This window comes from Ictalurus furcatus, chromosome 11 (genome assembly GCF_023375685.1).
Source record: "Ictalurus furcatus strain D&B chromosome 11, Billie_1.0, whole genome shotgun sequence".
NCBI lineage: Eukaryota > Metazoa > Chordata > Actinopteri > Siluriformes > Ictaluridae > Ictalurus > Ictalurus furcatus.
The window spans coordinates 6,147,739-6,291,917 of NC_071265.1; the positions used below are offsets into that span (position 1 = coordinate 6,147,739).

General features: G+C 36.5%; 1 protein-coding gene across 1 annotated transcript; it reads left to right on the plus strand.

The window, feature by feature from the left end:
• The first annotated feature begins 29,252 nt into the window (after positions 1 to 29,252).
• Positions 29,253 to 96,985, plus strand: brinp3a.1 (bone morphogenetic protein/retinoic acid inducible neural-specific 3a, tandem duplicate 1). Its single transcript, XM_053636301.1, has 8 exons — positions 29,253 to 29,812; positions 32,278 to 32,561; positions 60,084 to 60,271; positions 64,243 to 64,427; positions 83,510 to 83,615; positions 84,037 to 84,273; positions 86,953 to 87,175; positions 95,794 to 96,985. Exons 2-8 carry the CDS (start codon positions 32,332 to 32,334, stop codon positions 96,908 to 96,910), a joined length of 2,286 nt encoding a protein of 761 aa, XP_053492276.1. The 5' UTR covers positions 29,253 to 29,812; positions 32,278 to 32,331; the 3' UTR covers positions 96,911 to 96,985.
• The last annotated feature ends 47,194 nt before the right edge of the window (positions 96,986 to 144,179 follow it).

The following is a 144,179-nucleotide window of genomic DNA, read 5'->3' on the forward strand; positions in this document are numbered from 1 at the left end:
TCTTGGTAGAATAGGACTCTTGAGAGAACCAGATCAAATGTTATAATACAGGTTAAACCCTGCCTAAGTTTATTATTCATGGGTCAAATGAAAAGGCACAAAGAGAGAAGTAAGAGAGTAAGAAAGAGAGAGTGGGCAAGAGAGAACTTTTAATAATGCCTGGATTGCTCCAAACCTCTACTGGTTGAATTATTTTTAGCTATATAACGGACACACTGGTATTCAGGATTGGGGGTAATAAAAGCAATAAAAAAGAGAGATGGAGTAAGGACAAAAAAATATCCTAAGCTGGTCATTCTTTTAATGGAGTTTACTCCGGTTATATCTTCCTGCACTATAAGCAATTCTGTACAGTCGATAAAAGCTCCAGCTAAATTGTTTCCTTCCCTTGCAAGGAAATCATCTTAAAATGGGCTTGAAATTACTGTTTTCTCCCTAAGTGCATGTACACAGGTCCTCAGTGATTAAGGAGCAAAATACTACAAAGGTGTTTGAGTAATTACCCTTTTTTTACCACACAGGAGAAAGTAATGACCAGGTGTAATGTATGTATAAAAAATGGCTGGATAAAATCAATATATTTTATTTTGTAGGGACCAGACTTATTGAACCAACTAAGAGGCCAGTAACCATTGCTTCTCAGAAACAGGCTGTTGTGCTCGCTGCAATGCATCATTTAAAAGATGTAGTCTGGGTTCAAGCAGACCTAACAAACATGTCCAAATTCAGTTACCTACACTGCATTTGCAGTGTGCACTACTCACCTTTTTAGATAGATAGATAGATAGATAGATAGATAGATAGATGCATAGCTAAATCTAGGCTAACTGAAATTCCTATAGTCCATTAAAAAAAATTCTGTATCAATTAGTGCATTGCTTTATCTTGCACAGTATATGGCACTTTTATAGCGCTTTTTTTAACCTTAGCAGTTCTACAAAGTGCTTTACACTGTTTCTCATTCACCCATTCACACACACTCGCACACCAATGGCTGCAGAGCTGCCATGCAAGGTGTCTAGTCAATACAAAATACAGCTTGCCATCGGGAACAACTTGGGGTTCGGTGTCTGAACACTTCGGCCCAAGGACACCTCAGCATGTGGAGGGTTATGGGCCGGGAATCAAACCACAAACCCTACGATTAGTGGACAACACGCTCTACCACCTGAGCCACAGTCGGCCCATGCACAGTGTATATACCTGAGATGCTCCAGTTCCACCAGACTTCATAAGGAAGAAAAAAACATGCTGTTTGTTTAGCACTGGATTGCAGCCTTGCAAATAAAAAATAAAGTCATTACTAAATGAAGGGTTATAGTTTCCTTGTTTATAGACTCCCACAACAGATACAATATAGGCCACAGATATAATAATAATAAGAAGAAGAAGAAGAAGAAGAAGAAGAAGAGGAAGAATTATTATTATTATTATTATTATTATTATTATTATTATTATTATTATTATTATTATTTTGCTTGTCTTATTAAGTTTATGTACAGTAACAAATTCTCTCTGGTGTGTGATGGCTGTATACTTCAGGTACATAACTACTTTATAGTCCAAACTGGATGTAGTTTTTATGTCAGGAATAACTTTTATAGCACAACAATTTGCCAATAATATTTTTTTATTAAATAAATAATGAGATGTCATAAGGGTTAGCCATTCACAGACACATATAACATTCTGGAACCTTCATAAAACAAGTTATAACTAATGCAACAGCAGCTATAAAACTTACATTTCCTCATCAACCTCTCTTGGTTTTTCTTCCACATCGAGAATCCACAAACCACAAAGTTCTCCACCTTATCTCTATCATAACAGAAAACATACTGACTATTACAAAGCTTTGACACTGTAGACTCCTTGTTTAAATGGTTAATAAATATCCCATTAAAGAAAGAAATATCATATAAAACAATTATAATTTTTTGTTAATTTTTTTTTTTTCAATTTGTTTATTATTAGGCTTAGATCATGTGAAGCATTCACATTGTCAGTGAGCTATTACTATAGAAATGATAATGTAATAAAATTAATGTGTTAATATAAAACTGTTGTTTTAATTATATCTGCAATGGTGTCAGTGTTGCTGTTATAGAAAAAATAATCAATACCTTCTGAAAATCAGGTTTGAATTCAAAAACACTGTTATTAGTATTCATAAGTCCCTGTCTAAATAATCTTGCAATATAAGGATTTTTATAATCTTTTTTATATATATATATATATAATTAATATAAAGATGTACATGGTCTAATGAAGTTTCCAGGACATGTCGTTCATCAACAAGAAGCTGTGAGCAAAAAAATTTATCATACTCACCTGATAATTATTTTATCACCCTACCTGGTTTTATCATGCATCTTTAATGTACATATTTCCTCCCTTCATTTTATGCTCAGAGCTAATTTGGCTCATCAGGTCTGACTGATCAAAAAAAGGAAGAATGAAACATATAGCCTGCCTTCTGGCTAGTGTCATATCAGCGTTGCTTGCTTTCACCATACAGCAGATTTACTTGCATCCATGGCGGTGTAAACAGGTACAGGAAGGTAAAATATGGAGTTTGGTTTCAGTCAATAGCTAGTGGCAAGTTTTCAGGCAGAATCAGTCATTATGAGTTATTTCTTAGAACCTTAGTTCTAAGAATAAACTTGTACTTTTAGCTTCTAATAATATAATTACAAGGGCCAGACTAACACACCATGTGTTATGTTTCTCAATGCATCTTACTCCAACAAAAATGTCTCTTGAAATTAGTGATATTTTGCAAGTAATTATAATATATATATATATATATATATATATATATATATATATATATATATATTAGAAATGGTTAGAGTATGTGGGGTTTGGAAAAAAGAAAACTGTACTGTGGAGAAAAAAAACATTAACATTCACTCAACTGTGTTAAGTGAAGACATTCACCTTCATGAAATATTTGGAATATTCCACAAGTCACATGTTCAACAGGAATTAACATCATGCAAATTTCATGAAGCTCATGGGAAGAAGAACATTTAGAATGTCAGAATGTCCTTAATATCTCCTAGTATATTTGCTAATTTTATACTTAAAAACTCCACTCTGCTGCGTTCAACCCTGATTACTATCAACATGGCTTGACTTGTAATGGCAAAAAGAATTACTTTGTTATCATTTGTTTCTATTTTATTATAATTTTATACAGTGTTGAAATCTGAAAACTTTGAGATAAAATTGTGCATTTGATTTCTCTGTGCATGATGATATTACATTCAACTGGAGCAAGTGGAGCTGAACAGAGAACAGCTGGCTGACAGTTCACACTTCACCAATGACTAATATTTTGATGAAATAATCAGAGACATAAGCTGAGTCCCAAATGAGTCTGTATTGCACAAGGTAGCAGGCAGCCATTTGGGACTGAGCCAATCAAGGAAGAAACGGCTGGATTTCTTAATATTGCAAATACGTTTCTGACATACAGTGTATATATACAGTGGGGGAAATAAGTATTGGGTGCGTCAACATTTTTTTAGTAAATATATTTCCAATGAGGCTATTCACATGAAATTTTCTCCAGACATCAGTATTAACTCAAGAAATCCAGTAATATAAAGAATTCACACCGTTAAAGTCCATAGATAAAGTTATGTGTAATAAAGTGGAATGACAGGAAAAAAGTATTGAGCATACTAACTGAAATTTATTTAATACTTAGTTGAGAAGCCTTTGTTCGTAATGACAGCTTCAAGACACTTCCTGTTGTTGTCTTATATTGTCTTTACATCTTGTTCAATTGGATTCGAGTCAGGTGATTGACTGGGCTATTCTAACACCTTGATTTTTTTTTTCTCTGAAACCATCTGAGAGTTTCCTTTGCTGTATGCTTTGGATCGTTGTCCTGCTGGAAGGTCCACCCACGTCTCATCCTCATCATCCTGGTGGATGGCAGGAGATTCTTCTCAAGAATCTTCCGGTAAAGGGCTCCAATCATCGTTCCTTCAATTACATGAAATCTGCCAGTACCATGTGATGAAAAACAGCCCCACACCATGATGCTTCCACCTCCAAACTTCACTGTTGGTAAAGTGTTTTTAGGGTGATGTGCAGTGCCATTTCTTTTCAAAACATAGTGTGTAGTATGACAGCCAAAAAGTTCAATTTTGCTCTCGTCTGACCAGATTACACTCTCCCAGTATTTCATAGGCTTGTCCAAATGAGTAGCACACTTTAAACGAGCTTTGACATGCGTTTTCTTTAGTAATGGAGTCTTGCAGGGTGAGCGTGAGCAGTGGAGTGCATTGCCTATTGTTTTCTCTGTGATGATGGCACCTGCTGCCTCCAAGTGTTTCTGGCTCTTGGGCTGTTCTTCTGACTATTCTTCTGACTCCCTGGTTAGAAATCTTGCGAGGAGCTCCTGTGCGTGGCCGGTTGATGACGAAGTGATGTTGCTTCCGCTTGCGGATAATGGTCCCAACGGTGCTTACTGGAGGATTCAGAAGTTTTGAAATACGTCTGTATCCGATTCCATCAATATGTTTTGCAACAATAAGGTTGTGAAGGTCTTTGGAGAGCTCTTTGCTTTTACCCATCATGAGATGTTTCTTGTGTGACACCTTGGTTACGAAAAGCTTTTTATAGACCATCAATTTACTAACCCAGCTGATATTAATTTGCACACATTGGGGGTACATTTAGATACGGTTCCTTGCCTTACCTTGCCTTGGAGAACTGCTTTCTCTTAGCATGTTCAATATTATTTTTCGTGTATCATTCAAGTTTATTACACATAACTTTATATATGGACTTTAATGCTGTGTATTGAGTGATTTTTTTATATTGCCAGATTTCTTGGGTTAATACTGATGTCTGGTGAAAATTTCATGTGAATTGTCTCATTAGAAATATATTTACTGAAATACAGTCCAATACTTGTTTCCCCCACTGTGTGTGTGTGTGTGTGTGTGTGTGCGTGTGTGTGTATGTATATATATATATATATATATATATATATATATATATATATATATATATATATATATATAGATATATATATATAGATATATATATATACACACACACGCACACACACACACACACACATATCTATATATAGATATCACTCTATATCTATATATAGATATAGATATATATATATATATATATATATATATATATATATATAGATATATACATACACACACACACACACACAATCCTTGTTCCAAAAAAGGGAATGCAGGGACATTGTGCAGAATGTAAATAAAAACAGAATGCAATGATTATGCCATTTTAACAAAAAATAAGCAAATTTTGAATTTGATGGCCCCAACACATCTCAAAAAATTTGGACAGGGCAACAAAAGGCTGGAAAGGTAAGTGTTACTAAAACGAAACAGCTGGAGGAACATTTTGCAACTAATTAGGTTAAATGGCAACAGGTCAGTAACATGACTGGGTATAAAAAGAATATCTTAGAGAATGGTACATTTGCTCAGTTTAAACATTTGATATGTTTTTCTATGTTCTATTGTAAATAATATATGGGTTTATGAGATTTTAAAATCACTGTTCTTATTTATATTTTACACAGCGTCCCAACTTTTTTTGGAATTGGGATTGTGTATATATACATATATATTGAATCAATCCTATTAATATTGGCAGATTATATTGGAATCTTTTGTTCAAAAAATTCACAAAAATACACTGCACTCATGGATATCAAACAATTGCAAACAAAACCCAGGTTTACAAAGCAGGTCTACTGAATGATGGTTTTGAAGTTGTTTTATTTTTATTCTAATTATAGAATCTTGCTGTACAGATGTGCCTAAACTTTTTCATCTGTCATTATTACAACATTTAAATCTATTTGTGCATTAACTAGATTAGGAGTATACAATTTCTGTGACATCCTCAGACAAATCCACAACTTTTTATAACTCAGCCAGGAAACAAGCAGGGGAGTTTATATATATATATATATATATATATATATATATATATATATATATATATATATATAAATCTTAGACAGTGATGCAATGAAAACTGCTGACATTTCTTTCCTTACATCATTCCTACTTCACATTTCAGCTAGAATTGAGGTCCTGCCATTGTGGTATGAGCACTGGTTTATTACATTTCACCTATAAAAAACAAGCCATCAGGGCCAATGGAAATTCAGAGCAATATAATAAGCTCAGGTCTTAACACAATAAGTGTGATGTTCAATATTGCTCTTTCCTTTGGCTGAGCACTTTAATAGAGACACAGGGTTGTGGATATCTCGACCTGATAGTATAGCATGCTGAAACAGAGCACAGACTTATGACCTGTGTTTTGGTGTATACTGAATAAGCATTAGGTTCAGATGTCAGATGGTATGAGTAATAAAATATTTCTACTCCATAGGAAGAATTTACTGAACTGGCTGTGGGGGAAAATGGTCAATTATGATCTTTTTTTTTTTTTTTTAAATTTACATTTATTTTATTTTTTTTTTTAGCAAAATGTCATGATTGCATTAGTTGTCATTAGATACAGCTATTCAGCAGAATTATTCTCATTCACATATTGCTCCTCAATATAACAGGCTGTGTGTATAAGTTTGCTGCTAATGAGATGGCACGCAACCACATGTGCATGTTAATATATGTCCCAATTGTTTCACACTGATATTATATTTACCCATATGCATAATATAAATACATAATATAAAGATACGAGACACTGTAAACATAAGCAGTGTGTCCTTTAAAACAACCTTTATGCATGTTTCAGATAAATAACATAATAAAGCCTACAAAATATATAGCTTAGAAATCTTAAAAAGCTTAAAATCTTAAATAGTATTTTGCCTGTCCCACCTTCTATAAATATACTTTATGTTGAAATATAATCATTAAAATACTTCCAAAATATTATTATTTTTGCATTAATGTGTGAATCCATTTAACATCTCATGTTTGAGACGTCCTTTACCATGAGTTATTCATTATAGATTATGAAAAAAATGCATTTCAGTCAGACAATATTCTCTCAACCCTGTCCCATGAGCACATTCACCTTTATGGAATATATGGAACATTTTTAAGTTACATGTTCAACAGGAAATTTCATCATCCAAATTGAAAATTAAGTTATCTCATTCTTTTTTTTTTTTCTTTTTTTTTCTTTCAGTGATATAGTGATAGTGACTGATAGGGTTACATTGAATTACAAAATTGTTACCCAAACTGTAAAAGTAAAAACTTTAAAGTAAATTATTAATTAGGAAAAAAAAAAAACATTTTGCATAAATCATTAGAGTGTCCTTAATGTAAATGGATGCTAATTAACCACATTTTGTGTATTTGCTAATTATATGCTAAAAACAACCCTGTTACTTTTAACATTGCTATTTTTTTTAAAAGCAAAGTGCAGCCATTTACAGTAAAGAATCTTTTTAAAGTGATATATTGTTGTATATAATAAATGTCACTATTGACATTTGTGTAACCACTTAATGTTAACAGTAAATATGTCACTATGATGTCAAAGTTGTTAAAAGCTGTCTGTCATCTGATTGCTATTGGAATAAGCCTTTATAATATGTTTATGTACTTAAGTACTTAAGGGGTTTTTATAGGGACCATGTTGTTGTATAAACATTACCCTGATGTAAAGTGTCATGTGTTACCTCTTCTTCTAATGTGTGTTAGAGTTTAACAATAATGCAAGCATTATATAGCCATAGAATGCATGTGCATTTTAGTATACATATGCTGGCTTTTGTCCTGTCTGATGATGATATCGTTGTCTGATATAGACACATACACATACTGCAGGAAACATTTTGATACATACAAATATATGAAATACTGTTTGATTAAAAAAATAATAATAATAATTTAAAAAAGTATTCCTCTTCCCTTGTGCCGTTTTCATTCAGTTCCAGGGGTCTGCACTGCCTGTAGTGCTAAGGCCAGATAACTAAATGCCAAGCATGGCAAATGATGTAAGAATGACTGCCCAACATAGTTAATAATGAAAAGAACACATGCTCAACCTCTCCTGGTACACACCTACTAAAAAAAAAAGAAAACCCATCAAGGATGCATCCTGCTACACACAGATAACACTAGCAGAGAGCTTGGTCCCCTTCGTTGACTTTTAAAAGGAACCTACATTGAAAAGATGGGGGGGGGGGGTATTTTCCACCATGATTAGTTTGGGCAGTTGGTCTGAAAGCTTGTGCATAATGTTCTCATCATTTTCACACTGCATTTCCCAGTAAATAACAGTAGCAGCCGTGGTGGCTGCTCACCCAGCGAGCTCCCTCTCCCCTCCACACACCAATACACAATAGCTGGGCATAATTAAAGTCCACACTATCAGCATCAAGATGCCGTGAGTGAGAGAGAGAGGGAGCGAGTTTGTACATAAAGTGCAAGTTTAGGAAAGTGGAGGATCAAATCATCATTTCAATTACCAATCTAGCAATCAATTTTCAATTACCAATCTACATCCGAACGCTGAGTGCAAACTCAGCACCTGTCATTCTGTCCTATCTTAGCACTTCAGTCACGTGAAGTCATTTTTCTGCTACTGTTGCTACATTTCAAGTTGAATTTTTGACTTGCTTTCTGTTGCTTAACACAAACGGAACTAGAGGTATAAAATGCCTAATATATAATTTTATGCCCTGAACTTGCACTGGTAGAAAACGTACCAAAAATTGTACTTTCCTGATACACAACCCTCCTCCCTATTCTGTAGACTGCCTCCAGATATCAAGATACGCATCCTCTCAACAGATTTCCCAGCATGACGAGCTTTACATACTGTGTTTTGTTTTGAGTTCACATCATGTGCTTTTGTTTATATTTTCATGTGCCTTGTTGATGTTCTAGTTCTGTCTCTGTCCCTGTCCTGTCATTGGTGTATTACCTGATTGTGTCCACCTGTCCCGGGTTAGCTCGTCAAGTAGTTTTTCTTTGTGTACCCTGCCATTTCATTTCATTTTTCATCAAGTCTTGTTGCTAAGCCTGATGATAGTTTTATCTTGTTAAGTCCTAGCCTTCCTTTCCAAGTGCCTTGTGTCTGTTACCTGCTTGTGACTCTTGTTGATTACAGATTATCTGCTGTCTGCTTGTGATTTGATCCACACTATCTACTGACTATGATTCTTGGTTTTCTCAAAATAAGTAATTTATATCATGATTTCCCATCGCCCTAGCGCGGGAGCATGCAGCACGCGCCGAAGATCAAAGCGCGAGCATGTGCTTCCGGGTTTTACAGTGACACTGACTTTGTTAACTTTTGACACGTATGCATTTGTTATGATTTCTGTCCTGTCTCCGCACCTGTATTGTCTTTGGTTGTTTCCCTTATGTGTCATCATTGTATTCAGCTGTTCTGTTTTATCCCCCCTGATTACGTTTGGTATTTAAACCCCCCGTGGTGTTTATATTCAGGGTGAAGTATCGTTTGTATTCCGTAATGTACCAAGCCTTTGATCCTCGTTCTTTTGTTTCATGGTTTTGATCCTGTTCTTTTCCTCATTTCATAATTCCTGTCTTAGCCTGGTTTATCCTGTTTGCCTTTCACCTGACCATTTGCCTGTTTACTACCATGCCTTTGCCTTTCGATTAGGATTTGTCTGCCTATCTCTAATAAAGCTCTTATCTGCACTTGCATCCACCTTAACCTCCATTACATTACAATTTACCATGGCAGTTTTACTTATTATTTCCCCCAAAATAAATATCATACATTCCATAACCTCACATTACATAAAAAAAAAACCCTACTGGCTCCTCATGGACATTGCGTCAAGGATCACAAGGTGTTTCATCAGGTTTAGACAAACCTTAATTCATTATAGGGAGGGAATATCGATACATGCTAACTAGCTAGAAAATTTAGCAACGCTTGCTGCTGAGATAAACTTTCCAATTGTCCAATAACATAGCTAGCTAGCTAATATACTGTAGATATAAGGCATGCTGACAGAAAGTATCCATTGCATTGATACTTGTTAATGATGTACTGTATGTTGTCAAGTATATTATGGCAGTCAGTACAAATGAAAATGAATTGATGCAGTCAGTCCCCTATTCCCTTAGCGATTATACAGTGTGATGCCTCTTATAACCGAAAGATTGGTGGCACACATTAATATATTTTTCTCACTATTGTAAAGCTCTGAATGTCTGTAAAATATACCTGTACTGGGAAACACTTGCTTTTTAGAAAAGTAGAGATAGAATTCATACAATGTGCTTTATACATATTGCCCCACCAAAACAAGTCTGACAGTGAATAAATGCATTTCTGTTACATTGGAAGATTGCATTGGAACTGTCTCTTTGTTTTAAATGTAACTCTTTGAAGGAAAATGGAATATGGAAAGGAAGCATGATGCTTATTTCCCATTAAACATCAGCCACAGGCAGAGTTTCGCATCTGTCATTTAATACCTTGACAATATTTCTTTTATCTCTTAACTCATCTGAAGAGAAAACAGATGGCATAGTGAGAGAGGATGGATATTGAAATCATATGTCTAAGGATATTGATTTTGTATACAGAGGTATAGCTGTAAACTATCACATTACCTAAATGTACTAATGTCAGGTTCTGACAAGATTAGCGCAGCTCAAAGGATGGAGATATGGTGTGCTATTTTTAACGAAAAGTCAAAGAGAAACAATTCAAAAACAGCAAGCAAAAAAGCCAGAATAATTCATAAGTAAATAAATAACATGAGGTAAGATAAGCTTTAAACCAAAACGAATAGGCCAGTGATGTACTGGACCTTAAAAGTGTATGTTGAAAAGGTAGGGCCTCTGTATCTACGATTGTGTTGTTTTCCTGCAATGATCATAGAATGGTGTCCATTGACCATACTGTGCTGTGAACATGAACAAGCATATTCAATCACAAAGCCCCCTTTAAGGAAACACTCTTGAGTTAAACACTATCTTTTGGAGCGCTTAATCTAACAGATATGATTGCTTCAACGATCTATAAACACAACTTACACTATACAGCCAAAAGTATGTCGACACCTGATCATCACTGACCGTAACATTTCCCCTCACTGGCACTAAGCGGCCTAGCCTAAACCTTTTCCAGTTTCATGTAGACATGGTGCGCCAAGGCTGGTGTGGAAGAACTCGAGTGTCCTACATAGAGCCCTGACCTCAACCCCACTGAACACCTTTGGGATGAAATGGATGGAACACCAACTGCACCCCAGGTCAACTCACCCAACATTAGTGCCTGACCTCAATAATTATCTTGTTTGTTATAATTCATTCCAAAGGTGTTCAGTAGGGATGAGGTCAGGACTCTGTGCAGGTAACAGTTTGGGGAAGGTCCACATATAGGTGTGATGGACAGGTGTCCTCAAATGTTTGGCCATTTGTGTATATTCACTTCATGTTTTGTAGCAGGTAATTTATAAGTTATTGTATTAGTTAATGTACTTGCAAACTTGCAAAAAATGATAAAGATTAAAGCAGACATAGCATTTGTGCTTTTTTCTTACAATTTACAATGAAATGCAACCCCATCACCTGAATTCAGATATCAAGTTGAATCTAGATTCATATTCAGAGGGAATTAATGTAAGTAAGTATTTTTTAAATATTTTATCCATTACACATTAGTAAAGGGTTGGCTCTGTGTTTGTGTTGTGAATAAAAGATCTTGCTTGGGGGATACACAATTCCCCGTCTTCCAAAATCACTCCTTCTCTCAGTGTTTTTTCTCCTAAGCACAGCAGGCTTTAGTGATGTCAGAGAGGCGCCTTTCTACCAAGTCCCCTAAATATTTCATCCCTCCGTCAGAGTGGAACACTGACTTCTCTGTTTGCCTTCTTTGTGCTCTGGCTTTGCACCTGTTCCAGCTCTGAGGTCTGAATTCTTGGACGCTCGATCCGTCTCCGCAGTGCCTTCATTCTTTCTGAGATTCCCTATGTCAGCCTAGCGCTATGCTAATCCCCTCCTTCTTAGGTGAAGAAAACATACTGCTTGTTATCCCAGCAATGACTTTTCATTCAGCTTTGCAGCTAACTGCATGGATTATTCTATTGACTTTGTGTTGAATCTGGGTTGGTGTGATCTATAAAGCTTTGGCACATCTGTCTCTCTCTCTCTCTCTTTCTCTCTCGCACACACACACACACACACACACACACACACACACACACACACACACACATACACACATTCAAGCAAGCAAACTAAGAAGAGAAAGGTTCTGAAGGCTAGATTCCAACTTGGCACATTTCCTGAAATTTGTCTGAATAAATCTATCATTGCATTGCAGCAAAAGCGAGGTAATGCAACTATATTTTATGACATATAAAACGAACACACACAGCAGTCACAGAAGGAAATCAAGTCTCTGGTTCTCTCATTCCCTTCCTATCTCTCGCAGGAGAGAGTGTGTGGGAGATGCTTAAGAGCCACTGAAGGGTGTCAGTATTTTCTAAAATTGAATTAGAGTGTAATTAGTGAAATCATTACCTGACACTTGAGCAGTGAAATTTGGTTAATTTAAGGCTACCATCCTGCAGTGAATTTGATGTGTTCTATACAGTGTTGGGTAAGTTACTCCAAAAAAGTAATCCACTACAGATTACGAACTACTACTTTAAAATTGCAATCTGATTACATTACTGATTACAGCACATAAAAAGTAATCAGATTACTAATTACTTTACTTCCACGTTACTTTCAAAACTTATCAAACCTACAAAAATACACTTAGAAACTCCTAGTTCTTTCAGTAATTTTAGCACGCATCAATGTATGACATGATCAGAAAAAGTTGGATTTATCATAACACAACTCAGGGGTTGTCACTGTTTGTAGGACTACCAGACCGATAAAATATAAAACGTTTATAACTAGACTAGTTTGGTGTCTCTAGCCAAGGGGAGGCAGAGCTAAACTATCACTGTATGTGTTGCAAAGTATATTATCTTTCCTTATGCTCTATTCATATCATATTCATGAAAACCGGAAGTCATATAGACATTTATACACCTTGTTTTCCTGCTCAGCATCAGAGGATGTTAGCGTTTCAGTTTCCACTTTACTGGTTTAAATTTTTTTTTTTTCCTCACACTGACTGTGAGCTAGCGTTTGGCAGAATTTGAGCTGTCAGCCAATAAGACCCGAGTGTTTCCACGTATTTTCCTGTAAACCCTCTCCAACTGGTCTCATCTCCATTCAATGAAGATATAAAATTACAGGCGGTCTTCTTTTATTGACGTTCAGTTACATAGTGACAAACCGCTCCAAGTGGAGAATTATTTGGGGCTAAAGAAAACATCTTCAAGGCAAAACGTGATTTATTTTAAAAATTAAATTTCTTAATATTGTTTTCTTAACAATAAATTTGTAACACAAGTAATGTAATTTTATTGACATCAGTAACTGTAATCAAATTACATAAATTTAAAATGGAATGCGTTACATTACTGCATTATCAGAAAAAGTAACTAGATTACAGTAGCACATTACTTTGTAACACATTACACCCAACTCTGGTCCTATGAGACCTTTCCTTCTGCCAAAGGTGGCCGTATTACACAAAAGATTTGCACTGCTCTTGGCAATATTTCAGCTCAAACCATTATGGCAGTTGCTGTGGTGTCATAGTGAGCTTCAGGAAACTAATTGTGTCTTATCTGACCAGAAACATGCCTGTAATAAATGCGTTTAAAATCCCAGATAATTAACACACTAAGTGAAGAGGTTCTTTTTTGTTTGTTTAGCACAAATAATCTTTGCCAGTTAAATTGCTGTTATTCTGACTTTATGTTTTTGTACTGAACTTTTACTATTATTATTATTATTTTATATACTTACGGAGGACCTGAAACACAAAGTCATTATTTTAACTTACTAAGTTGTTATTTTGATTTACTATATTGTTATTTTGACCTAGTAAGTCATCAATTTGATTGATGTATCTCATTATTTAGAAGTAGCTTTGTAACCCTTCCCAGACTGATGTATTTCATGTATTTTTTCCTCATGATTTCTGGAATACGCACAGTGGCTTAATGGTTAGCACGTTCGCCTCACACCTCCAGGGGTTCGATTCCCACTGTGGCCCTGTGTGTGCGGAGTTTGCATTTTCTCCCCGTGCTGCAGGAGTTTCCTCTGGGTACTCCGGTTTCCTCCCACAGTCCAAAGACATGCATGGTAGGCTGATTGGCGTGTCTAAAGTGTCCGTAGTGTATGAATGGGTGTGTGAATGTGTATGTGATTGTGCCCTGCGATGGATTGGCACTCCGTCCAGGGTGTACCCTGCCTTATGCCCAATGCTCCCTGGAATAGGCTCCAGGTTTCCCCGTGACCCTGAAAAGGATAAGTGGTATAGAAGATGGATGGATGGATTTCTGGAATAGTGTGTTACTGGGTAAGACCTTTGAACCAACTTCATGCTGTTGAAAAAGTTCTATTTAAGTGTTGATTTGATGAATTCAAACCCATTATAAATGCAGGGAAATTAGAAACTACAGGGGGAAAACATTTTCACACAGGCCCAGTTGGTATTGGATAACTTTTTTGTTTCAATAAACATCATTTACAAACTGCATTTTGTGTTTACTCAGTTTGCCTTTGTTTTATCTTAGATTTTGTTTTAATTTCTGAAACAATTTAGTATGAGATATACACAAACTTTTTCACAGCACTTTTTCACAACACTTTTTCACAGCACTGTAGTAAGTCAAAATATTAACAGTAATTAGAAATAACAATTTAGCAAGTAGAAGTAACAGTGTAGTAAGTAAAAATAATAATATAGCAATTGAAAGAAATTCACACCTACTTAGTAAGTCACAATAACATCTTAGTAATAGTAACTCAAAGTAAAAATTTGGTCAAGTCAAAATGATGAGATACTATAAATGCAAATAACTAAAAATAACTAAAATACTAAATATAACTATAACCATTGAAAAAAAGGGAAAAAAGAAAAAATGCGTGTATATATATATATATATAATGTGTGTGTGTGTGTGTGTGTGTGTGTGTGTGTGCAAATGAGACATTGTCTAATTAAATATGTGCAAATTTACATACTTCATGAAATGAAAAATTTGGTTTTTGGATGTTATAAGAATTACAATTCATTTCACTGTCAAAACACTGAGAAAACTGTTACAGAGCAGTTTGTTGGGAAAACATTTTGAGCTGGTATAAATAAAACATTTAAAAAGCTATTTTGTTTCAATATAAAATGTAACAAATCCAACAATCATCAACATTTGGTGAAATCCCTCTATGTAATATCATTCTGTTTAGGAATTCTAATTAAAACATGTAAAAAATAAAATAAAATAAAAATTAAAAAAATTGTGTACAAACATTTTGTAGAAAGAAAATTGAAAATATATATATATACAATGTGGTTTGATGTGTTTGCAGTTTATAAAGTGTGTTTTCTAATGTGGTTCATAATTAAATATAATTGATACATCAGGAAACAAGTTTTGTGTGGATATGAAATGACCTGATTGTGGGTGGAGCGTTGAGCCATCATCTAAGTTGTTACCTTTCCGAAAATATGATAGTCGTAAATGGACAAAAATAGTGAAATAAACAATTTTCTGGTGAATTATGGTAATTTTCTTTTTCAGTTAAAGACAAGATAAAATCTAGAGTTTTTTTTAGAGAGAACTGTGTACAAAAGTAAACATCCAAAGAGTAGCAATTCTGTGGGTAGAAATACCATGTTGATGACAGAAGGCAGAGCAGAATGTCCAATCCAGTTCAAACTATCAAGAAGGATATGGTAACTAAAATAATCACTCTTTACAACCATGACAAGCAGAAAAACATCTCAGAATACATAACATGGTGAACCTTGAGGCAGATGGGTTACAACAACAAAAGAATACTTCAGATTCCACTCCTGTTGGTCATGAACAGGAATCTGTGGCTATAGTAGGCACATGCTCACCAAGTCCTGGGGTGGTTGTGGCTCAGGTGGTATAGCGGGTTGTCCACTAATCGTTGGGTTGCTGGTGCGATTCCCAGCCCACATGTCTCAACATGCCGAAGTGTCCTTAGGAAAGACACTGAACCCCAAGTTGCTCCTGATGACCGGCTAGTGCCTTGCATGTGTGTGTGTGTGTGAATGGGTTTAAACAGTGTAAAGTGCTTTGTAGAACCGCTAATGTTAAAAAGATCTATATAAGTGCAGACCATTTACCAAAAACAGGACAGCTTAACATTCTTTTGTGAAAAAAAATGTATATGTGTGTGTGTATATATGGTTCACGTGGTTCACTGATATTGAGGAAAGCTTAATCAGAGATAGGCTGATTAACCCTTATGAAAGCAACCACCATCTGTGCTTGCAGAGCAAAAAAATCACTTCCTGAATATCTTGAGATTTTGATCATGGGAGTTTGAAGTACCTTTGAAGTGCAGACCTTGAACTATTAACTATAGACTTCAAAGCTACACCACCTGTCTGGGATGATGACGCCTCGCTCCCAGATACTTTGAATGATTTCTCTGCACTGTTCGAAGAACAGAACAACATGCCAGTGAGGAAAACCACCCCTACTCCCACTGACCAAGTACTTCGTCTGTCTTCCGTAGACGTCCAGAGTCAACCCACAGAAAGCTGCAGGTCCTGACAACATACCTGGCCAGGTGCTCAGGGATTGTGGTGATCAGCTTACAGATGTCCTCATAGACATCTTCAACATTTCCCTGAACCAAGCAGTTGTCCCTGTGTGCTTCATGATGACCACCATCATCCCTGTGTACAAGGAAAACATCTGTATCCTACCTGAATGATTACCGACCTGCTGCACTCACTCCTATCATCATGAAGTGCTTCGAGCAGCTAGTTATGAAACACAAAAAGAGTAGTCTTTCCACCACACTGGACCCACTTCAGTATGCATGTCATCCCAACCACTCAACGGAGGACACCATATCTGTTGCCATCCATCTGTCTCTAACCCTAGACTCTAGACAAAAATGCCAATTACATAAGCTTGTTGTTCATAGGCTTCAGTTCAGCATTCACACAATCATCCCACTACAACTGACAACAAAGCTGAGCTTGCTGGGTTTAAATACCTTCCTTTGCAACTGGATCCTGGACTTTCTGACAGGGAGACCCCACTCCGTCAGAATCCAGTACCACCACACTGAACACCAGCACCCCTCGGGGTTGTGTGCTCAGTCCACTGCTGTTTACCCTGCTGACTCATGACTGTGCTGCAAAGTTCAGTTCTAATCACATCATCAAGTTTGCTGATGACACTACAGTTGTAGGCCCCACAGAATGGTGTAGAGACAACAATCTATCTTTTAATGTTGATAAGACTAAAGTGATGATTGTCGACTTCAGGAGAATCCAAGCGGACCACTTACCACTGCACATAAATGGAACAACTGTGGAGAGAGTCAAAAGCTCCAAGTTTCTTGGTGTGCACATGACAGAGGACCTCTCCTGGACTCTCAACACCACCTTCCTAGTCATGAAGGCCCAGCAGCACATCCATTTCCTGTGGAGGCTGAAGAGAGCCAAACATCCCCCTCCCATCCTCACCTCCTTCTACAGAGGGACAATAGAAAGCCTCCTGACCAGCTGTCTCACTGACAAGACCCTACAGTGGATGGGGAGGAAAGCTCATAGGCGTCTCTCTACCCACCATCGACACCTCATTCGACAACTGCTGCATCCACAAAGCCATCAGTATTGTGGACGAACCCTCTCACCCTTTTCATGGACTGTTCACCCTTCTGCCATGTGACAGAAGCATCTGTGCAACCAGCAGCAGACTCTGCAACAGTTTCTTCCCTGAGGCAGTCAGATTACTCAATACCTGGCTGCCTCCCAACACTCACCTGGGCTAGTCGCACACCTAATGCAGTAGGATTTAGTATTACTGCACACTGCACTTTACATACAGTAGCTGCATCAGTCACTTTATACTATGGAGCTTGCTTTTGCTGCCAGTATTGCTGCTATACTTGTGCTACTACATTACAAAATAGCTACAGTCCATGTTTACAATTACACTCCATGTTCTGTGTATCTATTGTCCTGTGTATTTATTATGCTGTGTATTTATTGCCCTGTGTATTTACTGTCCTGTGTATTTATTGTTTTGTTCTGTGTATTTATTGTTTTGCACTCATCTCACACTGTTGTGTATCTACATTTTATGTAGTCTTGAGTACTGTTCCATGCTGCACCATGGTCCTGAAGAAATGGCATTTCGTTCCAATGTATACAAGCTATATAGAGGAATGACAATAAAAACTTATTGACTTGATAAAAACACTTGACTTGACTTGACTAGATAAAGTTTTACCTTAAGAGTCACAATTTTGAGCTCGAATGGCAGAGTCTCTGTGGCCACCACAAAGACTGCAAAGTATGTCTCAGAGATTTTCACAGATAACAAATAATGATGAAGTCCTGCAACGATTTTAGGTTTGGTCTGAAAATGTGTCTGCAAGAAGAAAACTGAGGCTAGACTTAATCAGTGTACACTCAGCTTTACAAATGGCTATGGTCAAAGTCAGGGAATCAGATTACCAGTTGCATTTCTTACAACATAATCTATGCAAAATACAATTAAATTACTCTATAGAATCAATTTAGCATGAAATTGGGTAAGATGTGCACTAATGACTTCATTTTTACCCACATGGTGATGACTAAAGATTTGGAGATAATTTTCACTAAAGAACTGATAATTTTTTAGCGCTTTAAAGTACATGAGGAAAATAGAGGGTATGTGTTGATGTCACTTTCTCGCAGGAACATGCCCCCTTGACAAGACATCTAGCAAAATGGATGGTTTTAATAGGGGAAGCTGCAAAAATGCTAGTATAACTAACGATTATCAGCTTAAATAAAAATTAAAATTACACATTCATTCAGTATTATAGTTTGGTCTAGGATCTTGCAGTGACCCTCAGACACAGACCTTTTTGGACAGACCATATCCTCAGTATGACGTAGTGGGTATACTCATTCCCACAGAGAGGAGCTGAAAGGGAATGTCTGGGTTTCACATGTAACCCTGTTCCCTGAGAAAGGAATGAGTCATTGCATAGCTTTGTCATACTTGGGTATGCTTGTAATTGCATGTTAGCTTCAGACAAAGAGAAGCTGATGACGTGGTTTGCAGGCAGTGTTTTACGGTGACCATGGCAAGCTGTTCCCACAGCGCGAAGCTCACGCAATGTCTCATTTCCTTCTCAGGGAACAGGTTGACATGTGTAACCCAGATGTCATTTTGTTTGTTGTTAGGTCTGTGGTGGACGGTAGGATAACTTTTCTGTTATTTCAGTTAACTTGCCAAAATGATATGGAACTATAATGCGGTCAAGACCTGACTGGAACTACTTTAGCTGTGCATTTTCTGAAAAAAAAAAACTCTACACCTCATAACGTCTGTCAGCCAATCAGATATGAGAATTCAACAGCTCTGTGGTATAAATAAAATTAATCAACACCTTCTAACCAATCAGAATGAAGAATTCAACAGCACTGTGTTTATTGTGGATCACCAGTGTTCACAACTTACCTTGTTTCTTCGCATCATTATAGAATTGTTATAAGTCAATATCTTTTGTTCACTGTATCCTTTAAGTCAAATTCTTTAAAATAATGATTTTAAATACTGAATTTTAGGTCTTGTTCAGACTATGTAAAATGTGATTCAGGTCTAGACATTGATTAAGCAATACAAAATCCAATGTATATTTGTTCCCACTTAAAACTAAGCATTACTAATACCTGTGGCGCTACAAATAATTTTTACAACTCTAATGTAACTACTGTATACTTATTTTAAAGTGAAACAGTTTATGTAATTCATGTTCAGTGTTGGTTGAAACATGGAAATCTACTAAAAAGCTTTGAATGCAATTTGACAAAATCATCGTAGAGCATTTGCAGAGTAAGTACTGTCAAATTTCAAATTAATTTGATTGTAAAGGATTTAGTCTGTCACGATCTCCCCGGCAGATGGCGCTGTGGCATCGACGTGCACGGACAGCTGGAGAGCACGCGCGTGCATGAGATTACGTAATGAGGACTGTTTCCTATGGACACTTGCCTTTGTTTTGGTTTTATTCTCTTCCTGTTCAGGTATTGGTTGATGTTCGAGGGTGTGTCATTATTGGTCCCAGCTGTCTGTATTCAAGCGTGATTATGTTTGTTATTTAAAGCCCTCGTGATGCTGTGCACTTCGCGCAGTATTGAATGAATGTATAGGTGAATACATCTAACTATGCCAAGCGGTCGTGTTTTCATGTCCTGTTCTTGTTCCATGCCTCGAATCTAGTTTCATGTTTAACCTCAATTATCTCTTCCAGTCTAGACCGCATTTCATGTTTATTGACTTCTGTTTGAGAACAAAGACTTTGATCTGCGCTTGCTTCTGTTTATAGACTCATTTCGTAACAAGTCAATTAAAAACATTAAAAGCATGACACCTATTAGAGAAATAGTACATTGTATTTGTAGGTTCAAAAGTTAAAAAAAAAAAAAAATGTTGCTGGTCCATTTTTCTCAATTGCTACTTCTTTATAATTTAAAACTTGTTACATGGATTATGTATAGTTTATTTGTAACTACACTGGTCTTAGAGACAGTGTAATGTGGGACATTGTTTGTTTTTTTCTGAAATAAAAGACGTTATTAATATTATTATTAGTGCACACTTCCATGTTATTGTGTCAAAGTTAATTAAATTATAATCATGTCTGTTTGGCCCAACTCAAGCTGGAATGTTTATTAAAATATCAAAAACTTCACATTCTCTGTTGCTGTTCCTTGGGGGGGGGCATTTTTTTAATCATAACTGATGATTGTATTTTTAAGACCCTTGCACATCAAACAAAGCACAGAGCTTTTCTTTTTTCCACTAACTTTTATTGTTTGTTTGTTCATAGAATGATTTATAGGCAGAAAGCAAAAAGGACAGCAGTTCAAAGTCAGCAAAATGTTTTCTGTAACCTTTATCATGTTAGATTTCTGGTCACACTTATACAGAAGAAGACACCTCTGGTGTTGTCAGATGGATATGAGGGGGCATGCACGGGTAGTGAAAGAAAAGGATTTGTATACAACTGCAATGTGGCGAAGGTAGTTGCATATTTTTTCACAATGTAAGTAAAAAAACAAACGTAAAACAAACAAACAAATCATAAATAAATAAATAAATAAATAAATAATATATATACAATATAATTAAATATAATTAAATATATACAAATCACCATGGAATGCCATAAAGCAATATTAAATACATGAATGCAATGTTAAAAAAAAATAAGATTAATATAAGACAACATTTTTCTCAAGGACCACACTGTATATGCCACATTTTATGGCACATACAGAAGATCAAGTTACAGTTTTATAAATCCATTAGCTTTAATAGAATTGCTACTATTCCTAGACTATAATCGTAAAAATAATTAATTTGACCAAAATGTTTTGGCCAAAACAAATTACAAGTGTGGCCAAATATAGTCGCGGCATGAAGCTGAGCTGAGAGGGGGAAGGAAAGTTACTAATTGTTGATCTGTAGATATTTTCATTAGACAATATACAACATGGCAGCATAGTGGCTTAGTTGTTAGCACAATTGCCACCGTAGCATATTGTACTCTTGGGTTGGGGATGCACCTCCAGGGTTGGGGGTTCGATTTCTGCCTCTGCCCTGTGTGTGTGGAGTTTGCATGTTCTCCCCATTCTTCAGGGGTTTCCTCCAGGTACTCTGGTTTCCTCCCCCAGTCCAAAAACATGCTTGTAGGCTGATTGGCATTTCCAAATTATCTGTAGTGTGTGAATGGGTGTGTGAGTGTGTCCAGCGATAAGTTGGCACCCTGTCCAGGATGTCTTATTCCAGTCCCCTTGGATAGGCCCCAAGCTCCTCGTGACTCTGTGTAGGATAGGTGGTATGGAAAATGAATGAATGGATGGATGGATTATACAACAGTTCACTAATCTGATTGGATGAGTGGTGTTCCAAGAGTGCTTAGATTTAGTATAACCACACTGGGATTGTCTGTGTTTGCATGTAAAATTCCGATTTTAGCGACAGTCCCACTGAAATGGATTCTACAGTAGAGTTAGTGACATCATCAGCAGACATGGCAAAATATACATTATTCATAAACATTAATTTCTGATTTAAATTATGAAAATTCATCAGATGAAAATGAAAAGGGAGAAGGGACGCCAATTTTACCGGAAGCACCTTTAACAGGAACATACAACTCATTGTGAGCCTGCTAGCTAGCTAACCAACAGGCTATCAGTGAGGGTAGCTTCTTCGGGATCTATTTCCACTAGCATTTGGCCATATTGTGTCTGAAATATCAGCTACTCGATATTAATTTCTTGCCTATAGAACTGTTGTATAAAAGCAATATCGCACCCACAGTTGTGTGATTATACAGAATATCGGCCCGGCTGTGATTTCCTGCAACGCTCGCCCAGTGCAGTGCTAAGAAGCAGGATTAAAGCTTTTTTGGACATCATCGTCACAGTTCTTTATGCAGCTATAATGTGGTACTTCTTTCAGGGGGAAAAAAAACACACACATATGGCATATAAATCAGAAGAAAATAGCAAGACTTGGCTGCATCATATTCAGATGATTCATATAGCCAGTAGAAATGCTGATGCTCATTGCTGCCAACATTAATTAAATATCCAAGAAACTTGGCTTATGGTACTAAATGTTCAAGTGATTTAAAAATCTCACTTTCTTTGCATGGTTGACTCACAAAGTCAAAGACATGACATCTGACTCACGCTTTAAATTGAAAAAGCAGACGAAACACAATTAGATGCACACTGCTCATTGCTTCAAATATATACAAAGTCTCCAAAGAGTGCATTTCTACATTTTCTCAGCCGGGTCTATTTTTGGAAAAAACACATTGTTAGTCAGAGAAGAGAGGGGGAAAAAAGGCCAAGCAAGCCGATAAGGTCTGTCTGCACAGAGATGAAAGGAGTGGAGAAAGAGCACATCCAAATATGCTGACAAAGCTGTCAAGGTTCTGGCTTATTAAAATATTATTGTCATCCTCCTCCCACAGATCGCTCTTCACAATGACATCACTTGCATGGCATTGTTGTGCCGACTGCATTTTATGTGATTATTTACCTCTCCTAATGACACGCTGTCTGCATGTGGATAAGTGATTGCACACCTGCCATCAGTGTGGATCTTTTGTTCCTCCCTTATCATGCGGATTCTTGTGTGTACAGTATATCTGACTTTTACACAACCTGAAAATCAGCTTTGGACTCTTATAAAACTATTTACAACCTGGAAATTTTCCTCTACATCACATAATGTGGTAGGACTTCACCTAGCCCAGTGAGTGAAATAGATTTATATTCTTTCATAGAGAACCCTGTTGCTGCAGCACTTTCTCCAGCTAAATGAATTAGTAATGCTTCTGCTCTTATTTGCTCCACAAAAAAAATTGTCTGCAGTGCCTATCCTACAATACATCCTCTATTTGATGTACTGTTGTTTTTTTTTTAGCTGTCGCCAATATACTTGAAAGAGAAATGCACAAAATCCTGTAAATTACGGTGTCAGCATAAATACGTGAATATCTTGTTCATACAGAACAGACACATTCCTAATGTCTTTTTTTAATCATGTATATGTTCCTTTAGCATGTTTTGCTGTGCAAAATTCTTTCAGATCAGGTTACAACTTACCGTTCTTAAAAATGCAAAAGAAAAAGAAACAGCCCTTTGTTAATGAAACATCAAAAAAGAAAATGTGTGTTTCTCTTTGGCTGGTTCATGTCTGTTATTACCACATATCAGGACAATGTTAAAGTAAAGGCAATATTAGTTTTAAATGAAAGGTCCCCATATGTGTACAATGTAACCATGAAAACAAGTACGACTAAAAGTTGCATTTGTTCATTGTTATTACCTTCACTAACAGATGATAAGAGAGTATGTGCAAAGGAATTGTTTCTTGGATACAATGTTTTGTAACTGACAGAGTATAAATGTTTAAAACCTTAAATGTTAAAGTTGTAACTTTAACATTTCTGACACAAGGCAAGTTTATCAATATTGCACATTTCATAAACAATGGTAATTCAAAATTCTTTACATAAGGATGATAAAGAAAATCCAAGGTATTTAAAAAATATATAAGAACAAGAAATAATAACATTTTAGTAAGAACTAAAAATATGAAAAATGCATTAAAATGAGCAGGAAATAAAATAGAATAAAACATGTAATGGGTAAAAAGGGAAAAGTTACAGAGCTAAAATTATATAGATCAATCAGTAGAGTGTAGCATAGTGTTGGCTAATAAATGTGAGGATAAATAGATGTGTTTTCAGTCTGGTTTGAAATGTGGCTAGCGTTTGAGCACATTTCTTCTGGAAGCTGGTTCCAGCCACGGGTGGCATAATAGCTAAAAGCTTTCTCACTTTGTTTTGGGCAAATCCTTGGTATTTCTACCTGACCTGATCCTAATGATCTGAGAGACCTATTCAGTTTATATTCAGTAAACATATCTGTAATGTATTTGCGTCCTAGGCCATGAAGTGATTTATAAACTAGTAATAGTACTTTAAAATCAATTCTGAATGTAACTGGAAGCCAGTGTAAAGACCTGAGGAGTGGAGTAATATAATCAGATTTTTTCGTTCAGGTGAGAGTCCTGGCAGCAGCATTCTGAATGAGCTACAACTGTCTAAGGGTCTTTTTGGGAAGAATGATGAGCAGTCCATTGCAGTAATCCACCCTGCTGGTAATGAATGCATGAACAAGTTTCTAAGTCTTGACTGGAAATGAAACACCTACTCCTCGCTATATTTTCCAGGTTATAGTAGGCTGATTTAGTTATTGCTTTCACTTGACTACTGAAACTTAGCTCAGACTCCAAAATGACACCAAGATTCCTGACTTGTCTTTTGACCCCTGGGGTCAGGGTACATGTTCAACTTGAGACTTTCATCTTTGCTTCCAAATACAATGACTTCTGTTTTGTCTTTGTTTAACTGAAGGAAGTTTTGTCACATCCAACTGTTCATTTCATCAAGGCACTGGCACATGGAATCTATAAGGTGGTAATCATTCGGCAACAGGGCAAGTAGATCTGGGTGTCGTCTACATAGCTATGGTATGCAATTTGGTTCCTCTTTCTAAATTGGCCTAGTGGGAGCATAGGTTGAACAGACACAGGAACATATTTGGAGGCTTTTGCAGTTTCTGAGTAACATGACAAGCTGTATTTTACCGCTTTAACTTCAGTTCATTATAAGAGCAACTATTTTTAGCTCTTATAATAAGTACAAATTTATAATACCTTATAATAACCCTTATTATAAGTATAAAGTAGGAAATAGTAATGAATTTGCTTCATGGACATCCCACACCATAAATGTACATGAAAGTGGATAAAGTGTACATGCTGATTATATATATATATATATATATATATATATATATATATATATATATATATATATATATATTTGTGTGTGTGTGTGGCAAATTTAGGTGGTATAAGATTAATAAAACACACCGGAAACACTTCTAAGTGGTAACTGTATCTCCTCTACACTCCAGGGTGCATCACAACACCTCATCTTTGTTTATTTTCCTATAACAGCACATTACATTGTGTTATATTACTTATTTAAAATACATTTGCTTTCTAACCATTAATGTATCACCAATAGCATGCTATTAGCTTATTATAGCTTAATTAGGGCCCAAGCACCGATGGTGTGAGGCCCTATTGGAACTGCTCCCATTTTATATTATTAGGGCCCAAGCCCTGAAAGGGCGAAGGCCCAATTGTTTTCCTTAAGATTATTAGGGCCCGAGCACTAATAATGTGCGAGGTCCTATTGGTGCGAGACCCTATTGGATCTGCTCCGTTTTTTAGGGCCCGAGCACCGCTGGTGTGAGGCCCTATTGGATCTGCTCCATTTTTTTATTATTATTATTAGTAGTAGTAGTAGTAGTATTATCTCAAATTAATTGCATTTTTGAGGGCCAAAATATACCCGAAAACTCACGAAACTTTGCACACGCATCAGAACTGGTGAAAATTTACATCAAATAGGTGTTCCAGAGTAAAGTCATAGCGCCACCTGCTAGCAACAGGAAGTGAGATGTTTTACACTAACTCAAACATACAACGTTCAATCTGTACCAAACTTCACATATTTGATACGAATTCAGGCCTGAGGCTATCTACATGCCAATGTTCACTTATAGTCATAGCACCACCTGCTGGCAACAGGAAGTGACATGTTTTACACTAACTCAGACATACAATGATCAATCTGCAGCAAACTTCACATATTTGATACGAATCAATTTTCTTTGCATAAACTAATTAATTTAACCAACATTACAGAGATAGTGGAAACCTTGTGAAGAACTTTTGGCCTCAACATTACTGAGCTAGCTAAATGCCGTTAGCCACTGATTGTCTGCACCTGTTAAGCAGTATTAACATTCTCCCAATACATGAAGAAACAGGGCCCTAACCCATCCTCCTAATGCTAATTACTACAGCTTGCCTTGTCCAAAACACTTGCTAAATGTAGGTAACATTAAACCACTTTCTGTATTACATCATGGTGAATAGCTGTAATGCTGTTTTTTGTTAACTTTCAAAAAAGGGACTGGGAATGTCTAACATTACAGTGAGCTGTATGCTAAAGTAATGTTATTAACATTATTAGGTTACCATCACTGATCCCTGCTGGTGATAGCATCCAGCTAGCTAACCCTAACTCCAGAGCCTCAGATAAGATGCAGTCCCAGAGAATTATAGAATAACCTCAGTCCATATTTCACAGTCAACATAAACACATGACACTGGTAGTGTAACACGAACACTGAGGGAGCAGTACATGATATTCACTTTTGAAGTCATAGCGATAGGTAAAGTTAATTATCACTCGCTGAGTTACTGCTTTCCAATGAATGTATTTTTGAGAGCTCCCTGCCTAAATATTACAAACTCAGCCAGACATTTCCAGCAGCATTAATGTTAAATAGTGATGAATGCTAACTTACCTGTGGTCATTTAGTTTCCTCATCTCAAAAACCGCTACCTCCAACTGAGGTGAATTCAAGCACTCCGCGCTGAGTTGATTTGACCCAAGGAACTGGGCTGAGGCATCGAGGTGGGGGAGGGGTGCATTGATTCAACTGTCAGTGAACATGACCCAGCCACTAACCCAACGATCGGGTTACACAAACCTACCCAAAAAACTGGCCAAGGCTGAGAAAATAACCCAATTAAATAACCCAAAAGGCTCAACCCAGTGTTTGGGTGGAAAAAAATAACCCAGCATTTTTTTTTTTTAGAGTATGTAATTGAATAAGGGAACTCAAATATTTATTCACACACACACACACACACACACACACACACACACACACACACATACATACATACACACATACATACATACGTATGTATGTATGTATGTCAATAAAATATGTCCATAAATAAATATGTCAATAAATATGTATTAGGTCCAGTTAGATCCAAACTGACTTCATTACCTTTTGAGGTTTGGATTAAATCAGAGAATTCAGTAATAAATGTAATGCAGTGGTCACCAACCCTCTTCTTTGAGTTCTACCTTCCTGCAGGTTTCATTTCCAACCAAAATCTAAGGGTGTTTTCACATATAGTTTGTTTTAAAAGAACCAAATCCACTTCACTCAAAGTGAACCAGAAAGGGAACCAGCCGAAAGTGAGCTCATTTGTCACAAGTGCTCATGTACTTGTGTCGTATTTTTTTTTATTTTATTTTCCCCAGCATTGTAGTGCTGCTCTGTTATAGCCTCTTTCCTTCATTTTTTTTCTTTTTGAGAAAACAAAGGAAAAAAAAAAACACTTTTATGTTTTTATTTGTTGACCACCCAAACCCACGACCTGACATGATGAAAAGTTTTGTGGTGTTTTCAGCAGTGACGGAACATGGCTGCAGGTATGGCAAACCTCCAGGTGCACATCAAAACGAATCACAAAGCGGACCGGGACCTCATTGCTTTCACATATCACAAAGAAATCGAACCACAAACGGACCTCCGGAGGTGCTCTGAGTACGGTTCGCTTTTGGGTACTTTTAGGGGGGTCTGGGATCACCTGATTTGTTCACATATACACGCTGAACCGCTCTGAGAGTGTTTGGAGGGATCAAACTAATTCGGTTTGAAAACACACTAACACACCTGTCTTAGTCGATCAAGAACTTCTTAAGGCTATGATTAGATGGTCAGGTAGGCAGGATTTTGTTTGAAGCTAACGTCTTCAGGAAGGTAGCTCTCCAGGAACAGAGCTGGTGAAAACTGATGTAATAGAAGGTGCCTGAAAAGTCAGGAACCAGTGAGAGTTAAACTACACATCCTTCATTTTATATTTATTATTTAGAACAAATATGCTTGACATGTTCAACCTTGCATTTTCTCAGCTACTGTATCATGTTTTGTGGATTTTGCTCAACATATTCCTATTGGTTCCTGACATGCTTCCAAACACTCTGTATAATAATTTGATGATAATAATAATGCACTTTATGGCTAAAAGTTTATGGACACCATCACACTCATACTGTAAGTGAGCCTTTCCTAAACTGTTGCCACAGTTGTACAGGATGCCTCTGTAGCATTGAAGGATGCCTGTAGCATTACATTTTCCCTTCACCGGAACTAAAATGGGTTCCAGCATGACAACTCTGCTGTGAGCAATGCAAGCTTCATGAAGACATGATTCTCCAAGCTTGGAGTGGAATAACTCAAGAGTCCTGCACAGAGCCCTGACCTCAACTCCAGTGAACACCTTTGAAGTGCAGACTGCATCACAGACTTCCTCACCCATCAGTGCCTGTTCTCAGTAATGCTCTTGTGGCTGAATAAACACAATCCCCACAGCTACATCCAAAATCTAGTGAAAAGCCTTCCCAGAAGAGTGAGTGGAGGTTATTATAAAAGCAAATGGGGAGACATTTTAGAATCTGAGATTCAAAATGCAGTGTGATGAGTAGGCGCTTCTACTATTATGACTAAAGAAATCTGTGTGTGTGTGTGTGTGTGTTGGGGGATCACAAACACCCTATGCTTCATGGACCACACTTTGAGAACCTCCTCAAAGCCCCGCCCTTTATACTCCGTGCAGCCAATCAGGAGTGGAGCAGGCTTGCCTCCGAAATAAATTGCACGTTCCGACGGCTCACAGGAGCATCATCCAACACAGATACGAGGTGCACGTCTATGGAGTATACACAGATGATGAGCATCCCGAATCACATCGACAAAGCAAAACCCGCAACTCCTGCACTGCTGTACGGGTTCCAAACTTTAATCTCATCCGCGTGAGACATCTTTCTGCACGGGTATTGAAAGGAGAAGACGGGAAGTCTACACAGTCAGTTGACACAAGGGCAGCTTTGTTTATCTATCTATCTATCTATCTATCTATTTATTTATTTATATATCAAGTGCGCTGTTAAATGATTTTTCCGGATTGCATATTACTGCGTATTGGACTCGTCCGGGAGTGCACGCGCGGACTGCTGACTAATGTCACGCGCCGTGTTTTTTCCGCCGCCGCCGTTCACACTTCTCCACAACACCGAGGTGAAGTAAGCCGAAGGTCATCCGAACATGCATTTCATCTGATCCAAGATTTTTGAACTAATTCATTTTTTTTTTTTTTAGCGCTGAGATTTGGAAAACTGGGAATTGACCGGGAAGTGACTGAACAACCCAGCACTTATAGAAGGTAAAAAAAACAAAACAAAACAAAACAAACAAACAAACAAACAAACAAATCTGGCTCTGTGGAACTATAATGGAAATGGCTTGTAGTTGTTGCATTCAACACCCTTATGGAACAATCACATGCGATCATAAGTTGTTTTTTTTTTTTTTTTTTTGCACAGGTGAGGAATATATAATTAACATGCAATTAATGTGCAGGTGCATTTCACCATGTTATGCCGTGAAATTGCAAGCGACGTCATGCTACTAAAATGTGAGTTTATCACTTCTGAAAGGTGAACTGACGTGTAAAAAGACGCACACCTGGAAAAATGATCACATGGGAATATAAACACATTGTGTTAAAAAAAAAAAAAGGTGAGAAAATCTAATCTGTGAAATGAAACTGCATGACTTGCATGAGTAACAAAACTCAGATGTAAAAATAAACAGACCATGTTTAAAAAAAAAAGAAAGAAAGAAAAAAAATGAATGAATTGTGTAAAAATCACGTGAAAATAATGTTTAAAAAAGTTCTGTGAAAAATAAAAAATAAATAAATAAAATAATGTAAAAATGAATAAATCATGTTTAAAAAAAATTACATGGAAATAAATGAATTGTGTAAAAATCACGTAAAAAATATAAACCATCTGTAAGAAATCACGTTAAACAATAGACTGCATAAATTTTTTTTTAAAAAAATGAGTGTGTAAAAATTATGTGAAAGTAAGCAAAGTATGGAAAAATTACATGTGAAAACAAAGTAGTATACAATTATATGTGAACATAAATTAATGGTATAAAAATAGCATGTAAATAAATACGATATGAAAAATCACGTGAAAATATATGTTAGTGTAAAATCACGTGTAAATAAATCAACAGTATAAAAAAAATCACACGTGAAAACAAGTGAATCATGTAAATAAAATCACAGGTGAAAATAAATAAATCACCTGTGAAAATAAATGAACCGTGTGTAAAATCAAGTGTGAGAATAAATCAACAGTATAAACATCACGTGAAAATAAATTGTGCTTAAAATCTTGTGAAAATGAATCAGTCATGTAAATCACGTGATCATACATTCTTAATGTGTAAAAAATCACATTTTGCTTTACTTAGTGTAAAATAAATGAATACTAGTGTACAGATGTGAAAATAAGTTAACCATGTTTAAAAATGACATGAGAATAACTGACTCAAAAGTAAGTCAAACCACACGTGAAAATATATATTTTTAAATCTACATGTGAAAATAGACACACATGTACTACATGTGAAACCCAACATGTCTAGTGTCTAAAAAGCACATTGTGTGATTATTCACATGTGAAATTCATGTGATTTTTTTTGAAAGTGTAGAAATGCAATAATGTAATATATATATATATATATATATATATATATATATATATATATATATATATATATATATATATATATTTTAATTTGTCATGTGATATCTATGTCAAAGGTCAGTGACATGACACCCAATACTAATCTGATTCACTAATTGCAAAAAGTACTTAGATGTGTTCTTTTGGGGTTTGGTATGGGACAGTCTAAAATGCTTAACATAAAATAAAAAAAATAATAATAAATGTACGAAATGCATTAATGTACGAAAAGAACAACCAACATTAAGTCGCTATATTACTGTATCTTTAGTTTATGGGGCCATTCTTTGGATAGAAGACAGAAGTTATAATCAGTAAAGTGTAGGGAAATTTTTTTTCCCCCCTATATTGCTGTTTTAACACATTTAACCATTTAGGTCTTCATTATAATAAGAGTATAATATGAGAGAAAAAAATAAATAAAATAAAATACTTCATATTTAGGAGTCAAGGGGGGTAAATTTGCTGTTTCTAGGCCTCCATTTTAAGTCATTATCTTACATCATTAAGCCACTTTAAGTTTCCTTATAGATAATGGCCTTATATTGAGCTAAACATGTTTAACATGAAGATTATTGTGTTATTTATGGAGTAGTCTTTTGTCATTTGGGACAGTGGCAGTGGATAGTGTTTATGACATGGTGAGATCCTGTGGTCATTGTTTTCATACATTAAGCCATGTGAGGCTTTGGTCACGCTAAGCGTTTTCAAATGTCCCTTTTGGCATTATTTTCTTTCATTTGTATGGGATATAATGATCCTAACTATGGCATAAAAAATTTCACATGGTGTTTATGGTGTATATATAAATATGCCAACAGATCAGAGTAAGAAATCACATCTTTCCTCATACTGATCCAGCATTTCTCACCACTATCAGTCTGATAGCAATACTCAGTACTATTAGATCAGAGCATCCCTAGTTATTATGTAGGAAAAGCTAGATACAGTTATACAGCCTACCCATGACATGTATTGGAAGGTGTTAATAAATCCTAAATGGCTTTATTTTTGTGAGCTTGTTTTGTGGCGTTTTAGCCAGACCTGAGATGTCGTCTAACTCTCAGCTTTTTTTCTCTCTTAGCACTTTCAGGAGGTGAGGAAAGTCCTGGGAGAATGTGGAGTCGTGGGGTGAAGCATGAGCTGCCGGTGTGTTGCTTTTAGACTGGCGTGTCTCATGTGTCCATGGGAGTGTATTTTACTAAGCCTCCACTGCTGGGTTTTAGCCTCGGCCACAGGCTCGCGGGATGCTGCTGGCCCATTCGGCTGGCTCCTTTCAGACAAAGGGCCTTTTCATCAGTCACAGGAATTTACGGAGTTTGTGGAGCGCTACCAACAGGGCTTCACCACCAGGTACAAAATTTACAGGTGAGTCATGCAGAGCAGCCAGATTCATTTGTACAGATTCTTTTTTAATTATGAAAGACCCACAATGGCATTGTTACAAATGGACAGTTTTAGAAAAATTGTGTGATTTTGGCGAATGGGTGAATGAAAGCACATTGAGATGCAAACGGTGATCACACGGTGAAAATTGTAGCGGCAGATGATTACGTGTGGTTTGCGACAGCTGAGGCATTGATAGAAGTTGAGCTGAGTTCGAGCATGGTGGATTAGATGAAGTAACAGCAGCACAAAAGGCAGCTGAAAATGAGTCTGAGTGACACGCATGTTTGGCAGGGCTCAGTGCCCGTGCAGCCCAGCACAGATGGAGATGCCAACACTGGGGTTAGACAGACGTGCTGTCCTCTACAGCGTGGCACATTTGTGAATGCTCTTTTTTTTCCCTCAGTGGCATACAATTGGTATTAATCCGGATCTCCCCCTGCTGGTGGGTTGGGATGCTGAAGCAATGAGTGAGTGAGTGAGTGAGTGAGTGGGTGAGAGTGTGTGAGTGTGTGTGTGTGCTATGAAGATATCTGCATCCACTTTTAGCCCTTATGGAAAATCACATGATGTTTTTTCACATGTGATTATATCAAACAAACAAACAAACAAACGTGAACGTGCGTTTCAACATGTTATACTCTGAAACTACACATGTGATTAAACCTATGTGACTTCATGCGAATATTAAGTAATTGCATGCGGAATTCATTATTAATTTGAGTTTCAAATTTCATTTGAATCACATCTGGGAAAAAAAAAAATCAGACATGAAAATAAATGAATCATGTGCTGAAATCATGTCAAAAGAAAGGAATCAAGCAAAAAGCACACGTGACAATAAATGAACAATGTGTAAAGTCACACATTCAAATAAATTAATCATGAAAAATAATAATCACCTCAATATAAATGAATCATGTGAATCATGTTACATAAAAAATAAATAATAATAATAATAATAATAATAAAAATAAATGCATGTGAAAGTCCACAACAGGAAGTGTCTAAAAACCAAGCTGTTATTATTCACATGTGACTTTCACATGACTTTTCTGTTAGAGGATGGTTTACAGATGTGGGTTGAGGATCAGTGCCGAGTCGTGTAACACCCTGCAGCAGAAACACTTGCTCTTGTTTCATATTCATATTCATATTTATTCATATTGTTCAGATATGCAACAAGGATTTGAAGGCTGTATAATGAGTTAGCGTCATGGGACAAATCAGTCTTCTCCATATATTCTTTATGTCGCTTGAAAGGATAAGGGCAACTCCATGATTGGTGTACCATTTAGCCTTTCTAACTCTTACAATGATACTTTATTGTTTTTCAATTTTCAACAGTGAATCTGAGGAAATGTGCATTTAACCATTCAGCAGTGTGTTAACCCTTATCCCACAGCAATCCCATTTCTTACAACATTTATGTTTTTTTTTTGTTTTTTTTTAAATAGTTATATAAAATGTTAACTCGCATCCATGCTAATGGAATTAAGGACATTGTAATGATTTACTTAAAAAAAATATATACTTTACTTTCAAGTAATAATTTGGGGAACAGTGTTGTATGTTGAGAGTGCACATTCTTCTTCTTATGATCAGCAGGAAATGAGATGATGAGATTCAACTTCATTGTCATTGTGCAGTGTACACATACAGAGGCAATGAAATGTAACTTGAATGTTGGGATGTTGAACATCTCAAAAACTTTATGGAGGTGAATGTGTTCAGGTAACAGGTGTTTGCGTAGATGTTCATAACCTATATTGGATGACTTATGGAAAAGCATGTTTCAAGTATGTGTTGATAAAAGCATTCACACTCACACACACACACACACACACACACACAAGAATAATATTTTTCTTCCTGAAGGGTTTAATGATTATTATATTTCAACGTAAGAGTTGTTATAATGGACTTTAGTGCTGTTATATGGTATTTCTCTGAAACATGAACATAGGTTAGTTAAAATGTCTAAAATGTCTTTTACGTTTACTTTACATATACATTTGTAAATGTAATACCAATGGGACAGAAATAACGTCCCAATCGTGGAACCACCTTTGAATTGCTGTACCTATGTTACACACCTAGAACATGTCTGACATTTGTGAATGTTAGTAGTCCTCTTGAGCATTGCTCTAAAAAACCATGTAGACCTATATGGAGCAGTATAGATTTGTCCACGGATGTCTCCTGGGCAAGAATAATATTGGGCACATGTTGTACATAAGGAGAAATTTCCTCTATTCCTTAAATCGCATGCTTTCTTTCTTTTTGACACGTTCAAATTAGAAATGTGACAGTTAATCTTTTAGCAGATGTACCCTTGAGAATATAGTTCTTTACTGTGATGAATAAATTAGCGTATATTCCATGTGCTTTATTCCCAGCATGCAAATCTACACTTATTATAGAGATGTTGACATGTAGAAGTGTGTATACAGGCTTATACTGAGCGTGGAAAGAATTAGCAGGACGACGCTTTCTGTGGAGAATTACTGCTGATATTCATTGTATCTTTAAGAAGCGCTGGCTAAGCTGACAAGCGCTGTCAGGTTGCGCGCAGGGAGCTTTGCTATTAGCACCTGACAGCAAACACACTGAATTTGTGTGTGTATGTGTGTGTGTATATATACACATATACATACATACATATATATATGAAACTTATTAAGTAATATTAAGTCCCTGTCAAATTACACATCTAATTATGCGTTCCTGCACTAACAACGGCTTTCTCACTAACCGCAATTAATCACAGATGAACTCAAAGTCCAGCTCAAAACAATACATTGTGATGATAAGCATGAAGTGTGGTTCATCCATATTGATATTTTAAATATCAATGATATTTATAAAAATAAACATAAAATGTTTGCCTATAGTATATCAATGTACTTTCAAGCCATCTCTCGCCTTGTTTAAAGCACTGAAAAGGTCATGCTACAAACAGTCAGCCTTTATACTTTAATTAAAGCACAGAATTCAGTATGCGTTGCTCATCACCTCCACTCTAGCAACTGGCTCATTATGTGAGGAATAAAAACACTGATGTAGGAAAATGGTCAATAACAAGGTGATATGATGCATTCTTTATTGCCCAATTATTGTTACCACCCAAAATGTATTATTTCCCAAACAGCATGTCCTGAAGTGTTTTATTCCTCTTATACCACAGAGGGTTGCCAATAATTAAATGTTTTAATTATTAATGAAAGACACATTGTGCTTGTTAACCATTTATAATTACATTTAATGTTGTGGAGCGTCCACAAAACCAGTTAGTTCCTGTTATCACTATCCCTCATCGGCCTTTCTGTTTTTTCTCTCTCTTGAAGTTAATAATAATAAAACAAATCTGGATGATGCCACAGCCCTCTGTGGCTGGTAGTCTAGACAGCAAAATTAGTCATTCTTTCTGGGTGTGAAGGATGGCATTTTTTCTCCCGCTGTCAATCCCAGTGACACTAGCTAATCATGGGCATCTGTCTGCTCGTGTATGCGGAAGAGGACAAATAGTGCTTTCTCCGAGTGTGTTACTCTGCCCTTGTTATGTTAACATGAAATTGGAAAATGAAAGGACTTCAATCCATTACAAAGGGCTGACACTGGAGACTCCTTCCATAAGTGTTAAACTTCTTCTTACAGAAAGCTTCACCATGCTAACGATTATACATTTTTCTTTGTTAAATAACAACACATTTTCAAAAATCCATTTGTTAGCAGCCTTACATTATGTATAGCATCATCATACAAGTGTCTGTGAATGAGTTGTTCCTATAGAAATGTTAACCTATTAGAACAAGCACTTTGATTTGAACAGTTTGAGCTTCTGTTCTAGAAACTTGATCAACAACTTCTATATACCGGTATCTCACAGGTGGACAAATCAGTAACCTTGGCACCACAATAAGCAGATTTCATATCTAGGCTGTTAGGAGGAGAAATACAATTAACAATTAGATAAATAGAGCAAAAAAAAAAACAAAACACCTCTCCTTATTGACTTTCACAAAACAAATGTTTATGTCGCTATAGTTCAACTTAACATGCTTTGTAGTGGTGTGACTCTACTAGATGCTGTAACTATAGCAGACAGTAGTCTTTCCGTTTCCCACCACCTGCTGCACTAGATACATCAGCTGAGGCGTGATCTTTTTGACGGTAGAATGGGTTTTGGTAGGCAGATTCATCAGCTTGGATGGACGACAGACAATATTTTCATCATCAGAATCAGGAATGCACAGGTACTGTATATGAAACCATTGATGAAATAAAGTTGCTAGCTAGCTAGATCATATCTACTATGTGTAATGCAATAACAGAACACCTCACCTCACAGCTGAAATATTTGCCAACAACTTTCAAAGGGTGCAAGCACAACGTGCTATTTGTACGTATACTTCTTCATTTTTACCCAGTCTGTATTAATGCACATATTTAGCTATCTAGCTTTACCATACATTACTACATTACATTACAATACCTACCACTTCTTAGCCTAGTTAATCAGGTTTCTGGGCAACCAGAACATGAGACTGGCAGCACAACAGAGGTTTTACTTGCCTAGTAGACTAGCTAATGATTTCTCATTTTCCCAGCACAGTATTTATGGTTATGAAGATTATAGTCTTCAGGTTGACATTTCATACACAAACAAATTTGAGATGTTATGTTTGCTTTGCCTTCATACTGGTGTTTAATGTCTATTGCAATCAGACTTACTTCAATATACAGCCACTTTGGCTAATTTGTCACTATTCAAGCTTCTACTGTTCCACTGTTTAGATTGAGCTAATGAATACATGTATATCAACAACGTTATTATTTACACTGTATGCATGGCTCTCATAGAAAGCTTGCATGGTTTAGCACATTTTAAACATTCCTCACTAATATGGACTCTTCTATATTCTGATCACTCAATCACTGACAGTTTAGAAGGCAATGATTTTGGACAAATCATAGTCATGTTTATCATTATACACATTGAGGTAGTGGTTCAGTGCTATATTAGACACTTAAAATGAAAAAGAAACGTTTATAGACAAGACTACTGTACTTGAAGATAGGATGGCAAGACAAGAGTAAACAAATGTCAGCAAACACAAAGTAGAAACTTTTAAAGTTTTAACAATTACTAAACATTATTAATTATAGTGGGTCATCTTATGTGGTGAAGGATTTGGGCAAAACACAGACTTGTTCATTCCCAGTGACATTTTTCTTTTTCTCTACGTACACAACTTAGGCAATACAATGCACATTAATAACCACACATGCTTAAGATCGCATGTTTCACAAACACTAATCTTTTCATATAGGTTTGTCAAACTTTATGGCCAAATGAATTGGTATTTCCTGTGGGAAAAGAGCTTTATGATATACAAATATATATTCCAGAGGAGGAAGTTTGCATCCCCCATGATTTTCTTTAATTAAAAAAAAAAGGAAAATGTAACCTTTATGGACCGTTTTCTACAGAATTCCAAAATGAAATGATAGAATATGTAGTAATAAGGTGAAAGTGTATTAAAGGGTTTGCACTCAGTTTAATGTTACGAGATTATTATGGAACACATCAAATGACTTGTAGCATTCTGAATTACATTTAAAAATAAATAGTTCTTTGCACCCAGGTTATCATATAAAAGAACAAAATATGTGTCATGCAGTTAGTTAACAGCTACTTATAAAGTCTGTGGTTTTATTTTTCTGTGGCTCAAATGGAGTTCCAAAGGGCATTCTCTGCTACAAGTGTAAGATTGCATTGGGACACATGGAGCTATTCATTACATCTTTCCAAGCTGATACTCATGCAATGCCAGGGGAGAGGATTAACCATCCAATTTTGTACACATGTCCTACCAGATGACCTTGATCGAATTGCAATGCTCTGTATTGATAAAGAGAAGGGAAGGAAGCCCTCTTTCCAGTTCAGGAAGAGTACAGCCAGCCTCGGTCACAGATGGATTTGGCATCACTAGGAATTCCACTGCAAGAGTCTAGTCCCATTTAAAGCTGTCCATTACATTCTTGCTGTCTGACTGATACAGCACCGGACTCTCACCTTTCATCTTGTAGGTGATGAACCCACAAGGTCGTGCTGGTTGAGATGCTTCATCACGTTGCAAGGATGGCCCTGATTAGGTGCTGGTAGAAGTGTATCAGTAGGGATATATGACAGTAATTAAAACATATCATATCATCACAGTATGTAACTCTATATGCTAAAAAACTACTGGTAAAAAAGTGTTTGATAGTATGTTTAATGTACATTTAATATACTTTTTTATTTATAAAAGAATAAATACAAATATTTAACACTGTAAAGGAGCAAAAATATACAGATCTGTAATCATTTTACCATTTTAATGATTAAGTACAAAATTCTAATATCAAGTCAGCTGCTTCCAGGCAGTTTGGCCATGCATCCATCCATTCGTTCATTTTCTGTACTGCTTATCCTACACAGGGTCATGGGTGATCCTGGAGCTTAGCCCAGGGAACTCGGGGCACAGGGTGGGGGACAACCTGAATGGAATGCCAACTCATTGCAGGGCACAATCACACACAGATTCACACACCCATTCACACACTACAGACACTTTTGAAATGATAATCAACCTAAAACGCATGTCTTTGGTCTGGGGGAGGAAACTCTAGTACACAGAGAAAAACCCCATAGCATGGGGTTCATGGGCCCCCAAAGAATCCCCAAAGCATGGGCTTCATTTGTAAGTCACTTTGGATAAAAGCATCTGCTAAATGAATAAATGTAAATGTAATGCATGGGGAGAACATGCAAGCTCCACACACACAGGGCATAGGCGGGATTAGAACCCCCAACCCCGGAGCTGCAAGGCAGACGGGCAAACCACCAAGCACCAGTCAGTGTGTAATTATTAAAAATTAGGTCAGGACACAACCTTGAGCAATCTGTGATGCCATCCATGACATGAGCAAACATGTGTTACATATTGGTTAATAATTTAGGAGATAAAAAAATGCTATAGACTTTGTGGATTAACTTCCTCATGGGTCCATTCAGGAGCAACAACTTCTTATTACATACATCATGTAATGCAGTATCTTGAATTCTTTTTTTTTTTTTTTGGATGAACAGTTTTTGTTTTTTGGACCATGCTGCTTTAGTTATTCCTATTTTTAAGGATTTCATTTTTCAGTTCTATGCACACTAAATTGACAACATTTCAAATCAAGTATATCAACATGAGATTTGTGCCAGTCTAATCCTCTGCACATTGGGGTGTAAAAACTGCTGTTTGCTTTACTGAATACAGAGGGACCACAAAAGGAAATTTATTTACAAGGCCGAAGGGAGAGGGGGTACAGAGGGTAGTGGAGTTATGCCCTAGTTAATTGTCTCATTTTTTATGTTTAAAGACATGTGTTTCTCTGGAGTGTTTCTGTACTTGCGTTCACAACCTGAACAAGGACGAAACACTTACTCTTCCTTTAGCCACTGATGTGAGACTGTTTACCCAGTTCATCCCATGAAGGCCATCATTCTACTCTAAGCGAGTTCAGGCAATTACTGAAGATAAATGAATGAATGGAGTAAATACATCACACAGCATCCAGTATTCTTTTATGTTAGCAAATAGGGCTTTTTTTGTCCTGTGATCCATATTTGACCACCTCCTCCTCCCTGTAAGTCCCAAGGGACCCTAGGCCCGATGCATGCGTCTAAGACAAATTGTTTCAGTTCACATATAGCAAAAGAGCACTTTGTTGAGTGATACTATACTGATCTAGCAAATCAAGTCTTCTAAACTGACTCAGGTTTTTCCCCTTTTAATCTCTGTTTAACAGATCTTTTTTTTTTTTTCCACAGTTTTCCACAATGCTGCCATGAATCACAGATTTACACTGACAGCATGATTGACTAATCATTTTCTGTTTCAAAACACCACCCAGGCATTTCTGGGATGTAAAATGTATTAGCTGTTAAAGGTGCAATGAGTTGAAACGTCCAACAAACCTTTTTGGAATATTAAGAACAATTTATTTTACTTAATGGAAGGGGTAGTGAATACTGCTCTCTGAGCTGTAAAAACATCAGTGTCATGTTTGTTATTCATTATTGTAATTGAAATTCAGATTATCTCAGTGCACTGTTGTATCCCAACACATATAATGATAGCGAAAAGGGATGCACCCTACACAAGGGGTGCCTCACTCTGAAAAGGTTTGAGAACCACTGATTTATAGCATGCATAGCAGTTTCCCACTAACATGGGCCACTGAACTAAAATAATAATAATAAAAAAATCTCATCTGATTGAAATTTTAATTATATATAAATTGTATATATAATTATGTACTGTATGGCATTCAATAGTATATATTGTTTTTCTCCCCTAGGAAATTATTCACAAAGAGGTAACATGGGGGTTTATATGTATATCTATCTATCTATCTATTTTTTTTTTTTGTCAGAAGGAGAAATTTGGAATCCAGACGCTTTAACCCACCATTGTTGAATTCTCAATTCTGGAGGTGTTGATTAATTTCATATAACAGCAGCTCTGACAATCGTTCTGGCTGCAAGGTTTCTATTAATGAGCTCATTGTAATATGTTATATTGTTCTATATTAGCAGCTTACACAGGAACCTGCATGCTGGACGATCCACATGACCGGATTTAAAAAAAAAAAAAAATCTGTAATTGTTCTCTGTGACAAGTCTCCAATGAGAGCACCTTGTAACAGTTAAGCTGTAACATGTCTGACGCAAGTCTTCAAGACTCTTTTTTATATTACCTTTAATAGAGTGCACAAAAGAGAGGCTGGTAAGGGAATGTCTGTTTATCAGTCGCGCCAGGATTTTGCGATCTCAGAAATTAATGTAAAATCAAGCAAACTCCACAAAATTCAGAGGAGCTTACAATTTTTCAAAATGGCTGCAAATTCGGGCCAAGATGCATCATGTGACATCATCACAATGAACATTCAGCCAAAGCCCTCTTCGATTCACGTGCATTGAACATGAATACAGCTAAAAGGTCTCATTTACCAACAAACATCACGGCAAAAGACCGTTCAAAACCGTTTCGTGCAATTTTGTTAATTCAAGTAGTTTTCCGCAAAAAAAAGCACAAAAAACTTTCAAGTTGCATCACAAATTTTGAAAAAAGCCTCAGCCAAAATCGAGCATTTTTGGCCGCAACAATCACAAAATTCTCAGCAAAATCCTGAATGGACTGGTTTATAGCTGCTATATTTTAACTTGTTTTGTGGAATGGTGAAAACATACCACATGTTATTTTATGCTACATAAAAAAATGTTAGGATTGGCTTCAGAATGTGCTGTTATAGGAACTGGGTGGTAACAGTAGCTCCGCTTCACTTCAGACCACATCACATCACCCCGTCGTTGTTTATTTTCCATGATCTATCATGTTTTAGTCCATTAATTAAGTGCAAAATATCTTGACTTGGATATTTACATTCTTACTAACATTTTCCTATGAGCACGTCCCATAAGTATTCCTTACTTCATTAGGGCTTTTGATGAAATTTATACCTCAGAATTTACATTTAGCCAAAATTACAGGAACAGCAATTATTTATAAACAGAAATGATGTTTCAAATTACGATGCATAATAAATGTCATTTCAACTTTGTATCAATGTTCTTTTGAACAATAGTTGTATGATGCAGCTTTTAGGCAAAAGCTGTACATTAATAAATGGGCTTATTTAAGCTATGACATATCTTTCCCCAACAAATGTGGTACAGAAAGTTTAGCTTTTCTCTCAGCTCTGTTTGCATATGTAACACCCTATAAATGCCTTCAGGAAGACAGTGGGTATGTCTCAACCAGCTCCCTAGTTCATTATGTAGTGAATCAGTATATCATGTACACGAGTTTGGGCACTGGTAAGGAACCTGGCTCACTACACGTTGGGAAACTGATAACTCAATTTCCGGCGATATGACTGCGCACTTGCATTGTAAAACGTTACCAAAAATTAAAAACATATTAAAATATTAAAGTTTTATATGTCATATAAATGTGTTACCTTAATCATATGCATTCTCTCATAATATGTCAAGCAGGATCATAGGCAAGCTAGTGGATTTTTTTGAAAGAAATCACTTAAAAGTCCTTAGACTCAAACAAACTGTATATAGAATGTCAAATAAAGTTCAAAATCGCTAACGTAAGAAATCATTTGAGAGCTACAACAATGATAACAAGCTACTTAGTTGGCTAACTTGAGAGTTCGTCCCCCATTTTTTTTTAACTTTGAGGCTTCAGAAAACATGATGCTATTTCCACTAAGTGAACATACTGAGCATCCATGCTCCCTGGTTTTTGCGGTGCATTGTGGGGTTTTTTAGGGAGCACTGGAAGCATTTTGCAATTGAGACAGTCCATAAATTGGCCGACTTCCTGATCAGCGCCCTGACTACTGAACTAGGGAGCTGGTTGAGACACACCCAGTGTTTCCCACAGGTCTGAGGTAAACCAGAGGGGAGGACAGAACGGAGTGATGGGAGGGTTTGATGTGATTTCAGTTGTAGTTGTTGTGGTTGATTGTGGTTTTCCTTTGAAATGTGATATGTTTGATATACTATTCCGCTCTGATCCCACACAAAATGAGACAAAACATATGAAATGGGTCAAAATATACCAGTATGTCTGTCAGCAATCTTAAGTGTGGGAGTTTGGTAGAGTAACTGTACAGTTGATGTGATCTACATTTTATTATTTATCAAATTTACATAGCTTTGATCTTTTGTTAAAAAATCATAAAAATACTTTGCTCATGAATATCAAACAATTGGAAATACAACACAGGTTTATCAAAAAATATATCTTTGTTAAATATAGGTGTGCAACAATTATTGGAAAGAATATCCCTACATTTATCACACCTTCAAATCCATATAATTTGAATCAGGAATCAGGTGTTGAAGATTGGGTGCCAGTGATTAGAACCTGCTTAGAGAGTGCACATGGAACCTGTCTTATTTTTACCTGTCTCATATATAGTGGTGTTCCCTTTGTTATTGAGGTGTGTGGTGTCAACATATCAATATCTAAAGACTTCTATAATGCCTTCAGAAAAAAAGGTTGTGGATGCCTATGATTCCGGCAAGGAATTTAAAAAGATCTCCAGATTATTTGAAATACATCAACCCATTGTAAGGAAAATCATCTACAAATGGTGCAGATTTCAAACGACTGCCAGTTTGTCCAGGACTGGCCGTCCCAGCAAATTCAGCCCAAGAGCAGACCGTCTGATACAAAAAGAAGTCTCCAAGAGCCACAAAATTTCATCACAGGATCTGCTAATAAGTCTTTCAGCTGTTGGTGTCAAATTGCATGCGTCTAGAAAGAGATTTCACAAATTTCACCTGCGTGGGAAGCGTGCCAGGAAAAAGCCTTTGCAAGACTACAGTTTGCCAATGAGCATATAGCTTACAGTACATGTAAGAAAACCCTCAAACATCTTACAACTGAAAGAATATTGCATGGAAGAGTGGTCAAAAATTCCAGAAAGCCTGGTCGACATTTATGCGAAACGCCTACAAGAAGTTATTTCTGCTAAAGGGGGCAATACTAGCTTCTGAGGCCAAGTGTGTACTTATTTTTTCTACAGAAGAATATCGCATCTATTGATATTTATGTTGACTAATGATTGAAAAAGCTCATTTTCCTTCTGGTTTTGTTCAAGTATATGAACTTCATTAATAGGTACTGTGTCAAAGATCATCAAATGTTTGCTTGTCGAAATACTGTATGTGAATAAGGCCAACAATTTCCATGGGGTTTACTTATTTTTTCACATGACTGTATGACCTGTTCAGAATGAGCATCGCATACTGTCGGTACGTGGAAACCCCCCAAAAAAGACCAAGTAAAATGAAGTGCAGCAAAAGCTGCCATACTCTTCTTCTAGCAAATGTTGAGATAAATAAAGACTCTATCCTAGCTCAAATAATATATTTCATGTGCAATGAGAAAATACCACAGCTCATAACCGAAAAGTTGCCCAATGACTTGTTGGCTTGTTGCTGATGGCACAAACACATTCTTAGAAGATAAAGTGACTATGACTATGAGTTGTTCTCTATGTGGAAATTGATATACTGGTGAGCTAGCCACCTAGTTAGTTACCATATTTTAGCCTAGACATTTAGGTTTCTGGTCAACCAAAACATGGGACTGGGCAGCAAACTGGAGCTTACATGTAATGTGTGGGCTGATGAGTCACGACACAAGTGCATAAACTCAGTGTGTTGCTTATTAAAGAGCAATTCAATAAACGTGGGTGTCAGCGAATATGAATGTTATAACAGGCAATCTATAATCAGGACAAGAAGGCTGGCGTGAGTAAAAACAGGATTTAATATGGCTTGGAAATGCACAAGTAAGCACAAGAGTCTTTGCAAGAAGACAATAGAACAGGAGGGTATAAAAACAACAAACTAATCATAGGCTAAACTATGAACAGGTGCACACATTATAGAATAGACCAGTGAAGGAACCGAGCTAGAGACAGGACCAGAAAGCAAAAAAAAAAAAAAAAATGCAGCATTTACTGTGTGGGGAAATGCATTGTGTGCTGAGGGGATTCATGACACAACATGGCATTTGCTTGATTATACAGTATAAACACAGTGAGATGGAACCTTGCGTTTGCCAACACATTCTTCTTGATTAGTATTAGAAAAGAAATGACACGTGACTAATTTATTGTCCAAGCGTGGACTCTTCCCCTGACTGGGTGTTTGACCTGCTGTTCCAACCCAGTTATCATTCAGGAGCATTGGAGTGTTAGAGTTCTTCTAGGAGATGAAGCATTGCACATTCTGTATACATACATGCCTACTGCATGAAGGGCCTTTGTACGAGGATGGACAAATCTTACATTTTATTGCCCCTAGCTTTCTTCTGGCTTGTCATCATCCCTGAATGCAGAGAGCACTTTTGCACTAACTGTAGTTGGTGTTTAAGTGTACTGAGCATATGGGTATTTGCAAATTTGTCCCTTGTGTTGTGTGAATGTGTTGACGTGGAAGAGAAGGAGGCGGTGTAAACTGACAGATTTGCAGTGGTATGCATGTTTTGGTTAGGGGTTTGAGCTAAAAATGTATCTTATCTGACTAACACCTCTACACTGTCAAGGTGATATAAAGTGGCACTTTGTGCATGTGTTATTCGAACATCAAAAAATTTTCAGGTCTCAAATGTGTTGCTTATCTTATACACTATTTAATGAGTGTTGACAAAACGAGTGGTTGTCGGCTTGTTGTTGGTGTGTTGTTGCTTGTTGGTTGAAATGTTGCAGAATGTCATATGCTGACCTTGCAAAGAGACAATAACACCCAAAGGCTTTATGTAGCTTATTAGACTCATGTTACGCTTTAGCTGGTCTGCGATCATGCTGTCGATCAAAATAAGACAAAACAAAAAAAAACATTTTGTTGTACAGTAGGGGTATAATGTGTGTGCAATCCCTATCTAGTATATCAAACTGATAGGTAGCCGTTATGGTTCTACTATATATGATTCTCAGGCTTGAGGAGTAACGGAGTACATGTAATGTCATTACGTAATCAGAATACAAAAAACTGGTAACTGTAATCCATTACAGTTACATCAAAAAACAAAGTAATCAGATTACAGGTACATTTGACAAAAAAAAAAAAAAAAGGAAATACTATCAGGATTACAATTTTTTTCATTTAAAACCAAATAAATTAATCTTTTGACATAACACAATGTAGATAGCTGCTTGATTATAGTTCTTGTTCTCTCTTGCCAGTTGTGACTCACGTGAGCAACCTCCTGGTGCATGCGCAAATTATTTTTGTGCAAAGTTAATTTGGTAGAAATTAATGCAATTTTTTTCTCTGAAATGATTTTGTTCTGGTGACCATACATCCTCTTTTTCCCAGACATATCCTCTTTTTCTGACCTTAAAAAAGCGTCCAGCCAGGATTGCTAAATTTGAGAAAATGTCTGGGATTCGGATTTAGTTGCCATAAGCACATGCAGAAGATGTGCTTATGGTCTAATACTGCATCATGTGTGCGCATATTTGCATTGCTTTAACCCCTCTCTGTAATTCCCACCTTCTTGCACACCAATTGGTTGATTATAAAATGCTTACAGCAACTATTGGCCAAATTCCTGCCATTAGCCTACTGTCAGTGAATGTGCGAAGGTGAAGCGCTGTTGTGTACGGCATCAAACATTTGCTTGACAATAGCAGCAAATGATAGCTGTCCTGAGTCGAAACAACGCCCATGGCCATATAAGGTAATTTTTAATTTCATGCTATCACATTGCTTCGTATTACATGGTTATTCAAATGATGGCAGAAAGGACACTCGTGGAGTCTAATATTTTATTTTATTCCATATTTCATGGACATTTAAAAGAATGTAGGAAAAATGTGGGCAGAGTGAAACCAACTTTATTTATATATATATATATATATATATATTTATCAATGCTAATAGTGTGTCTATTTCAGCGCGTTAAAGTGCATTTATAGTAACACTGTTCTGAACGCTATTAAGACCCCCCACTATTAAGAGGTGTCCTCTTTTTGGAAAACCAGAATATGGTCACCCTAGCTTTTGTAATGTAATGGTACCCGCATTAGGGACAGTGATCTTTATTTTGTTTATTTATTCTATTTAAACAAATCCAAACATTGAACATGTTTTTAAGCTCTAAAATAAGGTCTAAATAAAAAAATATATATTTTAGTTCATATTTCTCTTGACTTTATTTACGAATGTGACCTTGAAGTAATCCAAAATTAATCAGATTACATTACTTTCATATTGTGATACTTGGATTGCGTTACTGATTACATTTTTATGAAGTAATTTGTAACTGTAACAGAATACATTTTTAAAGTAACCCTCCCAACCCTGATGGTTCTATATATGGAGTTGAGCATATCTTGTGACTTATCTGGTAACAAAAGGTGACAAACCTTGCACCAATTTACTTGATTTTAATAATTTCCCACAGAATCTAGAGTCTAAAGTGACATCCTAAATGTCTAAAGTCGTCTTTCAGGGCTGTTTCAAGCCCAATGGGCTACTTGCAGAAACAGTTCCACATGATAACCAAGATGGCACTTCTGCCTCCCGTTCATCCATTATAATGGGAATGGCACTATTTTACATCCGGTGTCAAAATAAATGTCAACAACATTCTTTGTATATGTAAGAACATTTGCATAGCTCATTTTTCGTAAACTGAAGAAAGGTGTCTGACTGTATACTTCATCATCATACACAAACTGCTATGAAAGTAAGAAAATACCTATTAATAGAAATGAACACCCAAGCTAATGTTAGTTAACATTATGAGTTTATTGTAAGAAAAAATACGGAAATACATCATATCCCTGAGTGCAAGTAGCCCACTGAATATTACAAATATAAAAAGCTAAAAGCATAATATAACCATGAAATCATTAATATAATTAATCTTGAAGTGAAAAAATTCTCACTAGTTATAGAAATGGTGTCATAAACTGAAATTTGATTTAGTAAACTGAATTTAGTACTTGATTTAGTAAATTAGTAAACTAAATGTGATTTAGTACATTGAAATTAAAATTTGCTGTTGCTATTCTTGTGCAAAAATCAAATAATCGCTATAGGCTGAGAATAAAAGACTCGCTTTTCATTTCTGCTGAATTTGAAGCCGTTACGAATCCTCTCAGTATATGCTGCGTTTCAAAACCCGTGCTCTTATTGTGACGTGTTCTTTGTTTTGATTTCTGGTGTCTCTGCCCATGTTCTATCATCGCTTTGCTTCCCAATTGTATTCATCTGTTTTCAATTCTTGATTAGTTGGTCTGTTTATACACTATTTTCCTTCTGTTCATTTATCATGTTGTGAAGTCTTATCATGCTTTTGTAATGTTTTGTTTTTGTCTACTGGTTTCCTAATTCTCCCTCACTTGACTCCTGATTTATTAAATATGGATTATTCTTATTTATTTTTGCCTGATTGTTCACTTGCATGATGGTTATGGGTATGCACTTAATAAACAGTACACTGAATTTATGCACGTGATCTCATTTGATTACATGTTACAGAATCTCATCTCATTTTATGAAGTCATGTGGTGTACGTATGTATACCCACGTTCACATTTTGCCTGCACATGAGCATGTAAGGAATGTGTACTAGGCAAATTAATTAGGTTGAATGGATGTTAGACAATCTTTACAGAATCAGGAATATGAAGAGATTTGGAAGCCATGTCTATGTTTACATGCACATCAATATTCCGATATTAATCAGAATTTGGCAATATTTTAATTAGTACTGAGTCATGTAAACACCACAATCGGGTTATTATGACCATATTCTGATTTCCCAAATTCTGATTCCCACCCCTGGAATATGCCTGTTTTAATCGGAAATGTGTTGCATGTATACACCTTATTCAGAAGATCCACTGAAAGGATATGCGCATGCTCAGTCCGCAAGGAATCGTGGGTGCTTACAGACGCTTAGCTGTAGGCTAGGTATTTAGTAATGGCATATCAGGCATATTTACAACAACCATGTATACGTGAATATTCCGATGGCTGTACGCATATGAACATCATATTCAGAATATGGCTGCAACCCGGAATTTAGACCTTAAACAGAATCTGATGTGCATGTAAACCTGGCCATTGACTAAACCGAGCAAACTAGTACAGTGCAGCACAAAAGACGGCTACATAATTCTAGAGCATTTGACACTAACACTTTTATTGAGTGAAAATGAAAATGCTAATCAGATTCAAATAATGTCTACTGTGTGAAGAGACCAAATGTTACCCAAAAACATTCTAGCTACATAAAGGCATTTAAAGTCCTCACTTGTTTTCCACAGTCTGTATTAATACTCATAATTGGCTTGTCACATTTTTTAGATAAATTACATTTGCTAATGCCTTTTAGTCTAGTTAACTGGACTTCGTGGCAACCAAAACATGGGACTGAGCAGCACATAGCAGCCTTGACATCCCAGGTGGGCTAGCTAATGAATTTATGTTTTGTCCTCTCCTGTCAATAATGAAATAGCTGTAGCATTTTGAGCATTTTAATAATGCTTTATTATTGCAATTTATAAGCATTTGTCATTTTCCAATAGCACCCTGTTATTATACTCTTGACAGTTAAGGGTTTTGAATATTTATTCTTCTTGTTTACAGATGACATCCTCATTGTTATCTGCAAATTTATGCCTAATGCAAAATTATTATTCTCCCAATGTGGCTAGTTATCAGAGTACAAGGTGAACAGGGAGAAATGCATCATGGCCCTGAATAATAGCCTCGCATTGACCTTGTCTTCTGACATTCTTATCATCACCTGCATGAGACAGAAGTTAGACACAGGACTGTTTATTAATACATTAGCTGTTTGACTTAGCTAATTTTTCTCTTTTTATGATTTTAGATAACATTCTGTGATAATGATTGCACTACTGAAAGGTTAGATATTGTCTTTGACATTGGATTAGTGTGCAAATTACGAGAATTTCACCCAATTTAAAGCCTTTGCACTGTATGTCATGATTAGAACAAACAAACCTTTTGCTTTTTTTTTTTTTTTATTATGTATGTGAGCTGAATATAAAATAACTAAGCAAGCTGAAATCCTATGCCGTACAAAAAAATATACCACAGCTCTGATGCATTCTCAAATTTAATTTGTGCTGAATTTCTATAACAGCAGCTCTGACAGTAGTGCCAGCTTCAAGGCAAATTATAGGTTTATATTAATGCACTCATTGTAATACATGATCATTTCCATAGTAACAACTCATTCACAGGGATCTGTATGGTGGATATGCCACATAATTTAAGATAAAAACAGTGAACAGTAGTCTTAAAAATATATAGATTTAAAAGCCTGTGGAATGCTTTCTATAAGAAAACATTTAACATTTATACAAGACCCCAGTCACTGTCAGAGCTTTATGTTAAAGCTATTCACTTTCAAAAGGAACTCAACGTTATGTAAGCTTAATGCTGTGGGAACGCCTCCACGCATGACCGGTATCTGAAGTCTGCCTAAATACACGCCTATTTACTGGCTTGCTGTGGTCAGGTGATGTGGCATTTTGTGCGCTGCATGACCATAAAACAGCACCTGTAAACCACATCATCAGCTTCTTTGTCTTCAGCAAAGCCGAATATCTGTTGTCTGTGTGAACAAACATTGTTAAAACTCTTCACTTACTCTCTTTTTTCTGCTTTTCTTGAACACCACCCTACCGTTGATTATTTTCCTATAACAGCACCCCCCCTAACCCCCTCCCCACCCCCACACAAAGTGTTTTTTTCCTTACCTAATTACAATATGTCTTGTGTATTTACTGATTTCCAAGCATTTGGTCTTTTTGTTGCTTTGTTTGTGAAGGGCTTTATCCTTGCATTTATCCATGCAGCCATTTTCTCTCATTAGCTCACTTTGTGTCAGGAGTAGCACCAAGTGTTCACAGTTAAATTAGTTGCACTTACATCCACTACATGGACCTTTATTTTGCGATAATGTGATAATGGGTGAATTTGGCCTACATAGATTAATGTTTATTTACCTCAGACATCTGTGCTCACAACATATGCAAAAGTAAATTTTGAGTAAATGTATTTCTCTATTACTGTCACATTACGTACAGACTCCTTCTTGTTTCCTGACAGCTGTTAACTGTGCTAGATGTAGTGTTATATCCAGTATGTTTGCTGTCTCTTCCTACAACCTTCCTTGGAAAAAGCTGATACATATTTTATTAGATACATCAAACATTTCCTTTCTTCTAGGGTGTAATATTTTGCTTCTATATGTCGAGCTGAAAACAGGAGGACAAATAATGAATTAATTTGCAGAGGTGACATAATCTGCAGTTTAGCCTTAAATTTTTGACCCCTTGCTACAGCCACAAAGGAGACATCTGAAAACGAAAGAGAATAAACTTCATCAAGTGGACAAGGCAATTCCACTATCAGTTGCATTTGCTACTGGTAGCGATTACTATCACTGTATGCAGCCAGGTATACAGTAAAGGTTAACTTTGACTGTGAATTCATAAACCTTGGTTTGGTGAACAAGTAGACAACAAGAAAAGTGTTAAATGTTTAAAATGTATGCTATTAGCAATGAAGCGTCTCGTTCACCAACATACACTAGGGTTTTTGTAGTAAAATTATGGGGTTTTTTGTTTTGTTTTTTTTCTGTCTGCTAGGATTTTCTCATTAGCAATGATAGCACCTCTGTATTTGCTAGCCCACCAGACAAGTAAGCTATGTTTTGGTTGCATTAAAATAGCCATTAAGTGTCTGCTATTGCAATTTAGCCCAAAAGCCTGGTGAGATAATCATATAGAATGTGTCCTTATTCAATGTCTATAGTTCAGCAGGTAGGAAAAACTAGTGTGTTATAGTTACAGCATCAAATTAAATTATATGAATTGACTGGAATGTGTTATCTGTAAGCGTATATGTGCAGGCTTTGGAAAATGGAGGTCTGGTGTTGCTGTAGCTAAATTCTGACAAAGAAGCAAAAATGATGAAATCTGTGGTTTACATTTACTCAATCATTTTGCCAAGATTCACTTTCTGAATAATGTACTGTTAAAGATGTATAAAAATTTGGTAGCTACTTTGTAACTGTGATTTCCTCACACGATGAATGTCACACATTGATCAAGTTGCTGGATAGCTACATGCCAAAGCAAAATGCATATACACCTAATTGATTCAGTCTGTAATCAGATATTGAATGTTAAAATGTCCGTGATGCTCCTGCACCAGAGTCTGAATGGAATCTTTACATGTATTCTTCTCCCATTGTTTTCAATTTCGGGAGCAACCAAATGTTTAAATGTTCTAACTTTACTTGTTGATAAGACACCTGGGAAATGGAAACATATTTCACTTTAGGAAAGGATGTCGTTTTTAGAACTGTTTTCAAAATGTTCTTGCTTTTCTTTTGATATCTGCTGGCTGAGGAAAAAAGCTGGAGTGCACTATATCAAAAAAGCACTATATCAACGGCTGATAGATTTGAACTGATTGCTGATAGTATCAGATTCCTTTTATCTCAATGGATATTTGGATATCTCGTGTTATCTGCACCTTTAAACCCCTACCCTACCACTAGCAATGATAAAAATGTCAAACAGCAACACTGGAGGACTATTTTACATTTCATACCATATCAAAAGCCTTTCTGCCACCTGAAAATGGGCTCATTTGCAAGCTTGTAAAAAATCACCACTCAGTTCGCATGAAGAGTTGCGAAGTTTAATGGTAGGGTTATTAGCCTTAGCGTTAATTAAAGTCCAAGTGAAGTGCCTTGAAACACGAAGCATTATTCGATTGTTAATGTAATTTCCACTGAAACAGGAAGCCACTGCAGAACATATCTAGTGGCCCCGAAATAGCCAATAGCGTTTAGCTCATCTCACGGTCCAGGAAAATTACAAATTTTGGGGGCAGGACACTTCAGATTCTAGAGAGCATTTGATTGGACAGAAATTCTGATGAGAAGCTGAAGTGCAGAGTGATGTCATCAGAATTCAGGATGTCAAGCGAATTCTGTCATCGTTCTGGATTTGTACCACTCATATTTTTCCACATGATACCGTATTGAGTTTTCTTTTTACTGTTAAATTAAAGATGTGGTGACTTTCGGACATAACATTTGTTCTGTTGTATCAAAGTCATTCAGATACCAGTTGGTAAACAAGTGCTTCACAATGTCACATTTTTACAAGTAGCTCATTTTTCAGAGCTCCTTTACATTCTCAGAATGCGATGGAGGCGGTCTCAGAGGCTTCCGGTGAGTGACAGTTTTACTGTGGCCTCCGAGTTTTCACCGGAGTGTGTTCTCTCTGTTGACTTCATGCAGTCACAGCTCTTAGTGGGGAGGCATAGCAGGTAGTTCTTTAGTAATCCTTCTCCCACTGTGCACCTGTACCTCCAGCACAGTATTGGATTAGCCTCCGGCTCCATCCACAACTGTCCATCAGCTCTGTGAGCTCTGACACAACATCGATCATCTTTCTCCCTCTTCTCCCTCTCTCCTTGCTGTCTCTTTGCATTTACCACACAAATAATGATCACTTCTCATTATGCAGATGTTCCCCAGATTCCTTCTGCTGAGTGACAATGCTTCCTTTTTCCTTTTCCTGTTCTGTCTCCACCCTACATTTCCACCCATCTTATCATTTCTGCACCTGTCTTATTTGCGATAGCATCAGACGCTGTCGTTTTATAAATAGCTTTGATTTTCTCGCCGCATGCCACAAAGTCTAGCTAATGTTTATCAGCATTAACAAAAAAGTCAGACAAAATAACCCCAGATTGCACTATTATGTAAAACCGTAGGGGGTGGGACAATGGGGGTTGCAGCAGTTGGAGGTTGGAGCAATGCCTAGAAATAGAGTTCAAACATAATGGCACTTTTTGTTGGAAAAAAAAAAATACACAAGAGAGATTCAAATAGCAGCTACTGGGGTCATGCAGTCATCATATTTTCTCCCCAGCAGGTCTTATCTGAATGAGGCTCACCCTCACACACAAGCTGTATGACTATTTATTTTGCCACTCATTTTGTGATTTTTTTTTCTGCAGAGTGAGATCAATTTTCAAAGAGACCCTAACCTCTTCAAAATCTCTGAAGCTACACAAAAGTCAATCAGTCTAGTTTAAATGTCTTTCACTGCTTTATCACGACACCCTCTATGGTGGGATTGAGACTTCTTTTCTAACTCTGTGTGTGTGCGCTGTAAAAAATGTGACTAATGGTATATTATATTATATATACACACACACACACATATATATATATAATAGATTTTAAGTACTACAACTTTTATTAAACAGTATTGAAAAAATTAACTAAATTTAAGTAAAAAAAAATAAAATAAAATAAGTGCATGGTAATAAAAGCAACAGTTAAAATGTGTAGGCTTTATTAATAGATGATGAGATAAATAGCTCAAAAATATTGAGTAAATCCAAATTAATTTCACAAGGAAAACGGAGTTATATTTACTATCTGTATCTATCTATTATATAAGTATCCAAATTAATTTAGATATACTAAATGTCTGGGGGAAACTAATTCACTAATTTTCTGAGTAAAAATGATTTGTATTTACTAAATAAAATAAATTATATCAACTCATATTTGAGCACATTGTTGCTTAATTCAACACATTTACAGAGCTATTCTTGTTTATCTGTACCATAATTAATTGTTTAAATGAAAGTTTTAATTGGTATCACATGACTTTAAATATATTCAATAATATTTAATGTCACTTTATGGTCATCATTTTTCTATTTCTAATCCACCCAACATAACCTTCTTGGTGACAAAGTTTACTTAAGTTGGGTCAACAGATCCCCATGCATAAACATAACAGAAGGTAAACATTTATTTGTGCAACTTTGTCTCAACATGTTTACCCAACATTTGTGCAAAATGCCAAAATATAACAATAAAATAACAGTACAACAATAAAGTGCATTTGGTCTTGTAAGAAAACAGACAAAAGTACTTCCATTTGCCTTGGTTCTTCACTTACTCAAAAGGGACTCACTTGAACAATCACATTATTTATTTGTGCAAATTCAGATTCCTCAATTAAAACATGTAAAATCATCCCTGCATCCCTGGTGTACACAGTGGAATCACAAGGTACAAAAACAGATGGCTGTGCCAATGTTAAGTCAAAAACATTATGCAGCATGCACCACCTGCAGCACTGAAACTCAAGCATTTAACAAATCCTTGAAGGTAACCATGTGACAGTTGACAGTGCCGCAACAATTCCCTTTCATTCTGCAAAGGTCAATTTTCTGAATCTAGTAGCATGTTATTCAGGCTGTTCAGCTTTGGGGACAGCTTTGAACAATCCATCTCAAGGATGAGTTTCTGGAAGACTTCGAACGTATACCTGAGCTCCTTGGGATAGGCAAGATTCACTACATATGTCAACCCAAGGAGTAAGGAGCAAGCCCTTGGAAATTTACCAAGAGCAGTCAGAACTTTCATGCCCTCTACCACGATACCGAGGTCATCGGGACCCTCTGACATTTTAGTCTTGATGTTGTAGATTATCATCCTTTGTACAGCAAGGTCCTGCGACACACTGTCTTCATCAGCATCCTGAAATAGCAAGAACATTGTGTATTTCAGACTGTAGAGCCAAAGGAGAAGGTCCTAATTAAACATCTAATTAAATTGCTTCCAACCCTTTGGACAAGAAAATCTGGGGCTGACATAGCTGTTGCACGTAATGCACCCCATTTACGTCAGAGTTTTAGAAAGAGATCATGTACTTGTAAAAGCATATTTTCATGGCAGCTAAGTTAAAAATGATGCAATCAGCTCACTCACAAATCAAAACGATTCAATGACACCAGAGATGATAGTTCAAACTATCATCTCTGGTGTCATTGAATCGTTTTGATTTGTCACAGTTGTAAATCTTTGTAAAGGTTTTTTTTTTTTTTTTTTTTCTTTCTTTTTTTTTTTTTTTTTAAATGAAATCAATCCATTGCTATATAAATTAGTTTCTTCTACATCTTCTACATCTTATTCTACATTCACTAACACAGGCTAGTCACCTGTCAAGCAATCCTAAACCCACAGCAACCGGATCAACTCTGCTCCTTTGCTTATTTTAGAAGTTGATTCAGTCTCTGCAAAAGTGCATCTCAGCTACTTTGTGAATAGCTCTTAGGAAGAAACTCTTAGCTAGGAACTTTTATGGCCAAATTATAAAGACATATTAAATATAGCTGTTAGTAGTGCATTTCTTGGCATAACGAGAATAAATAAACTACTAATACCTTTTGAATTCTGCCAGTTGGTGAAATCAGACAGTACCACAAATAGCACCACCTATTTCTGCAGTAGTACTTAAAAATTCCTTAATGAAAAACAAAAAAAATTACACACTTATACAAAAGGACAATGATTACTCGACAAAACTACAAAACTAGCTTGTCAAGAATTATTGAGAGAAACATAGTATACAGAGAGACGAGAGAGAGAGATCATCTTCATATTTTAACATGTACTTTAACTTACATCATACTCTTTTAACAGTTGATCTGTAGTTTCCCAAAGATACACCATCAAACACAGAATAACAACATTGCTGATCATGTTGATGCTAGGATTGCTTGGAGTCTGAAATGACAACAATAAGCATTATTCAAGTTCATGGTGTAAAAATCATCCACTGACCTTTTAAAGCTGCAATTTGTAACACTAGGTGGCTAAACACATCCCAATCAAGTACTCTTGATGTGCTGTCTCAGGGACCAGTCTAATGAAACACTTTGTCATTACTGAGGTTTCTAGGGAACCAGCTGTGACTTAAGGAAGTCATAGGTCCCAGTAACGAAATAGTGCATAGCACATAAACTTCCATAAAACCACAACATTTTACACCTTGTATGGATTAAAGAAACAAGACATAACTTGTTAACCAGTGAGATTTAGATGTGCTGGTAGGCACATTTAGCTAACTTTGGACAGAGCCAGACTAGCTGTTTCCCCGTTTCCAGTTTTTATGATAATCTATGGTGCTGGTTGAAGCTTCACATTTATAAAACAGACCGTGGTATCAATCTGAAAATCTAACTCTTGGCGAGAAAGCCAGTAAACGTATTACCCAAAATGCTGACCTATTCCTTTTAGCAACAAATATACAGAGCTGATTATCTAATAAAGTGGCCACTGAGTGTATACAAACTATTTTAAAAGGGTATGCAGTTATTTCACTCTTTTTGTAGAGAAAATGTAGGCTAACATTACTTCCTGTGGATTTAAGTAATAAGCAAATGATATTCCAGTAGTTTGACCAAAAAATCTCAAAAATAAAACATTAGCAAACATGATACTCATTGAAGGATACCTTGAGTAGGATGGCCTGCAATCTCAACCCCATGGTTCCACCTTTGGACTGGAAGAGGTTCAGAAGCCTGGGAGCGTATTCATCCAGTTTGGACATGAACTTTGATACAAGGTGCACCATTGTGATTCTGGGAAACTCATCCTGGATCTGAAAAGATAAATAATGAAACCAATGTACAAATTGTTCTTACAACACCTTTAAAAGTGAGAATCAACCTAATTCAGATTCTGGAATTTGATCTTGAAAAAATATGATTTAGAAATAAGAATATTTTCAACACTATCAACACACTGGAAATGTGCCTTAAAATACCTTCTTCTCTTAAAAGCCGAACCGAGTGGACCACCTGCTGCAAGTGCTGTACTAATGGGATGGAAGCACAACTGTTCTGCCAAGTCAGTTTTGATTGCCTGGTCAACAATGCATTTCCATCCATCCATCCATCTTCTACCACTTATTCCTTCTTCAGGGTCACGGGGGAACCTGGAGCCAATCCCAGGGAGCACCGGCAGGGCACAATCACATACACACTCACACACCCATTCGTACACTGCGGACACTTTAGACACGCCACTCAGCCTACCATGCATGTCTTTGGACTGGGGGAGGAAACCAGAGTACCCGGAGGAAACCCCCGCAGCAGAATCGAACCCCAGACCCTGGGGGTGTGAGGCAAACGTGCTAACCACTAAGCCACCGTGCACCCAACAATGCATTTATTAAACTTCAATGTTGAATCAAGTATGTTTCTAACAACAGCAACAGATGCTGAAGATGAAATGAACTGAAGCTCTTCAACCAGGGCATCAATGCACTTCAATGAGGCATTATATATGCTCTCTCGCTTCAGCAATTCTTTGAAGAACTAAGTCTGATGCACTTTCCTGATCACAATGCAAACTAGTGCCCTCACCATCACTGGCCTCTGGTAAATCAGAATGGTCAGCAGTCTAATTATGGTGACTCTCATACATGTTTTGCTTAAAATCACTCAAAGAATAGGATTTGTGTTTTCTGCTTGTGTGTTTCAGGAATGTATTGTACATATTCATCAGAAAGTTGCATTCTTCAAATACACAAAAGACTGGTGTATTTTGTGGCTTTTCAGATGATTTCCAATATGCCGAATGTAGTCCTTCTCTGTAGAACAACAAGCATCGCAAACTAAACACTTAAAAGAAGAGATGATTCCTGACTGTAGACTTTCTTCAGCTGCATGGTATCTGGACAAATGTGTGCGAAGGGCATTCTGTGATTTAAATGTGCAATCACAACAGTCATATAGACAGGGCTGGGATTGCCCATGACCAAATGTTGCGTGTTGTAGTCTGTAATGCTTTAGTATATTCCCCTTTGTGGCAGACAAAGGCTTGCAGATCTTACACTGCTATCCCATTGGCCAAAACCTAAGGTAATAATAAAAATAAAAAAAAGGCAGCAATCTATGTACCAGATCTAAGGCCACTACATTCAGGTCTCTTATCACATGAGGACAATAAGAGAACATCTGTTCATGGGTACCGAGAAGTGGCCAAAGAGGTTTATGATCTTCAAGTACAGAACTGTATTTAAATAACCCAGTGGCTTCTGAAAGACAGTGTCAAACTAGTCAGACACACAGTTGATTTACTTCCATAAAATATGTTTTCATAAAAACTGTGGCATGCATCAATAATTATTAAAGTGTATTAAATATTTGTAGATACTTTACATCAAGGGTATGCTAATAGCAGGAACACTGAAACGTGTCAAATTAGAATGATGCTAAGAGTAATGAGGCTAAGAACAAAATTGTTCATACATTTGTGTATTCTTGCCAGCTAGCTTGATACAGTGGGGTAGGGGTGGAAGCTCGGGCTGAGGCCAGGAAAATTGGTAAAAGATGCGGTATAACATTATACTTGGGGAAAATCACATGAAATTGTGACATTTAGCTGACCACTTTTTCAGTCCTTGCCATGCTTTTAGTCCAATCAAAAACAAGATAGACCAACTTCGAATAACTAGCCTACATAGCTTCATTTTGATTTACAGCGCAGTAAAGTTGGCATGTTTGATTTGATAACTTGCAGTAGCTCACAATGATCGACTGCTACAGCAACTTGGTTATAAATAGTTCGTTAATTAAACAGGTCTTACCTTTGGAAAAACGGCAGTTCATGAAATGTGTGGCAGATGATGATTGCTGTCCATGTGGCGCAAAATGCCTTGGGCAGAAGTGTAAGGTGATTAAAACCAACGATCTCCCAATGAGTAAACTTGATACATTTTCTGCATCCTTGACTTTCCTGAGAAAATACAATTAAATTCTACTCAGTGATTCACAGCTAATTTTATTCAAACAAAACTGAGTAAAATGCAATTAATAATTATTGACAATTTGTTGAATTCCACTCAGTGTGATTCCAAAGCTGCACAAAGTCTTTTTTATTAAGTATAGGTTACTCTCATTTATTTACTAAATATTAATTAACCCCACTCTCAGTTTTTACAGTGTGTGTGTGCATGTGTGTGTGTGTGTGTGTGTGTTTGATATTTCAGAGAGTTCGGACGCTGGAAGGTGAACAGCTTGGCTCTGGAAAGAGAAGACAATGGCATTGCTTTGCCCCTCGACCCAGAGTTCATGCAGATCATCAGGCAGCTGGGCCGCCGTCCCACCCTCAGTGCCATCACCGAGAACATCATCAAGAAATATGGAACACACTTCCTGCTGTCAGCTACATTGGGAGGTATAGGAATATAACTAAAATATTATCCTTATATAACAAATAGAGCGGATATAAAAAGTCTACACATGCCTGTTAAAATGGCAGGTTGTTGTGATGTAAATAAATAAATGAAGTTAAATCATGTCAGAACCTTTTTCACCTTTATTGTGAAATTGCAACATATAAATATCAAGTGACAAACACCCAGAACTGTTTTTGGAAAGAAAAAAAAAAAGACGAAAAAAAAAAAAAAACTTCCAATGCTCAGCTTGCACAAGTGTACACACCTTTTTATAATTGGGAATGTGGCAATGTTCTGAATCAACCAATCACATTCAAACTCATGTTAAATACATAAATTAGTATACACCTGCCATCAGTTAAAGCGACTGATTACACCCAAATAAAGTACAGCTGTTCCAATAGGATTTTCCTAACATCTTCTTCGTAACATCCAACTGGAAAAACCATGGGCCGCACAACGAGCTCACAAAGCAGGTACAGGATCTCGCTGTTGAAAAATATCAATCAGGATAGGGTTACAAAGCATTTCCAAGGCATTGGATATACCATGGGATACTGTAAAGACAGTAATCAGCACGTGGAGAAAATATGGCACAATAGTGACACTGCTAAGAACAGGACGTGAAAAGACCAGGAGAAAACTATTCGACTATTCAGAAATTTCTGGCAAGTACTGGTTGCTCCCTACATGTGACAACAATCTCTTGAATTCTTCACATCTCTGGTCTATGGGGTAGGGTAGTAAGACTGAAGCCTTTTTTAAACAAAAAATAAATAAGTAAATAAATAATACATCCAATCTCCTAAAACCATGTTGAATAGTGTCTAATGATCTGATGAGACCAAAGTTGAACTTTTTGGCCATAATACCAAAAGATATGCTTGGCACAAAAAAAACGGAGCACATCACCAAACGATCACCATACCCACAGTGAAGCATGGTGGTGGCAGCATCATACTTTGGGGCTGTTTTTTTTTTTTTTTTCCAGCTGGAACTTTGGCTTTAATCAGGGTGGAGGGAATAATGAATAGCTCCAAATACCAGTCAATTTTGGCACAAAACCTTAAGGATTCTGCTAAAACAATTTTAACTTTCAACATGACAATAACCACCAATTTAGCAAAGGAATGGCTTTACCAAAACAAGTTCAAGCTTTTTCAAGTAGTCCAGACTCAAATCCAATCAAAGTTTTTCCAAGGAAGAATCAAGATGTGCCAAACTGATTGACTCTTACCCAAAAAGAATGAATGCTGTAATAAAATTCAAAAGGTGCTTCAACTAAGTATTAGTTTAGGGGTGTGCACACTTACGCAGCCAGGTTATTATACTTTTTCCCCCTGAAATGATTCTTATTGTTTTCCACTTTAATTAATAGGCTAACTTGTCACAGGTAAAGGTAGACTAGGTTCTGACATGATTTATCTTGGTTTCATCATTTTACATTACAAAATCCTGGCATTTTAACAGGTTGTGTAGACTTTTTATACCCACTGTACTATACTGTACAGTGTGTATGAAGCCAGTAAAGAATATTCATCTTGACTGCCTAGTGTAAAATCGTTCTGTTGGCTGAACATGATTTCATAAAAAATCACACTAATTACAGCTGTTTAGTCATAGATCATTTTTTTGACCCATTGCTACAGTGCTACAGGAGATGCCTAAAAATTATGCGTTTCTCATCTTTCTCTGCTTAATCAGCAGTCAGAGCAAACATGAATAATACTGGCTAAAAAGGCATTTCACTGAAGGGGAAAGGACATGGAAATTAAATATGTGCATGTAGTTCTGATAAGGGATAGTGAACTCTGACCTGAGAATTCACTATCCTCTGTCTTCTAAGACAATAGAAACCAAGTGGGTGGAGCTGTGATCTGTTGGGCCAAAAAAGAAGTGGAGGAGCTGCTTATTATTAAGTAGTGATCACACCTAACTTTTGCCTTGCTTTTTTTTTTTTTTTTAACGTTGCCTTTCTTACTGGAAAAAAGCTGTGTCATCTAGCAACGTGCACCAGAGTTTTGTGGAAAATTCTGTTTAGTTCTGTTTTGTTTATTTTTTTTTTCCTCCGTGTGCTAGGATTTTCTTGTTAGTAATGTTGCCACCTGTGCAATTTCAACAGTTGAGGTAATTTTACTCTATTGGTTTGGTTAGATGTGAATTACATTGTATGTTATGATTATGGATCATCCTTGTTTGATGTTTCCTGCAAGTTGTGTTGCAAATTTTGAAGAAAAAAAAAAAGCCTCAGCAAAATCAAGCAGTTTTGGCCTCAACAATCACAAAAAAAAACCTCCTTTTAACAATGGGCATTCTCACAAAGCAGCTTTACATATATCTGGATAAAATTTTACTTTTATAAATGTATCCCTAATGAGCATGCCAGAGCTGATGGTGGCAAGAAAAAACTCCCTGAGACGGCATGAGGATGTAACTTTGAGAAAAACCTGAAAGGAACCAATTCTTATCTAGGTGACACTGGATAGTGTGATTATAAATAATTGCTTTTATATAACTGTGTATTATAAAGTCAAAAAGTGCTAATTGTGTTAACAGGAACTTGAATATGAACACTGTTTTAAGGTTAAATCTGACATATCACATATCAAACTGAAGTTATTAACTGTTCAGTGATAAAGACTTGAATGCAAACTGTTCTTAGAAATTGCTAATGTCTTTAGGCTATCCAAGAAAAAACATCCACAGCCATCTTAATGGTGTCTGTCTGGTATCATCCACTGTAATCTCATGGTGATCTTTAGGCTGTCCATATGGCATCAGCCTCAGAAGCAGCGAGTGAAAACTACAAGCAGAAGTAGGGCATCAGGATGGATCAGGCAGGTCCGGAGAGCAAAAGTCAGGATCACTGGTAACTTGGGAGTTGCATGTGTAGAGAGAGAGAGAGAGAGAGAGCGAGAATCGAGGGTTATAATCAATTATTAAAAGCAGGACAATTTTACACAAAGTAACAAACCAATAACAGGATATGGCCAGAGACAGGAGTGAAACAGAAACAATGGGAACAGTGAAGCAAAATTTGGAAACCATGGTCTTGATTTGCAAGTACAAGACCATGTTGATTAGATTTTATGATAAACTATTTAAAATAAGCTACTTGAAAAATTACTTAAAACGGTGTGTACAAAATGTAAAATAAATTAATAAAATTACCCTTCACCCATCATTTTATATTTGGGTTGAATCAGGCTTAACTAAATCTGATTTAAAATGCATTAATGGGTTTCTTCAAAGCTTTGAGATTTTTATTTATTTATGTATTTATATTTACTTACTAGAAATTACCATGTTTCTCCAATTAGCATAGCATTACCATTTCTGTAGATGACACAAAAAGTAACCATTCTTTGACACCAACTCATTGCTCTGTACACTGAAAATAATTGATTATATAAAGGAAAAGCTCAGAAGACAAGATAAGGTTGTGCTCTCTGTGATTATGATGCTAATTACTATTAATTGTGGGTAATGTCTTGTAAATGGTGACCCCAGTATATTCTTTTAAGCCTGTGTACATTCGTTTAAACCCGTGAAGAAACATAAAGCTCATATTTTTAAATTGAAGTATGGAAAGACATACTCCATGATGTGAAGAATGGGTCAGGAAAAATATTGTTTTGACGCCACATTTGTGCAGAGAGGTGCAATTTTGGTGATAAGTGTATAGGAAAACCTCAAGGTTTTTGAATGCCACACCCTGTGTTGTGCCACCCCACCCATGTCAGCATGGGCACATCCATCTATGACTATGAAAAAAAAAATGTATTAGGAACACATGGTTGAGCAGAACACACCAGTATTATATCAGCAAAAAAAAAAAAAAAAAACATATTCTATATCTGCCAGGGAAATGGAGCAAATTATGTTTTTATTCTTTACTATAATAAATCACTGCTGCCCTATCCCTTTCCCCCTTCCTTTGCCCTCCTCACTCATCTCTGTCCTGTTGCAGGTGAAGAGGCTTTAACTATTTTTGTAGACAAGAGGAGACTGAGCCGCGCTGCCGACCCAACTGACTCCAATAGCACAGCTGTGACTCTGGAGGCACTCCACCAGCTGGCTGCCTCCTACTTTATAGACAGAGAGAGCACACTGCGCAAACTACACCACCTCCAGATCGCCTCGACTGCCATCAAGGTAACCCTGCGGCCTAGATGCACACAGACCTGGGGACTTGACCCCAGTCTTCAGTGGCTATATTTAGAAATTGAGTTACACTTAAGCTAGGCCATCTCTATTGTTTGGAGGATGCAGTTGCCTCTTTTGGAGGACAAATGGAGGATAGGAGGCTTTTAAAAAAATCATTTTAATCAGGTTTATGGTTGATGAATGTAATAAATAATAGCAGGTCGAGGCATGCATATTTATTTATATACACTGTCATGAAAAGTATATGCAGCAAGGGATATTTTTCATTCAAACACACAGGGATGCTCCATAGTGTTATTTAAACCTAAGCACAGGCTTCAAAATTCTTGATGCATATGGTGAGAATAACAGCACCTATAACAGCTAACAAGCAGGATATTGGATCCTCCTTCATGCAATGGAGAATACTTTGAGGTGCTATAATCTTAGGATTTATGCACGTGGACTGCCGTCTTCATTTCAGATCACAGAGATCACATTTAGAGAATGACCTGAATAGTGCTTGCATTTGTTTGAGTCACCATCTTGTTGAGAGACGTCTACTATCTATTGCCAGACTTTAACCTCCCGGCAGAGGCAACCAGGTTTTGGGATAATGTATCCTAGAATGACTGAATAAAAATCATAATGCCACCAGCCACAAAACAGCCCAGAAGAATCAATGATTAACATTCATATTTTATCAGCTGCTTTCTGTTGTTTTGAGCTCGCATTTATCACCAAAAGTCCAGATGGTGTGTACGACTAAAAAGTTCTCCTTTGGTCACATTTAACCACAACACACAGTTCCAACTGGTTTGCCAAGAAGAGCTTCCTTGTTGTAACATTCAAAACAGCTTGTTGTTATAAAGGAGACATTTAAAAATTCATTTTGAAATCTACCAACTATGCAAATCATGGAATCATGTAGAAGTGGTCAATCAAAGGGTAAATAAAATTTGCTTGCCAAACATTCTTTCTTAGTGTCACATAATAAGGGATAGGATGGATGCAATTGCAGTAAAGAGTTTTATTATCAGAGATATAGGCAGGCAAATCGTGAAATACTAAGATAGTGAAAACAAGCAAAGGGTCAGGCGACAGGCAAACAATCTAGAGCAGGTAAGGCAGAAATCAATGTCAAAGGCAAAGCAGAATCAAAACCAGAATAGACAAAAACAATAGAACAGCTTGGTAATATACAGAGACTATGGGAACTGAATGTATATTTCATTCATTACTCTTTTATGTGTGGTGTGATTGTGCGTGTAATTGGGAACAGGTGTCTCTGATTAGTCCTCAGGAGAAGGTGACCATTGTTTGTAGTTGGCCATGTTTGTAGTTTGTGGTGCATTCTGGGAAATGGAGTCACGAGTTTGCCATGACGTGACACCTAGGGTAAAGAACATGGAAAATCAAAAGTGAAAAACTGCAAATGGGAATTACGGTTTGAAATTTTCATCGTGTGATAACCTAGTCTAAAAATATTGTTGTTTTCCTGGTATCACAGTATTAACAATGCTCTTCTTTTCTTTTAGAAAGATATTTATGAGAATGACCATCTGTAAAATCTCTTACATTATTATCTATTACATTAGTATTTATCATGTTGATGTTAAAAGCTGAAAGAGACTAAAAATAAGCTAACTACCAGTGTGCAGTGCTCCTCAGCTAAATATAGATATATACAGTGAGGGAAAAAAGTATTTGATCCCCTGCTGATTTTGTACGTTTGCCCACTGACAAAGAAATGATCAGTCTATAATTTTAATGGTAGATTTATTTGAACAGTGAGAGACAGAATAACAACAAAAAAATCCAGAAAAACGCATGTCAAAAATGTTATAAATTGATTTGCATGTTAATGAGGGAAATATGTATTTGACCCCTCTGCAAAACATGACTTAGTACTTGGTGGCAAAACTCTTGTTGGCAATCACAGAGGTCAGACGTTTCTTGTTGTTGGCCACCAGGTTTGCACACATCTCAGGAGGGATTTTGTCCCACTCCTCTTTGCAGATCTTCTCCAAGTCATTAAGGTTTCGAGGCTGACGTTTGGCAACTCGAACCTTCAGCTCCCTCCACAGATCTTGTATGGGATTAAGGTCTGGAGACTGGCTAGGCCACTCCAGGACCTTAATGTGCTTCTTCTTGAGCCACTCCTTTGTTGCCTTGGCCGTGTGTTTTGGGTCATTGTCATGCTGGAATACCCATCCACGACCCATTTTCAATGCCCTGGCTGAGGGAAGGAGGTTCTCACCCAAGATTTGACGGTACATGGCCCCGTCCATCGTCCCTTTGATGCGGTGAAGTTGTCCTGTCCCCTTAGCAGAAAAACACCCCCAAAGCATAATGTTTCCACCTCCATGTTTGACGGTGGGGATGGTGTTCTTGGGGTCATAGGCAGCATTCCTCCTCCTCCAAACACGGCGAGTTGAGTTGATGCCAAAGAGCTCCATTTCGGTCTCATCTGACCACAACACTTTCACCCAGTTGTCCTCTGAATCATTCAGATGTTCATTGGTAAACTTCAGACGGGCATGTATATGTGCTTTCTTGAGCAGGGGGACCTTGCGGGCGCTGCAGGATTTCAGTCCTTCACGGCGTAGTGTGTTACCAATTGTTTTCTTGGTGACTATGGTCCCAGCTGCCTTGAGATCATTGACAAGATCCTCCCGTGTAGTTCTGGGCTGATTTCTCACTGTTCTCATGATCATTGCAACTCCACGAGGTGAGATCTTGCATGGAGCCCCAGGCCGAGGGAGATTGACAGTTCTTTTGTGTTTCTTCCATTTGCAAATAATCGCACCAACTGTTGTCACCTTCTCACCAAGCTGCTTGGCAATGGTCTTGTAGCCCATTCCAGACTTGTGTAGGTCTACAATCTTGTCCCTGACATCCTTGGAGAGCTCTTTGGTCTTGGCCATGGTGGAGAGTTTGGAATCTGATTGATTGATTGCTTCTGTGGACAGGTGTCTTTTATACAGGTAACAAGCTGAGATTAGGAGCACTCCCTTTAAGAGTGTGCTCCAATCTCAGCTCGTTACCTGTATAAAAGACACCCGGGAGCCAGAAATCTTTCGGATTGAGAGGGGGTCAAATACTTATTTCCCTCATTAAAATGCAAATCAATTTATAACATTTTTGACATGCGTTTTTCTGGATTTTCTTGTTGTTATTCTGTCTCTCACTGTTCAAATAAACCTACCATTAAAATTATAGACTGATCATTTCTTTGTCAGTGGGCAAACGTTCAAAATCAGCAGGGGATCAAATACTTCTTTCCCTCACTGTAGTTGTTTGGTTTATTTATAGTTGTTTGGTTTATTTCTGGTCAGCAATGGCATATTCTTCTGTGTGTTCGATAGCAGTTTTGTATGATAAATAGTATTGTAGCAATGTAACATGTTTACAGTGGTAAGTAATTATTAAGTTGCTGTTACGGTACATTCAAACATGCAGCGTTTTTATCTCTGCAAGTTGCCAGTCGCTGTACTATGACGTTGACAGTAGGTGTTCCTACTACTCGTTTCCACGGTAACGTTTATCAGTGTGTGGCGCAACTAGCATTTGACTTTTGACAACAAATCTGTTTTCTTGCCACTTAAATTAAACATTTTGGAGGAAGAGAGTTTGTATATAAAATATACATTTAGACCACTAGCTTTACAAACATCATCTCTCTTTGTGCTGTGTTCTTAATTTCTAAATGGGATTGTTTTTTTTTATTTTTTTTTATTTTTATTATTACTTCTTTTGGGTCTTGTAGGTAAAATGGGTATTAAAAAAGAACAAAAAAGATTGGAAAGATTTGACTCAGATACTTCCACAGTGATGTACTTATATTTATTTATTTATTTATTTAATATTTATTTATTTAATTAATCAAAAATATTCCTCTTTAGCTTAAATACATGCTGCAGCTGGTGTGTTTATCAGTCCAGTTGTGACTGGAACATGTTTTTCTCACTGATTTGTTGCCTTTTCATGCCATAGTAGCATGATTGGTAGGAGATCCAGGAACTGTGGAGTGGCAGGCAGTTTTCCATAGTAAACACTGCCTGGGTGTGAATAAATGTGTTGTGCTGGTTGTATTAAGACTGGCTTAATTGCAAAATATAGTCTAAATAGCGTTGCACAAGGCTGTTAAACAGATGTACTGGCATTCTTCTCACATTCTATAGATAATTTGTTACAGTAATAGGAAGCAGGATGCAGAGTCACTTTCTGACTACACTGTTTAGGCTGAAGTACTTTTGCAGTGTGCTGATTGAGATGAATAGACAGAATCCTTTTTTGCTACTTTTGCTTCTTTGACCTCTTCAGGTGATTGATGGAAATTATTCTAAGCATCAGCAACTTTAATTAAACAAATGAATGAAGATGGATGTGAATGCAAAGGTAAAAGAAATGGTGACTCTGTCTTGGTTAAAGACCATGATGCAACATCAGGGATGGCCTGTGCATAGAAGAGGAGAGGCTGCCTTTGCAAATAAGTGGCCATATATCAAATAAATAAATGGGAAATCGCAGGTACAATTATGCATCAGCATGAGGAATTAGCTTTCAATTTCAATATTTCTCTGAGCGCCTTGCCCATTTGTCACACGTTTCAATATAACGAAGGTGTTATTCTCTAATGAGCAAGAGACAGATGAGGAGTATTTTCTGCACCATTGGTAATAAATGGATTTTTAACCTCGACGGAGTGCTGAGATACTGAATCAGGAAATACCAAGAAAGTGCCAGTTGACATCAATCGTGGCTATTAATTTTGATTTAGGAGACAGCAAAGTACATTGTGGTTTGGAACTTGTTTTAAAAAGAGTAGTCAGAGGCATTCTATTATCCAAATGTCATCCCTAATCATTTCTTTAGGTAACAAAGACTCATAAACAGTTTATTGGGTACTAGGTCAGTATATCTGAAGAACTAGCAACAGCTGTATATACATATACCACAGCTCTGTTGAATTCTCTGTTGATAACATTTCTATAACACCAACTCTGACATTCATTCCAGCTGAAAGGCAAATCAATGGTTTATATTAATATGGACTCTCCACATACACCCTCTGGCAAAAATTATGGAATCACCACACTTAGAGGATACTCACTTGGCTTTTTTTACTTTGTAGCAAATAAACAAATCACAGACATGACACAAAACAATTTTTTGTTTAATAGCTGAACATTCTGGCTTCATGAAACATACCTCAAACAAATTAAATTATATTGTTTTAATTAATGGCATATTTTTTCCCCCGATCAAGTCGAGGAAAAAATTATTGAATCACTCAATGTTGAGGAATAAATTATGGAATCATGAACAAAAAAAAATCACAATTAGTACATTGTTGCTCCTCCTTGGGCTTTTATGACTGCCTGAATTCTTTGAGGCATGGACTTCACTAATTAATAACGATATTCATCCATCCATCCATCTTCTATACCGCTTAATCCTTTTCAGTGTCACGGGTTAATAACGATATTCTCCATCAAACTGGTTCCAACTGGTTCCAGAGGTTGACAGATCAGTTTTGCAGGATGGAGCCTTGTCATGGACCAATTTTATGTTTTATTTCCATCATGAATTTTCAATTGGATTGAGATCCGGACTGTTTGCTGGCCATGTCATTGAGTTGGAATGCCTTTCCTGAAGTAAAACTTTAGCACTCTTTACTCTGTTGCAAGATGCATTATCATCCTGAAAAATGACTTCATCATAACCAAACCTATTTTATATTGACGGAATGAGAAAAGTATCCAAAATTCCAATGTACACATGTGCTTTGAGTGTTGAGGTCTCCCCTGGTCCTTTACCTGACATGCAACCACATATTATAAATGAGTGGGGAAATTTGATTGTTTTCTTCAGGTAGTCATCTTTATATTTCATCTTTATGTTTCATTGGAACGGCACCAGACAAAAGTTCCAGAATCATCTCCTTGGTCAGTGCAAATTCATGATTCATCAGTGAATATCACTTTCATCCAATCATCCACCCTCAAGTCATGTGAATGTGGTCGCTCTCTATCTATCTCTCTTTCTGTCACTCGCTTTAAAATATTCATTGTACTTTACTCACCTTTCTTTTTCTTCATTCTTCTTCTGTGCTGGACAAAAGGATGATTAACATCCTGGGCGGGACTGCACGGGATTTCATCACATTTGGTGATGAATTAAATTGAACGTTGTGCAATTTAAATTAGGAATGTTTACTCTATTTCTGGAATATTCTATTTATTTTTTTATGACTGCAGCCAACCATGGCTAAGTACTGTATATGGTGAATATTTCAGATAAAACTGACTGTATAACAATAATAATAGGTCAGTGTTTTACAAAACCTTTTGAATAATTTTACTAAGGCTATCTTACTAAAACTAAGAGTTAAATTGCTTGAAATTAACTTGCTCAAATGTAATATCTGCTCTTCAGTATTAATTCGTGCACACTATTACCATTCCTATAGTGGTGTTTAGGCTGTGGTAAATTAGACTGCAGGTGCTAAATTAATAAATTTGCATATATGACACACTGCATTTTGCACCCTTAGGTAGAAACCTACATACCCCACACTGCATATTGCATAAAGCAAACATGCAAAACAGACAAGATGTGTTATTTTTCTCATTTGAAAGAAACAATCCACTGTAGACACTGATATCAAATATGATACACTAATCTAGTAATTAATAAACTGGTTGCTGTTGTATATGCATGTCAATGTGGATACATGCTAGGGATTTATTAAAAAAATAAATAAATAAAAAAACAGGACAGATGCCTGCTTTTGTTAGCTCTTTTAGTTCTATTTGGGTCATCAGTAAAACCTCTCTTGTTAAAAATGGGAGGAGTGAAAGATATTTGAACGACCCCAATTCTATGATTCCTTTCTCTTTTTTCCCTTGGATTCGGCCCAACTAAGAACTCTCTGAATTCATCCCAGAGATGGAAAGAATGCTAAGAAATCAAAAGAAATGTTCTGCGTAATACTAGCAGATGGGGTCCCTTGTATAGAGCACATTATTATTTCATTTAAAAGGCTAAGCTGAAGCTGAACATATTAACCACTACTTCCCGCTCGCTGAGGATTCCTGCTGATTTCAATAAGGTTCCGGATTCTATGGAGCAGAATATAATCTCATTCTGATACACACTTGCTTCCAGCAACAAGCTTCTTCATAGCACACACACACGCACCCACACACACACACACATACACAAGGTGGCAAACATGATAGAATAGACCTTCTAGCAGCTGCTGAGGTACTCAAAGACTGTTGCAAATAATAATGCATAAATATATTGGTATATGTGATGCTAATATGGATATGACTATTGACTAGGGATCAGTGGTTGAATATGTGCTTTGAGCCAGAAAATAAATGAACCATTTGAAATCATTGTGTCATTATTACTGCTACAGCACCACCGCTTCCTTCATATAAAATGTTGAGCTGTCTTAATAATAACACTATTATTTTTTTGCAGCAGTTCAGTATATTTCCGTGCTGCTTTTGTAGGATTATACTGAAAAAAAACAAAAAAAAAAACTCGGATTTTGCTTTATATGCTGCTTTGTGATGTACAGTTGAGGGTAAATATTTTATTTAATTCCTTGGTTCAGTTCAAACTAGAGGTTGTGGATTTTACAGATAACTTAAAAGTTGGGCAGTACCTGCCAATAACCGATTAATCAACCGATAGTTTTTAAAATCGATACTGAATGAAAACATAACACTCAAAGTAAAATATTGCTGAACTTTATCAAACAAAAATAAACAGTACTGACTCTGCCATGAAAATGTACTGTGCTTTTTAAAATGAAGTAAATATATAAATATTAATATGTATTAACTCTTAATATATATTAAAGCAGATAAAAGATATACATCCAACCCGAACCAGAAAGTAAAACTCCAAATAACAAATAAAAATAGAGAAATCCAAAATCAGTCAAAAAACACTTCAAATTACACAACGAAATTTGTCAGTGATTTCGCCTCTAGAGGCCATTCTCGTATTGTATAATGACAGTGGACCCTTTTTAGCCTATCGGTATGGATTTTTGCCAATAAATTTGTTGATCCAGCAATCGGTTATCAGTGCCAATTAATCGACAAAACTGATCAATCGTCAAACTTTTCATTGTTATTGTCTCTCTTGTTTTTGACCTTTTGCGGAGCAATTCTTTTTGTGTTTGCTTTGAGGATAAATGGTAGAGACCATGGGGAATTCATCCTCAACTGAATATATTCCAGTGACTGGTATATGTACATTCTTAAATCTGGCATCCCTGTCCAGTAAGTATTAATAAAATATAAATTATAACCAATTGAAAGCACCTATAAAATGTGCTGTACGTATGTTTGACTAGTCTTTAATACAGTGGATTTAAAAAGTCTACACACACATATGTTAAAATGGCAGGTTTTTGTGATGTAAAATAATAACACCAAGATAAATCACGTCTGAACCTTTTTCTGCGTTTATTGTGAAATTATAACTTATTAATTTAAGTGAAAAACAATAAGAATCATGTTAGGGGAAAAAATGAAAAATAAAAAAACATTTACAATAACCTGGTTGCATACAGTAAGTGTGGACACCCCTAAACTAATACTTAGTTGAAGCACCTTTAGATTTTATCACAGCATTCAATCTTTTTGGGTAAGAGTCAATCAGTTTGGCACATCTTCACTTGGCAATATTTTGCCATTCTTTCTTGCAAAAGTATTCTAAGTCAGATTGTTGATCTGGTCATTCGCGTTGGGTCGTTGTCATACTGAAACATCTTAAGTGTTTTAGCAAAAGCCTTAAGGTTTTGCACTAAAATTGACTGGTATTTGGAGCTATTCAATATTCCTTCACCCTGATTAAAGCCACAGTTCCAGCTGAAGAAAAACAGCCCCAAAGTATGATGCTGCCACCACTGTGTTTCACTGTGGGGATGGGGATCTTTTGATGATGTGCTGTGTGTTTTTTACAAAAATATCTTTTGGTTTTATGGCCAAAAAGTTCAACTTTGGTCTCATCAGACCATAACAAATTATTCCACATGGTATTGGGAGATTCTATGTATTTTTTTAAATATATTTTTGGTTGAAAAAGGCTTCCGTCTTGCCACCCTACCCCAGAGATACAAAATTCGGGAGATTGTTGTCACATGTAAGCCACAAATACTAGTCAGAAATTGCTGCTATTCTTGTAATTTTGCTGTAGGCCTCTTGGCAGCCTCCCTGACCAGTTTTCTCCTGATCTTCTCATAATTTTAGAGGGACTGCCATATTTTCTCCATTTGTCGATTATTGTCTTTACAGTGTTCCATGGCATATCCAATGCCTTGGAATTATTATTTTTTGTAACACTTTCCTGATTGATTTTTCTTTCATGTCAGAAAAAGGTTCTGGTATGATTTATCTTGGTTTCATTTTTTACATCACAAAACCTGCCATTTTAACAGGTGTGTGTAGACTTTATATATGTATATATGTATACACCAGTTGATGGGTAAGGCACTGACTGGTATTACTTGTTTATAGCCTTTGGGGTACTACCCTGCTCACAAGAAGTTTAGTTTGAGCTTCAGAGATCCAAATCTCAGAATTGAGATGCTTTTTCTCTGACTGATTATTTCTAGCTCTGAGAAATTAGGCATGGCCTTCAACTTTCGGCTTAGTAGTCACATCATGAATGCATAGCATAAATAAAGTGTGTATGTATGTTTGCTCCAGATATTAAAAGGGTACCAGTCATCTTTCATGGTGTAGGACCACATCCATAACCAAATTGCACATTTAGTCTGAGTTTGTTCATTATATATTGTATTATAAGCCAAGCATCTAAAAATGCAAAGTTTCAATAGCTCTCTGCTAAGCTATAGAAAGCTTTGCTTAGCAGTTCCTACCAGTGAAATGCACAAAGACCTTATTCAGACTTTATCCCAGCCAGGGCAAGAATGCTTCAATATGCCTTTTAATATGCTTTCCATATTAATGCACTCTAGCAGACTGTAAAAGATTTATCTTATTAGCATATATTAAGGCATACCCAGGAACTATTTCTTCTAACAAATGCTTTTTGTGAAAATTTCTGAATAGCATAATTACTCAGGGCACATGCACAGAATTAAGCATATTTGTTCTCATCCTAATTTATAGGTTAAGACAATTTAGCAGCACGGCATTGTTCATTAGCCATTTGTGAAAAAACTCAACACCATTTAAAACTGATAATTAGTTTTCCTATATAGAATGCTACACAGGATAAATCTCCAGTGTTGAATGAATGCCTGCAGCGTTAATTATTGTCTAGCTGGTCTTAATTCATTCTGGGTGTTAATTCAACACTAGGGATGTCGATACATAACAATATTAAATACTTTGTTTGAATTTTGATGTTCATGCACCCCACCCCCACATGCACCCACTGTCACAGAAATAACCTTCATTATTGGATATAACACCTTTCATCACCACCTTTACTTATTAAATTTTCAGTTTCTGTTAATTTGCCTTCAATAAATTCAGTATGTATCAATGTAGTCATGAGAAGTGTATGTTTCTAGCACATCCCCCTTAGATTAAGAGATTTTTGTTTTTAATGAAACCCTCCCAGAAGCCTTTTCTTTTTTTTTAAACCTTTAACCGTTAACATATTTTTCATACGTTTAAAGCAACTAAATGCGACGTACTTTAGAAAACCTGCTCTGTTTCATTTAGCATGCTATTTAAGACAGGATCCTTTATTTAGTACATGTAGTATGTGATTTTTTATTTTGTTACAGTGGTGGAAATGACATCCAACCGTTATCTTAAGTTATTGTATTTAATATTGAGTTCTTATAATTATCAGCCGGTTTTACTAGTCACTTGAACAGCGTTAAATTCAAATCTCAATAACTCAAAAACAAGCGGGGATATAAAATAATGTGAACTTGAAACTATTGGGTTTTGGTGAAAACTTAAGGAATAAAAAAAAAACTTCATTAAACAGATAATAAATATGACAGTAAAATGAGGTCAGTGGAATTTGTTTTATGATTTAAGGGGTGTGTGACTGCAGGAAGTTTGAGACCCCCAATTTAGCTATTTTTACCAGAGTAAAAATAAATGGTTTTAAAATTATCATTTTATTGTTGCAGTTATATACTGTTTTACTATCAACAAAGCTTTAGTTATGCTGTTAGTATTATCTCTTTACTAATGTTATTGTGGAGAGGTGTGAATTGTTTGCCCAGCAGGGGGCTCACACCTGTCCCCTTTCCCATGGGACCCCCTGCTCACCAGCAGCTAAACACAGAGTCATGATACTCTACACACAGAAACCCAACAGTGTCCTGACTAATCTTATAACAGACTTGCAGCAATAAAATGATATATTTGTTTATACTGACTGAAAATGTCTGATCTCAATTTCACACCAGTGTACTGCTAGATAGTTTTTTTCAAAACTATAATTCAGTTTTTTGCTACCTAATCATCAGTATAGCTCCAATTTTTTTTTTGTTTGTTTCTTTTTCCATGCAGAATTGAGTTACCTTTGCACTGGTAAGGCAGGTTGTGTGTTCATTCACAAAGAGAGTGTTATTAACAGTCAGCTCTAGAATTATTGGCACCCTTGGTAAAGGGTGGTTAATCTTGGCATTAATTATCTTTATACCATGGTGTGTCCAAATGCTCAGTTCTGATTGGATGGAAGGTGTACATTAAAACCGTGTATACCACAGGTTGTTCCAGTCAGTTTAATCACTGTTTTATATTAATGCTGTGTCTATAAACAATTATAACCATAGTAACACAGTTAAAGTGACAGCTTCATTATTAGTAGACAGACGGTATAATTCACACACACGGTCTCTCTCTCGCTCTCTCGTTCGCTTGCTCTTGATTTAGAATGGGTGGAATTCTAGCTCTAACGACCCATATATAAAATAACATGAAATTTAGCTATTATTTTTATCTTTTCAGTTAGATTTTGCATTGACAACATCAATGACAGATTTAACTTGTCAATGCTGGCAAGTGACCATGGTATAAGCGGCATAATCCACGGCTAGGTGTGCATTACATGATTTTAATGAACTCTTCGGCGGCAACCACTCTTTGGTTCTTTGCCTCCACGTCGTGCATTGAAATCACGTAACACACACCTAGCTGTGGATTATCCCTTACTAATCTCACACTGAAGAGGAATTGAAGCTTTAATTGAAGTAAATGTAATCTGAGAAAATAAAATATATATATATATATTTTTTTAAACAAAACCACATTGTAATTATCAGAAACCCCTGTAATCCCCCCCACCCCAGTCCACATCTAAATCTACATACAGATTTCTTTAAAGCTATTTTGTTTAAAGTAGTTAAGAGTGCTATACAAATAATGTATTGGCAGAGATATATGAGTGCATCTATGAAGCTGTAGGTTAACACATTCGGCATGAAGTGATATTTTTAGTTCTTGGACCTTTTTTTTTTCTCCCAGAACATATATTTTAACGATCGCTGTGTGTATGCAAAGGGGCTTTAACCAAGGTGTTTAAACTAAGCAGAGTGATTTACCTAAGCAAACCTGACTGGTATAATTTCTCCCTCTTCTTCCTTACATTATGGCCAGCTTCTAAATGTTTGAGCTCCATTCCACTTTGCCCTTCTTGCGGATTCACTCATTGCTATGCATAGAAACCACATCTTTATATTTACATTCAGCCAATTTTCAATTTAAGTCAGACATCTGTCTCTGTTAAAAATTAATCTACTGATCCCTGTAGAAGCTCCTTGGATTTTAATTAATTGCATGGGCACATCAATAAAAGGAATTTAAATGCCAGTGCTCCGCTCGCTGAACGTTTTCCTCCCGATTCCCTGCTTTCCCACTTATGAAAGTTAGTTCAACTCATTGAACGTAAATTAAATAAAACACCACAATGAAGCTTTTCTGCTTATGTAGCTTATTAGCAAGATCCCGGATACTTTTCTGTTTTCTCAGTCATTCTTCTGTGGTTTGCCTAGAAACACTTTTTCACACCACAATTACATGAAATACATTTTGCTGGCTCTTTTGTCCATTTTCTACATATACTTATGACTCATAAGTTAATGTCAAAACATGTCCATTTCTGAATTACTAAAATAGCATTCACATTGCATTGCTGAAGGAAGCGTGGTTACTTTTATTTGCCCTCGGGTAAAATATTAAAAGAGCTTTCTATGGTATGAAGAATCATTTTTAAGTGTCAGGGAAGGAGATGGATTTGCCTTCAGGCAGCCTTTTTGTCTTCCCATATGTCAGAGCCTTGACATGGAGGAGCTTTAAATCAAGCTTTTGTCAAGAGTGATTGGGCTGTGATCACTCCCTCGCAATGCTGTGCTGAAATGGCTCTGATCTGGTTTTATTAGCAGGGCAACTCGATATTGAGGTCTCTTGAAAAATACATTTCTTTTCTTTTTTCATTATTTGAAATTCCCTTCATCAGCATGAACTAAAATGGCTGTACAGAGCAAATAACACATTCAGACTTGAGAAATATTTTGAGCTTAATATAGTATATGAAGGATTGATGTAGCAGTCGAGTCCTCAGGAAACACTGGTTCCATAATTAGCAGCATCCCAACAAATATATGCATACTTGACAAAGACTTCCCTGAAGAGAACAGCACTGGGCCTTTTCCTATAATGTCCGACAATGTTTAAGACATTTGTAGAAGATGATTAATAAAAGATTATTTATTTGGGTGGATATTTGGGGTCATCATCTTGCCCCATATATCCATCCATCCATCCATCTTTTACCGCTTACTCCTTCTTCAGGGTCGCGGGGGAACCTGGAGCCAATCTCAGGGAGCATCGGGCACAAGGCGGGGTACACCCTGGACATGGTGCCAGTCCATCACAGGGCACAATCACATACACACTCACACACCCATTCATACACTACGGACACTTTAGACACGCCAATCAGCCTACCATGCATGTCTTTGGACTGGGGGAGGAAACCGGAGTACCCAGAGGAAACCCCCGCAGCATGGGGAGAACATGCAAACTCCACACACACATGACCCCGGCGGGAATCCCGGGGGGAACCCCGGACCCTGGAGGTGTGAGGCGAATGTGCTAACCACTAAGCCACCATGCGCCCGCCCCATATATGGTGATGTCTTAATCTTCTTGCAGATGCAATCAGGTATTGGGGGTATTGGGGTAAAATATCCTTGTACTTGACAGAATTCTTGATGCCATGCATTTTCACAAGACCACTAGCTGCAAAACAACCCAAAGCAACAATGATCCACAACCATATTTGGTAGGTATGTTTTTATGTTTAAGTATCTTCTAGGGGTGTCAATTATTTTGCCATATGTTTGTTATTTATTGTTAGAGTAAGGAATTGTTTGGAACATATGTAACGTCAGGCTGGTTTCAATCAAAGCGGCTTTATGCACAAAATGTTTTATGTGATTTGAGATTTTTGCCAACATAATCAATCGGTAATATAAACAATATAGACACATCAATTTCTGTTTAACTTTAGCTGATCATTTTTTGTTGATACATTAAACTATAGTGGAAAGATTTTTTGACAGGAAAAGCATGCTGTATTGCATTGTACACACTTAATTTCCCTTCTTTCTGGTGAATGACTACACCTACTTTGTTGTAGCTAAATAGCAAAATGAAAAATGTTACTGCAAGAAAAATGAGGAGGACCAGATACAGGAAGAGTGTGTCCTGGCATAAATGTTATTCCTGTGCTTGGAGGAGGAGTGCCAGTACTGTACATTATCAACTTCCCCCTCAACACCACCAAAGAATCATGCCTGATTTTGGAACCTCAGTTCAAAAAAACACAGGTCACCATGCCTCCCTCATTGTTGTGCAAATAAAAGCTGCTTTGCTCAGCATTTCCTCTGCACTACCTCCAAGCCTGTGTATCTCATGCATGCATTGAGCTCATGCCTTGGATTTACTGATTTCCCATCACAGTTATTCATCACACATGAATGAGAACAATTAATTCTCCAGGGTCCTGGGTATTATTGATTGTATGTGTACTATCAGAGCAGAGTCATATTTACAGTATACTCTTGATTCCTGAAACCTTCCATGGAGCTGCAGCTTACTCTCACTGGTTATTAAGACAATGCTATCCATTACACATGTGGCTTATTATACTTTAGCACTGCTGAATTTTTGATTCTGATTGTTAGAGGCTGTTGATTAATTTTCAATTATACCTGCTCCACGTAAACATATTTTTAAAATATAAAATATTTTTAACATGTTGGTATTGTGACATTGTCACATTTTGTAAACTAGTCTCCAGCTTTGAAACAGGCAGAGGTAAAGCTATTCCTTTAAGTTTTCTGATACGGGAGAGTCTTCAGGTTAGGGGTGGCACCACTACTAAAAAGTGGTAGGGCAATTTTATTTTTGTTTGAGAGAAGAGGTACATCTGTCATTTGTCTATAAAAAAAAAAAACCTAACAGACTAACTATATATATATATATATATATATATATATATATATATATATATATTGCTATCGAGCCAGGGTCTGATTATAATACAATAACAGGGCACAACACACCTTTTAATGAATGTCAGCATAGTTTGTTTCGACCTCACACCCGTCAGGCAGCTAATAACAGCAACAAATTTGTTCACGAAGTCAGAGAACAGTAATTCTAAAATATGTTTTAAAAATCGAAGACATGTTCATGTTCTGCGATAGGCTGTTTGTCATTGTCTGTTTCACTAAACATTTTTCCAGCAAGCCTTACTTACTTTATTTGAAGGATGTAATTTGAGGAATGTCCCTGTAATCGATTCATAATACAGAATATGTGTATATCGCACTTAAAATATTGAAACGTTAGTGATACTTACTCAAGAACATGTTTATTAAGCAGTAGTGAGCACCAAAGCGCGGTTAACCCTTTATCGCTCGTAGGAGATCTTCTTTAGGAGAAGTGCCCCCCCACCCCCCAACTGAGCTGATTGGTTTTTCAACCAAGTCAGACCTGTCTGTTATTAGCTGAAGTGCTGGGTCACCACCTGAGTATTTTATAAAGTGCCGTGTCAAATGCCAGCTCGCCCCCATTGCTCCGGCAGCCCTGCTTCAGGTAACATGACAAGCTTCATTTTTATTTTTATACTTCAAAAGAGAAAAGAAAGAGTCTTGTGATTGATACTCCACATAATCTAAGGCTAATAAATCACAGATTTTAAATAGTGTTGTTATTTAAGAAAGAAAGAAATACATGTATTATCATTGCTGTGGTGAAGTTTTCTGTAGGTCCTAACCTTTTAGGACGAAGTCTCCATTGTCAGTACTTTGCAACAGTCAGAACTTTCTGCCATATGAGTCTTCAGGATATTACCTACAAGAGAGATAAAAAATAAATAAATAAATAAAAAGAGGCTGGTAAGGGAACAACTAGTTATAGCTGCTATAACGTAAATGATAACAGGAGTTTTGTGTATGCTACACAGCTAATTGTAATGGATAAAATGCATGATCTTTAATCAATAAAAAAATTTAACTGTTGGCAAATTGCTGTGGTGTACAGAGAATAAAACACATACGGTTACGATTTCATTAACATTGTGATTGCACTTACATTTATATTGTCAAAAGCATTTTGGATGCTTGACATGTCCAGTGAAAGATAAAAAAAAAAAAAAAAAGAAACAACCATCAGAAAGTCAGTGTATTCTTTGTGGCCTGTTGTGTTTGCAGAATATAGCCATGGACCTCAGATGTCACTGTGACATTTCAGAGGAAACAGTACAATGAATAGTGCAGGCAGAAACTGAACTGCATGTACTCTGGTTCCTTTCTCCCTCTGGACCTGCCAGAGATGACACTGCTGCATGATCCTGAAGTTCTACTTCTGCTGGGTTTTTTTTTTCCCTTTCATCCTTCTTCACTTTAGTGCTATTTGCACTTCAGCTTCCTGCCATGTAGATAATCTCACATGGTTATTTTAGAAACAGCCTGAGAACTGCTGCTATGATTATGCTCTTCTCAAGACTCTTACTCACAATATGCCCGTACTCATCATCTTATATATTTTTATTATATTCATATGTTGTTTGTGTTGTCATTCACTGTGTCAACAAAAAGATTATGGGTTTCATTTTGAGTCTGGTTCTTTGCATGGTTTTCCTTGCGGAGGTTGTTTTTGGCTTGCTTATTAGTGATTTAGATCACGACAGATTCTGTAATGCTACTTTGGGATGAAATTTAAAAGAACAACAACAAAAAATACTGGTTCATTGATTATTAGAATAGTAGAAATAGTAGAAATACACCACTATAATGCTCTTTATACAGAGTAAAGCTACATCCACTTCACATTCGTGGACAAGAACCCTGATAAATATGGAATTAAATTTGTGTCAAATGTTTTGAATGCAACTTTTCAAGAAATGGATAAAAAAAAATATACACTGAGAAAGAAGAAAAACACTGATACTGAAAACAGTGAACTCAGTGGCAAAAATGTAACATTGTATCCAAACGTGTACACTGCACAATGACAATAAAGTTGAATCTAATCTCATTTCAAATAAATAGCTTTCCATGTTAACAGTTTTCTAAGCTTCCGTTTGCTAATCATGTTTATGAATGTGCTGCCACAGTATTTATTTACGCTTTCAAAGTTTTGTTTATGCGCCGAATGTTTACATTCGCCATTCTGGCACAAAGCTCTCATGTGGGTAGGCATAAAAGTGATTTACTCTCATTGGTTAGTGAGATTTTTTTTTTGCCACTGAGTTCATTGGTTCCAGTTTCAGAGAGCTGTTCTTCTTTCTCATTGTATATTTTTGTTCGTTTCTTGAAAAGTTACGTTCAATTTTTTTGGCACAAATTTAATTCCACAGACAAATGCTGTCAAATGGGAATGAGTACTTGTGTAGACTATAGTTGAATCAGGTATACGAGTGTACTCAAGGCTACAACGTTGCGCTCACTGATTTCTCCAGGCTCTAGCTGTGAAGAGGAGAGAATCTCACCCTTCACTGGGTTTGTAGGAGACTTCTTCATCTACCTTTTATTTTGTTACATCAGTAGTTTCTCTCTTCTTACCTTCCAGTGCTTTCTCTACACACACACCAGCCCTCAACCCTATAATGGATCTACTGAATAAAATACAAAGTATAGATATGTAAATTTTCAGGCACACCTTCACTTCCTTCCTGGCATCAGCAAACCACTTTTGCACTGCACAGCAGTTTTTCAGAGTGCAAGTGAACTTGAACTCGCATTTCAAGCTTGCTTGACTTCATCATTTCAAGGAGGCCTGATGACAGTTTGCTTAAAATGGGCTTGTGTCTCACGCACAAGTGGATGAGTAAAGGGTGATGGGTAATATCATTGACTGAGAAGATGCTATTTATCCTATTTAAATGCATTTTTGCACTTCAGAAAGTGCTTGCTTGAGATTTTCTTTTGGACACACCATTATGGCCTTTGAGATCTGTAATAGTGCTTGACTCAGGATGTTAATTCAATGCTCTATGAGTTAAAGTACCATTGAATTGAAAATCCAGAGGTCTTTTGGGGGGAAAAAAAAAAACAGGATATGAATCTATAAGCTGTAACTTTTGAATTTGATATTTTGAATGGTTTGTAGGTTTTATTTTCTCTTGTTCGTGTGCAACTGTTCCACATTCGCTGTAACCCACCTAGAACATTTAATACATTTCTATATAAAGTCTAAGAAAACAAAAAAATGTTTGAGGTGGCTTGCAGCATGCAAATCACTTGTCATTCAATCATACACGCTTGTGTACAGGCATCAGAGTAATTTCTAATCTCCAGTCCATTTTTTATTTGGAGGAAACTGTAGTACCCAGAGTAAACCCACACTCAAAAGTCCACACAGACAGCTCAGGATTGAAGACAAGACACTGGAGCTACATTATGAAGCAGCAATGCTACTGTGCATATCTCGCTGACTTCTCCAGACCTCTTTTAATGTTGAATGGCCAACAGTCTTGTATACTATGCAAACTGAATCAACGTGTACTCTAAAGGTGTATGAATAACATTGGCAGTACTCTTTTCTTCTCTTTAGGTTACAGAAACAAGGACGGGCCCTCTAGGATGCAGTAACTATGACAACCTGGATTCTGTCAGTTCGGTTCTGGTTCAGAGTCCTGAGAACAAGATTTATTTACAAGGTATTGCATTCACAATTGAATGGGCACACTTCTTTATGAGACTGTTACTCTTGTAAACCTGTCAATTATGAAGAAAATGGGAGTACCATGCAGAAAATTGTTTATATTTGAACATCTACATTGATTGAAATATTAGATTTAGAAACTATATTATACATTTTAATATCGCTTAATTTGGATCATATTTTATAGTTATATTTTTGTAATTTTTACATTTACATTTTTGGTTCTCAAACCAGATGGACCCCAACTGTGTCCTAACTCATGCAACACATTAATAAATGTGGAGGGCCCTGAGGACTGATTTGAAAACTCACGCTCTAAATGGGCTGACGTTTGTTTACCTGTTTAGTCACAATGTTTGTGGAACACAGCCCATGATTCTGGTCCTTAATGAAAAACAATTATGTCCTTCCCTCAGGGCTTCAGGCTATTCTGCCTTGGTACCTGAAGAGCCGATTTGTCCAGGCAGCCCTCAGCTACGTCAGCTGCCATTCAGAGGGCCAATTTAGGTGCAAGGACAATGAATGTTGGTGCGAGTGCAGTGTGGATTTCCCTCAGTGCAACTGTCCCACTGAGAACCTGGAGGCCATGCAGGACAGCCTGAGGCACATCAGAGAGTCCTGGGTCCAAGCCAACCATGAGTTTGAAGAATCAGGTAGGTCTCTATGTTCAGTGTATATGTGTTTGCAAGTTGGGGTTTATTCTTAGAGTCTTCTAACCACATACTAAAGTAATGCATAATATGTATAATACATAAAATAGTATACAATTTAGCTGAAAAACTCAGTAATTCTGAAATGTAAAAAATTACTCACATGTAAACAGGTGCATCCTACATCGAAGAAATCGCATTTAAGGCCATGTTAAGGCCATAACATTACAAAATGGGGTAGTTCAAGAAGGAATGAATACTTATGCACAGCACTCTACCATACCATAATTATATAATGCTCATCACTTCTTATAAAGAGATCCAATAAATATTCAAACAACCTTTTTTGCCATTTTTTTAAAGATATTTTGTAACCACTGTGACTAAATGCCATGCCACGCCACGACCAAGTTAATTTGGTTGCAGTATTCAGTTCTGTTAATATATTTAAATATAAACAGTCACCTTGTTCTGTTTGTGATATAACAGATAAATGTTAGGAAGTGCTTCCAGCGATTGACTATCATTGCTGTAGGACAGGATTTTAAAGACGGTCTGCATTGATTTCCCTGCACTGGGCATGGGGCCAGAACTGGGCAGGTTTAATCATTGGTGCTCCACCTCCTGTAGCTACAACAGGCTGGAAAAACTTCTGCCTAATGACTGTGAAGTTAACAGAGAAGCAGTAATCACCCAGCATAGCGAAATGATTTGCCCGTCACTTCTTTCTCCTTTGCTGAGGCTTCAATCTTTGTATAGCTACTATCACTATTAAATCATTGCATTGTGTGCCTTCTTCTTAGCTTTAATATATTAAATATGATTAACTCGACCAGAGTGTGGAAATTATCATTATTTCAATTACCTGATGTGGTTTAAAAAATGGCAATTAGATACCAGTGAGATATTGTCAGGTTTTTATAAGTGTCTTTGATTTTAGTTAGAGATATTCAGCAAATTTCTCCTTTGCTCATGTATAGCATTGATTCTGCGTATTATATGATGCGCATTTATTGATTTTTCCATACTGCCAATGGAAATAAACTTCCATCAACCGAAATGTGTTTACTCATACCTCTTGTCACCGTATTAATGTTGAGTGTTTTTTGCCCAAGGGCGAATACATTTTATCTAAGAGATGATAGCATTGGGCTTTTTATTGACAATACCCCACTGTTCAAATGAAAAAGAAAATGTTTTCCCACTTGCCCAATTCATTGTTGTCATTGATTAAGCTGCTGGCTCAGCTTTCTATCGTTGTGATAATCATGACGTTTTTCTGCCATTAATATATGTTATTCTCATAATGCTACAACTTTATTCTCAAAATATTATGAATCCATTCTCATTAGTGCTATGCTACGACTTGGTTCAACAACTGGAAAAACAAGGGGGTTAAATGCCTCGAACCAGCGTTGACCAGTATGGGAGGCAGACACGCTAAAGAAAACTCTAAAGTGTACAAGCTATAGCATACTGTAGGTCGCTAGTGCGTCTCTTGAGGCCAGAGGAGTTACGTACCAGCTAGCCTCCGCTACTGTTCAATGAAATTATAAAATTACTGTCACTATAACATTTCTGTAATAAAACATTGGTCAAATATCAGAGCATTAGCTTTTATAACATATTGTCAATCAAGATGAGGTCATTTGTTTAAATGTTCAATGTAATGTAATGTCATGTTCACGACATCTTTAGAAATCCGTGTTTGCTTAAAGAATGTGACACGACTGCCACCTAACGGTCTTGTCTTCCCAGCGCTGACTGACTGAGTGACATACCGTAGCCTACCGCGGTGTACTTCAGGATCACGTTCTCTTTCTCACGCATTTTTAATGGTCACATCTGTACTATAGTAAGACAAGATACTACAGATAGAAATGACAATTTTGATGACAATCATTTTTATCCAGATTTTTTGATTATCTTCTCTAATTGTATTAATAAAACAATAAAAACTCATCACTCTGCATTTGGCCCAATCACATCATGTCATATATCTCTGAAAAGCTTCTTTCCTGATACATGTATACGTTTATGCAGCATTATGATACACATGTCTATTTCATTTATATACCTTATAAACTACACTGACTAGAGTGGACAAACCACATTGTATATATATATATATTTTTTTTTTTACACCATTTTATAGTCTTTTTCACCTTCATTCAGAAAAATTCCAAAAATCTGTTTGGAGATTATCTGCCTTCATGGTATTTTACATATTCTTTCCCATCCCTAATTTGACACTTATTGCAGAGGAATTTCACAAAATGCTGATTATTGTTGTTAGATTTTATACAGAATAATAGCATACCATATTTATGAGTGCATGATATTTTCTTGGTGACATGATCAAGAAATTATATTCCATTATTTTCTGCAGAAGTCTTTTTTTTTATTTAGTGCATCTGAAGATAAAAAATTATAGTCATACAGAGACTAGATTTGTTTTTGTTTAAAATATGCAAATTAAAGCGTATGCAAATTCTTGACAAATTCCCAATGCAAACATTACGTGTAAGAACATCAGCAACCAACTGGCTTAACTGTGATATCTTGCTTTTTGTTGTTTTTTTCAATGACCTTCTTTTCTTGCCTTAAATAAGATCGATTCCATTTTTCTAACATGTAGAAATCCTTCAGTCCACTCATCCTCCTTACTTGTCTGGTTTTTAGAAGAGTTCCAGAATTTTGTGCGAAGATTACCGACATTCTACGCTCTCAACACATCTGCTATAAGGTACTTTTGGAAAATGGACCCGGCTATACACCAACGCTTTCAGCTGCTGGAGACTAGCACTCAACAGCTCCTCGGCAAAGCACAGCGTATTGTCAGCAAGCTTTTCACTCTCAGCAAGAGATGTCGAACTCAGCCCAAAATATCTGTGCCCAAAAAGAGGTAAGAAATGTCAGAGCAATGAATTCATGCCACACGAATCCTGGTTGACAAGGGATTGTAATTATCTTTCACTGTTTGAGCACTCGTGGAAATAAATATATTATTGTAACAAAAAGAAGTGAATATGCTCCAACCCACTTATTTTTTAACTGTCCTCTGAATCTGCTTGAAATGTTCTCTTCTTTGGAAACTAAAGACTGATGTGAAATGGAAATGCAAGTGTTTGAGCTATGAGGGAAAAAAGATTCATAGCCGATGTGATACAGGGTTATGAGAGGTCAGTCCTTTGAACATATTAATTAGGTAATGCATTTAAACCCTCCGTTCATGTCATATCCAAGGTCAGTTATGGGAAGAACAATCATGTTAAAGCTGGTGTCTTGGCTTCCTTCCCAGTCTCACTCAAATTACAGAGGATATCCTTAATAATTCCTAGTGTAACTGGATGAGTAGGTTTTATCTCTCCATCTAAAGACTGATGTAGTGGGAGTGTGTAAAAGTGTAAGGAGGGAAAGATGGATTATCTCCCCGTTTGAAATACTGGATAAGGTAATGGAATGCTTTTGTTTGGAGATAGCAAAATGTAAAAGGATCAGTTCTAAGCATAAATGAATTGTAACTGATTACATCGATCCATAGAGGTCATTTTGGGAACCAGTCGAATGAGTTTGAGTTGAAAGAAAATAAATCCATCTTGAGACACATTACACATGTATATTTTGAAATACAAAACATGGCCAAAAGTAGGTGGACATCACACCCATATGTGGCTCTTCCCCACTATTGTAGAGGATGTGTTTGTTTGCTGTAGCATTAAAATTTCCCTTCACTGGAACTTAGGGGCCCCAGACATGTTCCAGCATGACAATGCCCCTGTGCACAAAGCGAGCTACATGAAGATATGGTTTGCCAAGGTTGGAGCAGAAGAACTCGAATGACCCGCACTCGAATGAGCCCTGATCTCAACCCCACTGAACACCTTTGGAATGAACTGGAATGCCAACTACATGCCAGGCCTCCTCACCAAACATCAGTGTCTGTCCTCTCTAATGATCTCGTGGCTGAATGGACAGAAATCCCCACAGCCACACTCCAAAATCTAATAGAAAGCCTTCCCAGAAGAGTGGAGGTTATTATAACAGCTAAATCTGGAATGGGATGTTCAGCAAGCACATATGATTGTGATGATCAGGTGACCATGCTAAATAAGCTAAATATTTTCCACAGTTGAAGATCAGATTAGATTAGTAATGAATGTGCAAGTCAACCAGGGTGGATTTTTCCTTTAAGAGCATACTTAATTAAGGACCTAGTTAATAATTATAAGACTCAACCTTCAAAGTCAGAAACTTAATTAAATAATTGGATTCAGTTTTATATTGAAGCACAGTATTATCTATTCAGATGCATGTTTGTTCATTTAGTGAGCACAGACCATATTATCTTCATTGATTATTTAGCATATCACATAATTTACGTTGATTAGTTTCCTGGTTTCACTCAATACAATCTAAGAATCTGACTAAAATGGCTGACTTAAACAGACCTATTCCCAGAATAGTTATATTCTGCTATAGTTAAACCAGTGTATAGAGTATCCTTGGTGTTTGAAGGCATGTTATGTAAGTTGTTCCAAAGACAACTTGGCACACACACACAACATCATGGACATTTCAAAGCAGTATTTTTGCACAACGTTTTGTGCTTTCCTAATATAGAGGCTGGTCCATCAAGAGAACAACATATGGACAGAATTAATTTGAGCAAATATAGAAGGCAGGATTGCAAAAATCTTGATGGAGACATTAAAGTTTGAAAAAAAAAAAAATAAGAAGAAGTGGATAAAATGGCTGTCTCTGATTGTTAAATGATTAGATTGAAATGCTGCCCAGTGAAAATATAGTCAGCTCCACAATTATTGGCACCCTTGGTAAAGATGGGTAAAAGTTATGAGAAAATGTTTTTTGTGGTAAATTAGTTTAATCTCACGCTGAAAATGTAAGATAAATCTAACCTTCTAAGACAATAATCCCTTATCAAACATTTTTTTTTTACAATAATTGGCTAATAATGTGAATTATTGTGAACAATTTCACAATTTAATAGCTTGTGCAACCTTTCTTTGTCAACATAGTATTGCTGAGTCTTCTCCTGTAATGCTTAATGAGAATGGAGAATACAGAGAAAGGAATGTGAGACTGATCAGTACAGAATCTCTTGGATCCTTCAGCTCAATGGCTTTTTCAATGGAGTTTAGGTAATGGGACGGGGATAGCCATGTCAGAAGGTTAAATCTGCAGTCACGACACCATTTTTGTGTGGATTTGGTTGCATTTTTTGAAGAATTGTCATACTGGAAGGTCAAACCATGAAATTGTAACTTCTTGGCAGCAGAAACCAGATTTTTAACTCTACTTCAAGAAGTTCATAATGCCATGTATCCTAACAATGGCAGTTCCTAGTGCTTTTAGAGGACGAATAGCCCCACCACATCACATATGCTCCAATACTTAACAGTTTGGATTAGGTTCTACAGTCATTCCTTTGACACCAGACTCACTTTCAGTGTTGCCACTCAGGGACATAGCCAGACATTTTACAGTGTGGTTGCCAGGTTCGATGCAATGACTCTACTGGAAGGGAGATCTAGGGAGGGGGAAAAACAGTAATCTGCATCTATAAAAAAATTAATAATGTGACTTGCCCTGTCTCTATACTGCCCAGGTGATCTTCCTCTAACATAAAGGACACACGACTGAGCAGCATTTGTTTGTTGTCTAGCATTTCTATATAAAATTCATTACAAACATAGGTCACGTCATCTTCAGCGCTCAAGACAAACTTAATTTCCCAGAATGCTCAACAACTGTTATGAGCCCCATTTCCCACAATACACGATTAAAAACACCACCACATGATCAGTCACATGACTCACATATCCACAGCCATCAGGCGTGTTCGACTTAATGCGGTGCTGCGCAAACGAATCGGCATCTGACTTGAAGCAGTGCATGCCGTTTAGAATTTTTGTCCGACTTGAGACTGCACCAACATCATTGTGACGTATGGCATCAAAGTACCGATATATCGATATGAGAGTAGCCGGCTACCTCACCCAGCACAAGCTCTGGGGACGACACAGCTATTTCATGATTGGCCAGACTCACCAACAACAACAATGACTTGCTTTTCAGGTTTATTCTGACAGTTCCACTAAGACTCCGAAATCCATATTTTCATAACAGTAAAAACCCTTTTCATGTAATCTTAATGTTATATTGTGTCATGTTTATCAAAATAAATCTGATTAAAAAAAATATATAGACCCCACTTTATTGCTATTTAAATAATACTGGCTTATGTTGAACTTTCTTCTTGTACGTCTAGGCACTGTATTAACTTATTCAGTGAAAAGTGTTTCTGACTGCTACATGTAAAATTCAGATGTCCGTTTATCTGAGAAATATATCATCTAATCCACTTTATCTGTGATAAAGAAAGCAAACACCACGCAAGCATCACTACGGGAAGCAGAAAGTGACTGACTTGACGGCTCCATTTTCAACTCCTCCCCCGACTGCAAGCAGCAACTCTCGCTGATCAGTTACATCCATCCGCAGTCAAAGATGAGCATACCTATTATTAGATATATATGCATATATATATATTATATATATATATATATATATATTCATATATATATATTCTATATGCATCCTATATAGAATATATGCATCCAACTCCATGCATGATTCATAACATAACATTAAGCTTCTCAATAAGCTACTGATGCATTACACTATAATTATTAATTAATATATTTAGCTAATGGTGTTTAATAAGAAACTAAATAAATCCTCAAACTAAAGAATATTGTTAATTTCAAAAGGTTTGAACAGTGTTGGTTAACCTGTTTTTTTTTTTTTTTTTCTTTTCGTTGTGGTCAATGAAGTGAAACACTAATTCACTTCTGTGTTAGCTAACTAAACTTGCTTGTTCTTCTACATTGCACATTGATGAAATAACCATGGAAAGTTCCCAGACACCATTATTATTCAAACTATTAATCACAGCAAGATTCACCAAGGCGTTCAGTATCAAATCATGACATTAATAACAGCACTAATAATGATAATAATAACCATAATAATAATATTTTGCTGGGGTGGCCAGAGGGGTTGCCAAGTTTCATGGTAGTTCCAGTAACATCTAGGAACCTCCAGGCACTTACATTTTGTAGTTAGACAAAGGAAAAACTTTCTTCCAAGTATGTGGAGTCTTAATCTTAATATAGATTTGCTGACTGGGTATTCCCAAAATGCAACCATCTTCTGTAAATCTTTAACTGTGATCCTTGGAGATATGATTGGTCCTGTTATTGCAACTACTCAAAGATCCAACCATGACCCAATTGTAGCTTCTTGGAAGATTTCCTAATTTCCTAATATTTCATGGAGTCATGATGCAATGTATTCTAACAAGGTTTCCAGGGCCACTGGAGGAAAAAACAACCCACAACATCACAGATCCTTAACCATAATAAGGATTTTTAATAAGTCCTTTTCTGTATAACTATCCTTCTTTTTACACTAAATGAGAGCTGCCAAAAACCTTTTTTAGTCTCATTAGACCACATAACCCAGTTCCTGCCCAGGTTCCAGTAGTGTCTAGGAAACTCCAGACACTTTCATTTGTGCTTAGATGAAAGAAATGACTTTCTACTTCCTAATAGTTTGACATAAAGGTGGCCTCCCTTTGGAGATTTGGAGCTAACCCCAAAATGCTACCATCTTCTGCAAATCTCCAACCATGATCCTGGATGAAGTTTTTGCTTCTCTACATCTTCCCCAGTGTGTGTGAGGTTATTTTAAACTTCTGATTTATTGCCCTAACAGTGGATATGGGCATTTTTATTTCTATACTTGCTTCAATAATCAGTTAGATTTCTCTCATATTTTAAGTGTGAGATTAAGTGCCAAAAAAGTCTGGAGCTGTAGGTTGAAGTAAGAATAATAATAATAATAAAAAATTATTTAATAGCATTAACCCTGATAAAGTTATATTATGGTGATAAAAGAATAATATAGGCTAATTTAGCCAACAGAATAATGAAAGGGAAATTCTCTTTGGTCTTAATTTATTTGCAGTTTCAGATTTGTATTTCAATAGATAGAAGGAAAATCAATATTTCTGATTTAAGCTGTTATTTTTCTTTTAACTCGCAACAATTCCATATCTGAACACTCTTGAAATAGGTAATCCTAGAGAATTAGTTTTTATTCTGATTAAGTAGATGGACCATGTTTTGTCTCTTTGCACATTTCCACTTTGCTTTGAGTGACAGACAGTGGAGATCTCCCACTCTGCCACCCACCTTCAAACTGACTGTCTCTTAGGCAAACAAGCTCCATGGATATTTACACATTCACTTGGCATCACTGGCATCATATGTGTTAAACTGAGAGAACCTGTTTGTTTTTTTCACTGAGTAGAAGTTCAGAGGCAAAGATATATAGTCAAAGCTCATAGATAAATACAAGACAAATGTAAATATAATGTCATGTTCAACCCCTTTAAAAACTTTACACCCTCCACCCACCCCACTTTACCCCAGCTTACCCTGCTGATGCGCCAAACTGCTTATATGGTGAGTAGGCTTGCATCCTACTCACTTTCATGTTTTAGGGTGTACTCACACTAGGCAATCTGTACCATGCTTGAGCACATTTGACCCCTAAAGTCCAGTTGGTTTGACTAGTGTGGTCGTCCTGTATCATGCCCCATGCACGGTACGCTAAAGTGTTCCCGGGCCTCTCTTGAAGAGGTGGGCTCGTGCATGGTTCAGTTGTACTCAGACACGATACGCGTCTACTGTGATCACTAACCATGGTCAAGCATGGAACATGAAACATGACATCAATCATGTTCCATTTGAGAATATTTGGGTTTATAACAGGTCTGGTTCTCACCTTATTGATTGATGAACAGGAATTGTAGTCAGTGAGTAAAGCTGCAGATCATCTCCCTCAATGTCAGCTGCCTCCGTAAAAATCATCTTTTACATGCAGCACGATTAAGTGAAAATTGCAGTAGTGCATAAGTGATAAATCTATTAGGCAGGCGAGAGGGACATGTGTCACCGACTCCATTGTGATGTGCAAGAGTGCTTTTCTTCTTGTTGTTTTCAAAACAAACAGTCTCATCGTAATGATGTAAGCGTGCTCAGGCTCGGAAGGTTAAGTGCAATGTAGTTTTTTGAGGAAGATATATTAATTAGCTCTGAGATTGAAGGGTTAATGGTCCGAGTGTCGATTTTTGATTGGATAGATGATTTGATTTGTAAAAACATTTACTCCAGATGGCGTGTTTCTGGACCAAGTCAGAAAATGGTGCCAGGTTATTATTATGAAGGATATGTTGAAGGTGAGTGATGCCCTTTTCTGCACATGTGCACAAGTTGAGTGGCTTCTTGTTAACTGTAAAATCTGGGTTTTTCCAAATGGGGGTGAATTTAGATGGTGCAAGATGGGTGTTTGTGATTTGATGAAATTTCCAACATGCTGTCAGAGCAGCTGTTATTGTTAAAACAGTTTTTTGAAATAAGGGTGTTTCTTTTGATTGTCTCACTGTAGAAGGGTAAGTCTGAAATGTGAATGTCCTTGCAAATTGTATGTTCAACATCTAACCATGTGTTTTCTGATGGGTTAGGATGAATCCATTTGTATATATTTTGAAACTGATTGGCCAGAAAGTAGTGGTAGAAATGTGGTGATTCCAGTTCTCCTTGTGTTTTTGGTTTCTGTAGGGTAGTCAAGTTAATTCTTGGGGTCTTAATTTTCTTGTACAATTTGGTAGTGATTGAGTCTAGTGATTTAAACCAGGTGAGGGTGGGTTGTATTGGAATCATTGAGAATAAATAGTTTCGTTTAGGGAGTATAGTCATTTTAATTACTGATATTCTGCCCATTATTTATAGTGGGCAGTTGTCAGTTTATACAGTGAAGATCCTATAATGATAGACCTACTAAATTCAGCTTACATAATCAATCAGCGCAATCTGGTCTTGTGCAGAAAATGGATTTGAAAATTGGGAAGCATTAAATAGTTTTATGTTGTCATAAGGGTATCTGGAATCTGTAATGAATCCTCTGTTACAGTACTTTCCATGCCTCATCTCTTTTTTTTTTCATGATAGACCTGTGATGTGACATCAAAGAAACGTTCTCTCTTCTGCCACAAACTGATCTTCTTTTAAATCCCACATATTGTTTACATTTCACCATTGCCACCACCATACTCATAGCTGTCCTATGAGTTCCTATGCTGTGCTCCTGTAGGTGGATTTTATACGAGCATTGTAGCTACAGTCATGCTGAGATTTTAATCATGAATTTCTGACACTGCCAGAACTTTGTCAGTGGTTGCAGTAGCACTATATTAGGGACTGGTGAGCATGTCATCTCAAAAGGTTGTATTGTGCATTCTAAGACTGCCAAAGCAAGTCATATTATGCATTCTACTATAAGTTCACCAGTCGTAGCTCATGAAAAAAATATTATTTTATGATGTGCAATTTTAATGTCCAACAACAAAATCATAGTGAAAAGCTGGCTTAAAGCTACTATTAGTGTTTATATACATATTATATATATATATATATATATATATATATATATATATATATATATATATATATATATATATATATATATATATATATATATATAAAATGTATATATATATATATATTTATTATATATATATATATATATGTGTGTGTGTGTGTGTATGTATGTATGTATGCAAACACTGTATATATGTATGTATATGTATGTATATACACACTGTATATAGGTAGATTCAGAGAGTATCATGGGAACATTGGGAACGTTTGCACACACATTTGCAAACTCATATACACATAAGGGTAATTTAGAGTCGTTTGAACCAGAGACCCTGGCGCACCCTACGCTGCCATCCTTGCTTTAAGATTATTTACTTAAGATATTTAAATTAGTATTTCTAAATATTATATACATTTACTTAAGCATAGCTAAATATATAAATGGAATATTTGTATTCACTAATAGTTAATTGAACTCAAGAATGGCTAAACCGAATGATTTATGTATTCAATTCAGTAGCGCTTCCATGGAAGAAAACTAGTCAGCAATATATGTGATATGAGCACACTGACCACCATTTCTGATTTTCCTGCTCAATGCCCTGAAGAACCATGAGCTTTCCCATTAGAGCACTGTCTACCTACCAGAATCTCTTTTCACGTGTGGTTGCAGTTCAGCGAGAAATGAGAATAAAAAAGGGAGTGGTTCATGGCTGGGTAGGGGTATGTGAGGAGATGATCAGCTGTTATTTATATTACAGCATGAAAAATATTATGCTGATCATGTCCGGTTGGCACATTTGATGATGAATATTTATGATTATGCTTATTCGGTAGAACTGTTATGCATATTGTAAATAACTTGAAATGATTTAGGTAGCATTAATTGGCTGGTGTGTTTCTATATCACTTCAGTAGTATCCATGTGTCATATTCATTCACTATTTATATAAGAAATATGGCACTTTTTTAAAGCGTTTTTATGTCCCCACAGGTCTCACAGCTACTGGCTGAACTACATCCTTTCTCTCATGTACTGCAGTGAAAATAATCAGTTAGGCACGTATATGGAAGAGAGGAGGGCCTGCTCCTGTCAGCATGAGACCCCATCCTGCCAAGGTGTCATCCCATGCATGGTGGGTGAGGGGCCACTTTGTTCTTCCTGCTCCTATGAAAATCGATCACGGTGTGCCAGCTGTAACCCAGGTTATAGTCTGAGTCAAGGACTGTGCAGGAACATCATCCCTGACTCCACTGATAATTACATAGGTTTTGAAACCGATCTCCAAGACCTAGAGTTGCGGTATCTCCTCCAGAAGCGAGACAGCCGAATCAGCATCCATGCCATGTTCATTAGCAATGATGTGAGGCTCAACAACTGGTTTGACCCTTTGTGGAGGAAGAGGATGCTCCTGACACTGAAAAGCAACAAGTTTAAGTCCAGTCATGTGCACATGCTTTTGGGGATTTCCCTCCAGATCTGCCTTACTAAGAACAGCACCTTGGAACCTGTGTTGTCTATCTACATCAACCCGTTTGGAGGGAGTCACTCAGAGAGCTGGATCATGCCCATAGACCAGAACAATTACCCTGACTGGGAGAGGACCAAGCTAGATATTCCTCTTGACTGTTATAACTGGACGCTCACTCTGGGGAACAAATGGAAGACATTTTTCGAGACTGTACACATATACCTGAGGAGCCGTGTCAGAACAGCCTCAGCAAATGGAAACAGCACAATCTATTATGAGCCATTGGAATACATGGACTCCTCAAGGAATCTGGGTTATATGAAAATCAACAGCATGCAGCTGTTTGGATACAGCATGCACTTTGATCCTGAAGCAATCCAGGACTTGATCCTCCAGCTGGACTATCCGTACACACAGGGATCACGGGATTCAGCTCTGCTGCAGCTGCTAGAGATACGAGACCGAGTTAACAGACTGTCTCCACCAGGCCAGCAGCCCCTGGACCTGTTCTCCTGCTTACTGCGCCATCGCCTCAAACTGTCCACTAATGACGTGGTCCGAATTCAGGCTGCTTTGCAGGCCTTTAGTGCTAAGCAGCCCAACTCAATGGAGTATGAAACCACTAAACTATGTAGCTAATCAGACACTTTACTTTGTTCCTAACATTAAAACATAAAAAAGTTCACACTTTAAAATAATACAGTGAATTATTTTTTTTTTTTCCTCCAGGAACATTAATTATGACTTTCAGTGGACAACCGGAGTCCATGCATTGCCTTTTTTATTTTCAAACTACACTCATGGTTTATAGTATTTCAGTAGTAATGTGCTTGAATTAAATTTTCATACCACTGATTATTATTATTAGAGTAAATTAAATGTAAATCATTGGAATTTAGCTTTTGCTTCACAGTATACTTTTATTTCCTCACTCATGTGCATAACAGACAGTACTTATGTAAATCAGTGTAATCTGACCATCCTTCTGAGATGAATCCAGACCTCTTCATCTGTACAGCTCTATCTGTCAATCCTGTAACACTCACATATAACTGTATATGCTTCAGCAGCAGTTGAGTTTAATGGTAGAAATATTTCTCAGATATTTGTACAAATGCATTATGACTATAGGAATAATTTTGTTTAAAAAAAAAAAAAAAAGAGACATGTCCTAACTATATGTTCTATGTGCTTTTATATTTATAAACATATTATTTGTGAAATATTACAGAGGTAATGTTGATAAAATTGTACAGAACATGGGTTTGTTAATACACTAAATAAATGACATTTTTATGCACTGTCTCTGATTACTTGGTTTGAGTATTCAGTGTTTACAGTAGGGTTCAGCAACACTGTCAGCAAGGTTGAATGCTCGGGATCCAGTGGGCTTTTCATTAGCTCACAATTTGGTCTTTTTTGTGTTTTTAAGTAAATTGACTCTATTTTGATCTCAGTTTAGCATAGACCACATGATTTTCAGGATGGTCTGGTTATAGAAATAGAGGGCCATTATAGTAACACATTCTGTCTGACTCTAGTGATTAAAGTGCTGAATGTAGCTTTCAGCACTTTGTATCCCAGGCAAGAAAGAAAACAAAGTTCTCTTAACAATTCATCAGTTCATCTGTTAGAGACTCTTGACACATGCTGTCAATTAAAATAATAGAAGGCAAGGTAAACCCTGGAGTTCAACAAGTCCCTTTGTTCATCTGAAATACTTACTCGTTCAATCTCATCAAATCTTGACTTCTCTACACGGACCTCTTTGAGAGTGAATGAAACTTCTTAAGGGAACAATCTTTTCAATAGTTGCTAAAGGTTAATTTAGGTTAATAGATGAGAGTTGATCTTGTATAACCGTACCATTATGCAGCATCAAGGGAAATTCTGTTAAAAAATTTGTTTAGAATAATGAGCCTCCCAGTGGAAGACATTTAATCTCTGTTAAAAAAAAAAAAATGCAAAGGAAACAACTGCAGTTTGCTTAACAGGAAATGATATTAGTTGCATATGTGGTTCTGTGAATGCCAGATAAGCCCCAGAGATAATAAGAATTGCCTTCATGTGCGAATGCATAAGCATTCTGAGACCCTCTGATAAAGTTGTTAAGTAACATATGGCACATTATTTGCAATAAATACCACCTTCAAACAGCCATCTTCCCCTGGAACCATATTTCCCTGTTCTCTCTGAGTAGGTGCTGGTTCTGAAACAAGGAACCCTGATGGTTATTTGGTATTCATAAAATCACATTTAGATATATAACTACATACAGTATATAAATAAGGGAAGGTTGTGATTTCAAATCCCCACACCACCAAGCTGCCATTGGTGGGTCCTTCAGCAAGGTACGTAACCCACAAATGCTCCGTTGTATCCTGTCTTAGTTGCAAATTGCTGTGGTGTCAGCAAAATGACCAAAATGCAATTTAAAAAATTTAAACCCTTCTACATTTGCATTTTATTTATCTGGCAGATGCTTTCCTGTGGCACCAACTTTTTTGTTGGGCCCTTGTGCAAGGCCCTTAACCCTATCTGCTCCAGGGGTGACATATCATGGCTGACCCATCAATCTAACCCCAACTTCCAAACAAGCTGGGATAGTCACTGTGCTGTAATTTATATGTGAGAAATAAAGGCTTGTTCTTTTATCCAAAGTGACATACAATTGAGCTGAGCAGATGCAGATTAAGGGCCTTGCTCAGAGTCCAACAGTGGCAGCTTAGTGATACTGCTGATTCAACCTTCTGATCAGAAGTCTATAGATGACCCTCCTAAATTCAAGGGTTGAGAATCACCTGGATTATGTATACCACAATGTCATGAGGAACCGACATATGTTAGGTAATGTTAGGGCACTGGTAACTCAGTGGTTGAGACATTGGACTACTGATTGGAAGGTTGTGAGTTCAAATTCCAGCCCTGCTGCCACTGCTGGGCCCTGGAACAAGGCCCTTAACCCTCACCTGCTCAGTTGTATAAATGAGATAAGGGAGCCTGCCAAATGGCGTAAATTTAAATCGTGTTAACATTGTAGAACTTTGTAAAAGAATTTTCATGGTGACACCCAAGTGTCAACTCTTACATATTGCCAATGAGGAGGAGACACTCCTTTTATAGTGGAATGTCATGGTATGGGCTGGCTGTTCAGCTCACCTATAGGCCATGGTGATAACTTCCATCAACAACGTCCAAGCCTCTGTTTAGTCCTTCTTTTGTGGCAGATGAACAGTTGGACTGAAGCTGTTGTCTGGTCTAAATAGTACCATAAGGAGTGTAAAGGACACCCCATGGAATGCTCTGCAGTTAAATCTGGGAATGTCTGAGCCAACCCTGTCCAGGGTGTACCCTGCCTTGTGCCCGATGCTTCCTGGGATAGGCTCCAGGTTCCCTGTGACCCTGAAAAGGATAAGCAGTAGAGAAGATGGATGGATGGATGGATGTCTGAGCCAGAGAGTGTCTTTAAGATGGCCATGGCAATAAACACATAGCTGGTGCCTGTCTTTGGCTTCCAGGGAATTCAGATACTGCTCTAGCCTCAGAACTGCGTATTTGCAGAAATTCAGCTAACTTTGTAGACTAAACCGAGTACAATGCATGTTAAGGCAAGGAAAGCTGGCATGGTATCATCTGATAAAGTTGATATATAATGCTATATGCAAATGTTTTAATTGCTTTCTCAACATTAATTTAAAAACAAATACAGTACAGAAAAAGTACTTATTTAATTTGGTGGCAATTTATTTTTTTAAAAAAGCGGGTGAGTGAAAGAGTATACCATTTTTGAGATGAACTATATTTTGGCCATTTGTAGCTGAGCTGCATTGTTCCACTGCAAATGCATAAAGACCAAATTGCTTTCTGCATAGGTCAGCCAGGTGCACAGAAATCCACTTTGCATTGACAAGGAGAGTAACCTCGTTCAAGCCCAGGCTGTCTCACACATTTACATTGATAGATGATGGCCTAGCAAGAGCGACATGCAAAGAATCAAATCCTATCAGCTCACATATTCCTCTCAATATAGCTGCAAGTTCATTATGACTGTGGGAGGAAGATATCGCACAGCTGGGGCTATCTTAAATGTGTGTGTGTGTGTGTGTGTGTGTGTGTGTCTGTGTGTGTGTGTGTGTGTGTGTGTGTGTGTGTGTGTGTGGATGCACACAGCAATATCCAGCGTTTAATTACCACAAACAGTTTTCATACAAGTCCAGCTGGACACTGAAAGTATTAAAGCAGTATCTTATGAGTTATTTCATTTTAATTTAGCACTAGAGATCTTTATTGAAATAGCCATGTATTCCAAGAGGTCCTTCACCCTTATACTTCACTAATTTGAACTGCACATGGACATGGCCAGTACACACTCTCTAATATATTACAGTTTAACAAGATGTGACAAGCGTAAAACTTTTACATGGTACAATAAAGCTGCCAGGTTGAACTTTATTCTCATATTAGTAGTAATGTGCAGAATAATCCTTTATCAGTGACCCATTAAATTGATGGAATGGTTTTATAAGAATAGGCTTACTGACCTAAAAAATGATTGTCATCCTTCGAGAGAATTGGCGAAATAACTGTAAACATTACATCTTTATAATCCATAATATATTATCAAAAAGAAAAAATATCGTGAAAAAATAACGACACCTTAAATAAATGCAATCAAAACAATAAATGCAATCTAACCTTAACCCTTTCTTTCTGCCTTATGTCTTTGTTTGTTTGTTTGTTTCCATTTTCAAGAACTTGTATTTGACCATGACGTGTTTATACAGACTTCTTCTGTCTAAACACAGAACTTGCCCTTCAAATATAGTATCTGAACCTTTTCAAATGACAGTTTTAAATGAAAGTAGAGCCCAGAAATTCACATTTAATTCACCTTGAAATCTTAAATCTCCTCAACAGCTAAGCATAAAAAATACAGAAAAAAAGTTTAGGCTTCAACAGCTTGCCTTCACCATGATCAAGAAAGTTTTATATGAACAGATTAATTGAACATGATGCCCATGCTTATTTACCCAAAGTTTCCCAGTACAGAACTACTTCGATATGGATGAGAGGGCTAAAAATATGCCACAGGATATTAGAATCCAATAAACAACTTCTGAAAGCATGTTGTTTACCATCAGTGCTGCTGGTGGTGTGCCAGTTATTGTGCAAAAACAATCTTTTTTTTTCCCCCTACACAGTTAATAGATGCTGTTTGGTTGTCTTTAAAAAGTGAGCTTTTTTATTCTGTTCAGGCAATCATATTGACTACAAATAAGTGCTGTCGACTTGACTGAATCAATGCACATACTGCAAGTTTTACTATTAAAAACAAAAGAGTAGAAGATTGAGGTAGGCAAAATACACACACAAACCGAAAGTACACAGTACAAATATATATATATATATATATATATATATATATATATATATATATATATATATATATATATATATATATATATATATTATATTCAAGTCAAGTGGGTTTTTATTGTCATTCCTCTATATAACTTGTATACATTGGAATGAAATGTTGTTTCTCCAGGACCATGGTGCAACACACAATAACTTAAGGAATACACTACATCAGTGACTGGCTACATCAGCAAGTGCACAGATGATGTGACTTCCTTCAAGACCATCACCACAAAACGTGGATGGCTCCAGAGGTGTGCACGGTACTGAAAACCTGAGGCACTGCCGTCATGTCTGATGACAAGGCAGCCCGCTGCACAGCAAGAGCTTATCCAAACCCAGGCTATCAGAGAGACAAAGTGCACCTATGCTGAAAGAATCCTCAGTCACTTCCTAAACACCAAGAGCACATGCCGTATGTGGCAAGGCATCTGGACCATTACAGAGTACAAAGCTACATGACTTGTCTGTGATGATGATGTTTATCTTCCAGATGCACTGAAAGATTTCTACGTACAGTTCAAAGCACAGAACAACATGACGGCAGGAAAGACCACGCCAACTCGCACCGACCTTTGTCTGTCCATGTTCTTGATCTGTCCACTGTTACAGTCCATGTTTTATGTATTTATTGTCCTGTGTATTATCGTTCTGTGTATTTTTGTCCTGCACTCGTCTCACACTGTTGTGTATTTGCACTTTATGTAGTCTTGTGTAGACTTATGTGCTGCACTATGGTTCTGGAGAAATGACATTTAGTTCACATGCACACAAGCTATATAAATGAATGACAATAAAAACCCACTTGACTTGAATTGACTATAGTACTACAGTACACAATGAGCAAAGAGCAAAAGCAGTGTGAGACGAGTGCAGGACAGTAAATAAACAGAATAGTATACACAGAACAATAAATACACCAATCAATGAACACAGGACAATAGAACAGTGTTGTGCAGGAAAGCTATTGCAACAATGGACTGTAAACTATTGTGTAGTGTAGCAGCAATAAATGTAGTAGCAATATTGGCAGCAAAAAAGAGTCACATAAATAAATAGAAAAGTGTCTGGTGCAGCGTTGTAACATTCAGGTGTACAGTGGTATTTAATCATACTGGGTTAGGTGTTTGCATAGTCCAGGTGAGAGTTGGGAGGCAGCAGGGTCTTGAGTAATCTAATTGCCTCAGGGAAGAAACTGTTGTAGAGTCTAGAGGGGGTGGCATGGATTATTTGGTACCTTCTGGCAGAATAGTGAAAAACAGTCCAATGTCAATATTCCACAAGAAGGCATGATAGAAAGTAACAGCTCAGAATATGGAGGTAAACAACAAAAGATTTTGGATCAATTAGCTGAATAAGTGAGGTTACATATGCAGTGAATATAAAAACTCTACACACCCCTGTTAAAACTGCAGGTTTTTTGTTATGTAAAAATTAATCTAAGTTATATCATGTCAGATCTTTTACTAATGTTAATGTGATAAAGCAACCAGCAAATTCAAGTGAAAATCAAATAGAAACATAGGAGAAGAAAAAAAAAAGGAAGGAAGGAAAAAAAATAAATAAATAACCTGGTAGCAAAAGTGTGAACACCCATTAACTAATACTTTGTGAAAGCACCACTTGCTTGTAACACACCACTCAATTTAGCACATCATGTTTTGGCAATTTTATTCCACTCTTCCTTGCAAAAATTCTACAGATCTATCAACTTGTCAGGTGATCTCCTGTGCACAACCATCTTCAAGTCATTACACAGGTATTTGATAGGATTTAGATCTGGGCTCTGACTGAGCCATTACCTAAAATTTTACATGGATAATAAAGCTGCCAGGTTGACCTTTATTCTCATATTAGTAGTAATGTGCACAATAATCTGTTATCAGTAATCCATTAAATTGATGGAATGGTTTTTATAAGAGTAGACTTACCGACCTAAAAATGATTGTCGTACTTTGAGAGAATTGGCAAAATGAATATAAATATTACGACCCCAATTCCAAAAAAGTTGGGACAGTATGGAAAATGTTAATATAAACAAAGAGGTTTGATTTGTAAATGTACTTTGACTTGTATTTAAACAAAAAAAAATGTATAAAGACAAGGTATTTGTTGTTTTATCTAATCAACTGCATAGTTTATTTAAGATAAATGTTTATTTTGAAATTGATGCATGCAACATATTCCAGAAAAGTTGGGACTGGGGCAATTTAGGACTTATAGCAATGTGACAAGTTGAAATAAGAAGGGGAAGTGAAACATGTGAGGCAATCATAGTATATAAGGAGCCTCCAAAAAGGCCTAATCCTTCAAGAGCAAGGATGAGTCGATTCTCGTCAATCTGCCAACAGATGCATCAGCGAATAATCCAACATTTTGAAAACAACACTCCCCGAAGACAAATCGGTAGGATTTTGTGCATTTCACCTTCTACAGTGCACAGTATAATTAAAAGATTAAAGGAGTCCGGTCAAATCTAGGTGCATAAAGGGCAAGGCTGAAAACCACTTCTGATCTCCGATCCCGCAGACGTCACTGTTAAAAACCGTCATGAGTCTGTAATGGATATCCTGACATGGGCTTGGGAATACTTTGGTAAACCTTTGACAGTCAACAGCATTCGCCGCTGCATTCACAGATGCAAGGTAAGGCTTTACTGTACAAAGCAGAAGCCATACAACAACACTGTCCAGAAGCGCCGCTGGCTTCTAATGGCTCTGTCTCATCTTAGATGGACAGTAGCACAGTTGAATCATGTTTAGTGATCCAATGAGTCAAGATTGGACCACAAATAGTTTTTGGACAAAACAGCCATTGTGTTCTCCGGGCCAAAGAGGAAAAGTACCATCCAAGCTGTTATCAGTGTCAGGTCCAAAAGCCAGCGTCTGTCATGGTATGGGGGTGTGTCAGTGCACATGGCGTGGGTAACTTGCACATCTGTGAGGGCAGCATTAATGCAGAAAGATATGGACACATTTTGGAGCATTACATGCTGCCCTCCAGAGCAGGACAACACCAAACCAAATTCTGCCTGGATAACAAGTGGATGCTTGCGTAAGCAGAGAGTGCGGGTGCTAGCATGGCCTGCGTGCAGTCCTGACCTGTCTCCGAGTGAGAATGTGTGGTGCATTATGAATTGCAAAATAAGACAATGAAGGCCCCATACACCTGGGCAGCTGAAAAAAAAATGCATAATAAATGAATGGGAGAAAATTCACTTTGATAAACTTATCCAACTGGTGTCTTCAGCACTCAAACAGCAAGTGTTTAAATTAAAAGAATAGGTGATGTTACACAGTGGTAAACAGTTCTCTGTCCCATTTTTTTTTTTTTTTTTTTTGGAGTGTGTTGCAGTCATCAGATTTGAAAAGAGTGTATATTAAAAAAAATAATAAAATAAAACATCAAATCAAACATCAAAAAAAGTAAAACATCAAATAATGTGTTAATAATGTGTTTTCATATATAGTACTATGTGAATTTAATTGTCAAATGACAGTTTTTTTTGTTTGTTTGTTTGTTTGTTTTTTTCTTGCGTTTTCCATACTGTCCCAACTTTTTTTTGGAATTGGGGTTGTACATCTTTAAAATGCATAATATATTATCACAAAGAAATGTGAAAAAATATATATATTGACAATCCTTGAAATAAATGCAATTGAAATGTTTCTTTCTTTCTTTCTTTCTTTCTTTCTTTCTTATTTATTTAAATTTTCATGAACTTGTCTTTGACCACATCTGGTTTACCAAATGTTTAAAGTTCAAAAGTATGAAACAGTTGAAAATGTGCCAGGACCAGCATACACGAGCGTGCAATAAGAACAGTTTAATATATTCATTTTTGTTCATGAATGGTGCCAACAATTCTCAAGGTTACTGTAAGACTGTAATCCTCAGAGCTAAGACTTCTTCACTGATCACGTAGTTCAAAAACAGTATTTGAACATTTTAAATGGCAGATTTTTAGGCTTATGAAAGAAACTTCAGAAATTGACATTGAATTCACCTTGAAATCTGAAATCCCCTCAACAGCTAAGCATACAGAAGTACAGAAAAAAGTTTAGGCTTCCACAGCATGGCTCCATCATGATCAAGAAAATTTTAATTGACCAGATGAATTGAACATGAAGTCAAGGTTATTTAGCCAAGGTTTCCCAGTGCACAACTACTTCGATATGATGAGAGGTTCCAACAAGTTTTCGATAGGATTTAGATCTGGGCTCTGACTGGGCCATTCAGAAATGTTGGTCTTCTTCTTCTTCTTCTTCTTCTTCTGAAACCATTCATTTGTTAACTTGGATTGTGCTTTGGGTTGTTATTGTGCTTGAAATTTTATTTATTTTTCTTTAATTTCAGCTGTCTAACAGAAGCCTGCATTTTTGTTCCAACCTCAATATTGACTGTATCTTGACTAGAGACTCAGTCACAGCTGAAGAGAAGCAGCCCCATAGCATGATGCTGCCACCACCATGCTTCACCATGTCTCTTGTGTGATAAGCTGTCTTGTTTTTGCACCAAACATATCTTTTGAATTATGCCCATAAAGTTCTGCATTGGTCTCATCAGTCTATAACACTTTTTTTTGTGTGTGTGAAATAGCTCCCATTTAGCCACCCTGACCCATAGCCCAGATTTGTGAAGAATCCAAGAGACTGTTGTCACACACCAGTACTTGCCAGATATTCCTGCAGTTCCTTTATTGTTGCCATAGGTCTCTTGGCAGCCTCCCTGATCAATTTTGGAGAGACATCCTGTTCTTGGTAATTTCACTGTGGTGCCAAATTTAATCCACTTGTTAAAGACTGGCTTCACAGTGTTTTGTGGTACATCTAAGGTTTTGGAAATTCTTTTGTAACTCTCTAGTGACTGATATCTTTTATAGTGAGATTCATGTATGCTTTGTAACTTTTTGTGGACCATAGCAGCAACAGTCAGATAAAACCAAGAAGATGTCAAGAAAATCCTACAGAAACAGTTGATCTTTATTTGACGTTAATCAATCAGAATCATTTCATTGATGACAGTTGTATGATAGTTAGATTTTATCATGAGTTGGAATGTGATTGTTTAATTCTGACAGTCACATGCCCCATTATAAAAGGGTGTGCATACTTCTGCACCCCGGTTATTGTTATTTTTTGTATGTAGATTTTTTTTATATCCACTGCACAGTAACGTTAATGAACATGTTACTAATAAAAACAAATTAAAACCCAGTCAAAAGTCATTTTTAAATTTCATGTACATTTTGGGTTACTTTAATTCACTTTTATTTTTACGGCAGGTTTACTAATACACATTGCCACAAAGCAGCAATATGTGGATGTTTAAATTTAGATAACTAATGAGCAAGTAAGAGGTGAGAGTGGCAAGAAAAATCTCCCTGATTCATGAGGAATAAACCTTGAGAGGAACCATACAAAAAAATTGTACTACACTACCATTCCTTGTTGTTGTCTTAATGGTACAACTTTTGTGTCTTTAATATACTGTATATTACTTAGAAAGGTGCATTTTAAGCTTTACTCTAAAAGCTAATTACAATTATGCCACTTAAGTAAATGGTCTGCACTTATATAGCACTTTTATCCAAAGCGCTTAACACTGTGTCTCATTCACCCACACCAATGGTAGCAGAGCTGCCATACAAGGAGCTAATTTGCCATCAGGAGCAACTTGGGGTTCAGCGTCTTGCCCAAGGACACTTCGGCATGTGGAGTCATATGGGCCAGGACTCGAACCACCAACCCTACGATTAGTGGACAACCCACTCTACCACCTGAGCCACAGCCACACACTGTATAAGTCTTTTTTAAAGGTACAATATCCTGCTTTTTTTAAATAAAATAAAATGAGTAATCACCCAGGTGATAAAGGTATAGTTTTGTACCTTTTTTACTGCTAGTGCATGCAGGTGAGATAACCCACTGTAGAAAGGGTGAGTCTTGGGCGTACACTATTTTTGGGAAGCAAATCTTTGTGGTATCCATGTGAGAATATCCACAACAGAAGATGAATCAGAAGTACAGAAAGCTCAGAGAAGAAGTACAGCACACTCATGACTATATTGGAAAAAGCTTCACATGTATCGACAAGGACTTCACGTGTATCGACAACGACATGCCTGAGTGTAGATTGGAGCATATACCTATTTTCCTTATTGGTCTGTGTTAATCATGACTGGTTAGTGTGATATAAATATAATAATGATTTTTCAGTTCTTATTCACAGTTTCAACTGAGCAAGGAAATAGCCACCAGATTCACAGCATCTAATCATTAAAAGTTATTTAAGATTTTCTTGTTCGAATAAGTATGTATATAGTATTGTACATATGCAATATGTACATGGGCTACTTGTATAGTGGGACTGCACATTGTTGCTCTCTGTATATACTGCTCATATGTATGTGTGTGTGTGTATATATATATATATATATATATATATATATATATATATATATATATATATATATATAGATAGATAGATAGATAGATATAATGTATATGGAGTTTGTGCTTCTATACATATTTATACATCCTGTATATACTCTTTATATATCCCTGTATTGTTCTCCTCCTTACTATCTCTTTTAACTCTTCTTTCTTTTCTTTTTTTTTTTTTTTTTTGGCTGCTGCTGTGACACCCTAATTTCTCCATCTGGGGATTAATAAAGTATTATCTTATCTTATCTTATCTTATCTTATCTTATCTTAAGATACTGTCGTATGCTTGATGATGAGCTCGGGGAAAGAATGGTGAGTAGAAATTACAGTCAAAGTTGTGAAAGTAGGAGGTTCTTGGACTTTAATTCATTAAAAAACTTGATTTTTTTAATATATAAATATATATATATATATATATATATATATATATATCTATATATATATATATATATATATATATATATATATATATATATATTTTGTTTGAAAATGGATATAAGAAAACATGCATTTAAGCATGCACAAATGTGTTAACCCATCTCTGGCACCAATATATTTAGCATAGAATTAGCAAATTAGCAAATTCACATATATATATATATATATATATATATATATATATATAGTTAACTACAATGCTGTTAGTTCTCTCAGTTGAAAGTTAATCATTTTGACTTATTTAAAATTTTTTCATTTTAATTTGTAATTATAAACGGGATATTTTATTAGACTGATTGCCTGAAGAGAGAATATTTCATGAGACTAATTAATTAAATTTACAATGCAGCACCTATATCACTGGTACAGACCCATTTCCACTACAATACTATTGGCATGAGGACATTATGAACCTTTTACTGATTTACTTAAAATTATTATTGTTTTTAATTAATCATTTACTTTCAAAATATAATTTGGGTATCGTGTTTACTTTCAAAGTGACCTTCAAAGTCAAAATCACAATATAGATAAAGACAATATAGATAAAGTATAAACCTAGACAAAGTCTAAATGTAAAAATCTGAGGTAGGCAGACAATGTGCAAAATATAAATGTAGTCAAAATTATGACTGTGGAAAATGTGAGATAGGCAAATAATGTGCAAAGTATAAAGGTGTGTTGGCGGTATTGTGCATGAGTAAATTTTATGGAAGTGTGTCTGTGTGCTTTCAGTCATAGACAACACCTGGTGGATGAGTTATAGAGACTGATGGCAGCAGGTAAGGAGGATGTCCTGTACCACTCTTTGCTGCAGCATTGATAGATCACTCTGGAGCTGAGGCTGCTCTGCTGCTTGGTCATGGTGGAGGTAAGAAGAATTGTCCGGAATAGGCAGCAGCTTGCTCGACATCAGTTCCATGGAGTCCAGGTTGGTCCCAGTGTCCTGTATGACTTTCCTGATTAGTTTGTTCAGTCTGCTGGCATCTCTTGCATTAATGCCACTCCCCCAGCTCACTGCTGTTTAAAAGATGGTGCTGAACACAGCTGACTGATAGAATATGTGTAGCATCAAGCTACGGACATTAAAAGCTGAGCTTTCTTAAGAGATAGATTCTGGTTTGTCCTTTCCTCTAGACTGCCTCTGTGTTACTCGTCTGTTCCATTCTGTTATCCAGATGTACACACAGATATTTGTATGTCTCCATATAATTGAAAGTAAAGAAGAAGAAAAAAAAAACAATGGGATAGCTTAATTTTCTTCTTCCTATGATCTTTGGGAAATGCAGGTAATGCAGCTTTCTGTTGAGCAAATATTTCATAGGGTTATGTCCATGTGAAATGTCCATTTTTCATAACCTATAATGGATGACTCATAGAAAGGGATTCAAACAAGATTCAAGCATTAATACAAAAATAATATGATTATGTTTGTTATCATTATTATTAAGGTTATATTTATATATTTATAATTTAGGTTTAATTATAAAGGTTAGTAATTGTATTATAACTCACAATAAGTATTTATAAGGCAGCACAACACAACTATCAACAACAATATAAAATAATTAACTTATTGGACCTAGAAATATATCTGCATTACTAATAAGTCATTATAACTATAATATAATAACATAATAAAAATGCCAGTTGCATTTTCATGAATACATTAATGGAACCATAAGACTGATTAATTAATACTTATAAATTGGTGCAAATGCATTATGAGCATGGGCACTGAAAAAGCAAGTGCATCACTTATAAGTAATTATAAGAATAATATAAATGAAACTGTAACTGCTATTATATCAAAGTATATGTCTTTATAAATTTATTTATAGAGCAGTGATATTTGTTTAAAAATAATTATAAAATGCATTATAAGCATAGGCTTCATAGAAAGTATTACCAAGAATTCTAAAGGGTTCACAAACTTTCAAGCACTACTGTACATGCTAGTACACTCTGTATTACAGATCTGCATTTTCTAACCTTCACTCCTGCTATGGTTTATACCAGCAGTTCTTGCAACAGCCTAATTAAACTGATTCTCCAATTATACCCTACTGCCTCTGGCTCTCAAGTGTTAAAGTCCATTTAGGGGAAAATATAAACAATGAGGCAGAAAAGGTGCAGATGCGCTATGCAATCTAACCACGCTCTTAACCATGATCATTAAAGGCGCTAATGCATGTGGTGACGTTTCTCTTTCATCTTTCAAGAAGCGTTTCTATAAAAAAAAATAAAAATAATAAAAAAATAGGTTGTGTACCACCATATTTTTGGCCATGTTCTTCATAGTTCACTACACAAATGCTATCAGGAACTCTACTAAAGTGATGTCTTTTCATCATTGCCTCGACCCCTTCAACATAAAATATGCTCCAGCTGAGCTATAATAACAGCACTAAAATATATTGTTAATGGATGAAAGTGAAATTGCTCCAGCATTTTTTTTTTACCTTTGTAAGGCAAGGTGACATTATTAGGAAAACACAATTCTCCAAGGAAATTGTCAACTGAGTAACTTTATCAGTTCTAAGTACAAGGTGCCCCAGCAGTGCCGGCAGACATTTTTTCAGGCTAGCATAACCTCTTCCTAAATATAAATGGGCAAAGTGTGGGCATTTTATGGAAGCCCAAGTGGAGTACACATAGCAGCTAATTGACATTTGTGTGAGCTGAATATTTGTGGTGCAAATCTTTAGGTGCATGAATTATATTTATGCACATTAGCTTTCTCTGCCAGAGGGGGCAACTGCACCTAATTTAGTGTCAATAAAACCGAATTAATAGAGTACAGGCATCCAAGCACCCAAAGTTATATTAACACCCAGTGCATGTAATAGTGAAAAGGGCTCCATAAAAAAGTAATGATTTTGTGGGCCAAGTTCCAACGTATCCCTCTCAGGAGCAGTCAATGTTTCAATCAGCACTTATCATTTCCATTTGGATCAGAAAATATATGGATCTAGCCAGTGCTGACACTGTATTTATGTAACACATTTAATGACAAGGAGACTTGAGATTTAGCTTTTATTAAAGAGATGAACACTGGAAGGAAGAGTTCTGTAATTAAAGTCCTCATAGAGTTTCTCAGAGCATGCATTATCCATAACATATAATAACCTGATCATTAAATTATCTCCACTGCACATTTATCATAATTAGTCTATAAAGTGACAGAGTGTACTCTGTTATATTGATTAGTGTATATGATTTGTTGGACTTCTGCACCATGGCAACCATCATATATCAAATATTCTCCTTGTTCTGTAGTACTGAAGCGCTGTAGTACTGTATGAACTCACTTTCTTTGGTTTCATCCCACACATCATTTGTACAACAGTCATTCTCCATCTGTTTGCAGCCTCCTAGCATCATGAATTCTTCACTCTTTTATTTATTTATTTAATTAATGGTTTTTTTTTTTTTATTATTGTTATTATTTCTCTCCATGTGAGTGGAGAAACCTTTTTTTCCCAGCCTCATTCTGGAAACATATGGCAGGGAAATCTGACATTGGAGCTCTCTAATGTTCATTTGAAAAATAGCCAGCTATTACTCAAGGTCATAACCTCACTTTTTGAATATATGGGTTCAACTTTGCATAAGTCCTCTTGAGTCTTGGGGAACAGCATGGATGCAAAAGGAGTAGTGAAGCAATTAAAGGGGTCCACTCTTCTTTCCAACAGACTGGCCCCAAAACACAGCCACCAGTATTCAGAATAGGAGTTAATTAACCTGGGAAATTTCTGTTAATATATAACAGGTAAAGCCAAGCACATAAACTCAATGCATTTCCCTCACCTTAGTCTGGATTAATTCCTAGATCAATTATAACTTTTACAATTTAATCATACTATTTGTGTGGAAGCCTTGAAATATCCTTCAGAAAATGTACCTGTATATATACAGGGTGCCCCAAAAGTATCCATACATACATACATAGGGGACTATGTTTGCAAGCACCACATCGGTTGTGCCTTCGTCTGCAACACTTCCAGTCTTTTTGAATTTGATAAGAAGTTTGTTAACAGTTTCATGTGTGATGTGCTTGCAATGTTTCCTGTTAAAGTCCATTGTGACTCATTGGGAAATTCACTGGATTGGAGTTCCCAATCCAATCATGAGAATGATTTCAATACATGCTTCTTTTGTCAAATGCATTCTTAAAGGCAATCTGAAAAAAAAAAAAAAAAGTATATATATATATATATATATATATATATATATATATATATATATATATACACACACACACACACACACACACACACACACACACACACGTATACACATGTTTCTCTTTTGCATGTATCTTAAACACAAGCAATTTAAAATCTGGCTACTCCAGAAGTGAAAAAAAGGATTTAAAGATTCCATTCCACTGTGGCTAAGGAGCACCATGGAGGTTTTTACAGGCCATAACTGATTACATACTGAATGTCTTTGCATTAATTGCTACAGCCTGTAGCTATACAGCAAATTTGTCAAAGCATGACATTCATTGTGTGTAGAAATCACACTTAGCTAGCAAGGCTTTAGACATCTTCAGGCATTCTGGCCATTTCTACCTCTGCATTAAACAGTGCAATATTTGCAGGAAGGCAAGCTTAAAAAGTGCATAAACACATCATAAATTTCCACATTATTTTGGCAAAATATATTTCTGCTTTTTATGAGAAGATCTGTCAGTATATTATTGGCAGAAAAGCCCCTTTTTTTTGTTAAAACATGATTTTTCATCATTGTTGGTTGTTTGTCAAAATGCATTAAAAAGGCAATGTTTAATTATTTAATACATCTCCATCACAGTACTGTGTAGCAAATGAGTTCATCTTAACTTAAGTCAATCTCAAATCCTCCAGAAATCTCAAGATTGACTGACATTTTGTATTTAAATGAATAATCATGTCAATGCACAATAATTATCACTCATTAGTTCAAAGTCAGTATATAATATAATGCTGGCTTTATATTGTGGGAATTTTGTCCTGGTTTTGCTGATGCAGACAAAATTCACACATCATAAAGAATTTGGTGGTCTTAAAAAGCATACTGTGATGCATTCACTGGCAGACAGTGACTTTCCATTGAGACTAACAACAGACAATGAAATTTTCAGAAATTCTTCATTAAAATACACTACTAAAACCTGCTACAACACTCATCTAAATGCCGCCAATATCAGGACACCATAGAATTACACAAAACTCATGGGACAGCTTTAAATATGGCAATGGAGAAATGTAAATGAAACATAGCAGACAGAAAATAAAGATCATTATTACCTCAAGCTTGCTTTGAAGAATGTCTTTATGTATGCAAGCCCATTTCCTGCAAGGGCCTGGATTGTGCTGATTTATGATGTAAGCTGATTTTTGATGTGTGCTGATTTATGATTTATGATTTATGAGTTTAGTCATTTTCTTTAATCACTGGTCTATCATTAGAGGATTGTATAATCTGACAGGAAAAACATGTTATAGCGTAATCTTATATAGAATTCAGCCAAGGCTTTAATGGGACCATCAAATAATAACATTAAAAGACTGCTGCACAATGTAAAACATGCTGTAGTAATGCCTCAATGCATATTCCTCTACACAAGTTCCTCCTGTCGCTTATCCATTTGATGTCTCAGGAGATCTTCAATATGGATATCCATAAAATAATTACTGGTAACACTTTAAATAACACTTTAAATAAAGAATCAGAATCAGTGCGCATGGTAAACAATGTCAAAAACTACAATAATCCATAATCAAAATATTTAAAATAAATAAATAAATAAATAAATAAATAAATACAAGAAATCAAGGCTTACACTTTAAGTTGCATGATAATAATTTTCAAGAATATTATAACAAAATGGTATAAATACAAAACAAACAAACAAACAAACAAACAAACAAAAAACTAATCAAGAGCTAAACACAGAAGAGGTTAACACAATAGGGAAACAAACCAATGACAGGACTGAGGTGAAGCCTGGACCAACACAGAAACAAAGCACATGGTAATTTATACAAAAGGACATGACATGCAAGCATTGCTTGTGGTATTGGGAACTGAGATATATGCTGATAGGAGGATTTAGTATGTTATATCATAGCTAAGCAGTAATGAAGAATTGTGAATTCACATTTCAAGAAGCCACTTTTGACAACTGCTAAAGTAAAATGTTTGTACTGTATTTTGCCACAGTTTGAACACAGTATGGATAAAAGTGTCTGCCAAATGTAAATTGAAAGTGGCTGTCATGTTTTAGCTTAAGGTACAGTGGGTAAATCAGGCTTCTGAAACACAAGGTGCAATTGAATTATTACATTAACAAAAACAGCACATTAAAACAATGAGAAGGGGAAAAAACTGTGTATCTCCATCTTCTAAAATTTGACCTAACAATTTTGGCTTATAATGGAAAGCACCCCGGTGGCTGCACTGCTCATGTCGATTGCGATAATTGCGGTGCTTTCATGCAAGACCAGGCAGGAGACATTTTCCAATGCAACATACAGAAATACTTAGAGATTTGCCTTTTTCCTCCCAGAGGGATATGTCAGACAAAAGAAGTGGACTGGAAAATATGTTGTTGTTTTGTTGTTGTTTTTTAGATTACACATCCCTAGTTTTCCATACAGTAAACAAAATGAATGAGTGTGGCTTCTTAGCTCTCACTGAGGAGGATTTCTGGCATTCAGTGCTTTCCACTCTTTTGTCCTTGTCTAACTCAGATCACTGCAGTGACTCATACTATATGGTGATTGGCACATAATACTGGAAGGGGGCTGCTGGCATTTCTAAACAAAATGAAATCTGCGCTGCTTGTCAGCACATTCCCCCTGCAGTTAGTGCAAACAAACAGGTTCTCCAAAGAATTTTCTGATTTGTAATTGCTTTGCATTCATGACACTTCATGGACTTTTCTACTCTTACTCCCAATTCTCCTTCTCTTTTTCTCTTATATGTATGTGTGCTATGACTGCCGGGCAGTTCCTCATTATTTGTATTCTCCTACCTGCCAGCACTAATGAGAGAAGGGACCCGTGCCAGTGTGACAGAGTTGGTGGATTAATGCCCAAGCAGCAGTGGGCGAAGTTTGGGGAATACAGCAGGCCCGCAGTTCATTACACCTGATATATGACATTTTTAGTGCTATGAAGTTCACTTTAATAATAAAGCCTAATAGTAAATACTTGAGACTAATCAAAACTCCACCCAAGAAAACGTTCCGCCTAGAGGGACTGCAGCTGAGGCAAGTCTGACTTTAGAAAAAAAAAAACAAAGATGTAGGTTGTGCCTTTCCATCTGCTTTTTATTAATACATAAAAGTGTTTGTAGTGTTTGTAGTTCCAGCAAATAAAGATGAGTAGTTTATAGCATTCAAAGTAGGATAGAACTTTAAAACAAATTCTGTTTCACTTGAGATAACAGTATTATGTTTTTCTTAATGCCATTTCCCCTTTTTTCTGCATTTGAAATGCATTGTATGTAGTTGTATTTATTTTGTAATGCAAGCCCACTGTCTGGTTATGCAGAGCAATTAACTTACTTTGATCATTACTTTGATCATATGTAGTGCTTTTACAACTAGCAAGAGAAAAACACCAGGGTTATGTTTAAGAGAAGAGTGGAAAGTAACAAATTACATGCACTCTTGTTACAGTGGCTACCCGAGTATATGATCCACAGTAATGGTAGTAATTACATTAATTTATTAATTTATTTGTTACATTTATTTTTGATCACCTTGACAAAGTAGAAAAGTAATAACACAGAACGTAAGCCAAATTTTGCTGAAAATCAATAGAAATCCTCATAGAAGTTGTATTTATTTTAACGGTTATAATGGAAATTGTATTGGTTTTAATGGAAACTGTAATGGTCCCTGTGGGCCTCTAGTTGTAATTTGTTGTCTTTATTGGTGGCATGTTATGTCTAGTGGATACCATTACAGACCGGTAATGGTTTTATTGGTTAGCTGATGTGTAATGGTATTTGTAGTGGAATTAGAATTTCTGTGATGTTTTCTATAGTTTTTTTTTCCCCCCCAGCAGGTATTGCTCTTTCAAGATTCAATAAAAAAAAAAATAAAAAAATAAATCAATTTCCTGTCGAAAGCCTCACTTCCAAATGCTTAGCAGCAGTGTCTGAGACAATGGAGACTGATGAGCATCTCTGTCCCAATTTATCTTCAGTTTAAAGTGCTTCAAAGGAAACAGCATGATAATGATCTGTAAAGTATGCAAACCTGTAGAGATATTGTCATTTCACAGCTCACCATCCAACCTGTGGAAATATGTACAGATAAGCCATTAGCTAGCTAAGTGAGCTAGACTAGCCAGCAAGATGATTTGATGTTTAACAGTATGAAAGCTGTGTAGTAAACTTTGATGTTCTGTACCACTCAGGAGAATGCATAAAGGTCATCTTTGAAGATAACTAACAATTTAGCTGGACATGTCTGAATTAATATAAGCTACTGAAACCCCAAAGTAGCTAATCAGCTATGAACATTTTCAGAATAGTTATGACAATTGTAAAAAAAAAATAAAAAATTGCTTTGTAAAGTAATTACTAATTACTAATCATTAAACAGCTAATCAACTTATTTTCTCTTACTTGCGTAATTTTCTTGATCATTACTTTTATTTTTACTCAAATTAATTATTACTATAATCGCAATAATTTTACTCAAGTCAGTCTGTTTTGTGTTATTTCCACCACTGGTTATGTCACACTGCAGAGGCATCATTATCATTATTGAGGCTTGATTCAGTGACTGCAAGATATAGAAAGACAGAAGGAGGGAGGAAAATGAGAAAAATACAGGCAACAAAACAATTAACACCATCAAAGAACTACTGAATTATAAGGTGCATTATACAGCTTGTGTGAATATTAAATGCTAAATTGATGGTGTTAACAGCAGCCGCCTTCATCCTCATCAATGCTGCTGGTGTGAATTTTACCAGCTGACAATGCACAGCAATTCCTCAGATGAGCCGCAGGCTTTGAGCGCAAAGACAAATTATCCTTTGATATGAAACAGATTGTTTCCTTAAATACCTGCTGTGTTAACGAGGCCCCGGTGTTGCGTTTGGCTTTCTCCAGTCTCTCTTTTCTGAGTCCGGGGCTTGAGCGGCTGGCCCGGGGAGGCCCAAGCTCACTGAGTGATTAACTAAAGTTTGGAGCTGACAGGCCTGCAAGTCTCTGAGGAGGGACAAGCTGGACTAATATGGGGCTCTGTATAACAAGACTGGACGAGTGATGGAGGGAGGGAGTGAGGAAATGGAATGGCTGGGCATACAAGAGAGACTCCCAGGCAGGAGATGAGAAAGGGAAAAAATAAATAAATAAATAATAGAAAGCTGACAGCAGAGAAGTAAGCCCCTAATCAGTACAGCCCTATCAGCTGCCTGAAAGCAGGATGCAGGTGAAGCTCGGAAAGGTCCAGGTGGTTCTTTCACTGTTTGAATTTTTCACTGTTAACCCCATTGCCTTGTAGGCCCTTTTGATGGTTTTATCACGATATTCATTAGGATGATTGGTCACAGTTATCTGACAGGGACACTGATGTCCATCAATTATTGTGCATTGTGACAGATCCTGCTACACACAGCAATGCCTTTCAAAATAGAATAGATAGAATCCTGATTTCTGCTCCATCATATGAGAAACATTTTGAGTGCTGTCAGTGACACCCACGTTTCAAACCCCACACACAGCCATACTGTATAAATGTTTAATTTCTACTCCTACAGTTGTTCATATTTCTCTAATTGGTCTTATTGTTTTTTTTTTTTTTTTTAAATCTTTAAAAAAAAACAAAAAAAAAAAACAACAATTATTTATCTTGTAGTTTTAAGAGTGACACATTACATTTATTACGGTACTTTATTATGTTTTATTATGTATGAGTCCTCATGAACTGAATCTGAAATTGTGATTAGGGATGAGTTTATATTCTGGAAAGGATAAAACATCAAAACATCTGGACCATCCTGACAAAGTGAAAGCTACTGTAAAGGAAAAGTTGATGGTGTATGGCATGTATACAGTATAGGTTATCTACTACAAATAACCATTCACAAACTGTTAAAATATTATCCATGAGAAATTAAAAGTAAAGTTCCAATGAAGGTGAAACAAACCTTTCTCTCTCTCTCTCTCTCTCTCTCTCTCTCTCTCTCATATATATATATATATATATATATATATATATATATATATATATATATATATATATATATATATATATATATATATATATATGCAAATTGTTAAAACTTTGCAAATGTTGGACCATGATGCCTGGTAGGAAACTCCAGGAGAAATTTCTCCAGAGTTTCTTTATCTCTCTGTTATTGTATATGCTTACCTCAGCATTTCCCCCCCTGATCCATTAAAACCTGTTTCAACATTTTCTCTGACAATTTCAGGACATCTTCAGTTTCCCCCACGGACACTTCCACACTGGCTATACTTCTCTCACTTAGCCAAATCTGGCTCTAGCGCTATATATCCCATTTATTAACATGTGCATATCTCAGTCAAAATACAATCTTTTGAATTTATTTCATTTTGTCTTTTTTGTAATGCTGGTGAATTATCATGAATTAAAAATGAGCTATGCTGTATGTATTGATATGATGTTTATAGTTAAGAGCTGCAGTGATATGAGAATACTGCAGAGACAAGTGGACACTCCAGTTCCTCATTATCTAGAATAGAAATTCAGATTAATAGCCCACAGGGCATCTCATATACTCATCATTTCTCTCTCACTGAGTGGATCTTGTAGAGAATGGAGAGTGTTTTCCCCACTGAAAACACTAATCTCTAATTTGTAACCCAGTTTTAGATGAGGGAGAGCTTGTTTTACTTCCTGCAAGTATGGCGTGAACCCAATACTGTATTTAATATGATACACAAAAATCCCACACTGGGCATGACTTATATAATGAGGTTTATTGGGTTTGGATGCAGAGCTCAGAGAAAACAAAGTGTAAAACTGTGGGCAATGAAATTGAAGCTGTCTTACACACACTGCAAATAATAGCATAATTTTCACCCACTGCATGTGGTTCTGCATAATGTAACATCCATGGCATTGTTTAAGCTGAAGAGTTCCTTACTTAGTTCTCAAAATTAATTACATTTCAATATTGTTTTGAATATATGATGCATTTACAGTCTTAACAAACATACCTTGTGATTATGGACAAATAGTTCCATTTTTACTTAATCTGTCCACAGTACTTGTTTTTAAAATGTTTCTGGCTTACCTAGCTGTTGTTTTGCATATTCCAGACACTCACTTTTGTCATAGGATTGCAGGTTGCCTTCTGATGACTTCCATGCAGATGATATTTGTGCATATTTGTCCATCTCAGCATGCATCTCTGCCTGCCTGTCTGACATCTCAAACTGATTGAGGGCATACCACCTTAAACTTGACAAAAACTGAGTTTCTCATCATCCCTGCCTGCCCCTCAATCAACCACAACCTCACCATACAGCTTGGCTCAACTACACTCACACCACCCAGGAGAGCCAGAAACCTTGTGGTGACTTTCAATGACAACTTGACCTTAACAAACCACATTTCAACAACTGAACTGTTCTGTACAACATCAATAAAATCAGACCCTATCACACTAAACAGGCTACACAGCTACTAGTCCAGGCTCTTGCTATCTCAAAACTGTAGTATTGCAATGCACTACTCCTGGGCCTCCCAGCCAGCTCCATCCATCCCCTTCAGATGATTAAGAATGCAGCAGCACGCCTTGTTTTCAACCAGCCCCAAATAACCCATGTCACACCCCTCTTCATCTCCTTCCACTGGCTTCCTCTAGCTGCCTGCATCAAATTCAAGGCCTTGATGCTCAGGTACAAGACCTTGTCTGGAACTGCAGCCCCTTGAATCAACACTCTCCTTGAGGTTTATGTTCCCTCACGCAACCTGCGTTCAGTTAATGACCGACGCCTGGTAGTGCCTACTCAGCGAGGCATGAGGTCCCTTTCCAGACCCTTCAAACTAATTGTCCCTCAATGGTGGAATGAACTTTCAACCTCAATCCGGACAGCAGAATCTGTCACTACTATCTGTAGCACTACTTGTATTGTTCTCTGCTTGATATATCACTTTGCTTGTATTTCCTCATTTGTAAGTTGCTTTGGATAAAAGCGTCTGCTAAATGATTAAATGTAAATGTGCATGCAATCCTAAACAGTACAACCATGTACCTCAGAATTTTCTTGGTCTTCCAGATCTTTCCTTGACTCAACTCCTTGACTGCTATTTTTAAATAACATATCAGATGGTGAAACTGTGAGCTGAAAGTATTTTGGTATCTTTATCACCTTCCTCTGCTTCCTCGATATAAATTAGCTTCATTCTCAGACCCGCTGCTTTGAGGAGCCCATGGATGTTAAGTGCTATCATATGGTTAGAAGAGTCAAAGAATTTATTATTCACTGGAATTGCTATACCTACTGCAAATTTTTGACATGCCTAACAAGTCCTAATACATCAATTAAGGCCTAAAAATATAATTAATCTCTGGGACGTTGTGTCAGAGGAAGTGGAAGGGTGACCAAGCTTTTGCACATGAAATATAAAGTATAAATATAAAGTAACAGTGCATTACCATTTACAGAACGAAAAAAAAAAGGTGTTTCGGAGTGTTGTTTGCTTCAGAAGATGTGTTTACTGTACTTCCTTTCACTTCAAAAGCCAAAAAAATATTGCTGTAATTTTGTATAAAACCGTTTACTGTGTACAATTCTGCTTGTTTTTTAAGAGGAAATAATTAAACAGATAAGTTCAATAGAAAACATTACTATGGTAAACATATACAACTTTGTGTGAGCTGATAAACCAGCAGCTGTTTAAACTGTGATAAGGGCATAAATATTATGCTGGAGATTGCAATGTCGTTGCAAATCAGAGAAGCGTTTCCTCAGAATGCTGTCTAGACGAAATAGGAGTTGTCAGGAAAAACTTTTAGGGTAAGTCAAAGGAATTACAAAAGGTTGTGTTTTCACTCTCTAAAATGCATAGTGATAATTTACCAGTGGGAATCAAATGTTAAATCTTAGTTAATTAGTATAAAATAATGCTGTTAACCATTAGGGAACTTTACTCACTCTGTTTCCAGACTGTTTCATAGTGTAGTTTACAAGACTGCTGTTTCAAAGACATGCAAATTGTAAAGTCTGAAATCTTGTGAAAACACTAATTATCTACTGAGGCTGTAGCATTTATGTTACTAACATTTGTTCATCAAGGTCTTGGGTATGCAAAAGTTAAAAGTATTTTTGTAAGACCAGTCAGACAGATTTAAAAAAAAAAAAAAAAAAAAAAAAAAAAAAAGGACATGTATGTACTGTCGGTAATCAAAAGAGACAAAACACAGCTGTTCGACAAATTGTGCCTATAGTGCCTTGCATAAGTAATCATCCCCTTGACATTTTCAGCATTATGTGGTTTTACAACTTTTAATTTAATAAAAAAAGATTTAACTGAGATTTGTTTACACAACATGTCCATAAAATCTCTAAGCGGAGTCACAGTGCCATATTCTTTCTATTTTTTCTTAAATAATGGTGCTCTGTGGGATGTTCAAAGTTGGATACTTTTTAATAACCAAGCCCTGATCAATACTTTTCCAGAACTTTGCCCTGTACTTGTTTTGATAGCTCCTTGGTCTTCATGGTACTGTTTGTTTAGTTATGCTTTCTATCAAACTCTGGGATCTTCCAGGAACAGGTGTATGTGTCACTTTAATTGCACATAAACAGAGTATATTTAGCTAATTATGTGACTCCTCATGACATCTAGTTGCACCAGAGCTCTTTTATTCCACTAGGAGAGAAAATAATAAACTCTAGGCCATAAACTCAGCTACTGACAAAATGTGCTACTGATATATAATGCTAAGATAAATAAATTACAGTATAGGTATGTCTTTTTCCAAAAGAACTGATCTAGGGGTTTCACAACAATGGGTGTGAATACTTGTGCAATCACAACATTTGTGTTATTTATTTCTAAATAATTTTGCAAACTACACACACACACACACACACACACACAAATATTATAACTATTTTGTTTAACTTTGTAACATATAATCCCAATTAAGCCCATTTCAGTTTCAGCAAATACTCATGCCAGGTACTGTAAAAGAAAACAAGCACAATCATCAGAGGGTGAAGAAAAGTGTTGTATTTATATAAATGGATATAGTAATGCATCTCATTTATTTGAATTATATATAAAAACACAGTTTGCCCAAAGTGTAAAATCTTGCTTTTTTCCCCAGTAGATACAATATACAATAGTAAGATTATTGTTATTGTACGTATGCTTTTGGATTCCCATATTTTTTGATGGCTCTTGCATGACTACTAACTGTATTTATATATAATCCCTAACACCCACAAGAAGATACTGCACAATGCAATTATAGTCTTTCCATTAAAGAAAGCCTGTGTAGATGTGTAGACTGTAAACATTGTAAAAATAAAAGAAACTCTCCACTCGGCAGTCTTTGACTCTAGAGGAAAAAAAAATCATATCAGAGACAGACAAAGAGAGAGATGGATGAATTTATGCTTCAAAGATCTTCAAAGATAGATGACAATCCCAGAATGTAGAAATTGCACTCAATGCAAACTACCAAAGAATTTACATAATCTTTCTTTCAAGGAAAAGGGTTTGTTGGTATGAAAGCTTATGTGGGAGATGATAGCACTGTAGAGAAGCATGGGAAAGGGTTGCTGGAAAACACTCAAGGATTCAGTAACACTTTCTATAACTATATTCATAAAACATTACAACAGTATATATATATTTTTAATATGTTTGTAATAATTCCTCATAAGCGTTTTAGAAACCCTAATAATACACCATAATGTTCTAATAAGGTGCTATGAGTAATTCATTGATAACTTATCATCATGTTATAACCCATGTGTCACTATTCATTATAATGCCATGTGATGTACTGAACAAACTTTATAACAAATAGTGACCTATGCATCATTTAAAGGATGTGTCATATGTGTAACTAATTATAAAATCATAACATTTTAATTATCATTACTGTGTGCATTGTGTAAATTTAATTTTACACTATGCTAAATTGTTTCATTACAGTTAAGGTTTAAGACACTATTTGTCTTATAAAATAGCGGTGTGCAAATCAAGACCAGTAAAATTACATGAACCAATAAATGAATAATAATAATAAAAAACACCTCTAAGATTAAGTGCTACATATTTGTGTCTTCTTCTTCTTCTTTTTTTTTTTTACTATTTTAAATGTTCATTGTCAAACTGCAAAATAATGTGTCTGTATGTGTTTTTATAATTTATCTTAGTTAATTTATGTTAATTGTCTGTTTTTCATTTTCATTTTTACCTTAATGTAATGTCAATTAATTTAATTAACTTTAAATGTTTGTAATTTAATGTTTCTAATGTTTTTATATTGTTAATAGATATTATAGTTGCAATATAATTATTCTTCGGTCATTAATACTTGTTACATGCCACATGGCATTAAATAGCAAAACCTTTTGGGAAAGAAAACAAAGAAAATGTCCCTCAGCTCAGAATAATTACTCAGGAAATCAAGACAGTCTCCTCAACACCGAGGTCAGCAAGTGATGTCACACCAACATGGCTGATCACAGCATGAAAAGTAAACAAAGCAGCACTGTGTATATATATTGAAAGTATTTACTTTAGATCAATCAACCGCCATATTAGCTTGTTAAATCTATAATAATGACTATACAGTTCACTGATCATTCCGCATAGTTAGCTGTCCAGCTAGTTGCTAAGAACAGAAATACAGTAGATGGAGGATTCCGTGGCTTTTTCCCCCCCACTTTGTAGCTCAAATGTATGGAGTTCTGACCTCTCACTTCTAAGATAAGTCAAATCGAGTATTAGTTATCAAGAAATTACGGCTGCATGGCCACATTATCCAGAAAAGTCAACATTTTGACTATTGACTTGGACTTGTCTCAGAATTATTGACTTAGATTTTTACTGTACTTCAACTTCTCTTGATTTTGGGTATTGATCTTGCTAAATATTTTAGTTTGTATAAATAATGTTTGTGTTAACTTATTACTAGTAAGTCCATTACATTCCTAAATCTACTGTCCAGAATTATTCTGCAGGATTCCAGATCATTTCTAGAGAATTTGTTAATTTATTCTGGCACCTGTGAAAATGGTTGGCTTCAAAAAGGATTTGACAGTATTCAGGCACGATCTTGTTTTGGCCTCAACCCCCTTAAGACTTGGTGTTGACTTGATCTCAGCTTGTCCTGATCTTGGACTTGACGATGGTGATCTTGACTGCAATCCTATAAGCAATTACATACAGCACATTATTAGAGCTTTATGAGGCATCATTAGCATTTTTAAAATGCTGACAAATAATCCTTACCAACTTACAAAGTATTATAAGCACTGTTATAATGATTTCTTAATATGGACCTCATATAATGCATTACTTAGGATTGTTTCAACTAACCCTCGAAAAGCACAGGCGCCTCGTCATCATTAAATGAGTTGTTCAAGTCATGCAACATCAGCGTCACTTCAGGAGGTCAGTGCAGATCTGAATGGGTTTCTTCTCATCTCATTTCCTTGTTGTTTTGTTATGCTCTACTGATAATGCTGTCATCATAGATGTTTTTGTTTTAGCTTTCAAAGATTTAAACTCCTGTAACTCATATCTCATTATTCAGTTATTCATCTTTTCAGTAACTTTTCAGTAGCAAAGATTAAAAAAAAAAATGGAGTTACATGAGGAATGTAGGTCTGTACCTGCCTGGGGAATTTAAAGGCTTAAATTTATTTAAAAACTTCTGTGTTACAATCCTGGTGCTAAAAAAAACCTTTATAACATTAAAAATATACTCCAGGATGTTTGTGTTTTAAACAAAACCTGCGTAATTACTTTATGTTCTCTAATGAGAGGTTAATAAGTGTGCGTTTGAACTCTGGGGAGATGTTTATGTGTTTAGTAAATGTTGTTCCTAGCAGTATCCAGGAAATCATTGCAAATTCATAATTTATACATATAAGCATTACATTTTTAAAGCTATGCTGTTCAAGGTTTATTTCACAGTTGTGCTGCCATTTAGCCTGTGTTCCTATATACATATTTATATATACATATATATTTAGCAACATTGGATTTAAGAAAAATAGTATATATAGTAGCCATTCAAAAGTATGTTCATCTCCGTCAGGCAGCAATATATATATATATATATATATATATATATATATATATATATATATATATATATATATATATATATATTCATTTTATGAGGTTTCTTAGCTGTTAATGATTGCGCTTATCAATGAGGAACGGAGTTGAAAGTAACATGGTTCAGCTTTTTGTTTTAGCATAGACTTAGCAAAAATGCAGAATGTGGTTAACGAGCGTCCTTGATAAGACTATGATGAGCACTACAAAAACAGTTTTGAAATATCACTGAAAATAAAGGATAACAATGAATAAGAATAATGAAATAAATTATGTCCTTTTATAATTAAATTGTGATAGAGTTTATAAAGTATTCTACATTTTGTAACATACATTTTACAGCGGTTTATGAATTTGTAGAATTTGCTATATTTATGCATACATTTGACCTAAAACCTCATCAGATTGTGTGATCTTTGTTGGTTGACCACTCCTTTAGAGGGTAACAGTGGTCTTAAATTACTTCTATTTTTACACACTCTGTCTGACTGTGGATTGGTGGAGTCCAAACTCTTTAGAGATGGTTTTGTAGCATTTTCCAGCCTGATGAGCATCAACAACTCTTTTTCTGAGGTCCTCAGAAACCTCCTTTGTTCATGCCCTGATAAAATCCCACAAATAAGTGTTGTGAAGATCAGACTCTGATAGATATAGATAGTTATTTAAATAAAACAGGACACTCACTCACTCACTCCTGATTTTCATTCCATTGATTGTAAACACCAGACTCTAATTTCACCTTCAAATTAACTGAGAGTCCTAGAGGTTCACATACTTTTATCACTCACAGATGTGTAATATTGTATCATTTTCCTCAATAAATAAATGACCAAGTATGATATTTTTGTCTCATTTGTTTAATTGGGTTCCCTTAGTCTATGTTTAGAACTTGTGTGAAAATATGATCATATATTAGGTCATATTTATGCAGGAATATAGAAAATTATAAAGGGTTCACAAACTTTCAAGCACCACTGTATATCCTGTACATCCGTGAAAGAATCTTACGAATCTTATATATATATATATATATATATATATATATATATATATATATATATATATATATATATGCATAGTATTTTCTGCTTGCTAGCTAGGGGATATGTCTGTTAAAAGTTACCATTATCATAGACAACCACAACTCATCGCAGCATGTTTTTCTCAAGTTTCTTGAAATGTTGAAGCTGAGATGTTTACATTATGTGGCACTTCCTCTTCTGAATCACTGCTTTCTTCATTAAATTCTTCCATCTCAGCTGCTGTCAGTTTTAATGAAACTACAGAATCCAATAATGCATGGCCTTGTAATGACTTCAGTGAGATATGACGATGTGACAGGCAAAGCCAAGCCAAATAAACCAAAGAATCTGTGGTGTAGAAAGAAAGAAAGAAAAAAAAAACCAAACAAAAAAAAAAAAAACAGAACAGTCATAGAAATGTATGTATTTATTTATTTATTTATTTATTTATTTTTTGGAAGAACAGGGCTAAATGTAACAAAGGAAAATAACAATTTCTCTTTACAAATTTACACAAGTAAGAGCTAACACACGATTAGACTACTCTTATATGAACAACTTCAAAGAGATACTCAAGTAAATGTAACCAAGTAAATGTTGTAGGTTACTATTCACTCAATTCAATTCTATTATATTTGTAGACTCACCTCAGTAAAGTGACTCTAGTATGTTTTGGTGAAAGCATCATGGTCTCATACTTTCAAATTTGTAACAATTTGTCTGATTGAACTTCTTTAGGAAGATGAAGAATGCGTGTGGTTAGGATTAGGCTTGTGGTGAGCTCTTCATTCATACAAAATTCAAACACTAATAGATCTTGTACCAGAAATAAAACGCAGCTGTAATAATGGTTCGCTTTACACTGGTATTCGTACGTCACAGATCAAAAAGTAACATTATGGAAACCATACTGTTAATATTCCAACAACAATAAATGTTACAGGATCTTGTAAGATTTAAATAAAAACTTTGAAAAATTGACAGTTTGCAAATACTTAAATTGTAATTTTTTGGGAGGCTTTTCCTGATTTTTTCTCCCCCACAATTTCTTAATTTGCCATTCCGACCCATGAGCCACCTCTCCACAATCACCAATTGGTCAACTACCAATCGAACATGCTTCCTCCAAAACAAGCAAACCGAATATTTTTCTTTGCTTATGCAAGTGCATAAATTCATCATGTATTGTATTGGGACAATACATATTAGTCTAAATCTATAGCAGGAGTCTCTTGAAAATTCACAATTCTGCCGCATTCTTGAAAATGATTGGTCAGAACATTTTGATTAATTTTCTATAACAGCAGCTCTGACAGTAATGCCAGCTGTAATTCAAATTAGCTTGTTTCATATAACAATAAACAGATACAAAAGAGTCATTCTTTAATAAACGAACAAATTTGTAATTGTTGCCAAGTTGCTTTTCTAGAAGATGAATATAACACTTCAGGATATGTTATTATTGGAAAATAATGAACTTCACAGAGGTAATATATTTCTTTTGTGAGTGCCAGATGTCATGAGAACTAAGAACTACACTAAAACAAGGATACCCTTACATTTCTTAGGCCAGGGAATGATTGATTTTATTTATGTATTAAGGGTATTTATGTATTAAATAATTATGGTTATATCTTTAAAAATTCAAACAATGCAATTGTCAATCTTAGTCCTGATTTTTCCGGGTAGTGAATTTACACTTTAAGATCAATTAAAATTCATGATATTCCTAAACATCTTGGACCAGAGAGCATCCACAGCCCAAGCTGAAGAACCGAGAGAGTCTGCATCAGCATCATATTCACAGATACTCCTCTCTGACCCACACCCAGCATATCAGAAGAAATAGCACAGATGATTGCAAGAGATTGCAGTCTGCTTTCTCTAATGGCTTGGAAGTAATGGCTCTCAACTATTTCCATTTTTCATTGACAGCAAGTGCTTTTTTCATGTGGCGAGACTACCATCCTTCACTGAAAACCAGGGATTTTTAAAATGCCATTTCCTTTCCACAGAAATGAAGTATGAATGATCAATTCATATAACTGTGCCCCTTAATGTTGTCATCAGATAGATTTTTTTTTTCCCCTAAGTGCTTCAAATCATTTTTGGTATTTAAAATGTATTGATCTGGAAAAATGTGTATTAACAGTTCTCTACTTGTGTATGAATCTTCCAAATGGAGAAAATAGAGACCGGGAGCAAAATGCAAAAGATATATGCACACTTTAATATTCTTTATCATTCTACACATTCCCATAGGGTATTTTCTACTTATTTGTAAGTACTATGAAAAAAATGCAAAACAATTTGGTATATTTTACTTTTTCTAATTAGCATAAAAATTCCTTAAGGTCTGTATTAGTCCCTAGATATGAATATGTATTTTAATGTAGACAAACAGAGCATATGATATGAATCTTCATTGGAATTCTCTGAAATTCAGTACATTTACCTAAATCAACACTATATGTGTGTTTTGAATAATGTTAATACCTTGAATGTATGTACAGTTACAATAAAATAATACAACATATTTTCTTGTTTGCCCATGAATTAATATTGTTAAAGCCCCTGGCAAATGTTTAAAAAAATCTTTATAATACTAAAGATCTGTCAGTAAAGCATTCATCACTGGTAGATTCAAGAAACATATCACTATCTATAAGTTAATTATAACTAAAAGCTAGAAAATACTCCATCATCTGCCTGATCAGAAGTGTGCGAAAGTGTCAGATCGAATATTGATTAACAGCAGCATCTCCTCACCGACATAAACCACTCCTCACAAGCTGTTACTCATGCTAGACTTGTGTGTAGGAGTGACCAAGTGATGTTTCCACAGTGCTTTTGTTTTCACACACACGTCATGAATGTTGCCTGGTGTGTTGGTGAATTTTGTACTGTACGTACTGTATATCTAGCAGCAGGGTGTTCAGAGAAAAACAAGGTTGCAGTTTGTGTTCACTCCACTGCTATTTTTCACTCTTCCAGCTGTTTTAAAAAGCTACACTGTTCAAAAGAGTACTGTCTGTCACTGCAGTGTGCAGAATCAGCACACATATCACGTTTCATTTAATACAATGGATTAAAAACCAAGTGATGCTTGGCAAGATCAGATTAGCCCCTATTAAATAATGACTATAATAAACAAATAAAATTCAGCTTGCCAACCTTTGCTTTCAGTGGTAGATTATGGTTATCTAAATCATAGTGCACCCAGTTTTGCTAATTCACATTCCTTTCACTGTTAAAAAAAAACAAAAAAACATGAAGTTGAACTACTTGCCATTACCACACAAACTATTACTTTAAAAATGATAACTAGGCAGGTCTGCTCATGCTCAGGGGAAAAGAGGCTGTGTGAGCAGCAAAGAAGTCATTTTAATTTCTCTGGTTGGGGTCAATTGGGAGCTGACGTAAGGAGATGGCTAATTATGATAGGTAGCTTGGTAGCACTGACATCACCATACCAAATATACAACCCCTGACAAAAAAAAAAATGGAATCACCACACTTAGAGGATGTTCACCCGGGTTTTTTAAATCGTGGCAAATAAACAATTCACAGATATGACACAAAACAATTTTTGTTTAATAGCTGATCATTCTGCCTTCATGAAACATACCTCAAAGAAATTTAATTGAATTATTTTAAGTAATGGCATATTTTTTTTATCCAAATCAAGTAGAGAAAAAAAATTATGGAATCACTCAATGTTGAAGAAAAAATATGGTTGTAATTTGCATTTCTAAAACAAATACCAGCACAAGTGTAAAAATGCAAATTAGTCTGCAGTTAAAAGGTAGTGCTTACAGGACTTAATGAGCTGTTGGACTCGGCTAATTAAAAGGAAATATTGCACCAACAAGAGAGTTGTCTATTGAAATGATGTAAAGGATTATAAAACCCCTTCAAGAAGGAAATCCAACACGGAATGTGGTAAAAGATGTTGGTTGTCCCAGTCAGCTGTGTCTAAAATTTGGTTCAAGTATAAACAAAATTGGAAGGTTGTAAAAGGAAAACATATTTGTATATGTTAAAAGAAGTGTCAGGTTATAAAACTCAAAGCAATATGCCTTGAGAATAGAAAATGCACAACAAAACAAATAGAAAACAAAAGGGTGGAAACAGGAGTCAATGTTTGTGACAGAACTGTAAGAAATCAACTGAATGAAATGGGATTTACATAGAAAAGCCAAAGGAAATTTATGGTGGAAATTTTAAAAATTGGTCTATGGCAAGGCTCCATCCTGCAAAGCTAAACTGTCAACCGCTAATCGTGAAAGGTGGAACCATCTTGATGGAGAATATTGTTTTTTATTAGTGAAGTCCATGCCTCAAAGAAAAAGCCAGAGGAGGAGCAACAAAGTATTAATACTGATTTTTGTTGTTGTTGTTGTTGTTGTTGTTGTTGTTGATGATGATTTCATAATTCTTGTTAGAATTTTTCTCTCTTAATCCATCACCAATACCTTGTAGGAAACCTTCTGGTTGTCTAGAATTCTACTGTAGTACAATTAAATTAATACAATATTTAATTAAACTCAACAACTGATGTTTAAAATAATATTCTCTTGATAAGAATGCTTTAAAAGTATGAATGATTGTCAGCAGCTTTCAAAAAAAAAAAAAAAAAATAGGCTGTGGTCTCATTCCATAATGAAGTCTTAGGCAGTAACTTTTTCACTCAGGTTGCTTTTGTCATGCCTTGTGCAACTTGCCAGGAGGCAATTACCTCACACTGTGATTCTGCATTTTGCTTTGAATTTCATTTTTCCAAACCAGTAGTTTTTGATGTTATACCTGGACTTAAAAATATCTATCTGAAATAACTGAAATCACATTGAAATTTGCCAGCACAGACAACAAATGTGTAAATGTAAATGACGATGGTGAAATTACTGTAGCAATCCTTTAATTCAACAAAACATTTTAAAGGTCCAATTGCATAGAGTTCCATTTATGCAAACTTTAAACATTTATTATTAACTCATGGTTATAAATAAAATATTTTTTCCCCATAGTATTTTTTGTTCATAGTACTGTTTCAAATTTGATGCAGGAAGAATAAATGGATACTTCTCTGTTCATTATATATTTTTCAGATAAGAGAAGGTAGTTAGGTAGTACAGTTAGGTAGCTTGAATTATTTACCAATTTCCTGGTGTTTTAGTGTAGTAGTTATGAGAATCAAAGGTTGGCAAAGAGGAGAAATATGGTATTTACGATATGTGGCCAGAAGAATTAATAAAATATTGAGTTAGGGGTGCATGCCACAATGCTATGATCTGTTTTCACTCTCTGCATCTGTATTCGGATAGGAACATAGCTTTATTTAGTTAATGTCAGGAATGATAGTTGTAGCCAGATGCAAGTTCAGGAACATGTTTATTTACAGTGAAACTAATGACACACAAGAAACATGAACCAGAAATGGCGAGGCTAAACAATAACAAAACAAACAACAAAAGAATTGCTATACAATATGTGACTTGATATAATGATAATACCTGTGATAATCAGACAACAACGTGATTCAGGTGCTCATGGTCATGTGACATGGTGCATGCAGTGGACATGTGACATGAAATAGCTGATGGGTGATATAGTCCAGCTTCATATCGGCACTGCCATGATACATAATAGGACTCAAACAGATGTCCTGTGGAACTTTCACACAAGCTTTCTGTCTAACATGATTGAGTAAGCTAGTTAACACTAGACAAAACAATAACAGCTTTCCAAAACCAGGCAACTATTGAATATACCGAATATTTTATTAGATTTGCTGGCCATCCAAATATACATCAGAATCCGTTTTCAAGCAGCATTTATTTATTTTTTTAATAGAGATAAGATTTTCCAGAAAGATTTCTATTTAACAATGATGAAGGATGATAATAACCAAACATATGCTGCTATGTGCACCGTGCATGGTCTATATAGACTATATATATTTTGGAGCTCAGTATGCACTGTTTAGGTAAGGCTACTATAAAATAGTTCATTTTCTATTCATATCTATAGTATCCAATTAGAAGACATAATCTGTTCATTCTGAATATTCATGCATTCATATTTGATTCCATCCCTCCTATGCATATCTGTTCTAAAAAGTTTAACATGTCTGACCCTTAATATGTCATCCATTATCTTAAAATATCTTAAAATATCCAATGTCTTTATGTAGCTCTTAAAGATATACCATGAATAATGACCCAATGATCATTGGTTATATTTATGCCTTGCTGGCCTGAGGATATTAACTTTTGTACTCATACAATAGGTAGACAATCAGTCAGATATGCATCTGGGACAAGCAACAAACAGCAAAGAGAATTCTATTGTTTGGAAGATGGATGAGATGTCTGGGTTTCAGGCAGGTGAGGTAGTACGCAGCGAGAGACCTTTCCCATGTGTATTCCTCCAGTCTAGAGTGATTGCTCCTACTGCAATTGCTAGATGGATATAGATATTGCTAACATCATTATTTCTAGACAGAAAATATAATATTTTTTGTAATATAATAAGTAAATCTCTACATTGCTGCAGCAAGATGCAGTGATGAAAAAGTGTCATGATATGGTTTGTGACACAAGGAAGTGATGAACCCATATAATAAATTGCTTCAAAAAAACCTTGTCAAAAATTTCATTAGAAGCCATATGTCCGAAGTGTCACTATAATTTGCAATCTACTATCATTTTAAGAAATAATGGAGTATGAAATGACAGACGCTTCTTTTTTGCTAAAAGAAACTTAGCAGGTAGGATCAGACATGGTGAAAATACATACTTTGACAAATAGCTGCATTGTGCATTAAGAGAAAAGTTATCATTGAGGTTAAATAATACATGCAAGATGTACAAAAGTAAGTGCCAGCTTTAACATGTTCTTGTTCAAGAGAAGTACTGCTGCCGGGATAATTATCAGCTGTAAGTGCTATGTTACCTGAAAAAGTCAAGGAAAGTGGGAGAGCCAGCATGATGATTTGACACACACCTTTGACCACCACATTCAACATTCTTTGCAATTACAGCAGAGAATCTACACAGGTCACTAACCTACTAAGGCTGTGTGAAATAAAAGGAAGGGAAAGACTACACCACAGGTTTCTCAGAAAGAAACCATGCTATTAAAGGAAAGCTTTAATCACTGAATAAAAGAAAGAAAGGATTTTCCCTTCATTCCCAACATTAACTAGGAAGTCACACTTACGTTCACATGATGTAGAATTTATAATGAGTGGTTTATTTGTTCAGATCAGGTGTGGATTAATTTTCTATAACAGAAGCTTGGACAGTAATTCATCTGTAATGCAAATCACAGGTTTAAGTATATTAATGTGCTCGTTCTAATACGTTATCATTTCTCTAGTAACAATTTACACATGAACTTGTATGGTGGACACTCTACATAATCTATGACCAATAATACATGGATTCAAATATATTATTGTTATTTAAAAAATGTGATGGATCTGTATTTGGGGTCAGCATAAAAGAAACCCTTATTATTAATTATGATTATAATATACATTATAATATACATTATAATTATATTAATAATGGTTTCAATAAAAAAGGTTTTCAATATTATCTTAGTCAGTAAGCCCAAACACATAGGCCTAAAGTAAAGACACCAATGGCTCTGGTTTGAACCAGTTTTGTTCTTCATCATCCTGCTCATCATTTTGCTTACACATATTGTACAGCTGATGATTTTATGAATATTCATAATGGTGTTATACACTGTGCCAATCATTAAATGATTAATAAATTAAGTTAATGCAACTTAGCCAGTGATTTTGCTCAAGTTAATCAAAGGAACATCTATCTTTCTCTTCCATTCTACTCCACTGCGCTCTTGTCTTTTATCTCTTTTCTTTCTCTTCTCCTCTCTATAATTACTTAGAGCCTAGCGCTTCTTCAACATAAATGCTCTGTTTAATGTTGTTGGATGTCACCTTCCAGTACGTGATGGAGTTGAGAACGGATGCAAGTGCAGTAAAAGCCGTTTAATAGAGAGAGACAGGCAGACAAATCCAAATCATAATACAAGAGCATGGTCAAAACAGGCAATGGGTCAAGTGATCTACAAAAAGGCCACAACTGGGCAAGGCTAGAATCCAAAACAAGAAACAAAGTCAATAAACACGAATCAAACCAAGAAATGAGGAACAACCACTTGGTAACAAGTTAAACTCAATAATACACAAAGTCATAGCATTTGAACAGTCTCTTATATACTGTGGTGTGAGATTGGAAACAGGTGTGTGTGATTAGAATTCCGGAGAAGGTGAACGTGTGTGGGGGAAGTGTAGTCCATGGTGGCCATGTTTGTAAGCAGCAGTGCAGGATGGGAAATGTAGTCACTGGTTGGCTGTGACATGACACTGGAAGCTTCTACTCTGGCTTATGATTAGATTGAAGACTCTGTATGCCTTATGTTTGAGGAGGAGAAGAAGAAGAAGAAGAAGAAGAAGAAGAAGAAGAAGAAGCATTTATTTATCAGATATACCTTACAGCACAGTGAAATTATTTTCTTCGCTTATCCCAGCTTGTTAAGAAGTTGGGGTCAGAGCACATGGTCAACCATGATATGGAACAGGGAGGGTTAAGGGCCTTGCTCAAGGGCCCAGCAGTGGCAGTTTGGCAGTGCTGGGGCTTGAACCCCTGACTTTCTGATCAGTAACCCAGAGCATTTAACCATTATGAAAGGAGTCTCCAACAATCAGAGGTAAAGTTGGTGTTCGAGAGAAAGTGAGGGAATTTTTTATAGCATGAACATAAGTGATAACTATAACTATACCTAACCATAAACAGACAAAATCTATAATTAAGTAGCTTGAAATCATTGCAATTGATGTAGTATATATATTTTGGAAAATGTTGTCATAGACAAATAATCTACTTCAGGGTGAAGTAGTAACCCCGCTTCCTGTGGAGCTACATCACCCTATCGTTGATTATTTTCCTACAACAGCATACCCCAAGGTAGTGTGTTTTTACTTAAATGCTTCAGAAACTCATTCTAATTTTATGCTTCCAAAAAGTCACCAAATGCCCTGAGGACAAACAAAACGATTCTCCATTCTCAGTGGGCTTCATTCATCACTGTCTCCTAAAAACACACAGCCACATGAATCTTTCCCTTGAGGCTTAGCTGGCCAAGTCTTTCACAAATAACGGTAGGCTATGTTATAAATAGAGATTGAGCCATGTGCTATTCGTGTGACTGATGAAAACATTAATGTGAATTAATCAGATTTTAACATTATTACACTTGTCAAATTTGGTGCTTTTCTTGAGTCAAGGATATTTGGCAGTATAGTACAAAGTGCTTTGTTTCTGCAGTTCAACAGAAGAAAAGAACCCCTGAGGGTCTTACTGTTTCCTGGGTCACATTGTGGAACAGTACACGAAGAGCTGAATCTGATCACATCTAACTAAATCTGATCCCACTGCAGTACAAAATACCGTACATCCACCATTTTCAACCAGTAGTTTCTTGTACTGGTTTATCCTGACACACAGATATATCTTGCACACAAGCTCTGTGGAGACAGTAATTGACGTTCAGTGAGAAAATAGCATAAACCTCAAATAATGTTCATGTCAAAGGCTTCAATCTTCAAGATTTGGTGAATAATATAGAGAGAATAAATGTTAACCCATGGTGGTTTATCATAGTTGCAAATAAACAGAATAACACTATAATTTAAACAGGAATAGAACAGACCTAAACTGAAACATTTGAAATGTAAAGCAAACACATTCAAATAACTGATTATAATCAAACAAAACAGTATCTCTAACATAAGTAAGGAATAAAACACAACAATTTCTTATAATACACAAGTTGCAGAATGTCATGTTACTGAGAAACACATACTACTCTGTCCTGTGTCAGAAAACTGATTTGCTGACACTGGAGACTCCTTCTAAAAAATGATCAAATAAATGTCTCCTAAAAAAAAATCACCATATCAACAATCACAGGCATTGTTTAATCTGTTTATGTGGTGTGTGTGCCATACAAGTCACTGTACATTGTTATTATAGAAACAACAATGTATTAGATTGAGTACATTAATATAAACATGTGATTATGTGTTATATGCTCAAGTCTGATTCATTACTTCACCTAGATATTACTGACTTACTGCTAAACCTCTGCTGAACTCAACAATGACCCTGATGCTTATACTGAAGAACTTTCCAACGCACTTAGCACTGCCTGACACTATAGTATACTATTGTAGAAGAGTAATGATTTATATTCTCACTATCTAGTGTCAACAGAAGGGTTAGTGTTACCAACAGCCTTGGTTAATGGTATTTTTTTTTTTCTTTGCTCAGACATAACTAATCTAATCCATCTAATACGCATATGAAAAGCATACCTTGGTACTGTACAATGAAATTTCTGCATAAACAGTAAAATCCCTCACCATTTCTGTGGAAATTGGAACATCATATCTATCATATCTATCTATATTTTTCCTTCTTTATGCGAGAACAGTGGATAAATCAGGGTAATTTGCGTCTGCACTGCAATCCCAGGAGAGTGATGCTTGGTTCTAATACCTGTAAAACATTCCCTCTAAGAGAACAAGATCCCTGGAGATATAGAAAATAAACCATATCTGCTTAGACTCCACTGCATGAAATGTTTGCTTTTTGAAAGCTGATTATATTTCCATCTCTCAGTGTTATCTGTCTTGGAGCTCATATGGTGGATTTGTTGTGTATTGAGTTCTTTGTTCATGTTAGATGATGTAGCATTCATTTTACATTATGCAGTCTGAATCTATATTCTGTATTATAATATACTTTCTTTGCAACAGGAAGGTATTTATCTAAAAAACATACAGAATGTGAATTCTAAATGCACTGAGCATGGTTGGATATTCTGTAGGTTCTGTGGATTACTACTATTGAATGAGCCAATTTTCATTTGTTTCTTGGCTACAGCTACTTCAGACAAATATGTTGAAGGTGGATGCATACATTTAAGTCTACATTAAAGTCCAAATATATGTTATGCATATTATTTGTCATATGGGATAATTGAACTGACTACTGATTTATCTGATGACAACCTCCACCACACATATGTGACTGAAACTCACTTTTGTCATATAATCCACAGGTTCCAAACCCTGTTCCTGGACTACCCCAGTCCTGTTCATTTTACTGTTTTCCCTGCTAGTCCATGACCATGGTTAAGAACCTGTGATATAGTGTATGAAATACAACCTTTCATCCTTTTTTGTTTGTACAAGAGATGTTAACCCCCTGGTTGTACTACTTTTGCTAAGAATATTGAGTATTGCATTGCTGTCAGAGGTGGATGGAATTGATGTATGTGCAGAGTCATTTAATTCAAGGTTCTTAAAAAGAAAAATAGTTTCCTGCAGAGGTCAAGGAACTGGCACAAGCTGTTAGCACTGACAAATCTATTCTCATAAGCCAAAGAGACAGACAGAGGTCAAAACCAGAAATGCTGAACATACACTCACAGAAAGGCAGTGACAGGAGCTGAGCCACACTCAGGGGCAAGTGTTGAGCCAAAGACAGGGTCAGAGTCAGGGGTAAAACAGGCATGGGATCAGGAGCATAAACTGACTAGGGAGCAGAGACTAAGTGTGTATTAGAAGCATGAGTAAAGACAATGAATGAGGAAATAAATGGAATATACTGTACATAACCATTATTATAAATATTTCTGCTGCTGTGGTTTGTCTTGCAAGGATCTGATACTCCTGCTTAGTGCTTTCTAAAATTATGACTCAGATTCTCCTTGTATGAATGGTCCCACATGGATACCCTAAAGATTTGACCACCCAAAATGAGTTTATGCCTATGTCTCACATTTAGTGGATAGTGTAGATTTGTAGCCTCTGCTCTGTAATCTTAAAGACTCATCCCAGGACTCTTATTCACAATATGCTAATATCATACTGAACATCCTTTAAACACACTTAGTACAGTACCTTTGCCTTTACTCTTCCACACCTGTAAACTGTAGTGATTTATAATCACACTCTTGGGTGTCACCCAGAAGATGATGGGTTTCCCCTTGGGTCTGGATCCTGTCATGGTTTCTTCCTCATGACATCTCAGGGAGTTTTTCCTTGCCCCTGTTGCATATGGCTGGCTCATTAGGGATCAAATGTACATCTGGATTTCTGCAAAGCTGCTTTGTGACATTGTCTATTGTTAAACGCTCCATACAAATAATACTGCATCTAATTGAATAGAAGATGAGGATGTGGCCACTGGGCTGTCAGCAGATGTGACTTGGTCTACAGAGGAAACAAATAAGAAAGAAAAAAGAAACTCTTGGGTCTGAAAGCATCTGCACTGGATCAGGCACTGACACAATAGAGAATGAAAGCTTTTTGCTTTCTGTTTGTCATTCAGAGCCAGCTGAAGAGCAAAGGTCTCAGAGCTACACGATGAGGTGCACAAAGTCTTTGACCCCATTCAAACCTGATATTTACATCTGTCTTGGGTAATCCAAGTGGACAACACCAAATACAGGTGTGAACAGGGTCAAATGTGGTCACGGATCCAGATTAGGACATGGCCAAGAATGGATTTGGCCGTATTGGGTTGTAGTCTGTACTAGAGCAACAACAATTCTCACAAAAATATGAGATGAAAAGACCAACCCGCATATCTGTAACACTTGTATTGAGACTACTTGTGATCCATAGTTGCGTTATGATCAGATGATCAGAATACTGCTCCATAGTATGTATGAAATACACAGATCTCCCATTCAGTCGTCATGCTGTTTCTTTAATAAATGGAAAACCAGAGGTGTGTAGCTTTGCTGAGATTATAAATGTTCCAAAATTACAAAAAAAAAAAAAAAAAAAAAAATCTCTTATTTATTGTAACAAAGAAATGATAAAACAGAACAACAACAAAAAAAAACCTAGCACTGAATAACTGTTCGACAAGAGAGCAATATACATGGGATTTTAAAAGGTATAAGCCTTCCTTTGTAGAAATAAACCTCTGGATATATAGTACATAAATATAAAATTAATGTGCATTCACATTAAAACACCTGTCTCCCCACTGCAAGAAGATGTGGCTTTCATATGTGTTAATTGACTAATAAACAACTTGGTACAATTCGTTAAAGTTGGCATAGAGTAAATGGACAAAACTCTCACCGGCTATTATAGTTTTTTATTCAATTAATTGTCCGCATGCATAATTTTGGTGAGAGTATGTTTTACCAAGAGGAAAATTCTCTCAGATTCAAAGAATATAATACATCAGTGTAGCTCAAGATTGCTTAAAACAAACGGTAATATTCACACTAACTGATTAAAACAGAACAGCGAAAAGACTAATTAGAAGGTACTGTTCTGTCAATTTGGATGTGCATTCTTGCTGATCTTTATCTGATGCCTGACAGATCCTGACACACTTCTACCACCCTCCAGACCTGCCTGATTCAACCTGATGCTCTACTTCTGATTGGAGCTTGTGACTCACCTTCTGCTACTACGGAAGAATTGCACTTCTTAAAAACAATTTATATTGAAGATCATCTTACCTGGGTCTTCTTATCTGGGTCATCTTACCTGACTTGTACCTACTGTAAGAACTACTGCTGTAATTATCATATTTGTAGCACACTTAGGACTGTTTGCAGTTACTCATTTACACCTGTATACCGTAATGATTTCTAAAACTCATGTCAAAATTTCTGTAAAGTTTCTTTGATAAAAGCGTTATACTAAAACAAATTATTTGAACTTGAATTCTACTGATGGTTAAACCAAAAGTCAAAGTGCAGCTAGGACAGGAGCTGGAAAACTCCTGAATTAAACAGTTAATGTTCACAATATATTTCTTAAATATACTACGTGCTTGGGTGGCCTAGACAGTGCCCTCCACTAATACTGGCACCCTTGGTAAATATGAGCAAAGAAGGCTGTGAAAAAATGCTTTAAAATGTCTTTATTGTTTGACCTTTTTAAAATAATAATAATAATAATACTCTGCTCTCATGGATATCAAGCAACTGCAAAGAAAACGTCTGGGTTACGCATGTAAGCCTGTTCCCTGAGAAGGGAACAAGACATTGCGTTGGCTGAACACTCGCACATGACCAGTATCTGAAGCTTGTGTAATATCATGCCTATTTATAAGCCTGCTGTGATCAGGTGACGTGGCAATTAAGCGAATCGCGTGATATATAAACGACACCCGTGAACCATGTCATCGACCTCTATTATCTGAAGCAAAGACGCAATTCACAGGCGTGCCCCAGTATGACAAAGCTACGCAATGTCTCGTTCCCTTCTCAGGGAACGGGGTTACATGCGTAACCCAGATGTTCCCTTTCAAAGGGAACTCCACGTTGTGTTAGCTGAACGCTGTGGGAATTAAAATACCCACCCCGTCATACTGAGGGTATGGCCTGTTCAAAAAGATCCGAGCCGGAGGATCACTGCAAGATACTCAAGCCCGGGCCAGAATGTATATCCAGGCTGTAAAATCTAATGAATGTGTGTGGAGTAGACCACCCCACCAGAGCACACGCATCCTGTAAGGATACCCCTTTGGGCAAAGCCTTCGAGAAGGCGACCCCTCTAGTGCAATGAGCCTTTATGCCCAGAGGTGAAGTGAGACCGCGCGCCTCATAAGCTATCCAATTAGACTATCCAATTAGAGATGTGCTGCTCCAACAGAGCATCACCTCTATTGTCGCTGCTAAAGCCGACCAGCAGCTGCTCTGATTTACGCCACTGGTCGGCACGGTGGACGTAAGTACAGAGAACCCTTACTGGACACAATCGGTGCAATTCTCTTGTTCCAGTATGAGAAATGGAGAAGGGCAGAAAGCCTGCAACAATACTGGCTGGACAGCAGATGTAGGCACTTTAGGAATATAATCCAGCCTAGGATACAGGAAGGCCTTGGCTAATCGAGGGATAAAGTCAAGGCAGGAAGGGGCAACAGAGAGCTGTAGATCTCCTACTCACTTGAGAGATGTCAGGGGTAGCAGAAGAGCTACATTTAGAGTCAGAAGCCTCCCAGAGGCTGATTCTAAGGGCTCAAATGCGGCACCTGACAGACCTACCAGGACCACAGAAAGGCCCCAGGAAGGTATGAGTGGTCTGCAGTTTTGCCTCAGCTGCCTGACACCACGCATAACCCTTGAAGTTAGAGGATGTTGCCCCACAGAAGCTCCATCAATAGGGGCATGGCTGGTCGAAATGGTGGCCATGTAGACCCTGATTGTAGGAGGAGTTGTGGGAGTCTAGAACTTGTGGGAGCAGAACAATTGGGGAAAAGCATATAGATGTGACCTCGGCCACATGTGCACCATGGTGTGCAGCCTAATTGTGCGGGAGGAGTGAGGGCTAAACCACAGAAGGCAGTGTGTTGTCTCCTCGGAGGCGACCACGTCCCCTTCCACTTAACCAATCCTCCGCCATATGGAACTCCACCACTGGTGGATGGAGCCACCAATCCCTGGGCCTCAGCCCCTGTCTCAAAAGGATGTCTGCCCCACATTCCAGAATGTACATTGCACTCTTTCCTTCTGCCCAGAGAAGAATTAGTTTTGCCTGCCTGAACAGGGGGTGCAAACATAATCCTCCCTGGTGGTCGATATATGAGACCACTGCTGTGTGGTCTGTCAGCACATGGTGACCTCTCAATTGAGGAAGAAAGACTTTCAGCACTAGAAATATGGCCCGCATTTCTAAGCAATTTATATGCCACTCCAGATGAGGGCCGCTCCAGAGACCGTGGGCTGAACAGCCATCTAAGACTGCGCCCCAGCCCATGAGGGAGGTGTCTGTCATTACTATCTTGCGATAAGGAGACACCCCTAGAGCGGTATCCAAGGCTAGAAACTGGGGATACTACAAAATTCTCAGAGCACGTAGGCATCACCGCGTGACACTGATTACTCTCAGAGGTTTCTTCCTTGGACAAAACACCCAACTTTTCAGCCACCACTGAAACAGTCTCCTTTGCAATAGTCCCAATGGTATGATGTTGACTGCTGCTGCCATAAGCTCCAATAGTCTCTCGTAGAGACTGGAGGGGATGCCAAGGTTCGGCTTTATATTGCTCAATGTTGATAGGATTGACTCTACGCATGTTGGGGATAGAAACACCGTCATTGTAGTAGAATCCTTATGACCACTAGAAAAGTTGTCCACTGCACTGGAGAAAGCATACTTTTCTGAGGTTCAACTTGAGCCCCAAGCTCTTCATGTGGGTGAGAACAACATATCAATGTTGAACCACCAGTTCCCTGGATCGTGCTAGAATTAACTAGTCATCAAGGTAGTTTAGTACACAGATGCCCTGGAGTCATAATGGAGCCAGAATGACATCCATGCACTTTGTGAAGGTGCGAGGGTATAAAGCTAGCCCAAAGGGAAGAACCTGATATTGGTATGCGTTTCCTCCAATCACAAACCTCAGGAACTTCCTGTGACTGGGCAATATTTCTATGTGGAAATATGCATCTTTTTGATCTATCGTCACAAACCAGTCCTCAAACTGAATCTGTGGAATGATAAGTTTGGGCGTCAGCATCTTGAACCTGTAAGTCCGAAGAGTACAGTTCAGATGACGCAGATCTAAAATTGGCCATATACTCTTTTTTGCAGACCAGGAAATAACGGCTGTAAAAACCTCCCTCCCTCTGGGAATGGGGTACATGTTCTATGGCCCCTTTGTCCAAGAGGGATCTTACTTCCTGCGCTAACGTCAGGCTCTGCTCTGTGCTGACTTCTGTGGTGAACTGGTGGGGGGGTCAAGCTCTGAACTGGACCTGGTAACCCATTTCTATGGTAGACAGAACCCATAGAGACACATCTGGCAGTAGTTTCCATGCTGCCAGATGGTCTTTAAGTGGCGTTAACTTTTCCACATTCTACTGGAGGGAAGCATCAGATTTTTGTTGCCCTGTGACAGATCACTGACCAGAGAACACTGAAAACTTGGCTAGGGGAGCTCCTAAAGTAATACTGGGGGCTAACTGCCCTAACAACCTCATGTCACCTGATACGTCCCTCCATGGCCCCCCAGGACTGCTCCTTCTTTGTCTGCTTGGCCTTTATAATCATTCTCAGATCAGGCCTATTAACAGGCCATGACTGTGGCCACCCAGTTTTCCTAGCTCTCTGCGGAGGTAGGCGGGCTGCCGTACTTGCCTTCTGTGCCTCGCTTGCACTAGTGCTTTTTTTGGCTTTCCATAGCAGAAGGAGGAGT

Bases quoted from the DNA above. Each gene is read 5' to 3' on its own strand.
- brinp3a.1 (XM_053636301.1), top strand. From the start codon at position 32,332: ATGAGCTGCCGGTGTGTTGCTTTTAGACTGGCGTGTCTCATGTGTCCA. The intron at 83,616-84,036 runs GTATTGCATTCA...TCCTTCCCTCAG, and splicing joins GAACAAGATTTATTTACAAG to GGCTTCAGGCTATTCTGCCT. The intron at 87,176-95,793 runs GTAAGAAATGTC...ATGTCCCCACAG, and splicing joins ATATCTGTGCCCAAAAAGAG to GTCTCACAGCTACTGGCTGA.